This window comes from Muntiacus reevesi, chromosome 13 (assembly GCF_963930625.1).
Source record: "Muntiacus reevesi chromosome 13, mMunRee1.1, whole genome shotgun sequence".
Lineage (NCBI taxonomy): Eukaryota > Metazoa > Chordata > Mammalia > Artiodactyla > Cervidae > Muntiacus > Muntiacus reevesi.
The window spans coordinates 3,304,523-3,448,701 of NC_089261.1; the positions used below are offsets into that span (position 1 = coordinate 3,304,523).

A 144,179-nucleotide genomic window follows, 5' to 3' on the forward strand; every position below is an offset into this window, starting at 1 on the left:
TGTTTCTGGGAAGAGGATGGGGACTGATGACCACCTCACCCCTTCGCCCTCCAATTCTGGGTGCTCGGCTCCATGTGCAGCGTCACTCCCAGGAGGAGGCCTGGGGGCCGCGGCTCAGAGTTTGTCCCCTGAGGGGAAGCACCTGCTGTCACGTCCAACTGGGGCCACTGAGCCCGGGTGCAGGGCCAGGTCAGGGGACCACGTGGGTGTGTTGAGGCCTTGCCAGTTCCGAGCTGGTGCACAGCGCCCCCTGGTGACGCACTCGGGGAACAGTCACGGTGGTGAGATTGTGAGCAAGGCGCTGCTCAGTTGCTTGACGGCTCAATCCTGCCTGACTCTTGTGACCCCATGGACTGTAGCCCACCAGGCTCCTCTGTCCATGGGATTCTCCGGTGTGAACACTGAAGTGGGTTGCCATTTCTTGCTCCAGAAGATCTTCCCAACCCAGGGACAGCGCCCACATCTCTTATGACTTGTCTTGTGTTGGCAGGAGGATTCCTTACCACTAGTGACACCTGAGAAGCCTTATGAGGAAGGAGGGGTTGCTTTTTTTCTTGTCACCAAATACTCTGTCAATGGACAAATGAATTAAATAATAAGTTTTACATGTCTTTGATAACATACAGAGAATTCTCTTTTATTTCCATGTATTTTATTTTCAAATGATTCTGACTACTTTTTCTCATGATTCCTTTTTTTTTCTTTCACTTATCTCCTTTTCCTTAGAACCCAAGAGTGTTTGTATTTGCTCATCAAATAGATTTGATGATTTATCCCTAAAATATGTGTCACCTGATGTCCTCATCTGAGGCATTTCAGCATTAATGTCTCTGCAATCTCACTTCCTTTCAATATTTAATTTCCTGGTTCTTGACAGAAGTGACAATTTTTACTGGATCCTGGACTTTGTGGAAATTACTTGAAGAAACTCTGAATTTCATTTCCTTTTCCTTTAACAGGAAATCCTTCTGTGGCAGAAGGTCAGGGATGTGTGTTCACTGCCCACTGACCCAGCAGGGGCGGCACTGACCCCCCTGCTCTGTGCGGCTGACTCCGACCTGGGAACCGGGGGCAACTGCTGTCAGCAGCTCCTTCATCCAGGGGTGTGTGACCAGCCCTTGTGAGCTGCTGCCCTGGGGAGGGGAGTCGAGCTGAGGGGGCAGCTGTGCTGAGTCAGGGGACACTCAGTCTGCTGGGTTTCGTGGTCTCAGGGACCCCAGGAAGGGAGGGGCAAACACCTTCCCCTGGGAGCCCCATGGCTGTGGGAGAAGCAGGGTTTTGTCTCCTTCTGCTCTGGCCTGAAGCACTGTGGAAACTTTCAAACCATCGTCAGCCCATGATAAACAGTAATAATCATTGTTGTCCTCAGCCTGAACTGAGGTGGTCAGAGAGGCTGAGCTGCCAAATTTGGAGCCAGAGAATCGATCTGTGACCCCTGAGGGTCGTTTGCTAATTTCATAGGTCAGGAGTCTGGGGGCCTTCCCTGGGAGCTGTTGGTTCCAGCTCACATAATAACCCCCAAAGTTGTTGCTGCTTCCAGTACAAGAGATGGGGACCCTCTGACCCAAAGTCGCGGACATGGAAGGCAGCTGAGTCAGCACAGTCTGGGCCCAGGATCCTGGAAGGGGGAGAGACAGAGATGGTGACTCTGGGGTCCATCACGAGAGCAGGGAGCACGGCCAGTGTGTCTTCCCAGGGCCCTTCCCCTGTCCCCGCATCCAGTCACCTGTGCAGAGAGCGACCAGGGTGAGGGGCAGAGGGCACCAGGCCATGGTGGGCATGGTCAGGGCGTCCTGCCTTCTGTGGCCCCACAGCCGAGCAGCGCGTCCCACCCCGCTCCTTCCCCTCTTCATACTCTGAGAGGGGAGGGTCCATTCCTGCAAATGACCCCCCATCCCCCCCCCCCCAACCGGGCCCTGGGCCAGGCCCCTGCGCCTGAGGGTGGCCAGTGGGCTCGCTGGGGCGGGGCTGTGGGGTCCCGGGTGGGAGGTCACACGGGGAGCCAGGAGCAGGGCCGCCAGGCAGCCAGGGTCCCAGCGCCCATCCCCCAACCAGCCTCAGGATCGGCCCCCGCGCGCCCCCTGGTGTCCAGGCTCAGACACGCACCCTGCGACCTGGTGACCAGCGCCCAGGTAGCGGGGAGAACTACTTGCTCTGTGCTCTGACTCCTTCTGGGGGTCAGGCCAGGTGCCTGTTCTGTGTCCCCTGAGACCTCAGCGCCGTCTGTGGGCTCCCCTCAGACCCTCAGGGTGAGTCTGCACACGGCGCCTTCACAGCTCAGGGTCAGGACTGAGGGGACGTCAGGGACACATATTCCTTTAAATCAGGGTCAGGTCAGGACAGTGATGACCCCGTGGATGCAGCTATATACTCCGTGACCCCACTGTACTAGTTCCTGGTCTCCTCTTTCCTACATGAGTTAAATAAAATATTTACCACGTGCTCACTCCCTATTGGTTTGGGAATCAGAAGCTGCCTTCCTGAGTGAGGCTAACTCTGCTCCCAGCTCCCAGGAAGCAGAAGACCAGGTGACTGGGGGGCACCACCTGTGTCCAGGTGCCCGGATCATGATCACCCCCATCCTCCTCATCTTTCATCCAAGGATAGGAGCCCCCAGTTGTCACGGAACCTGAGTGACCGCGTCTGGAGCCAAAGGACCCATCACGGATCCTGAGGGTTGGGGATCAGCAGGCATCATGGTCTGGGGTCTCTGGCTGGGACCTGCTGGTTCCCGGACACCTCACACCGCCAGCTCTGCTGCTCTTTCCAGGACTGGAGGACCTGAGCACTGAACTGGACAATCGGCCCGGCTGACGCAGAGCAGACTGTGCTCAGGACCTGGGTGGAGGAGGGGACAGGTGGCACGTCCCTGCGGCAGAGCCTGACTCTGAGCAGGCAGAGTGACCGTTCTGTGGTGTCAGGAACCAGCATCCTTCCTTCTGACAGCTAAGGACTCCACCCCGCCCCCTCTGCTCATACCCGCTCCTACTTCTCAAGGGAAAGCAGGTATAAGGAAGCAACACTATGAATAAAGAAGGGCTTTCACTACCTGGCTACTCAATGTTTTCCTGGAAGAAAATATTTCACTCTTGTTCAAATTTTCTTTTATCTTTCTTGCTTATTGTTTATTGTTATCATACAAATATAGTCAAATTTTATGTTTTTTTTATTACTGGGTCCAGAATAACACACAGTTTGAACTACTTTTAAATTTATATAATTTTAAAGTTATATACTATTTTTGATAATTGTGGACTTGAACAATTCTCATTAATTTTCATTAATTAACATTCTCATTAATTTTCAGTGTAATCTCATATTTACGACTCATTGGAAAACATCTTTTGCTAGGAAAGATTGAGGGCAGGAGGAGAAGGCGATGACAGAGGTTGAGATGGTTGGATGGCATCATGGATCCAATGGACTTGAACTTGGCAAACTCCAGGATGGTGAGGGACAGGGAAGCCTGGTGTGTTGCAGTCCGTGTGGTCAGACACGACTTAGCGACTGAACAACAAGTTGCTTTACGATGCTGTGCTACTTTTCATGACTGTTATCTCAGTTACACTCAGTGTTTTGAACTGAAGACCAGGAGTCCCTGTTCACTGTGCCTTTAATTTCTCTTGCATGTTTGTCGTTTTCAGCGCACAGACTTCTGATCTTCCTCAGATTTATCTTCAAGTGTTTTATATTGATCATATCATACATGTTAGTGGCTTTATTTTTAGAAACTGGAGATTCATTGCTGCTGCTACTGCTGCTAAGTCGCTTCAGTCGTGTCCGACTCTATGCGGCCCCATAGACGGCAGCCCACCAGGCTCCCCCATCCCTGGGATTCTTCAGGCAAGAATACTGGAGTGGGTTGCCATTTCCTTCTCCAATGCATGAAAGTGAAAAGTGAACTACAAAATACAATTCACTTCTGCATGTTGACTTTTATATCACAAAATCCCAAGTGAAACACTCACAGAAGCCTGTCTTATTGACTCCTTGACCCTGAGCTGGGCCTGGCCTGAAACCACCTCTTCTGGGCTCAGCCAGTGTCTCCATCGAAAAGTTTTTATCGCTGAACAAGTAATGTTTGCCCAAGAAAACCTGCATTGGATAAAACTATCTTAGCAATCTAAAAGCTGAATTGAAGCAAAAGATACAATATTATCAAATCTCCTGGTTCGAGGAAAATCAGTTCCTTGTCTAACATCTGACAACTGGAAGTCATCCCCTGAACTAGACTTCATCCGAGCCGCGAGCAGGCATGAGTGGAGGTTTTTGTCTCACTTCCTCACTGGTCTGAAGCGCCGTGTGAGCATTAGTGCCGCCATGCCACACAGCACAGTAATAACTGGCCTCGTCCTCGGGCTGCAGCCCAGAGATGAGCAGGAGCCCTGCGTTGGTCGAGGCATCTTTGGATCCAGAGAAGCGGCTGGGGACCCCGGAACCCTGGCGCTTATCCGAGTCTGACTTGAACCTCAGGAGGTACTGGGGTGGGCTCCCTGCCTTCTGCTGATACCAGTATATGGTATAGCTGCCAACACTGTAGACGCTACTCAGGGTGCAGGAGAGTCTGGCTGATGCTCCCGGAGACGCAGCGAGGGAGGCGGGCTGAGTCAGCACAGGCTGGGAGACGGAGCCTGCAGACACAGACATGGGGGAGACGGGGCAGGAGCTGCAGGAAAGGTTCGCAGAGTCTGCGCCCCGGGGGCTGATGCAGGCGGGGACGGAGCCCTGGTGCGCAGGGCCTGGGCCTACCTGTGCAGAGAGAGGAGCATGAGCAGGAGAGGAGTCCAGGCCATGGTGCTCACAGCTTCCTGGTCCCCTCAGTGGGGCTGGGCTGCCTCAGGCCTCCTTTTCTCTCCCAGCCTCTTCCAGAGGAGGGGCTGCCATTCAAATAGGGTCCACCCAGGGCCCACCCATCCCCTCTCTCAGCCCTGATGCTGGAGCTCAGCTCACAGCCCAAACTAGGGGATGGAGTGGAGTTCCCTCCTGGGAGCCCCTGGAGGAAGCACCTGCTGAGCCAAATGTCAGGGGACCCTGCAGCCAGAGCGGACACACTGCTGAGTCCCCCCTGGGAGTGCAGGCCCCACCCCCAGCCCAGCTCCTGGAGGGAGTGATGCTCTATGAGCAGCTGTTCAGGGACCGCAGGGCAGTCCCACAGCGCCACCTGCTGGTCACATGTGGAAAATAAAAACAAAAAAGCAAAAATAACCTCTAGAATTAAGGAGGTAAAATGCAAACCTTTCTAGGAAGGTGCACATCGGTGGGCTAGTAGAGAAAACAAGCAAGAAGATTAATTTCCTTAGAAGAAGATGGAAATTTTTACTATGGAATTAGTCCACAAAAAGACATAACATGTATTTCCTCACCTGAAATATATAACAAACTTGAGCCACTACATTGTTCTAATTGATTTGCATTGTATATATGTCTTTTTAAAAACATTGAAAAAGATCAATATTTCCTAGTTTTTTGAGAATTAGTTAAAACGCTTGTACATATACCCAAAAAATTTATAAGAGGAAATATTACCAGTCACTAACATTAAATATTGATCAAAATGTTCTAATCAGAAAGTTAACAAAAAATTCCAAATTTAAGAACGTGATACTGATACCAAATGTTATTTTCTCCCATCTACAAGTTGTATTTTATATTAAGATATATTAAAAAATAAATTTAGAACCAAGAATAAAATCCCTGTAAAAATAGAAACACCTAGACATACTTGTAGTATGGCTAGTACATACTTATTTACATACATGTAATTTCTTACAGGAGGACAAGCAAGAGGACTTAATGTCTCCATTAATTGGGAAAATTAAGGGACAAAAATAATGTTAATCAGTGTAAAGTAAAATTATGGTTTTGTGTTCAGATTAGATGTTCTTGTAACTTAGCTATTTAATAAAATTCATATGATTATTTTCTTTTCTCAACACGTGTTTGCGAGATTCATCTCACATCAAACAAAATATTCATTCTAAATGAATTCTAAAGTCCTGTTATTCCAATGCATGGATGATTGTGTAGGGAAAAATAGGAAAATAGGTGAAGATAGAAACTGGTAAATGACATAACCAACAGTGTGTGGCCCAGGCCCCTTGAAGGAGGGTGAGAAGGTGACAGGAAGCATGGGTGTCCCACGCCCTGTGCCCAGATTTCAGAAGCACGAGGCAGGGCAAAGGCCTCCAAACCCACATCCCTTCACTGTCCCCTAAAGGACAGTCTTGGTTCAGGAGTGAGGACTTGAAGGGAGGGGTCCAGGTTGTGGAGGAGGGCCCCCAGGACCCTGCTCTTGAGACGAAGTTGTTGACATGGAGAAAGTCCCTCCCCTGGGGTTTCTTATCCTCTGTCCAGGCATCACTGTAGGTCAGGTTTACTGACATTTCTGTTGTTTAATTTCCCATCCATCCTAGCCTGGACCTCAGGTCTAGGCACTGACCCCGCGGACAGAGGAGCAGAAGTAAGAGGCAAGACTGTTGCTCACAGCTGAGAGCTCTCATGTCCCCTGGGGCCCAGGTGCAGGAAAGTCACTCTCCAGTGAGCGCCCTGCTTCCCACGTGGGCAAGAGCCAGTGGAGGAGGTTCCCAGGCTGCCTGGTCAGGAGCCTGGAGCCCTGGGTGAGCCTGAGAGGCTGTCACAGGAAAGGCAGGAGCAGCAGCCTAGACCTCAGCTCAGCCCAGTGAGGGCCAAGGAGCCTGAACGCCAGACTTGAGGCCAGGGAACTGAGCAGGGACCCCCTGCGTCCACTACTAGCATCAGAGAGAAGGAGAGCTGCTGGGACCAGGACCCATACTGGACACTCTGATGAGTCCAGAATCAGACAGAACTGTACTGTGTTTCTCTGGTTCTGACCTGACCCATCATAGACTCTGACCCCAGGGCACCTGCCACTGGCACCAGGGATTTCTGCTCAAGTTGAGAAAATCAGACAATGTTTTGCTGCAAAGGAAATCTGGAGAAGGGGTAAATTAAGAAGCTGTGAACAGATTTTTCTGGACCAAATTCCCTGGTGTGACTCTGAACCCAGTCCTCAGCCAAACAGATAAGTGAAGCGGCTGCCTTTGCAGAGGATGTTTCTGCCCTGACTCTAAGAAAACAGCAAGTTTTTGTCTCACTTCCCCCTGGCCTGGAGCACTGTGGGACCATTAAGACTGAAATCAAGAGATGCACAGTAATAATCAGCCTCGTCCTCAGCCTGCAGAGCAGTGATGGTCAGGGTGCCTATGTTGCCAGACTTGGTGCCAGAGAATCGGTCGGGGACCCCCGAGGGTCGTTTGTTACTATCATAGATCAGGGTTTTAGGGGCTGATCCTGGGAGGTGTTGGTACCAGCTCACACCCAATAGCCCAATGTTGCTGCTGCTTCCAGAGCAGGAGATGGTGACCCTCTGGCCCGGGGACGCGGACACGGAGGGCGGCTGGGTCAGCACAGTCTGGGCCCAGGATCCTGAAAGGGGGAGAGACAGAGATGGTGACTCGGGGGTCCAGACACGAGAGCAGGGAGCAGGGCCCGTGTGTCTTCCCAGGGCCCTTCCCCTGTCCCCCCATCCAGTCACCTGTGCAGAGAGCGACCAGGGTGAGGAGCAGAGGGCACCAGGCCATGGTGGGCAAGGTCAGGGCGTCCTGCCTTCTGTGGCCCCACAGCTGAGCAGCGCGTCCCCACGCCGCTCCTTCCCCTCTTCATACTCTGAGAGGGGGCGGGGCCTTTCATGCAAATGACCGTCCTCCCCCAACTCCCACAATGCTCTGGTGACCTCTGGGACCCGGGTCAGGCCCCTGTGCCTGACTGGGGGCTGGGTGTGGACTGGGGCGGGGCTCTTGGGGCCCAGGGGTGGGAGGTCCCATCTGAGCCCTGAGCAGTGGTTGCCTGGCAGCGGCAGGGGCTGGCCCGGCTCTCAGCCCACCAACCACCTCAGGAATGGCCCTCGCGCGCCCCCTGCTGCCCCGGCCCAGACACGCTTCCTGTGACTTGGTGACCAGACAGCTCCTGGCCCAGCTCTGTGCTCTGTCCCCGCCTCAGAGCCAGTTCAGGGGCCTCCCCTGTGTCCCCTGCGACCTCAGGGCCCCTCAGGCCGAGTCTGTCCACGGCTCCCTGGGCTGCTCAGGGTCGGGACTGAGGGGGCATCTGGGGCACAAGTTCCTCTCACGTCAGGATCAGGTCAGGGCCGTGCTGGCCCCGGGGAGGCCCGTCCCCTCCTGGGCAGGATAGCGGGTCCCTCCTCTGTGGGTCCCCTCCATGGTGGCCAGAGCCCTGCTTCCTCTGTGCTTCCCCTCAGCCGAGAGGAGGGGAGGGCTTTTCTCTGTTGAGGTGGGAAGGTGAAGGGGGAGAGGTCAGGGATGTGACTCTGGATTCCTAAATGTCTGGGTCCTTACGTGTGTGAAGCTTTCCACACACTGGGCCCCGTGCTCATGCCCTGTCTTCTGAAGGGACCCCTCCTGGGCGTCTCTCCTGCAGGCACGGGGCGCAGGCTGCAGGGAGCAGGTCTGATGGTGCTCATGGCAGTTTTTATTGAGACTCTGAAGGGCTCTGAGCAGCGTGTTCCCAGGGAGCCTGATATGTGGTGGCTGTTAGGATGAATTGTTCCAATCAGTGGGTTCGAGAAGATACAGTTCAGGGAAAGTTTGGTTGGAGAAAATGGCCCTACTATAGTTTGCCTCGCACTCAATGTGTGTGTTACACTGCAGGTGTGTGACTTTGGGATTCTTAAAAAATATTTATTTATTCATTATCTGGGTGCTGTCTTAGTTGTGGCATGTGGGATATAGTACCCTGACAAGGATGAAACCAGGCTGACTGCACTGGGAACATGGAGTCTTAGCCACTGGACCACCTGCGAATTCCCTGAGACAGTAAATGTATGAAAATATGTTAATGGATTAGTGAAATTTTTAAGGTCATTGCTTTAAATACGTGCATGATTTTAACTGAAGGACAATCTATATTTATTTCAATTTTTCATTGATAAGAGTTACACATCTGAAATATAATTATCTTTGTAAGGTTTTTTATTAAGAAAATATTAAATAAATGACATGACAGATCTTTTGAAATTTTTTATTTGTAAGTAAAACTTTATTTTTACACAGATATTTGCATTATTAATTTTTTGGGGGGTCTGAATGAAGCAGAGCAGGAACCAGCCCCTTTCTGCCACTTACAGCCTTTCCACTGTAGGAACTTTATCTCTGATTAGGAAGATGTGAAGACCTACAAGACCTTTTGGAACTAACACCCCAAAAAGATATCCTTTTCGTTATAGAGAACTGGAATGTAAAAGTAAGAAGTCAAGAAACACCTGGAGTAACAGGCAAATTTAGCCTTGGAGTACCAAATGAAGCAGGGCAAAGGCTCATAGACTTTTGCCAAGAGAACGCACTGGTCATAGCAAACACCCTCTTCCAACAACACAAGAGAACACTCTACACATGGACACCACCAGATGGTCAACACTGAAATCAGACTGATTATATTCTTTGTAGCCAAACAGGGAGAATCTCTATACAGTCATCAAAAACAAGACCGAGAGCTGACTGTGGCTCAGATCATGAACCCCTTATTGCCATAGTCAAACTTAAACGGAAGAAAGTAGAGAAAACCACTAGACGATTCAGGTATGACCTAAATCAAATCCCTTATGATTATACAGTGGAAGTGAAATAGATTTAAGGTACTAGATTTGATAGACAGAGTGCCTGATGAACTATGGACAGAGGTTCATGACGTTATACAGGAGACAGGGGTCAAGACCATCCCCAAGAAAAAGAAATGCAAAAAAGCAAAATGGCTGTCTGAGGAGGCCTTACAAATAGCTGTGAAAAGAAGAGAAGCCAAAAGCAAAGAAGAAAAGGAAAGATATACCCATTTGAATGCAGAGTTCCAAAGAATAGCAAGGAGAGATAAGAAAACCTTCCTCAGTGATCAATGCAAAGAAATAGAGGAAAACAATAGAATGGGAAAGACTAGAGATCTCTTTGAGAAAGTTAGAGATATCAAGGGAACATTTCATGCAAAGATGGGTTCAATAAAGGACAGAAATGGTATGGACCTAACAGAAGATATTAAGAAAAGATGGCACGAATACACAGAAGAACTATACAAAAAACATCTTCATGACCCAGATGATCATGATGGTGTGATCACTTATCCAGAGCCAGACATCCTGGAATGTGAAGTCAAGTGAGCCTTAGGAAGCATCACTACGAACAAAGCTAGTGGAGGTGATGGAATTTCAGTTGAGCTATTTCAAATCCTAAAAGGTGATGCTGTGAAAGTGCTGCATTCAATATGCCAACAAATTTGGAAAACTCAGCAGTGGCCACAGGACTGGAAAAGGTCAGTTTTTATTCCAGTCCCTAAGAAAGGCAATGCCAAAGAATGCTCAAACTACCGTACAATTGCACTCATCTCACACACTAGTAAAGTAATGCTCAAAATTCTCCAAGCCAGGCTTCAGCAATACATGAACCATGAACTTCCAGATGTTCAAGCTGGTTTTAGAACAGGCAGAGGAACCAGAAATCAAATTGCCATCATCCACTGGATCATCGAAAAAGCAAGAGAGTTCCAGAAAAACATCTATTTCTGCTTTATTTACTATGCCAAAGCCTTTGACTATGTGGATCACAATAAACTGGAAAATTCTGGGAGAAATGGGCATACCAGACTACCTGACCTGCCTCTTGAGAAACCTGTATGCAGGTCAGGAAGCAAAGGTTAGAACTGGCCGTGGAACAAAAGACTGGTTCCAAATAGGAAAAGTAGTACATCAAGGTTGTATATTGTCACTCTGCTTATTTAACTTATATGCAGAGTACATCATGAAAAACGCTGGGCTGAATGAAGCACAAGCTGGAATCAAGATTGCCGGGAACAATATCAATAACCTCAGATATGCAGATGACACTACCCTTATGGCAGAAAGTGAAGAAGAACCTCTTGATGAAAGTGAAAGAGGAGAGTGAAAAAGCTGGCTGAAAATTAAGATCATGGCATCTGGCCCCACCACTTCATGGCAAATAGATGGGGAAACAATGTCCTTGTGGCAGAAAGTGAAGAAGAACTAAAGAGCCTCTTGATGAAAGTGAAAGAGGAGAGTGAAAAAGCTGGCTGAAAACTAAGATCATGGCATCTGGTCCCATCACTTCATGGCAAACAGATGGGGAAACAATAACAGACTTTATTTTTTGGGGTTCCAAAATCACTACAGATGGTAACTGCAGCCAAAAAATTAAAAGATGCTTACTCCTTGGAAGGAAAGTTATGACCAACCTAGACAGCGTATTAAAAAGCACAGACATTAATTTGCCAACAAAAGTCCATCTAGTGAAGGCTGTGGTTTTTCCAGTAGCCATGTATGGATGTGAGAGTTGAACTACAAAGAAAGCTGAGCGCTGAAGAATTGATGCTTTTGAACTGTGGTGTTGGAGGAGACTCTTGAGAGTCCCTTGGACTGCAAGGAGATCCAACCAGTCCATCCTAAAGGAAATCAGTCCTGAGTGTTCATTGGAAGGACTGATGTTGAAGCTGAAACTCCAATACTTTGGCCACCTCATTCGAAGAACAGACTCATTTTGAAAAGACCCTGATGCTGGGAAAGATTGAAGGCGGGAAGAAGAGGGGAGGACAGAGGATGAGATGGTTGGATGGCATCACCGACTCAATGGACATGAGTTTGAGTAGACTCTGGGAGTTGGTGATGGACAGGGAGGCCTGGTGTGCTGCAGGCCATGGGGTCACAAAGAGTCGGACACAACTGAGCAACTGAACTGAACTGAGAAAGATATGTGTCAAAACATGGCAGTCTGAGCGATCAGAGCCAGGGGTGGGTCTCAGATATGAGATGAGGGCAGTACATAACAGGTCAGACCTGTTGTTCTCAGAAGCTCAGAAGTGACCACAGGAAGTTAACCAGAGTGAGAGCAGAGCAGCAGTGATGGCTGTGGCAGGGAGGGCACAGGGCCGCTGTGGGTCTGAAGCACCTTGTAAATACCAGTGTTTTGTGAAGGGTGGCACAGTTATAATCAGCCTCATCCTCAGGCTGCAGCCCAGAGATGAGCAGGAGCCCTGTACTGGCCAAGGTATCCTTGGATCCAGGAAGTGACTGCGGACCCCGGAGCCCTGGGGCTTACTGGAGTCTGACTTGAACGTCAGGAGGCCCCGGGGAGGGCTCCCTGGCTTCTGCTGGAAACAGGACATTTGGTAGTCACCAACACTGTAGCCACTGCCTAGGGTGCAGGAGAGCCTTTCTGATGCTCCCAGAGACGCAGAGAGGGAGGCGGGCTGAGTCAGCACAGGCTGGGAGACCGAGCCTGCAGACACAGACACTGGGGCGACAGGGCAGGAGCTGCGGGAAAGGTTCCCGGAGTCTGCGCCCCGGGGGCTGATGCAGGCCGGGGACCGGGCCCTGGTGCGCGGGGACGTCACTACCTGTGCAGAGAGAGGAGCTCGAGCAGGAGAGGAGTCCAGGCCACGGGGCCCGCAGGACCCTGGTCCCCACAGTGGGCTGGGCTGCCCCAGGCCTCCTGTTCTCCCCCAGCCTCTGAGAGGAGGGGCTGCCATGTAAATAGGGTCCACCCAGGGCCCACCCAGCCCCTCCTTGACCCTGGGGCTGGATGGAGCTCAGCTCTCAGCCCAGACTCAGCGGGTAGAGGGGAGTTCCCTCCTGGGAGCCCCTGGAGGAAGCACCTGCTGAGACCACAATGGTCCCTGCTCAGGGGACTCTGCAGTCAGAGAGGACACACTGCTGAGACCCCCGAGGAGCACAGGCCCCGCCCCCAGTCCAGCTCCTGGAGCGAGTGGTGCTCCCTGAGCCGCTGTGCAGGGACCCCAGGGCAGACCCACAGCGCCTCCTGCCGGTAACATGTGGAAAATTTTGCAGAAAAAGGGAATGAAATTGAGTTTTCTAAGAAGGCACAACATTCGTTCTAGTAGAGAAAATAAGTAAACAGATGAAGATGCTCAGAAGAAACAGAAAATTTTATCATAAAATTACTCTACAAAAAGACATAATATATCCTTATTTAGCGTAAATATCTAACAAACTTCAGGAGTTATATGCTTCCCATACATTTGATTTGTATTTTTTTCAACATTGAAAATATGCAAAATTTGCAGTTCTTTGAGAAAGCAGTTAAAGTATTTTACATACAACCCATAAATAAAACACATAAGAGGGAAATTTATAAGACTTCCCTTTTGGTCCAGTGTTTAAACATCTGCCTGTCAATGAAAGGAACATGGTTTCAGTACCGGATCCAGGAGGCTCCCACATTCTGCAGAGCAACTCTGCAGGAAAGCAGAACTGCTGAAGCTCCATTCCCCAGAGCTGGTGCTCTGCAACAAGAGAATCCACCCCAGTGAGAAGCCAGTGCACTGCAATGAAGAGCGGCCGCGCCTCCCCACAACCAGAGAGCCCAGGAGCAGTGAAGACCCAGCACAGCCATCAATCAATCAATCAAGTGTCAAAAACAACCAGACAACCAAACCAGGAAAAGGTAATACTACAAACCACTATCATTAAATATTGATCCAAATACTCTACACAAAAGGAAAAATTAGAAAATTAGAAAAATTCTAATATCAGATTAAGAAATTGACAGTGTTACCAATGTTATTTTTTCAAATATTTTTATTTTATATTTTATATTAAGACTCTCAAACATAAATTTACAGAGCAATCCAGTTCACACACTCCCAGCCGCCCCCGACCCCGTCAGACTCTTCTCGTGTGTCTGGACCCAGGGCGTTTGCTGAGACCAACCTAGGGACATCCTCCTTGTCCAAGGCGACTGAGGCCGCCCCAGGGAGCAGCCTGGAGGGAACCTGGTGACCCTGGTGCTCGGTGGGCAGCGGGTCAGTGAAGGCAAGGGGAAGGTGGGGGATCTGCTAGTGCAGGACCCCAACGCTCTGTGCCACTGCCCGGGAGGAAATAACGCTGGCCTGATCAGTTGTTGTAGATTCTGTGGAGGGTGATTTTCATCTTTTACCCAGTGGAATAATTACCCAGTGGAATAATTCAGGCTCCCAGTGGAGCCTGAATATTACCGCATTCATTGGAAATGATGTGGTAATTCATCTAGCTGGATTGTTTGAGGAAGCAGAAAAAAACATTCAAAAAGGGAAAGGTCTGGAAGGCTGGAACAAAGGCTTCTCATACCTGCCAGAGCTCATATTGTGCTTGAGTTTCATCAAACAGCTGATGGTATCCAGGAACAACAGAGAGGAGAACAAGCAGGAAAAAATTTGGGTACCACAAAAAGGGGATTTGCCCCCACTTATTCTTCCAAAGAGGACCAGAGTGGACTTAGGATATGCCATCTTATTTCCGACTTTGATGGCTTTTCTGAGAGGTTCCAAGTTCTGGCTAACCACTACAAATCTATATACCCCACTTCGAAAATAGACGTTGAAGATGAATTCCAAAAACTCAAGAGTTATATGGTAAGGATGAAACTAACTGCAAGATATATGGAGTTTATTTCCTATATGAGACTTTCCATGGACCATCAATGAAAATCTTGGTAGAAGGTGCAAATGCAGAACAGTTAGATACTGATTTTGAAATTTATCCTTTCATAACCTCTTTGAACTGTACAGTTGAAGGTTTTGTACTGGCTTGGGTATGCCTCCTTAAAATACTGGAGAAGTGTATGGAGTTGTGAAAGCTTATACAGCTAGAGCTGGGATTGGTCCCTTTCCTACAGAACAAGACAATGAAATTGGAGAATTATTACAAACAAGGGATAGAGAGTTTGGTGTAACTACAGGAAGGGAAAGAAGATCAGTCTGGTTGGACCTTGTTTTGATTAAATATGCTCATATCATTAATGGATTTACTGCATTGGTACCCAAAAATTTTGATATTTTGTACAAATTTATGGAAATCAGAGTTGAAGTTGCATACAAGTAAGATGATGAGATTATAACTCATTTCCCAGTAAACCAAGAACTCTTAATTAAATGGATTTAAATATAAGACCCTCCAGAATGGAACACACAGATATGAGAAGCAAAGACATTTAATGAACTACCTATTAATGCCCAGAATTGTTCGATTTATTGAAGATGAAGTTCAAATTACAGTTAAATAGATTTGCTTAGATACCAGAGCCTATGATTCAACTCTTTTAAGGATTTCCAGTGATACAAGAAGCATTGCTGGAGAGGTGGGGAAAGGACTTTCTTAAATATTTCATTTATGATCTACGAGTTCTAAGAATAAAGACACTGAAATGAGTTTAGGCCCTACAGTCACTTCCAGTCTTTCAAGATGGATGACTAGTATGGAGATACACTTTGGCAATTTGGCAATTTCCTTAGCTGGCATAATTGACAAATCATTTATTGCTCCTCCTGCTCATGGTGTCATATTTTCTTTTAATTTTAATAATAATATAATTAATGTTTGAAATCTAAAATAGAATTACTTTCAAAAATGAAGGTTTCCTTCATTATTGTTGTGTGTTCATAGGTTTTATCTCTATTGAATAGTAAGAATAATTAATGCAGTTTTACACAAATATTTTTACATTCTTACTGATCATTCAATTCTGTCACTGTAAACTTTGTTGTTCAAAAAAATGATGAGAGGAATCCTGTAAATGTTTGTAGTGATATAAATTCTGTTTAAATTTTGAATTGTTCATTTTCCTTTGAGACTGCCACAAATTTGAGCTTTGGTGGTAGGCGTGTGTTATACTCAAGGGTCCTTTAATTTGTACAAAACACAAAACATGTTTCTCTCTGTGAATTATTTAACACATTGAACATTTAATTAAACATTAAAAGGAAAAAGCTGTTTCCTAGAATAACTACTGCAATGTTAAAAAAACTTAGTCATTAAAAGATCTGTTGTGATAAAATAAATAAATAAATTTAACACCAATAATAGCAAAAGTTACATAATATTGAAACACCTAGACATCTTAGTAACATCCTAGTACACACTAGGAACATACACACCTGACTCCACCCAGGTCACCCCGCAGAGCCTCTGCCCACAGCTTTGTCTCCTCCTCTGCACAGACGCTCCCAGGAGCCACCCACTCCTTAGAGACACCTTCTGAGTCTCAGCTTCCAGTAGCCCCTCCCCGACGCAGACTCGGCTAAGACCTCACATGGACCAGGAGATGGGAACCGAATCTGAACTATTGGGTGCAGACCAAGAGTTCTAGGGGATGGGCCTCATGGAGATGAGGGTCCCCATCATAGAGGAAGGTTTCAGAGTGCCCTGAGTAGTTTCCCCACTGGTTGGCCCACCACCCATTCTGAGACTCAGCATTTTGGCCCATGCTAAGCCATGGGCACCTCTTCTAACCTCGGGGATGTCCTAGCCCCCATTCAGAGTGGCCCACTGTACAGCAAGCTTTGCTGATGGTACCCCTAGGAGAGTGGGCTGAGGGGCATTTCTAGGTCCACCCTAGGCACAGGAATATGCTTACACTGGGACTCTTGTCTCCTTGGAAACTGACCTTATTCCAAAATGTACATCTCTGTTAGCTGTGGCCAGTCCAGACCTGCCTGCGGTGCAAATCCTATGTGTATGTGAAAGGACAGTGAAAGGACACTCGAGTGGTGACATGAGGTACTCTGTGAGCCATACGTTCAGGGTGAGGACAGGAGCTCAGGATTCAGGGTCACCTCCCATTGGTCTGAATTCCCCTGTGAGCAGCATGACTGCCATCCCAGCTGAGCACAAACAGTCAGGCACATCCCCAGGCTGGAGCCCAGGGATGGTCAGGGGTCCTGACAGACTTGGAATCAGAGGACTTCTCTGAGATAATAAGGACTGCTTGTGACTCCTTTGGGCCAGGAGTTTGGGGACCCAACCAGGGTATGACTGCAGCCAAGATGCAGAAAATAACATAAACTAGGACATACTGAGGCAAAATCTAAGAGAAAATAAAAAAGAGTTTCTGAAGTAAAAATGTACAGGTAAAAAATTAGTTTATGTGATAAAATTGGAAAGAGGTTCAGATGTAAAATCTCGAAGAAACTACGGGGTTCTGAGGAAAAACTCTGAGAGAAAGTAAAAGGATATGAGTTAAAATCTGTCAGTAAGAAATAAGGTCTGAGGAAAAATCTGACAGAGAATAGAGGGTACTGAGGTTAAACCTGACAGAAATTAGGGGGTTAAGAGGAAAAATCTAACCAAAACTAGGGGCTTCAGAGGTAAAATTTGAGAAACTAGGGGGCTCAGTGGTATAATCTGAGAAACTACGTAAAATTGAATGAAACTAGGGCATTCCAAGGTAAAAATCTAACAGAAACAAGGGGGTTCTGAGGTTAAAAACTCATAGAAACTAGGGGGTTCTGAGGTAAAATTTGATAGAAACGAAGGGATTCTGAGGTAATATCTGACAGAAACTAGGGATTACTGAGGTGAAATGTGACAGAAACTAGGGGCTTCTAAGGTGAAATCTGACAAAAACTAGAGTGTTCAGAGGTAAAATCTGACAGAAACTAGGGGATTCTTAGGAAAACTGACAGAATCTAGGGTTTCTGAGGTGAAATCTGAGAAACAAGATGGTTCTGAGGTAAAATCTGACAGAAACTAGAGGATTCTGAATTAAAATCTGACAGAAAATCAGATCTGAGGTAAAATCTTACAGAAACTCTGGGAGTCTGAGGAAAAATTGGACAGAAACTAGGGGGTTTGAGAAAAAATTTGACAGAAACTAGGGGATTCTGAGGTAAAAATCTGAGTAACAAGAGGGTTCTGAGGTAAAATCTGACAGAAACTGAGGGTTCTAGGTGAAACCTGACAGAAACTAGGGAGATCTGAGGTAAAATCTAACAGAAACTAGGGGATTGGAGGTGAAATCTGACAGAAATTAGGGATTACTGAGATCAAATCTGACAGAAACTAGGGTTTCCTGAGGTGGAAACTGAGAGAAACTAGAGGCTTCTGAGGTGAAATCTGACATACACTAGGGCCTTCTGACATAAAAATATGACAAAAACTAGAAGGTTCTGACATAAAATCTGACAGAACCTAGGGGGTTCTAAATAAAATCTGACAGAAACTAGGGGGTTCTGAGGAGAAACTGACAGAAACTATGGTCTTCTGAGGTAAAATCAGACAGAAAGTGGGATTCTGTTGTAAAATCTGACAGAAACTAGGGTGTTTGGGTAAAATCTGACAGAAACTAGGGAGTTCCGAGGTAAAATCTGACAGAAACTAGGGAGTTCTGAGGTAAAATCTGACAGAATCTAAGAGGTTCTGTGGTAAAATCTGACAGAAAACAGGCAGAACTGAGGTAAAATCTGACAGAAACTAAGGGGTTCTAGGTGATATATGACAGAAGCTATGGAGTTCTGAGGTAAAATCTGACAGAAATAGGGGCTTCTGAGGTGAAATCTGACAGAAATGATGGGCTTCTGCATTAAAATCTGACAGAAACCAGGGGGTACTGAGGTAAAATGTGACAGAAGCTAGAGGGTTCTGAGGTGAAATCTGACAGAAACTAGGTGGTTCTGACATAAAATCTTACAGAGACTGGGGCTTCTGAGGTAAAATCTGACAGAAACTACGTGGCTCTGACATAAAATCTTACAGATACTATGAGATTCTGAGGTGAAATCTGACAATCTATGGGGCTGTTATGTAAAGTCTTACAGAAACTAGTGGTTTCTCAGATAAAATGTGACAGAAACTGGCAGTTTGTGAGATAAAATCTGAAAGACTTGGTGGTTCTTAGTTAAGTCTGACCAAAATAAGGAGATAGTCTGATATAAATCTGACAGAAAGAAGTGATTCTGAGGTAAAAATTTACAGAAACAAGGAGTTTCTAGGTAAAATCTGACAGAAATTAGGCTGTTCTGAAGTAAAATCTGACAGAAACTAGGGGTTCTGAGGTAATATCTGACAGAAACTGGGAAGTTCTGATTGAAAAACTGACAGAAGGAGGTTCTCAGCTAAAATCTTAGAGGACATAGAGTCTTTCTGTGACTCAAAACGGCACAGGCCTACCAGGAAGCCACACAGTTGAGGACAGAGACCTCATGCCCCTCCCTTTGTGTGTAAAGTAAATTCATCATAGCAAGTGCTCTGTCTGAACTATAAATGATCCCAGTATTATAGTGTTGAAGCCCACTCTGCTCATCAACTGACAGGCCAATGAATTGGAGGAGATGTTCTGTGGCAAGGAATACGACTTTATTCGAAATCCTGGTTCATTGAGAAGATGACATATGAATATCTCAAAATAATCAACTCCCCAAGGTCAGAATGCCAGTTTCTTTTATATAATCAGAGAGCGATGTGGTGAGGAACTATAGTCAAAAGGTAGAACAGAGAGGGATAGGCTGTGAAGAAGCAAAGTAAACAGGGCCACCAGTCTTTAAAACATCTCGATGAAGGGCCAACTTTTGGAAGGACTATGTTAATCCCTTCCTTTCACAGGTGAGCAAGATCAGATTATCTCTCCATGACCATAATAAAGGCACTTTAGTTTAACGATCAGTCAGAGGGGTAGGATCCTCCAATTGTCACTTTTCAGTCAATAAATCGTGTCTGACTCTTTGAGAATCTATCGACTGCAGCACACCAGTCTTCCCTGTCCATCGCCATCTCACGGAGCTTGCTCAAACGTCCTTCAAGTTGGTGAGGTCAACCAACCATCTCATCCTCTGTCATCCCCTTCTCCTCCTGCCCTCAATCTTTCCCAGCATCAGGGTCTTTTTCAATGAGTTGGCTCTTTGCATCATGTGGCCAAAGTATTGGAGATTCAGCTTCAGTATCAGTCCTTCCAATAAATATTCAGGATTGATTTCCTTTAGGATTGACTGGTTTGATTTCCTTGGTGCCCAAGGGACTCTCAGGAGTCTTCTCCAACACCACAGTTCAAAAGTATTAATTATTCAGCCCTCAGCCTTCTTTATGGCCCAAACCTCACATGTGTACATGACTACTGGAAGAACCACAGCTTTGATTATAAGAACCTTTGTCAGCAAAGTGATATCTCTGCTTTTTACTATGTTGTCTAGGTTGGTTATAGCTTTTCTTCCAAGGAGCAAGCTTCTTTTAATTTCCTGGCTGCAGTCACTGTCCACGGTGATTTTGGAGCTCAAGAAAGTAAAATCTGCCACTATTTTCACTTTTCCCTCATCTGATTGCATGAAGTGAAGGGACCAGATGCCATGATCTTCATTTTCTGAATGTTGATCTTTAAGCCGGCCTCTTCACTCTCCTCTTTCACTCTCATCAAGAGGCTCTTCACTTTCTGCCATGAGGGAGGTATCTTTTGCATATCTGAGGTTGTTGATATTTCTTCCAGCAGTCTTGAATCCAGCTTGTGATTCATCCAGTCCAGCATTTTCCATGATGTACTCTGCATATACATAAAATAAGCAGGGTAACAATATATAGCCTTGATGTACTGCTTTCTCAATTTTGAACCAGTTCATTGTTCCATATCTGGTTCTCACTGTTGCTTCTTTTCCTGCATACAGATTTCTCAGGAGGCAGGTAAATTGGTCTGCTCTTCCCATCTTTAGGAATTTCTCACAGTTTATTGTGATTCATATAGTCAAAGGTTTTTGCATAGTTAACAAAGCAGAAGTAGATGTTTTTCTGGAATTATCTTGCTTTTTCTATGATCCAACAAATGTTGACCAATTTGATCAATGTTTCTTGTGCTTTTTCTAAATCCAGCTTGTACATCTGGAGTTCTCAGTTCACATACTGTTGAAGCCTAGTTTGAAGGATTTTGAGCATGTCTTTGGTAGCATATGAAATGAGTGTAATTGTACAGTGGCTCCTCCAAATAAAACACAAATGTCAGTGAAAAAAATATTCCCTTACTTACACCCTGAAATCCCCTTTAACTAAGTATTGGAGCCAGTAAAGGTGAATATTTTTCTCCAGTCTCAGATCCACTCACAGTCAAGCTGCCCATGTGCTTTGACTCCTTGTTCAAGTCCTGGCTGCATTGCTCACATTATTATCTTTAATCTGTCAACCAGAAAAGATGCACAGCTTGAGAGTTGCAAGTTAAGCTTTATTTGGGGCAAAATGAGGACTGCAGCCCAGGAGGCAGCATCTCAGATAGCTCTCAGAGACTGCTCCAAAGCTGCAGTGGGAGATCAATATATAAGTTTCGGATAAAGGAGAAGTTCAATACCATTAAGCACTCATTTCACAAAAGGTTTTTTGTTAGTCATGAGGATCTGATGTCACCATGAAGGGATTTAGTACTTCTCTAGATATGAGGAGATATCAATAATTGAGATCATAAAATCTGTTCCTAAAAACATCAATTCAGTTCAGTTCAGTCGCTCAGTTGTCTCTGACTCTTTGCAACCCCATGGACCACAGCATGCAAGGCCTCCCTGTCCATTATCAATTCCCAGAGTTTACTCAAATTCATGTCCATTGAGTTGGTGATGCCATCCAACCATCTCATCCTCTGTCCTCCCCTTCTTCTTCTGCCTTCAATCTTTCACAACATCAGGGTCTTTTCCAATGAGTCAGCTCTTCGCAACAGGTGGCCAAAGTATTGGAGTTTCAGCTTCAACATCAGTCCTTCCAATGAACACTCAGGACTGATTTCCTTTAGGATGGACTGGTTGGATCACCTTGCGGTCCAAGGGACTCTCAAAAGTCTTCTCCAACACCACCGCTCAAAAGTATCAATTCTTCAGTGCTCAGCTTTCTTCACAGTCCAACTCTCACATCCATACATGACCACTAGAAAAACCATAGTCTTGACTAAACGGACCTTTCTTGGCAAAGTCATGTCTCTGCTTTTTAATACACTGTCTAGGTTGGTCATAACTTTCCTTCCAAGGTGTAAGTGTCTTTTAATTTCATGACTGCAGTCACCATCTGCAGTGATTTTGGAGCCCCCAAAATAAAATCTGACACTGTTTCCACTGTTTCCCCATTTATTTGCCATGAAGTGATGGGGCCAGATGCCATGATCTTAGTTTTCTGAATGTTGAGAGCTTTAAGCCAACTTTTTCACTCTCCTCTTTCACTTTCATCAAGAGGCTCTTTAGTTCTTCTTCACTTTCTGCCATAAGGGCATGTCATCTGCATATCTGAGGTTATTGATATTTCTCCCAGCAATCTTGATTCCAGCTTGTGCTTCATCCAGCCCAGCATTTCTCATGATATACTCTGCATATAAGTTAAATAAGCAGAGTGACAATATACAGCCTTGATGTACTCCTTTTCCTATTTGGAACCAGTCTGTTGTTCAATGTCCAGTTCTAACCTTTGCTTCCTGACCTGCATACAGGTTTCTCAAGAGGCAAATCAGGTGATCTGGTATTCCCATCTCTTTCAGAATTTTCCAAGTTTATTGTGATTCACACAGTCAAAGGCTTTGGCATAGTAAATAAAGCAGAAGTAGATGTTTTTCTGGAACTCTCTTGCTTTTTCAATGATCCAGAGGGTGTTGGCAATTTGATCTCTGGTTCCTCTGCCTTTTCTAAAACCAGCTTGGGAAAGACTATATAGAAGAGGATCTGACTTAAGTCTGAAGCGACAGGACAGCCAGACCCAGGAGCTCGTGGGGGTGATAAGGAGGCATCACAGGTGGAGAAAAGTCACACATTGATGAGAACACAGTTTGCCCAAATCCCCTGGAGCAAACTTGAGTGGTTTGTCGGTTGTCTAGCACACCTGCAGTCTCAGGGACGGACGTCACACAGCGCCCCCTGCTGGCCATAGGGGCCGCATCCTCTGGTCACTGTGATAACAGTACGTGGAGCAGTGTTCTTTTTGTACTGTCATTCTCCCCCGATGTCACTACCTCAGATAGAGTGAGTAGAGGCCTCAGAAGATCCACCACTGGAACAGTGATGCTTTCACATCTGAATTTTTATTTCGATAGAAGCATATTATTTTTAAACTGTCAATCTCTGTCAACTGTACCCCTACAGGTCCAACCTTGCCGGCTGTTTCCAGACGCTGCACAGATATGTGAAAGGTCAGTTAAAGGGTACAACAGAAACACACATGGGAAAAGACTCTGCATGCATGTTTTTAAATGTTTTTTAAAATGCTTTTTTTATATGGACCATATTTAAAATTTTCATTGAATTTGTTACAACATTGCTTCTTTTATGTTTTTCAGGGGGAGGGCAGTTGGCATGAGGCATGCGGGGGTCCTAGCTTCCTCACTAGGGATCGAACCCGTACTCCCTGAATTGGAAGGCAAAGTCGCAACCACTGGACCACAAGGGGAGTCCCCAGCCTGTATGCATGTTGAGTGGCACAGGGAAGTTGGGCCAAAGAAGCCTCAAGAAATCTGATGCCTAAGTTTGGATCTGTAGGCTGTCAAGTAGTCTCCATGGCAAAGAGGAAGAAAGATCCCTGGAGTGAGATGTCAGGGCATGTGCCAAAGGCAGAAAAAGAGGCAAGAAAAAGGTGACTGGTGATCTTGGTGAATGGCCACTCAAGGGCAGAGAGGTGGACCCTCTGAGCACGTGACTCCAGCACCTCCAATTAGAATAGAAAAGGAAAATCTGGGAATAAGTCTATCCCCTTAGTTAAACCTTATTCCTTTTTACCAATTTTTACCTTGTGTGAACATATATAACTTTAAGTTGCTGCAAATATATTCACAATGATAACTATACACTTACCAATTGTGAGGTCCAGTCACTTTTACTCATTAGTTTCAATGCTCCTGAATAGCACATACTATTTTTTTAATATAAATTTATTTTTATTGTAATTGGAGGCTAATTACTTTATAATATTGTATTGGTTTTGCCATACATTGACATGAATCCACCACAGGTGTACATATGTTCCCCATCTTGAACCCCCCTCCCCCCTCCCTCCCCATCCTATCCCCTGGGTCACCCCAGTGTACCAGCCCCGAGCACCCTGTATCATGCATTGAACCTGGACTGGTGATTCATTTCACATATGATAATATATATGTTTCAATGCCATTCTCCCAAACCATCCCACCCTTGCCCTCTCCCACAGAGTCCAAAAGACTGTTCTATACATCTGTGTCTCTTTTGCTGTCTCGCATACAGGGTTATCATTACCATCTTTCTAAATTCCATATATATGCATTAGTATTCTGTATTGGTGTTCTTCTTTCTGGGTTATTTCACTGTGTATAATAGGCTCCAGTTTCATCCACCTCATTAGAACTGATTTAAATGTATTCTTTTTAATGGCTGAGTAGTATTCCATTGTGTATATGTACAATAGCTTTCTTGTCCATTCATCTGCTGATGGGCATCTAGGTTGCTTCCATGTCCTGGCTATTATAAACAGTAGCACACACTCTTGTCAGCAGGAACTCACCTCTTGTCTTTTCACAGGCCAGTTAAACAGTGCTCTGAGTTTCCCCAGGTGACTGGTGAGGCTTGGGGAGCTCAGGGTTTGTGTCTCACTTCCCCCCTGGCCTGAAGCACTGTGTGAGCTTGGGCTGCTGTTCCAAGGTTAGCAGGATTAGTCAGCCTCCTCCTCCTCAGTTTGGAGCCCAGAGATGGTCAGGGAGGCCACCTGCCTGACCTGGAGCCAGAGAATCAGGCTGAAACCCCTATTATGCTATAGTATACTGGACTTCTCTGGTCGTCCAGGGGTTAAGAATCTGCTGGCCAATACAAGGACACTCAGTCCCTGATGCAGGAAGAGTCCACATGCCGCAAAGCAGTTTACCCCGTGCACCACAACTGCTGAACCTGCTCACCCTAGAAACTGCTCCCCAACATGAGAAGCCATTGCAAAAAGCCCAGCAGCACAGCTAGAGAGCAGCCCCGGCTCTCCACAACTAGAGAAAACCCACGCGCAGCAACGAAGATCCAGCACAGCCAAAAATAAATCACCAAATAAATTAAAATGTTTTATATATATATGCATAAAAATTATAGTGCACCATAGCCACTTTCCTAGTGGCTCAGACGGTAAAGAATCCATCTGCAATATGGAGACCTGGATTCAGCCCCTGGGTCGGGAAGATCCCCTGGAGAAAGGAAGAGCTACCCACTCCAGTACTTTTGCCTGGAGAATCCCATGGACGGTACTCTCCACGGGGTCACAGAGAGTCAGACACAACTGAGCTACTTTCAATTTCACTTTCATACTATAATACGGACTATATATTATAAATTGTATATCATATGTAATACGATATGGAATAATGTAAATTATTTATTGTATCATATATATACAATATTATACAATAATGATGCCGTTGGGGATCCAAAGACATAAAATTCTGCACCACAGAAGACCACAGAACCAAGTTATTTATTTTAGAACAATAAATCTCAAGAAAAATTGAGTATGGCTCCCAGTCTTCTGCTGAATAACTTATAGATCATCACCTATGTGACTCCACAGATGTCCCTCCTCACAAGGACACGGTTGCAAAGTCCCCAGTGGGGAGCAAAAGTCTCCTGCCCTCAGGCTTGGGGTTCATCCACCTTGGAGCAGCTAAAAGCATAGAGTACCCACTATTAGTTCCACAGCACCCCCTGCTGGTTCAAGTTGAACTCCCTCCACCCAGAGCTGGTAATCCTGGGACTTCTCTTGTCACAAGATGTTACTGATGCTGAAACTCCAAAACTTTGGCCACCTAATGCCAAGAGCCAACTCATTTGAAAAGACCCCGATGCTGAGAAAGATTGAAGGCCAAAGGAGAGGAGGACAGCAGAAGATGAGCTGGTTAGATAGCATTACCAACTAAATGGACATGAATCTGAGCAAACTCTAGGAGATAGCGAAGGACAGGGGAGACCGGCGCGCTGCAGTCCATGGGGTGGCAAACAGTCAGATATGACTTAGCGACTGAACAGCAGCAGTGAGACTTTGCAGCCCACATTGTTTTCATGACTCCAACAGATCAAGCAATGTCCTGGCCTTAATGTTGCAACAATAAACACATGACTCTTTATACAACTTTACATGACTCTGGTCTCCCAAAGGAGGAAGAACTTGTTCTCGTTCTAACAAGTTAACAGAAAGGACATTTTAAGGAGAGGAAATAGAAAGCATAACGCCTCTGTTGTATTTAAGGTCCAGGGACACCCAGGAGGTGGCAGGAGCCTGCAGTGTGTGCCACTTGCTGATGGTGGTAAGGTGGGGAAAGCCTAGGCAGATAAAGAAAGGAACAAGAGAGGCCTGTATGGGGGGAGGGGTGCTTTATGTGACAGGGAGCAGGCAGAGGCGTTGTGACTGCAGCAGTGAGGTGAGGACACAGGGGGTGATGGAACCGTTCCCAAAGACCAACCTAGACCCCTACCTGCAAATGCAGGGCTTTTAATAATTTTATTTGTTTATTTAATTTTGGCTTTGCTGGTCTTCATCATTGCACGGGCTTTTCTCTAGTTGCAGAGAGTGGGGCTACTCTCTAGCTGCAGTGTTCAGGCTTCTCGTTGTGGTGGCTGCTCTTGTTGTGGAGCACGGACTCTAGGGTGCCCAGGGCTCAGTAGCTGCAGTGAGTGGGCACAGTAGTTGCAGCTCCAGGCTTTAGCGTACAGGCTTAGTGGTCGTAGCGCATGGGCTCAGTGGCTCCTCAGCATGTGGGGTTTTCCCAGACTAGGGATCGAACCCGGGTTTCCTGCACTGGCAGGAGGATTCTTTACCACCAAGCCACCAGGGAAGCCCCAAACAAATACAATTGTCAAGCCAACTCTTCTATATAGATTTTCCAGAGAAGGCAGGAGAACTCGCTTCTCTTCTAGGGTAATAAAGTAATAAAGCTCCTTTATTAATTTTTCAGACTGGTCAATGTTCAGGAACTGTAGACCCACAGGTCTCTGAGGTATCCTGGTTTCCAGATTCCTCCTCCTTCTCCCTCCCCATGGGCCTGAGATGAGAGAATGTGAGTGCACGGCTGCAGGAACTAGAGAGGTTGAAACCAAATAGCTTCGAGAAGCAAGGGCTTCAGAAGGCCGGGATGCAGCACCTTGAGCCTCCATCCTGCGCACAGGATGAGGTAGGAGCTCAGAAGGCAAAAACTCCAGGCCTATAGATGGAAGACAATGTGTGATGCCCAACAGAAATTCCTTACTCAGAAAGAAAAATGATCCAAAGGAGACCTGCTGCTTGATGGGTTTATTTATTTGGTGAAGGAAAGTTATAAATATGGAGCTTTCCAAATCCTCTCCCGCATGCTGTATGATGGTTTTAGACTCAGGTTCACAGGTCTCTCTAAAAAGTGACATTTTCTTACCTTAGTCTAAGGTCAAGACTAGTGAGATCCATCTTTTATGCTCAATGTTTAGTTAACTTGGGACTTCTATGGTGGTCCAGTGGTTAAGGGTCCATCCCGCTAGCAGGGGGCATGGGTTTGATCCCTGGTCTGGGAACTAAGATTCCACATGCTTTAAGACAAAAAAAAATAAATAAATAACTATTTTTAAGTAAATAAATAAATTGATTAATTAAAGTGTGCAGTTTGATGAGTTTTTTTTTTTTTTTAAGGTTTAGGTAACTTAGCTATACTTAGTAACTTAGCTATACTCCTATTTTCTGTAGGGGGCCCATTTGATTTCCCTCTTGGCTCCTATTGAGGCTTTTATTTCATCCATGTTACTTCTGGATCTGCATTTAAATGGTCAGAAATGCTGACAGACAAAGGGGACACTTTAAATGCTGACAGATGTTGCAGGGGATACTCTACCCAGGATAGGGTCTCTGGGAGAGTGTGGGGGGTAATAGTAATGACCTGATGAGATGCCTCAGTCTACAGATCTCCATTATAATCATGAAATGGCCAGCAAAATGGTGGCCTAAGATATTCCAAGATTTCATTCCCCAACAGAAACATCAAAACAAGCAAAGCAGAATGTTGTTTGAGCTCTGGAAAAGAGCAAAAAGTTGACAGCAATCAAGCAAATGTTCAATCAAGAAAAAGACATCTTTAAAATGGTACAGGGGTTCATGAGGTGACATCAGCAAGACGGTGGAATAGAAAGTCTCCAGCTAGTATCCCCCCTCAGCAACAAAAATTCAGTATGGCTCCATGGGCAAAAGTACTTTTGGGAATCACGTGAACCCCTGATGGAGTCCAAGAGCAGGGAGAGGCACTTTTAGAAGGTGAGCTCATGCCCAGGTCATTGTCTCACTGACTGGGGTCCCATGTACAGACCTGAAAACAGATGCAGGAGAAGGATTTAACACCTTTTAATGATTAAAAACTCTCAACAAAACAGGTGCTGAAGGAACTTATCTCAACTCAATAAAGGCCATATCTGACCAGCCCATGGCTAACATACTCAGTGGTGGAAACCTGAAAGCTTTCTTTCTAAGATCAGGAATCAGACAAGGGTGCCCACTCTCACCACTCCTATTCAACATAGTACTGGAAGTACTAGCCAAAGCGATTAGGCAAGAAATCCTAAGAACTCCACACACACACACACACAAAAGTTGTTCAAACTAATAAACAAATGCAGTAAAGTTGTGGGATATAAAATCAATACACAAAAATCTGTTGCATTTTTAAACACCAACAATGAACTAACTGAAAAATAAATAAATGAAATAATCTCATTTACAATAGCAGCAAAAAGAATAAAATAGGAATAAATTTTTTTATCTGTTGCCTTTAATTTAATATCTAAATAGTAAAATAGGAATAAATTTAACCAAGGAAATGATAGATCTGTATGCTGAAAACTATAAAACCTTGATGAAAATAAGTGAAAAACATATAAATAAATGGGAAGATATCCCACATTCATGGACTGGAAGAATTAATATTGTCAAAATCTCATACTACCCAAGGCAATCTAAAGATTCAATGAAATCCCCATTAAAATACTGTTCACAGAAATAGGAAAAAATATCCCACCACAAAAGTTTTCAAATAGATAAAGAAATCTTGGGAAAGAAGAACAAAACTGGAGGCACGACACTCTGGGATTTCAATCTAAATTACAAATCTATAGTAATCAAAATAGTATAACACTGGGGTAAAAAAGAGATACACTGGCCAATGGAACAGAATCAACAGCCCATAAATAAACCCCAGAAAATGGTCAATTAATCTTTGACAAGGATGCCAAGAACACAATGAAAAAGGACAGTCTCTTCAATAAACGGTCCTGGGAAAACTGCATACCACAGGCCAAAGAATTAAACTGGATCCCTATCTTTCAACACTGAAAAAAATTAACTTGAAATGGAATAAAGATTTAAATGTAAGACCTCAAACTATAAATTTCTAGAAGAAAATGTAGGGGGAAATCTCCTTGACCTTGGTGTTAGTAATAACTTTTCTGGATATGACATCAAAAACCCAGGCAAGAAAAGAAAAAAGTAAATGCAAATGGGACTACATTAAACTGAAAGTTTTCTGCACAGCAAAGAGATCAGTCAACAAAATGAAAAGGCAACCTACAGAATGGAGAAAATATTTGTAAACCGTATATCTGGTAAGGAGTTAATATCTAAAGTATGCAAACACTCATCAACTCAAAAGCCAAACTGGGGACTTCCTTGGTGGTCCAGTGGTTAAGCATCTGCCTTGCAATGGAGGAGATTCAGGTTTGATCCCTGGTCAGGGAATTAAGACCCCACATGCAGTGGAGCCACCGTGCCCTTGCACTCTTGAGCCTGTGTGCCACAGCTAGTGAGTCCATGCACCACACCGAAACATCCAGCATGGCGAAGATCCCGAGTGCTGCAACTAAGATCCAGTGCAGCCAAGTAAATATTTTTAAATGCTTAAAAAAAAAAAAAAAAAGCAAAACCAAGTAACCTGATTCTCAAATAGGCAAAGGACCTGAATAGAATTTTTTCCAGAGAAGACACACCAATTACCAAAAAAGTATATGAAAAGGTGTTGAACATCACTAATTACTTGGTAAATGCAAATCAGCACCAAAATGAGATATCACCTTATACTTGTTAGAATGACTATTAAATCAAAAAGATTTAATATCCATTGACAGATGAATGGATAAAGAAGTGGTGGTACATATACACAATGGAATATTACTCAGCCATAAAAAGGAACACATTTGAGTCAGTTCTAAACAGGTGGATGAATCTAGAACCTATTATACAGAGTGAGGTAAGTCAGAAAGAGAAAGATAAATATCATATTCTAATGCCTATATACGGAATCTAGAAAAATGGTATTGAAGAATTTATTTACAGGGCAGCAATGGAGAAACACACATAGAGAATAGACTTGTGGACATGGGGAGAAAGGAGGAGAGGGTGAGATGTATGGAGAGAATAACATGAAAACTTACATACTTACATTACGATATGTAAAATAGATAGCCAACGGGAATTTGCTATATGGCTCAGGAAACTCAAACAGGGGCTCTGTGTCAACCTAGAGGGGTGGGATGGTGAGAGAGATGGGAGGGAGGTTCAGGAGGGAGGGGATACATGTATATATATGGCTGTTTCATGTTGAGGTTTGACAGAATACAACAAAATTCTGTAAAGCAATTATCCTTCAGTTAAAAAATTAATTAAAAATATCAAAAAGACTAAAACTTACAAATTCTGGCAAATATCTGGAGAAAAGGGAACCCCTATGCACCATTGCTGCTGTTGTTTAGTCGCTAAGTCATATCCAACTCTCTTGCGACTCCATAGACTGTAGCCTGCCAGGTTCCTCTGTCCATGGATTTCCCAGGCAAGAAACTTGGAGTGGGTTGCCATTTCCTCCTCCAGGGGATCTTCCTAACCCTGGGATTGAACCCATGTTTCCTGCATTGACAGGCAGATTCTTTACCACTGAGCCACTAGGGAAGCCCTTATACATCATTGGTAGGGTATAAATTGATAGTCATTAGGGCAAACAGTATGGAGGTCCCTCAAAAAGTTAAAAATAGAGCTATCGTTTGATCAAACAATCCGACATCTTTATATGAGTCCTGAGAATCATTATCACATGTTTTTAGGTTGATACGCCCATTGTCAAAACCTCTGTCCCAACCCACTCCACACCCCTGCCCCGACCCTCTGAATGCAGTGCTCGTAGAGCCACTTCCCCTTCTTGCAAGGGCTGCCTCAGTCCTGTTGTGTAATACAAAGTCTAACTCAGATTACCTGCTCCAGAGAAACGTAGAGGAGCCTAGGAAATGCAAAATAACTTCACCTTCAAGGGATATAATTTCTTGGTCAGGAATCTTATCCGCTCTACAAGGATCCCTCACCCCTTGTCCCCCTGACTCTTTTCTAGACCCTTCACCTCTCTCTTACCTCTCTCTTTGCCCCCTTCATCTCTCCCTAATCCTCACCCAGACTATTCAAATATTCTTAAAGATGCCATCTTTCCACACAGTGAACACCCCTCTCTCCACCTCCAGTTTTCACCCCATTTCTCATCTCTCACCCCTCCTTCCCACACTTCACCTGGCCCAACACGGCTACTGGAGGGCCAGGGTCTCAGAGCTTCAGAGGAGAGGTTTAAAGGTCCTCCTGCCCAGGAGATGGCTCTGATAGTGCTCCCCGCTTGCCCAAGGCTGATCATTAACCTAGAGCACATATAAGAAATGGGCTGTCCCTGGGATGGGGAAAGCAGTGCCTGCAACCATGGCCAGCACGCTAAGCCCCAGCACCGCGACTGAGACTCCCAGTCCTCCTGAGACATCAGAGCGCATACACAATGCTGCTGACATCTCCGTCATTGTCATATATTTCGTGTTGGTGATGGCTGTTGGACTGTGGGTATGTAGGAGCTTAGTGGGATGTTCAGAGTGGGCTCAAGGCTTGAGGGTGGGGGAAATGACTGAGGGAGGGAAAAGTGTGATGTGACAGAGCAGAGAGGACATTAAATCAGCTGTCAATAATCAGCTGTCACAGATTTTATTGTCCCTCCCTAAGCATTTTCTCATGTGTGATGCCAGTAATGCTTCCACTGATTTACTTTATTCTTCTAACAAGCCCATCGTGTGAACAGGACAGTAGACTTATCCTGTTCGGCATTTCCAGCCCCTGACATCATGAATAAAGATGTTGTGTTATTATCTCATTGATTTTATTTTCCTTTGCTCACTTTCTATTAATAACTTAGTTGATTTGGACGCTTATGTCATTTACATTCTTTCTTTCTTTTAAGTAATGAGCTGGAGGCCGCAAATTTTCTTCCAAGCACAGCTTTAGCGGTAGATACCTCACACTGTATTCATCAATGAAAATAAACAGGGCAATTGGGACAGAAGTTGAGAAATATGACTTCTTAAAGTGCTTTGGTTTCTATGAAGGTGTGATTTTGAAGTCCTTGAAAAATTGGTGCTGTATCAGAGTTTTGAGGATAATGTTTCTCTTTAGGAGTACTGGAAAAGAAGGTCATGTCTGTCAGAACCCTGGCCAGAGATTCTGGGACATCTCAGGGGCTCTTTCTGAGGCTTGACTCGTAAGTGTCTTCCCTTCTGCTCAGGCAATGCTGAGGACTAACCGGGGCACCGTTGGAGGCTTCTTTCTGGCTGGTCGAGATGTGACCTGGTGGCCGGTGAGTGAGTCAAAGCTGCCTGGCGATACATTTCCAGTGTGTATGTTTAAGGACAAGCCAAGAAAACATGTAGAGTGCTGATCATGTCTGAGGTGCATTGATTGCCTGCTTTCTGCTGTCTCTTTTCCTAAACCCCCGACCTCAGAGCTCAGCCCTGTCATTCCAATAAACAAGAATACATCACCCATTGTGAAAGCAGGTGTAGTGTGGCATTTGGAAAGAGCTGGTTTGGCTCTGATTCTTTTTTTTTTAATTTATTTTTAATTGGAAGATAATTGTTTGCAGTGTTGTGTTAGTTTCTGCCGTAGGGCCATGTGAACCATCCCTAAGTATACATACGCCCCCTCCCACCTGAACCCCCCCCCCACCCACCCTCGTCCTCTCCTCTAGGTCGTCACGGAGCACCAGGCTGAGCTCCTGTGCCACACAGCAGGTTCCCACCAGCTATCTATTTTACAAACGGGAGCGTATATATGTCAGTGCTACTCTCTCAATTTTTTAAAAATCATTCAGGGCCTTTCCTGGTGGCCCAGTGGCTGAGACCCCACCTTCTAATGCAGGGGACGCAGGCTCGATCCCTGGTTGGGGAACTAAGGTCCCACATGCCAAGGGATAACTAAGCCCGAGTGCGGCGACCTGAGAAGCCCACACGCCACAACTACTGAGCCCAGGCACTCTAGAGCCCATGCCCCGAAACAAGGGAAGCCTGTGCACCAAAATGAAAAGACCCAGCACAGCCAAAACATAATTCAAAAATGTGAAAACAATATTATATACCAACCGTGCAAAAACTCACGACCGGCTAAATTTAGGCCACAAGCTATAAGCTTGCTGACTCCTGCCGTATGGAGAAGTAATGGAAACATCTCAATATTTACCTGCTTCCAAGAAGTCTGATTTGGGACTTTTAGCTCTGACCCTAGTCTCTTCCCTTGGATTCCAGATGGGTGCCTCTCTCTTCGCAAGTAACATCGGCAGTGGCCACTTTGTGGGGCTGGCAGGGACCGGAGCAGCTTCAGGAATTGCCATTGCAGCATTTGAATGGAACGTAAGTGACATCACGGGCTTTTTCTTTAAATCAAAACTCTAGGTGTGTTTGTCTGTGCTACCCACTACGGTATTCTTGGGCTTCCCTTGTGGCTCAGCTGGTAAAGAATCCACCTGCAATGCAGGAGACCTGGGTTTGATCCCCAGATTGGGAAGATCCCCTGGAGAAGGGAAACTAACCCACTCCAGTATTTGGCCTGGAGAATTCCATGGACTGTACAGTCCATGGGGTTGCGAAGAGTTGGACACAACTGAGCGACTTCCCCTTTCCCTTTTCTTTTCTGCATAGCACAAACTCCTCTTTGGTTTGACTTCTATTTCTCCTTCTTCTTGAACATCAGGGCCTTCCCTGTGTAGCCCATTTTGCCCGGGCCATACCCTACCTCTGAGGTTTCACTAAAGCCATTATTCCCACCCTGGAAGTCATCTCTGTATCATTTAATCCCACTTTTACTTGACCTCCTTGATCATTTTAGCTCTCATTTCTCTCTCTCCCCCTGCCCCAAGCTATATTATACATTCAGTCTGAATTAGAAGCAAGAAATTAAAACATGAACAAGTAATGACCCCTTCTTTGAAAAGCTTACATCCCAGTGGGAGAGACAGATAAACATTCACTACATTGTAGAAAGTACAAGGAGAGAAGCATGCATGGAGCACTGAGAGATCTCAACAGAAGGAAACAAAGGGGCATGGATGGATGCAGAAGGGGCATCCATCCTAGATGGTGGCTGGGACCAGGCAGGTGTCCAGGGAACTTCCTGAGACTGCTGCCAGACAGAGGAGTAGAAATTGGCCAAGGAAGTGACAGAACAGTAAAGAGTAAATGATTTGGAGGCAGTAGATCGAATCTCTAAGACTTGGTGATTGGGTTCCTAATTGCTGTACGGCCACCTCACCAGTGCAAGCTGTGTGTTCTTAATTAGATTCTAAGACGTTTAAGCACAAGGGGCCATCTCCTCTCATGTCACTCACACCACCCCATCATTCAGCATTTGACTGGGCACATGCTGCAAACATTTCTTGAGTTGACTGAGTGTCTTCGGTTCTATTCTCTCATCCTTTCTAGTGTTTGTTTGTGAATGTATATGCCTATCAGTCAGGGAGATGCTTATGTGGGAGAAAGTCAGATCATTGTTAAATATATGTATATAAACAGACTGTCCTGGATAGACTCAGCAAGGGAGATCATTGTTAAATATATGTATATAAACAGACTGTCCTGGATAGACTCAGCAAGGGACCTTGTGTCGTCACAAGTAACTGTGCCCCGCCCCTATTGAAGATTTTGCCCAATAATTACTTTAGTAGTATCAGAGAGTCAGAATGGACCCAGCCTCCACGTGTGCCCTATGGCCTGGGTTTCGCTTTGATGGTGCCATGGAGTCGAGAAAGGAGCCAGCCTCCAGAAGCGTGGACAAAATGCCCTATGGCCCCAGGGAGTGTGGTTATCAGCTTGCTGAGAGCCTGGCTCTTTTAGCTGTGACCTTGGATTTCTTTAATCTCTGTGAGGTTCAGATTACCCCTCCATAAATCAGGAGTAACTGTGCTTATCACATCTGCCTCACCTGGCACTGTGAGAACAGCATGAGTGAGAGAGGTGAAGACGTTTCCATAAATGTTAATATTCATGTAAGATTGTACTATTATCTTCATCATATAGGGCAAGACTTGGGGAGGCAATGGGAATATTCTTCTGTCTCTAAATTTCTCATTGGTTTGTCACTCTATATGATTCCTGACATTCAAGAATAATTCCTGGGGACTTCCCTCGTGGCTTAGTGGTTAAGAATCCACCTTTCAGTATAGAGGATAAGGGTTTGATCCATGGTGGGGGAACTAAGATCCCTCATGCTGCAGGGCAACTAAGCCCACTCACCACACAGAAAGATTCCATGTGCTGCAAGGAAGACTCGACACAACTAATTTATTTTTAAAGAATAATTCCTTTTGGTTAAGATTGTATGACCTTCTAGCGGTCAAGCTGGGCTCAGATCTCTGACTGTCCATTTTTCACCACACATCTTTGCCACATCCTAAGCCTCAGGAAATGTGATCTCTGGCTCATGGAAGCAGAAGAAAGAGACCCACAGCTGTCTTGGGATCATAACTGTTTGAGTGGGACAGGATTGAAGCAAACATGTTATCTTCAGACTTGGAGGTTGTGAAGCGAAAAGGCCCACAAGCCAAACCTCTCTAACTTCCTCTCTGTCCTTGGTTTCTTGTAGGCCTTGCTGCTGTTGCTGGTTCTAGGGTGGTTCTTTGTCCCCATTTACATCAAGGCAGGGGTGAGTATCCACAGGTGTTCTCTGGCGCACATGTCAGGCATTCATTTATTCCCTCATTTTTTCTGCTCAGCTATGAAACCTGAGTAACATTATTCGCCCCAGAATTTCTGAGCTTACGTTTACATAAGACCACTAACTACTGGACTTCCCTGGTGATCCAGTGGTAAAGAATCTGCCTGCCAACGCAGGAGACATGGGTTTGATCGCTGGTCCAGGAAGATCCCACACGTCGCCGGACAACTCATCCCATGTGCCATAGTACTGAGCATGTGCTCTGGAGCCCTCGAGTCACAACTACTGAGCCCATGTGCTGCCCACAAAACTACTGAAACCAGCTCCTAGAGCCTGTGCTCTGAGACAAGAAAAAGCCACTGCAATGAGAAGTCCACGAATCACCAGCAAGCAGCAGGCCCCGCTCGCTGCAACTAGAGAAAGCCCGCAAGCAGCAACAAACACCTAGCGCAGTCAAAAAGTAATACAAATCATAAACGAATTTTTAAACATTAAAAAAAGACCATGAAGTGCTGCAGGATTGCTCTTGAAAATGGCTGCAGTCAGCCATCCTCTTGCTGATCACTGTTGGGGTTCTATTTTCCCGACATTCTTACCAATACATGATATTTTCCTTTATTCTAATTTTTGTTATTCTGATGTTTGTAGGGTAGATTTTTTTTTAATGAGGGGTAGGAAGCACCATGCTCTGGTGACTCCCCTTCAGTCTGGGTGTTGCCAGCCAACTGCGGCGCTGCCGGGCCTCTTGGAGCCTAACTGCCACACTCACTCCCTCTGAAGCTGAGGGGTGCTGTGTCCTGGGATAATCCCTGGGATGGGGCCGCGGGGGAGCAAGCTTTACTGCCTACTGCCTCTGCACGTCACTGTATAGCCCTTTGCTCATCTTGAGTCCCCTCCCATCCCAGGCTTGGGCAAGCTCTGCCCTCTTTGGTGCAAGGATCCGCAGCACATAACTTACGCATGTGTTCTTGGACATGGCTTACCATCCTTGAGGTGGATCTGCACAGCTTCTGAGCTCCAAGAGTTCCCCTTCTTGTCTTTGATAATATTATATTAATATTTATTTAAGATTCTTTTATACTGGGGGAGATGAAACCATGAGCTTTGTCTGCTGTGAAGGAACCAGAAAAATGTACCCTTTAAGCTGATCACATAGCTGATCTAGTATTTCGATAATGATAACCTCAGCTTTTTCTCCACATAGGATTTAATATAACTCTTCTTTTCAATAAAGATAATCGTGTGAATGTACATACAGATGTATATTTGCAATTTATTCAATTATCTACTTCTCATGTAACTGTAATTGCAGTCCGTCATTTATGTTGTTTTTGCTAGACTGCAACATTATCAGTGAAAATAATAAATATTATCTCTTGAGCGTCACCATTCATTTGGTGTTGTGGTAGGTATTTTACACCTACTTCCACATTAAAGCCCCACATTACAGGTGAGAAAACAGAAGTTCAGAGAGACTGTCATTTGCCAAAAGTCACAATCTGGGAACAGATCCCAAGAATGCTTGAGTCCAATGCCCATGTTCTTTCCAGACTCACAGCTTCCCAAGGGGCTGTGCCTTCTCACTCATGTCTCCCCACCTTGGGGGTGTTACCCACCTTGAGGGTAACTGCCACACACAGTTACCTGTCCACAGAGGCTTAATACATGTTGGATCATCTGAATGTGTGGGACCCTGAAGATGAATCCCTGCTGGTGTCTGTGTCTGCAGGTGACGACCATGCCGGAATACCTGAGGAAGCGGTTTGGTGGGAAGCGGCTCCAGGTCTACCTCTCCATCCTCTCCCTGTTCATCTGTGTGGCTTTGAGAATCTCAGTGAGTTCAATGCCCTGCTGGCGTTTTAGCTTCATGAGGGACAAGAGTGTTAAGATCAGAGAACTTTATGGGTCAAGCCATATATGGATGTTTTAAAACTACTTTGGGTCTCTCTGAACATGTTAATCACTCAGTTGTGTCTGACTCTTTGTGACCCCATGGACCATAGCCCAGCAGGCTCCTCTGTCCATGGAATTCTCCAGGCAAGAATTCTGGAGTGGATAGCAATTCCCTTCTACAGGGTATCTTCCCAACCCAAGTATCAAACCCAGGTTTCCTGCATGGCAGGCAGATTCTTTACAATCTGAGCCACCAGGGGGTCTCTCTACCAAGATTTTATGCCAAAAAAAGTGGGGAGAGCTTCAGAAACCCTGCATTCATAGAGTAAAAGAATTCTGAGTCACAAGAGTCTCCAGAATATAAACCCATCGTTTCATTAAGACTATGAAAAAAATAGTGGATGTACAGAAAGAGCAGAATGTCTCATTCAAGTATCACAGCAATTCAGGAGCAGAAACAAGAAGGATTCTCTAGCTCCCACCTCCCTCTGCACAATAACCTTTTCATTCTTATTGTCAAGGCCAGCCTACATTTACATTTTCCTTTTCAGCTTGACTATCTAACATGAAGACCAGAAGGGAAAGTGTTTTGTATTATTATACTGACTTTGCTTAAATGTACCTTATTTTATCTGAGATTGCCCATATGAAACAAATGACACAAACAAGAGTTAAAAGAATTCTAAAGTTTTTTTTTAAGTCTCTTGGAGATAATTATTGAGGAAATAAGAAATTTGAAGATTCAGTAGTACATGTAGAAACCAAAGAAAAATCTCCTCATGTATCAGTGACTAAGGACATAATCTCCTGCAAGTTTATAGTCCAGGCAGTTCACTAGAGCAGAAGTTCACCCTGCTTATTGATCCTCTGTTGAGACAAATCATAATTGGAAGTAAACCAGCTGCTTAGATTAGATGGCCCGAGCCTTCCTAATGCAACGTGAGCATTTCCCAGGACTTATTATGCATTGTTGGGCTCCATGTTAGGGGAACAAGATTCCTGTTCACTAGCAGTTCAACCATGTCGTTAAGGAAGGGAATAAGAATTTTACATGTGAAATAGCACTTTATGGCATTAGATGCAAATATATTAAACTAAGAGCTGGACTAGAGTGTGTAGATAAGTGCAGGAAATATGCTGCAGGGCGGGAAAGAGGATGGCAGTCCATGCCGGGTGGAATTGGAGGTCGTCTCCATTGGTGAGGGCTGGGGGCACTTAAGTCCCAGGACGGGAAGGTGAGGAGAGCCCAAGGGAGGCAGAGGAGCCCGCAGGTGTCGGGGGCTTCATGCTTACATGCTCCTCCGGTGGGTGGGAGCTGGTGATCTCCGTTCTCCTCTGGCTCTGACGTCTAGAGCTTTATGATGCTAGAGTATGAACGAGGTGCTGGAGCAGAATGACAGGTACCAAAGGGAGGCAGCCTCCTGAGGTGGTGGGTTCCTGCTGGTGGGGAGGGGTTGGAAAATTGGGGAGCTGAATGGAGCAGCACAGAGGCCCAGAGCATGCGTGTGACTATGCACCCTCTGGCGTGGGCAGCTGGAAAGATCCTGTAGCAAGAGTCCATTCTTACCTACAAGGTTATATCTCAAGTGGTGTCAATAGTCCTAGACACGACATTTTGTGTACTCTTATACAATGATAACAGCTTCTGTCCTGGTTACTTATTAAACAGATCATCAACTTTCACAGCCATCCCCTGCCCCAAGTTTTAAAAAGATCATATTGTTCACCGGTTCTCAACCTCCAGTAATGTGTAGGGTCCAAGAGTGCTCAGTCACGTCTGACTCTTTTGTGCCTCCATGGAATGTAGCCCACCAGGCTCCTCTGTCCATGGGATTCTCCAGGCAAGAATATTGGAGTGGGTGGCCATGCCCTTTTCCAGGGGATCTTCCCAGCCCCGAGATAGAAGTAGCATCTCTTATGAGGCAGATTCTTTTCTTCTAGCACCACCTGGGAAGCCCCAAAGGATGGTATGGTCTCACTAGGGTTGTTGGCAGGTGGCAAGTAGAGAGAAAAGAAAGGCTTTTCCTGACCAGGAATCGAACCTGGGCCGAGGCTGTGAGAGGGCTGAATCCTAGCCACTAGGCCACCAGGGAGCATCAAATATTAATGGGAAGACATCAGTGACGAGCTGAGCGATGCAGTGTGTGTTTCCTTTCCACCCTGATTGTTCTCTCTTTAGTCAGACATATTTTCTGGAGCCATATTCATCAAACTGGCCTTGGGATTGGACCTATACCTGGCGATCTTCATCCTCTTGGCTATCACTGCTATTTACACAATCACTGGTGAGCCCATGCTATCTTCTGCCTACCTCACCCCAAGCTGTCATTAGCATTGTCACTGCCACGTAAGGACACCCTTTTATTTCCATTGTGAGATTCAAGCACGGATGGAGAAACATAACTAGAGCAAAGAGAACAGTATGAGGTGTGAGCACCATGACGTGGTAAACAGGATGGGGAAATGGTGACTTGGCTCAGCTATGCGTCTGGTACGCAGACCGGCGTTTGGAATCCTGCGTAGCATACACGTGGGAGGGCGGGATGAAACAGCGGCTTAGACCCGAGACTGGCAACACCAAGGCAGGGCCCAAGGGCACAGTGGTGGGACTACGAGCCGCAGAGTCAAGAAAGGGGCGCGGGAGCGGAGGCTTGGCTGTGGAGGGAAAGGTGTGGTAGGAGTCCAAGAAGGCTTTCATGGGCCAGATATACCACTGTTCTCCCTCGTGCATGCTAATATAAAAATCAAACTATGCCAGCTCGACTGGAAGAATAAAGAAAAAGCATAGCTGGAACAATAGAGACAGTCCTGAAGCCATTTTTATACATCACATACGTGTCTCAGAATAAGTGACAGATAAGGGCATAAATCTCCTATTTTCAGTATCCATCTTGTTTCCCTCTCATAAAGGGAGTATCTCATTAACTGAGATTCTGCGAGCCCAGAGTTGAAAGGGAAGTTTTTGTTGTTCAAACAACGCTGCAGGAAAACACAGCCCATCAAATGTATCTGGTTCTCGACTAATGAAACAATAACACATTCCAAGGGAGAGCAAAAATGGCCTTGCCCAGATTTTTGAGAGCAAGTGTAATTGTGCTAAATGGAGCAAACTGAGGGATCAGCGAGGGAAAATCTATGGTATTAAAACTTTGCCTTTATCGCTATTTAATATTCAAAAACTCACACAAAGGTGGAACTCCACTATAGTTCATAGAAACTGAGTCAAGTCAAGGCAAGGGAGACAAGAGTACCAACGAGAGGCATAACTACTAAGGCTTCAAAGATGCCGAGAGGGGCTTGTGGTCCATCCAGGAGCGTTTCATATGTTTCTTGCTGAGTTATTTCTAGAGTTTGGGTAGAGGAGAACACAGAGGTGACAGCAGATACCTGAGGACGCATGAGTAAAACGTCCTGATTCCTTTCTTTCTCTTCACAGGGGGCTTGGCCTCAGTTATTTACACAGACACCCTCCAAACGGTCATCATGCTGATAGGTTCCTTTATTCTCATGGGGTTCGGTAAGTGATAACGGTATGAGCAATGCCCTGGGGTCAGAAATCCTGGGACTTGCGTCTGTTCAGTCTGACTGCTCTTGACTGATGCCTCCCTTCTATTTGGTCACATCTTCCAATCACTCGTATAATTCGGCGAACTTCTTTCTTTCGCGTACTCCTTAGGCAGAAAGGAGTGTCTGCGAACTTCTTTCTTACTGTACTATCTCAGCATGAAGAAGTAAGGGAGAACTTTGCCTTCTATGGGGCTCCGTGGTAGCTCAGATGGTAAAGAGTCTGCCTACAGTGCGGAGACCTGGGTTCAATCCCTGGCTGGGGAAGATCCCCTGGAGAAGGAAATGGCAACCCACTCCAATATTCTTGCCTGGAAAATCCCATGGATGGAGGAGCCTGGCAGGTTACAGTCCATGTGGTCGCAAAGAGTCGGACGTGACCGAGTGACTTCACTTTCACTTTTCACTTTTACCTCCTTTGAAAAACTATTGCTTAGATAAATTATTTTGTTTAATCTTAATATCCTTGTGTTCAGAATGGACAAAATTAGTACCATTGAGTTGACATTTTATGAAAGTATTGGTGCATTGGAGCCAATGCACAGAAAACTTTCATTTACATAAAATCCTCATTAAAGGAAGAATTAAATATTAGGAAATATTTAGGTAACTGAATATTAACTTCATTATGACTGATGGAAATTATTGAAGAATATTCCTTACTCTATTATTATATAAGTAACAGATATACTTTGTATTTTCCTTTGTGACTCTCACTTATTAGTACCATCAGTTATTCATTCTTTTAAGTCATGCCAGATCACTATTGATGAATCTGATTTACAGCTTGCTAATTTGGGGCTTCTTTTATTATAGTTTTTGTTTTTGTTTGCATAGAAAATCCATGCATAAAGTAAAAAGAATATAGGGTGAAGACAAATGCCCTTTCATCCCTCCATTGTCCAGCAGTCACCCTGCTCCAACACCCACTCGAGTTGCGCTGAATGAAACATTCCTGAACACGCAGGCACCTAGTCAGAGCTTAAAGATACGAGGCAAAAACTGATAGAACTACAGAGACAACAAATTCATAATGATGACTGATGATTTTGTCAGAACATGGTTGCTCTTAACCACATGTGGCTATTTAAATTTAAGCTAATTAAAAATTCAATTTCTCACTTGCCTAGCCATATTTCAAGCTCTCAATACATGGCACTGTCCTGCACTTGGTCGCTCAGTCGTGTCCGACTCTTTGTGACCCCATGGACTGCAGCCCACCAAGCTCCTCTGTCCATGGGATTTCTCAGGCAAGAATACTGGAGTGGGCTGCCATTTTCCTCCTCCAGCGGATCTTCCCAACCCAGGGATTGCACCCACATCTCTTGTGTCCCCTGCATTGCAGATTCTTTACCCATTGAGCCGTTAGGGAAGCCCCAGCAGATGGCCAGTAGCTACCACACTGGACAGGGCAGGTATGTAACGGTTCCGTCATTGTAGGAAGTTCTATTGCACGACACTAGTCCTGAAGCAACTACCAATTCCTTGTGAACTTGCTACTTAGCCAGAATTTCTGTTATTCTCGTTCATGCTCCTTTGGTTTCTGGCCTCAGTGGTGTACACCCTGGCATCAGCTTCTCTAAGACTCACTTATCCTATCCTTATGGGTAGACTCTCACCTCCTAGGTCCTCCATGTATTTTTGCTACAAACCATATTTCCCTTATCAGAACAATTGCCTTGTATTGTCTGCATCTTCCATTAGGTTGAGCTTCTGCCTTGCACGTTCATTTTGCCCATAATCCCACTACAATATTTGGTATACACAAACGTGTTAGTGCAAATTAAATAATGAATAAAGAAGTAAACTGTCGAACCCAACTCCACAAATGTAGAATTGTAATATCTACCACTCTAAAATTTACTCTGATGAATTTTGTGTCATCTGAACCTTTATAAGTTGTCCCAAATGTCTGGGCTCATCTTTCTAAGGTTTCCATCCATTGTGGTTCTTTGCTACACCTGACTAGCTTTTCCAGACCCTCTCACTGGGGTAAGTTTCCCTATTTCCCCTCACCACGCATAATCTGATTGGAGGTGTTTGAGTTCCTCCACCACAAAGGAGTGATTATGAACACTTTAGATGTCTAAGATTTGACAGAAAATTCATTTTATCCAATTCCTTTTCAGCTTTTGCCGAAGTCGGAGGCTACGAGAATTTTACAGAGAAGTACATGAGTGCCATCCCAACCATAGTGGAGGGGGACAACCTGACAATCAAATCCAAGTGCTACACACCTCAGGGAGACTCCTTCCATATTTTTCGAGATGCTGTCACTGGGGACATTCCATGGCCAGGAACAATATTCGGAATGACTGTTGTAGCTGCGTGGTATTGGTGTACAGATCAGGTAAAGTGTGTGCGTGTGTGTGTGTGTGTGAGAGAGAGAGAGAGACATGAATATGTTTATGTTGTTCTTTTTCTACTCATAGAAAAACATCTAGTTACTATTTCATACACACACATACATCACTTAAAGAGCCAAAAACTTCTATGAATATGACGCTTGTTATGAAATAAATTTTAAAAAAAGGGACCCTTTCCTGGTGGCTCAGATGGTAAAGAGTCTGCCTGCAAAGCAGGAGAGCCAGGTTAGATCCCTGGGTCAGAAAGAACCCCTGGAGACGGGCATGACAACCCACTCTAGTATCCTGGCTTGGAGAATTCCACGGACAGAGGAGTCTGGCAGGCTACAGTCCGTGGGGTCACAAAGACTCAGACTTGACTGAGTGACTAATACTCTTACGAAAAATAGCTGTCTGGTGTCCTACTTTCTACCTATTTCTCGTCTCCCAAAGGCAAACAATTTCAGCTCCCTCAGTTAACTATTTTGGTATGTATTTTTATTCTCTAAATCCTGTACTCACTGTATAGTTTGTGAACAACCAGCATGGATATTACCTTAGAGTCCATTAGAAAGGAATGCTCGTAGATGCTACCCACACCCATTGAATCAGAATTGTCTCATAAACCTGATTCCCGGGAGATTCAAATAAATCCTTGTATTGCTTCTTCTTACTTTTCCAGTTTTAGAGTTTTCTATTGCCTTCCCATAAAGAGAGATGAGAGTTTACCTTTTCAGTTTTCCACCCTCAGTTCCCTACGAGGCACATCTCCTGTTCATTCATCTTCCTAATAGATTCAGTTCACAATCTTGGTGAGATGTGCATTCAATGCAGCAATTTTTGTGACTACATAAATGTAACTCACAACCGAGCTCCATGTTCTCTGATTGATTTTTCTTTAGCTTTTTCTTTTCCCTAGAATGAATAACTCTAAATGCTTCTGTTTTAAATTTTCTTGGTGATTATTACTCATTCAATAACAAACCCTCAGCAAATTGCCTAAATCTCCTCTCAGTTCTTGCAAACACATCAAGTATTCTGTGAGCTGCTTGTTTCCTCTTGGAGCCTTTCATCTCTCACCAGCCCACGGGTTGTCCTCTCTACTTGGTACTCATCCTAACTCAGAACTCCCTTCATGACCACATTTGACATCCCCTTTGCTTCATTCTTGGCTTGTATTTCCTATTTCCAATATTCTACATCATCATCTTTCTTTGTTTAATCCTGCTTTTTGAGGCAATGAATTCTCCGGTTAGTTGCTGAGAAAGAAGGGAGATGTATTTGCTGTGAATTTGCATGTTTCAAAATGTCTTCAACCTAACTCTTAGTAAATTGATCCTCTGGCCATGTGCACATTTGTAGGTTGGGAATAATCTTCCCAGAGTCATAGATTCACTGTATTTTGACTTCCACCATCACAGGTGAGAAGCCTGAAGTTACTCTTGATCTTTTGGGTGTGACTCTGCTGGGGAAAAAATTGAAGGCAGAAGTAGAAGAGGGTGATAGAGTATGAGTTGGTTGGAGGGCATCTCCAATTCAATGGACGTGAACTTGGGCAAACTTCAGGAGTTAGTGAGGGACAGAGAGGCCTGGTGTGCTGCTGTTCATGGGGTCGCAAAGAGTCAGACATGACTGAGTGACTGAACAACTGTTTTTTCTCTCTGGAAACTTGCCTTTCCTTCAGCCTCAATATTTTGAAATTTCACCACAATGTACTACTGTGTGTGGATCTATTTTTACCCATTAGGACAGGCTGCTGTGAACTTCTTTGATCAAGTAACTGATGTCTTGAATAATTTGGGGAGATTCTTTCTTTGCTGCCTTCCATTTTGTTTGTTTTCTTGGAACTCTATTTTTGGATGTTGGTCTTCCTCAGTTGGTTCTCTAGTGTTTTACCTTCTTCTCTCCATCATCCATCTCTTGGTCTTTTGCACTACTTAATAGGAGACTTTCTTAATTTTATCCTCCAGTTTTTCTGCCTTTGTATTTAAAGCTTCTAAGATCTTATTTTTTGTTTTCTGGGTGCTCCTTTTTATAGCAAATGAGTTTGTTTTTATTTTGGTGGGGGTTTTTTGGAAGTTTTCTTCTTCCTGAATAGTCTCTGTCAACTTAAACTTACAATTTTACAATTTTAACTCACTTTAAATCAGTGGCCATACATGATGTTAGTGTCAGTTTTCTTTTTCTCTATATAGTAAACTGATCTCTTCAACATGTCTATCAAAGAATGCATCCTTACACCACTGATTTGTGGAACCATCTTTATTACTTGTGTTTTGCCTCTGACTAACTGACTAACTAACTTAAGTGACCTCACATTCTTCTTAGATGCAGGGGCTGAACCTGCTTGTCTGCTGAGGAGGCTTCTCTCCTTACCTGTAATTCGTGTTGCCCCTCCAACCATCAGCTTCCAGGCCTCTGTCCAAAACTATCGCCTGCTCCGTCTGCACTGAATAACACTGCCGCCGTCCCTGACAGGTCTGTCTCCCCAGAGACAACTAACCAGAAAAAGACATCTCTGTTTTACAAAATTCCTTGAGAAGAAAGAGTGACATCAAAATATTATTATGGTTGAAAATTCCACTTTGCTAGGAAATTACTAGTCAAGAAATTGTACAACGTAAGTAGGAATTATGAAATTGTATACATTCATTTCCCCAGGACCATCATATTTGATTCATAACTCAGTGCGGTCTGAAGAAATCTGGAGATGAATATCTCAGCATTCTATTCTGATGGCCGCCTGACTCTGGTGCTTCCATGCCAGTGAGCTTGCTTTCCCTTCAGGATAATTGCCTAACAGTAGGAGAGAGAAACCAATGAGTATATGACTTACTTAGTGCCTGAAATATCAAAGACTTCCCAGGTGACACAGTGTTAAACAGCCTGCCTGCCCGTGCAGGAGACAGGTTCCATCCCTAGGTCAGGAAGATCCGCTGGAGTAGGAAATGGCAAACTGCTCCAGTGTTCTTGCCTGGGAAATTCCACCTGGTGGGCTACAGTCCATGAGGTCACAGAGTCAGACATGACTGGGGGCTGAGCGCATGCACACACACACCAAAGGCACAACTTGTGGCAAAAGGCAATAGTGACAGCTTTGTACCTGGAAGAGCACATGGCCTTGTTGCAGTGCAGCCTGGGAGCTGTAAACATGTTTTAATAGTAGTGATAGGTATTGATTTAAACATGACAACAGTCTGACAAACATACCAAATATTCAGGATGCCCTACAAGAGATAACTTTATTTAGAGATGAAAAAACTGAGACTCACAGAGGTCAAATACTCATGTAAGAGGAGCAAGGATTCAAGTTCCAATTTTACTCTGAAGCCCATTATTTTCCGCTACCATGACTCTCTTTCTCACTGTAACATTAATTCTGAAGTGAGGCACTCCCCTTCACTGAAGTCACCCTCTGGTTTTCTTGGGACTACATCATGTTCCCCCGGCAGGTCATTGTGCAGCGCTGCCTGTCGGGCAAGGACATGTCACACGTGAAGGCCGCCTGCATCATGTGTGGGTACCTGAAACTGCTGCCCATGTTCCTCATGGTGATGCCAGGGATGATCAGCCGCATCCTGTTCACAGGTGAGTCTTGAATCCACAGATCCTTTTTTTTTTATTACATGTGAATTCCGAGTAGTGGTTTCAAGATAGATAAAATCTTTGATAAACTAGAAAATCCATTACATACGACAGTAAAAACAGAATCCCAAGAGAACAGCCTGTGCGGAGACTCAGAAGCAGGAAATGTTGGCACACTTCACATTCTGTTCTTATTTCTTTTGTACTGTACGCCTGTCTGCTTGCAGACATTTGAGCTTGCGAGCCTGTTTTCATGAGTGGCATGGATTTAAGCTAGTCTAAAGGATAATGCAAGAGGATGAGATAAACTGGAAAAATATGAGCTGAGTGAGCTGTAATGGTTGAGTCCAAGACATCTTTGACTGAGAATGTCGTCAAGATTCACTGTCACTTCTTGGTCCTTCCAAGATGGTTGGAGGCTGGACTGGGCTTTGGAATTGGGTTGTATGGGTACTTTAACTTCTGAGCCAGCTGAAAGTAGCTACTGATGTTGAAAATCTTCCTTAAAAAAATCAACTTTTCCTTTACTATGAAGGGTACAGGAAATATATTCAGCTAAGCAAGGCCTCTGGTTCTAGTGGGGCAATCCATCGGATAACACTGAATCCACATCATATTTTCTCAACTGGGCATCAGTTTATTTAGCTAAAATCTTGTTACAATGAAAATCACCTTTTTTCCCCAAAAATGATCCATCTTATTGTAAATAATGTCTTATAGGTATTCCTTGTGCGTCAATTCCCACTCTCCCTTATTTTTTTTTCTTAATTTTTTTAATGATGTTTATTTCAAGACTACTGTTTCCTTGGGGGTGTGGTTTCACATTAAAATGATTCCCCTACACAGCAAGTTAGAATGTTTCTTTGTTCTTCTTACTGCAACATTATAGTGCTGTTGAAAATATCCAACAACAACAACAAAAAAGAAAATATCCAACAAGTAAAGAATGGTCAAAGAAAATACTATATCCCTCTTCATAGAAAATTGCACACAAGGGACTGAAGATGATCTCAAAAGTCAGGAAAATGCTGAAGTTATTATATTAAATGTAAAAAGCAGATTACAAAATATTACCTCAACAATTACCATAGCTATGCACAAAATATATATATATATATATATTTTGGTGGGAAAGGATTATAAAAGACTATTGAAAAAAACAAAAGAAGTTAAAATGCTAAGGTATTAGCATTCTGGGTGGGGTTTTTTAATCAAGTTTTGCTATCTATTGTCATAATAGTGTTTAAGGAAAGAAAAAAAAAAGATATCGTGCAAATGCCACAGTGAAGTAAGATCTCCTACATGGGGCAGTCACTCCAACAACCACCACAGGTGATACTTCTTCTTAGATATAGGTGATAAAACACTGGGCTAAGTGATCAGACAAGGCTAACTTCCTGGGTGTTGTGGTGGGGGTGGGGTGCTGGAGGTGGGAGTAGAGGTGGGGTTGGTTTTGTCTCTGGAGTTCCGTGCTCCCTGGAGGAGTTGCACTCTTGCGGCTTTGCTGGAGGATGGAGCAGCTCCCTCTGTTTGCTGTCCTGCCGTCACCCAGCCACATCCCAAAGAAGAGTCCTGCCCCTCAGGTCAATGCACAGGGAGCTATAGGCATGAGACACTTAGGAGGTCATATTCTGGGCAAAAAGGGAGCAGGTTCAGAGTGTGGAGTTCAAAACTGAATCTCTAATTTCCGTGCATGAAAATTCCTCTCACCCATGATCTTACGACTTGTCTCTATGTCCAGTGGTTGTAGATCTTACCTGTTTGGCCCCACTCACTGAACCCACTTTTTGAATCCACCCCCCCGCCAGAGAAGGTGGCCTGTGTTGTACCTTCGGAATGCATGAAGCACTGTGGGGTTAAAGTCGGCTGCTCCAACTATGCTTACCCAATGCTGGTGATGGAACTGATGCCCAATGGTAAGAAAAGACGCATGCTCAGATGACGGGATGGAGAAAATGTGATGCTCGGTAGAGACAGATGGGTGGATGAACAATAGACACAGAGAGAGAGTGAGAGAGAGGTGTTGATAAGTGAACAGTATTCAGCTGTAGGGCTTCCCCAATGGATCAGTGGCAAAGCATCTGTCTGCAATACAGAAGACATGAGTTTGCCCCGGGTTGGGAAGATCCCATGAAGGAAGAAGTGGCAACCCACTCCAGTATTCTTGCCTGGAGAATCCCATGGACAGAGGAGTCTGGCAGACCACAGTCCATAGGGTCACAAAGAGTCAGACACCACTGAGCAACTGAGCATGCATACATGCATTCAGCCTTAAAAAAAAAAAAAAAAAAGAAGAAGAAGGAAATCCTGCCAATTGCAACAACATAGACAAAGGTAGAGGACATTATGCTGAGTGAAACAAGTCAAGCACCTGAAGACAAATACTGCATGACATCACTTATATGTGGAATCTAAAGAAATCAAACTCCTAGAAGCAGAGAGTAGAGGGTGATCATCAGGGGCTTGGTGGAGAGGGACAGTCATGGGGAGATGTTGGTCAAAGGGTATAAACTTTCTGTTATAAGATGAATAAGTTCTGGAGACCTAATGTATATATGTTAACCATATATATATATATATATATACACACACATACACATATATATGTATATATAAACTATAGTTGATAATAATATACTAATAATACTTACTTAAAACTAAGAGATTAGATCTCAAGCATAATCACCACAAAACCAGAATATGGTAACCATGTGAGTGATGGATATGTTCATTAGCCTGACTGTAGTAACTATTTCACATCACGTTATACACCTTAATACTACAGTTGATATCTATCAATCACACCTTGATAAATCTTTGTGCTGGGACTGCCTCAGAGGCCAGATCTGTAGATGGGCCATAAGAAAGGGTTATGCCATAATCCTTAATCATCCTTACTTCCATTAATTCAGTTGTTTTCATCAAACCTCTCCTGAATACCTTCCATAGGCTACCAGCCCTATTCTTGGCCTGGGGAATACAGAAATGAACCAGATATAATTCTTATTAGAAGAATTCTTACTCCTCTGAATTCAAAACTATCAAAGCAATCAAGGGCATTTAAATGATTGATTTATCACTAAAAGAGTTTCATAGCAATAAACTTGTAAGTTCGGAGGGCTAGAGGTTAAATATTCATTTTGCTTTCTTTACAGCAGTGGTATCCAAATAATATACCTCAATCTATTTAATTTGCAACTGTTTATTGAGTGCCTACTATGTGCCAGACACTGCTTTGTGCTCAGAAAACAACAGTGAAGTAGGCACAAAATCCCCTATTAAAATTCACATTCCAGTTTTGTAAGATAAAAAACAAACCACACATTATGTGAAATAAGTAAGTTATTAGGATACTAGATGGTGAGCAGGGTAAGGGGCTCCGTAGTGACCAGGTGATCCTGTGCCTTAGACTCATCAAAGGTTGGCTAACACTTTTGTGACCTTTCTGCTCCCTGACCCACATGAGCACTGTCAAGCGGAAGGGAGCATGACCCACAGGTGACCCCATCTACCCTCTTTCACACTTTGGGAAGCCTACATGGCATCACTAATAAGAAGAGGGAACTGAAGGATGAAGTTGCCACTGTTTTTTCAGAACTCTGCTTTGCCCACCAAAGATGTCTTCAAGAGAGCCTCCCACCAGGCTTTTCCCTCTCCAGTTCCCTAACCTTCAGGAAGCCAAGAATTCCTCCCCAAAGAAAGGTGGCAGAACCCGGTTTCCTCTCTTTCAAATGGCCCCTAAGTTTTTATTTACAACCAAAATTCTATGCTGGACTATTCTCAAGTCACCAGGAAATGTGCAGGAAGTGCCGTATGATGATCCATGTTGACAGGCACACCAGTCAGTGAATGTTCCAGGTGACACTTCATCTTTGAGCAACTCTCTGGTTTGGCAAGGCCCTCGTAGACCATGGTGTTCAGTTCCTAACTAGTGACTGCACCCTCTCCCGGCCCCAGGACTGCGAGGCCTGATGCTGTCGGTCATGCTGGCCTCTCTCATGAGCTCCCTGACCTCCATCTTCAACAGTGCCAGCGCCCTCTTCACCATTGATCTGTACACCAAGATCCGGAAGACAGCATCTGAGAAAGAGCTCCTCATAGCTGGACGGTGAGATACTCCTGGTTTCTGTCTAAAATTTCTCTACAAAAAGGCAGACATAGGGACTTCTCTGGTGGTCTAGTGGCTAAGACTCTGCACTCCCAATGCAGGGGGCCTGGGTTCAATCCTTGGTTGGGGAACTAACACTGGGTGCAACCAAATAAATATTTTTAAAAAGAAAGAAAGAAAAAGGCAGATAAATGAACTAGCATCTCCTCTACTTTGGGTTCAGGAAATTAATCGTAGCATTCTAGAGTAGGAGGAAGAGATCTTTACGCTCAGTTGCTAAGCTGTGTCTGACTCCTTTAAGACCCCATGGACTGTAGCCCTCCAGGCTTCTCCATGCATGGGATTTCCCAGGCAAGAATACTGGAGTGGGCTGCCATTTCCTTCTCCAGATGATCTTTCTGACCCAGGGATCTAACCCGTGTCTGCTGTGTCTCCTGCAGTGGCAGATGGATTTGGAAGAGACATTAGAGGACATTTAATTCAACATCATCTTTATAGCTACAAAATTGGGGGCCATATTTTAAGTGAAATAGTTGCTTTGTCCAGACTTTCAAATGCCTCTGTTTCTTATTCCTTCCTCTCCTCACACCATCTCCCAACCACACCTTCATGATACTCCTTCCATGTTTTTCTGGGCGTGTAAACTTCCCACTTACTCTGATAGACTAAATGCATTGTCTCTAGAAGCTTCCATGTGTATCTAAATCATCCACACACTACTACAGAGGAGTTTATCAACTGTATTCATTAAGAAATGAGGTGTTAAGAGAAACTGACCACCTATCTAAACAATTATGCATTACTGAATACAGTTACAAATGCTTTAGTAAATTAAGCACCTGAGGGAAAAATTCCAAGGGCTCACTTGGTCCAGATCTTGACTCTGGACAAAGGACAGGAAAAAAAATAAGACATCTGTGCTTTTGTGGTGGGGACAGTGTTGGACTAGAATTCAGCAGGTCCCAAGAGGCAGTGGTCACACTAAGAGGTATATTGTTTTAGGCATCATTCTACATTAAGTCTCAATGGTCTACTAATAAGCTTTTCTTTTTATCTCTCTTATTAAATGTCTACTACATCTCAGAATACAAATATGAAAAAAGGACATATATGTGACAAGCAATTTCCTGCTTTGTGGGATTTATGCCTTTGTGAGGAAGGTAAACAATAAATGTATGTTATACCTGGCTTCCCGGGTGGCTCAGTGGTAAAGAATCCGCCTGCCAACAAAGGAGATGCAAGGGACGAGGATTTGACCCCTGGGTCGGGAAGATCCCCTGGAGGAGGAAATGAAAACCACTCCAGTAGTCTTGCCTGGGAAACCCCGTAGACAGAGGAGCCTGATGGGCTACAGTTCTTGAGGATGTAAAGAGTTGGACATGACTGCACACACACACTCACACACATTCTATACCTGATGACAAAAAATGTTAGGTAGAAAAGCAAAACAGGGTTGAAGGCTGGTGGCTACTGAAGACAGGTGCTCAGGGAGTCCTCCCTTGAGGGTGTGACGTTTGAGCACAACCCTGAAGGAAGTCCAGGAGTGAGTCCCGTGGCTCAGTGTGGACAGGACAGTAAGTGCTGCGGGCTTTCAAGAGTCGTGTGTGTCATGCGTGTGAGGATCAAGGGGTGAGGCTGGCACATGAGAGCAGCTGGGAGGGAGACAGGAAATAGTCAGAGAGGTAAGGAGGTAAGGGCACGCAGGTCCATTCACGTCATAACAAGACTTTGGATTTCACTCCACGTGTGTTAGAAATCAGTCAAAGATAAGAGCAAGGGAGGTATGTGATTTGCTTTCCAATGAGGATAACAACTAGGATAGTGGGTGTTATCTATTGAATCTATACTGTGTTCTAGGCATCATGCTCAGGCTTGCCATGGTTTATCACATTTAGTTATTGCAAAGTTGCAGAGGTTTTGTAAAGATTAAATGAGACGCTTGAGCCTCAGTCTCCTGCCCAAATGCTTGCCCCTCCTGTCTCTCAATCTTCAGGTCTCTGTTTCAGGTGAGCACAGAGTTGTGATAACCTTTTACAGAAAGCCCAGTAAACTATGTTTGTTTGTTAACTTACACAACAAGCATAACTGAAGTTTAGAAAAGTGAATCAGTCAGGATCCCTGGACCCCAGGAGCCTCTAGAAGGTTTTTACTCTTGTCAATATTTTAACCAATTTTTTTCTACCCGTCAAAGTACTCAAGTAGTAAAACGCACAAATTAGCATTTCTGGCCACTTCACTCAGCATATCTGTTTTAATTCCCACCTATACAAACTGACTTAGTTTCTCTCAAGCTAGGATAAAAGACCACCATGGGAGTCTGCTTTCTTTATCATGCAAATAATTGCTTCTTAATAGAAATAGTGTGTTGTAGTTTCAATTGATATATTGCATAAGCCACAGTACAGATTAATCAATTGCTGACATTTGAATATTTAATCTCATTGTTGAAGATACTATGACTAATTATAGACAAGCAATTGCTTTATTAGAATTTTACTAACAGATAATCACTAGGCACAGTGTGGCTCCATGTGAGGTCAAGGAGCTTGATTTTATTTGGAAAATCAATGAATGGCCTCAGAATGAATTCAAAACGTAATACAAGTACCAATAAGGCTTTTGTTTAATATTGAAATAATTCTATTTTTTTCCCAGGTTATTTATCATTCTTTTAATTGCCATCAGCATTGTGTGGGTCCCCTTAGTACAGGTTGCTCAAAATGGACAACTGTTCCATTACATAGAATCTATTTCTAGCTACCTTGGGCCTCCAATTGCAGCTGTCTTCCTGCTTGCCATCTTCTGTAAAAGAGTCAACGAACAGGTAAGTGAAGATCGGGAAACTTCTCCCCTGCTGGAGTGAGAAAAAGGTATTTCATTCACTGGTAGAAAAATGCATTCTTCCCACCCTATTTATACATCTCAAGGCCCCTTTCAAGTCCAACTGTGGTCAGTTGCAATTCCTAATTCTAACTAAAGTGTATACAGACATAGAGCACACAATACAGTCTTTTTATTTCTTACAAAATAGCATCTGCATCCTCATCACAGAGCTGAGGAGCGCAAGGTCTGGAGTAAGACCACAGGGTCCAATCCTGGCTCTACCACTGAGTGTCATTGTGATCTTAATCAGACCATTTGACTCTCTGTAAAATTAAGACAATCACAATGCCTACCTTAAAAGATTGATGCAAGAAATTTTTAAAGATTTTTAAAACATGAAGTACTTAGAAGAAAATCTACTACACTCATAAAGATTTTAAAAATGCTTATTTTATGATGTATATAATTGATTATTATGGGCCTTGAACATTTAACTGCTTCTTTGTTCCCAGGTATTAGCCTTATTATTATAATTTTCAGATGAGGAACAGATGCCGAGAGATTAATATGTATGTTCTTTCCATATGTTACTTAACATTAGTAAGTGGAAACTTGAGATACAGACTAAGGTCTTCTTCCATCTAAAGCTCACAGTCTTAATCCCTATGCAATACTGTTTTTCCTAAACATAACATCTTGATCGGGCTTCCCTGGTGGCTCAGTGGAAAAGAATCCACCTGGAATGCAGGAGATGTGGGTTTGATCTCTAGGTTGGGAAGATCCCCCGGAGAAGAAAACGGCAACCCACTCCAGTACTCTTGCTTGGGAAATCCCATGGACAGAGGAGCCTGGCGAGCTATACTCCGTGGGGTTGCAAAAGGTTTAGACACAACTTAGCCACTAAACAACAACAAATTATTGATCAGGGAAACAGGGACATATGTTTCTACTCCCACCAACTTCACAGATAAAATGAAGGCTTTTAATTGTCAAAACCTTAATAAAGTTGTCAAACTATCTAATATCAATTCTTTAAATTGCGTAACATAAGGCATAGTTATGTTTATTCTCCAAAATGTCACAAGTTTTAGCATATACACGTACATAAAGTCAAACACAGAGGAAACTTCAGTTGTGTCAGCGTAGATAGTAGTGTCCTGGAGTCGGAGAACCAACAGTGGAATGATCTTTCAGAACCACAGAGAGCAACAGCCCACTGGTAACACAGGTATTTTCAGCTTTTCCCTGCTTTGATGACCTTGTGGTCAAGGATGGCCATTTGTTGGTCCTTAGTGGAGAAAACAGACAGGATGATAACTATGGCTTTCTTGAACAAGTGTGTTGTCTTTTCTAAATACGCAAATTTTACTCTTGTTTCTTTTCCAGGGAGCCTTCTGGGGTCTAATTGTTGGACTGGTGGTTGGCCTCACCCGTATGATCGCAGAGCTTGTCTATGGGACGGGGAGCTGTTTGGCCGCCAGTAGCTGTCCCCAAGTCATCTGTGGAGTGCACTATCTGTACTTTGCCCTCATTCTCTTTTTTGTTTCCATGCTGATCATCCTGGGAATTTCCCTGCTAACAAAACCCATTCCTGACGTACATGTGAGTAATAAGTAATAGATACGCTCATTTTCAAAGGATTCTTTGCCTTTTAAAGCTTCAACTGGTGTATGAGTCCCATACAATGGGACCTGGAAATGGAGGTTTTAAACATATTATTGATGATTTTTAATAACTACCAGAAAGCAGAAATATTATTAAAACCATAAATAACTTTGTTTTTAAAAAAGCAGAAATAATTTTAAATGATAAATGTTTTTGTGGGTGAGAGTGGTGGAAGAGCTCTTCTTTGTACTTTTCTGTGCCGTTTGATTTTTTTGCACTATACAATACACAAATGTATCATTGCATTATTGTAAACACTTGCTATCACTAATATATTTGTCTCTTGTCTCTGGTTAGCTATATCGCCTGTGCTGGGCTCTTCGGAATAGTACAGAGGAACGAATTGATTTAGATGCAGAAGAGGAAAGACACGAAGAAGCCGATGATGATGTTGATAATGGTAATACCTGGTTTACATTTGGTTTTCTCGTAGAAACTCTATGTAACTGTCTTTGTTTCTTTTTTTTTTTTAAATGCCATGAAATTCAGCTTTGGAAAAAGTTCTTAGGTTTATGGCAAACTTAGACTTTAAAATCTTACCTTCCCAACAACCAAGACAATTTGCTACATGTGAAGTCCATCCCTTCATCCACTTGTCTGTCAGTCTGTCTGTCCATCCATCCACCATCTATCCATGTGTGCCCGGAATTCCTGTAACACTTAGCAGCTATAATCATCCTTTACAAGCACCTGTACTACATTGACAGGATTTTTATTTCCCGTGTTCTGTGATCATTTATTTCTTCATTTCAGATAATCCTGAGGAAACTCGTGGATGTCTCAGGAAGGCTTATGACTTGTTCTGCGGTTTGCAGAGCAAAGGCCCCAAACTGAGCAAAGAGGAGGAAGAAGCCCAGAAGAAGAAGCTGACAGACACGTCTGAGAAGCCCTTATGGAGGACAGTAGTGAACATCAATGCCATCATCCTCCTGGCAGTGGCAGTCTTTGTTCATGGCTATTTTGCCTAAACTCTGTCTGAGCTACTAGAGTATTTATTAAGCAAAGGATAATTTTATTGATTTTTCACTTGTATAACTTTTTTGTGTTGCAAAGGCAGATAACCATTTTATTGAATATGACCATACACCTGGATTTTAGCTTTTGTTGTTCCTTTGTGTCAATAAAGAGAAAGAAAGAGTTGATAATTTAGAAAGTCAGTGAGTCGACTCAAGGTGTACGTAAACCAGAAGCACTGGGTCTAAATATTTTTTTATAGCTCAACAGGCAGATTGCCCTAACTTACATTCACTTTCTGCAATTTCCAGAGGTTTCCACTTAGAAGGAATGCCTCTCCCAACTCTGCCTCACATAGTAACCTCTTCATCTATCAAAGTGAACTTCTTCTGTCTTCCCTTCATTGCTCTCAAAGATTTGGAAAGTAGAAATATTTCCTAAAGGTTAAGAGAAGGTGAGTTGAAAATACCAGCTGTAAATATATTTGTGAATTTACTGGATATTATTAGCTTATATCTAAATAAAGTCACCCCCTACTAAATGTTAGCATATCAAGTCATTGATTTTTAGACTTCTTTTTTATTTTAATTTGGCCATGCCTTGTGGCTATAGGATCTTAGTTCCTCAACCAGGGATTAAACTTGGGCCCTGGCTGTGAAAGCACTGAGTCCCAGCCACTGAACCACCAGAGAATTTGCATGATTTTTATGCTACTTTTTAAAAATAGTTCACACAATTCATCTATTTAAAGTTTACAATTAAGTTTATTTCAGAATAGTCAGAGTTGTGCAATAATTACCAAATCTAATTTTCTATAATAACATTAATTCTTTATTTACTTTGTTACTGGAATATGTCTTTCTCTGTATTTGTTTTATTTTGACATTGTGTGTTGTTCTGTGACTGACTTTTCCATATAGAATTTATCTTGGAGCTCTCCACCTATTAGTACATACAGATATCCCTCATTCTTTTTAGTAGCACATTATTCCACAAAATCATTTACCATAATTTGACCATTTTTCTACTGAGAAACATTCACATTTGTTTCAATTACTTGGTATTATCTACAATATTTGACTAATATGTGCATGCTAAGTCACTTCAGTTGTGTTCAAGTCTTTGTGACCCCTTGGACTGCAGCCTGCCAGGTTCCATTGTCCATGGAATTTTTCAGGCAAGAATATTGGAGTGGGTTGGCATTTACTCCTCCAGGGGGTCTTTCCTCCTTGGTAACCATAAGATTGTATTCCACATCTGTTTCTGTTTTGTAAATAAGTTCATTTATACCATTTTTTGATTCCACGTATAAGCAATATCACATGATATTTGTTTCTTTCTGGCTTACTTCACTCAATATGACAATCTCTGGGTCCATCCAGGTCAGCGCAAATGGCATCATTTTGTTTTTATTGGTGAGTAATATTCCACTGTATACATGTACCACATCTTCTTTATCCTTTCATCCATTGATGAATATTTAGGTTCTTTCCTTGTCCTGCTATTGTAAATAGTGCTGCAATGAACAGTGCGTTGCGTGTATCTTTTCAAATTATGGTTTTCTCTGGAGTGGGATGCCCAGGAGTGGGATTGCTGGATCATATGGCAGCTCTATTTTTGGATTTTTGAGGAGCCTTCATACTGTTCTCCATACTTGCTGTACCAGTTGACATTTCCATCAACAGTGTAAATAGGTTCCTTTTTCTCCACACCCTCTCCAGTACTTACTGATTGTAGATTTTTTGATGATGGCCATTCTGACTGGTGTGAGGTGATACCTCATTGTAGTTTTGATTTGCATTTCCCTAAGAATTAGTGATGTTGAGCATCTTTTCCTGTGCTTTTGGCCACCCGAATGTCTCCTTTGGAGAAATATCTATTTAGATCTTCCACCCATTTTTTGGTCAGCTTGTTTGATATTGAGCTGCATGAGCTGTTTGTATATTTTGTTCATTGTTAAATGGTGTACAAGTCCATTTGTTTAGTGACTGTCCCAGACTATTGTGGCAATGCCCATATTCTTTATTGATGTGGCCACAGAAGTCTTTGTTCTTTAGCTTCTGTTCAATTGTTTTGATAGAGATTTCCTTGAATTCCAGGAAGTCTCCCAGTTTTCCAGACTGACTGTTCTGAGGCCCTTCTTCAGCTCCTAACCAGGCTTGCACTGGATCTGACCAAGGTGAAAGCTTAGGGTCTTCTCAACCCTTTTCTAATCATGTGTCTTACCCTGGTCTTTCTAAATAAGGCTTTCTAAATTCCCCAGTACATATAGTTGCTTTTGGATGTCTTAATTTCCCAATGACGTTTCCCCAAGATTTTGCCTTAAGCAGTCTATGCTATGCTTTTTATTTTTAGGCCATGCTGCATGGCACGTGTGCTCTTAGTTCCCAGACCAGGGATGGAACCCACGTCCCCTGCCTTGGAAGCACGGAGTCTTAACCACTGGACCACCAGGGAACTCCCTATTGTATGTTTTGAAATAACAGGCGTCTGCGGCTTGCGGTTTGGCTTGCAGTGTTTTCAAGCTTCCTCACTCTTGGGTTCAGTTAGGTGAGACAGAGTGCCACCTAGTGTCAATTCTTCAGGTAGCCAGCCAGGGAGCAAAGAACAGGCTTACACAGCCATTTGTGAACACGGTCTGCTCCGCCCTCTCTGGACCTAGGGAAGTGGCTCCACCCGGGGGCATGGGCTACCCCCACCCTAAGACTGGAGCCGCTTAATGGCAGGTGCTACTTTAGGGCTGCCAGCAGTCAGAGAGCGAGGGTGAGGGGACGGAGTTAGCGTGCCACAAAACCTTCCAGCCACTTCGTAGTGACTTTTTCTTTTTTTCTTGACTTTGTTTGCTATCGACTTTTATAAACCGTTTTCTAGAATTCTCACAAAATTGGTTCTGACAGTTTCTGTTCAATTTTCAATGTTTCTATTGGAGGATGAGAGTATGGAGTGGCCTCCTCCACCATGTTGCAGACATCACCTTTTTTTTAATGTTTATTTATTTATTTCTTTTTGACTGTGCTGAGTCTTCACTGCTTTGTGGGCTTTTCTCTGGTTGCACCAAGTGGGTGCTACTCTCTAGTGGGCTTCTCACTGCGGTAGCTTCTCTTGTTGTGGAACACAAGTTCTGGGGCGCTTGCACTTCAGTTAATTGCAGCATGTGGGCTCAATAGTGGGCTCCCGGCTCTGGAGCACAGACTCACTAGTTGTGGCTTAGTTGATCTGTGGCTTGTGCTTGTGGGATCTTCCCAGATCAGGGATCGAACCCATGTTTCCTACATTGGCAGGCAGATTCTTTACCACTGAGCCACCAGGAAAGCCCTAGACATCACCATTTTTCAGTTGAGTTCAGTTCAGTTCAGTCGCTCAGTCGTGTCCGACTCTTTGCGACCCCATGAATCGCAGCACACCAGGCCTCCCTGTCCATCACCAACTCACGGAGTTTACTCAGACTCATGTCCATCGAGTTGGTGATGCCATCCAGCCATCTCATCCTCTGTCATCCCCTCCTCCTCCTGCCCCCAATCCCTCTCAGCATCAGGGTCTTTTCCAATGAGTCAGTTCTTCGCATGAGGTGGCCAAAGTATTGGAGTTTCAGCTTCAGCATCAGTCCTTCCAATGAACACCCAGGACTGATCTTTAGGATGGACTGGTTGGATCTCCTTGCAGTCCAAGGGACACTCAGGAGTCTTCTCCAACACCACAGTTCAAAAGCATCAATTTTTCGGTGCTCAGCTTTCTTCACAGTCCAACTCTCACATCCATACATGACCACTGGAAAAACCATAGTCTTGACTAGACGGACCTTTGTTGGCAAAGTAATGTCTCTGCTTTTTTTTTTTTTTTTCATTTATTTTTATTAGTTGGAGGCTAATTACTTTACAATATTGTAGTGGTTTTTGTCATACATTGACACGAATCAGCCATGGATTTACATGTAATCTCCATCCCGATCCCCCCTCCCTGCTCCCTCTCCACCCGATTCCTCTGAATGTCTCTGCTTCTTAATATGCTATCTAGGTTGGTCATAACTTTCCTTCCAAGCAGTAAGCGTCTTTGAATTTCATGGCTACAATCACCATCTGCAGTGATTTTGGACCCAAAAAAATAAAGTCAGCCACTGTTTCCACTGTTTCCCCATTTATTTGCCATGAAGTGATGGGACCAGATGCCATGGTCTTAGTTTTCTGAATGTTAAACTTTAAGCCAACGTTTTCACTCTCCTCTTTCACTTTCATCAAGAGGCTCTTTAATTCCTCTTCACTTTCTGCCATAAGGGTGGTGTCATCTGCATATCTGAGGTTATTGATATTTCTCCTGGCAATCTTGATTCTAGCTTGTGCTTCTTCCAGCCCAGCGTTTCTCATGATGTACTCTGCATAGAAGTTAAACAAGCAGGGTGACAATATACAGCCTTGACGTACTCCTTTTCCTATTTGGAACCAGCCCGTTGTTCCATGTCCAGTTTTAACTGTTGCTTCCTGACCTGCATATAGGTTTCTCAAGAGGCAGGTCAGGTGATCTGGTATGCCCATCTCTTTCAGAATTTTCCACAGTTTATTGTGATCTACACAGTCAAAGGCTTTGGCATAGTCAATAAAGCAGAAATAGATGTTTTTCTGGAATTCTCTTTATTTTTATTTAATTTACTTTTATTAAATTTATTTTATTTACTAAACTTTATTACCTGGTCGGGGGGCGCGTGGTGCCACACCAAATGGCATGTAGGATCTTAGTTCCCGTGGCCCCTGCAGTCACGGTCTGGGGCACTAGGGAATTAGACTTAACCAAATGAATGAGTGGAAGAAGAGAACACAATTAAGCCTACAACACAGGTAAAGTCAGTTCTGCATCTTATGGATTTCCAAGTCATAGTTTCCTGTGGAAACAATAATCTGAAGTGGATGTCATGCAGCAAAAGGAAATAGAATTACAAACTGAACACATAGGGCCTGAGGGTGAGAGAAGGCAGGTGAAGCAGGGCCTTTGGATCACAGGCAGGATCACAGAGGTTTTCAACAAAGAGTGAAAGAGAAAGCATCTGGGGCTCCCAGGACTCCAGCACCTTGACTCCTGGACTATCGGAAGGCACAAGCCAAGCATCAGAATTCTAATTTGAATTATCTAATGTTTAGTTTGGCCTTTGAGTGTGATTTAGGAATGCAGGTCCACACAGGGACCAGCTTTTCTCCAGTTGGGTGTGCCCTAGAACCAGACAGCATCATTACCTGTGTCCTAGGAGTCGTGGAAGAGCCGTCATAGAAGAGCAGAAGCTAATGTGACAGAAAAAAACTGGCTGAATCAGGGATGCAATGTGAAGCTCAGGGACTGAATAACACTCACCTGAATCCTCCAGAGTCAGTCAAACAATCCCACCCCATTAACCCACCCACATCACCTTAATTCCATCCCCACCAACCCGTCAAGGCAATAGCACCTCATTCGAAACCTTGGTTCACCGAAATCCAGTTTGGAGGTTAGAAGGAGTATTCTTGGGACGGGGTTGGGGGTAATGTTTAAAAAAATCTGTCTCCTCCAGCTAAGCACACATGTGTTTTTCTTCCAAGGTTTGCTTTTGTGAAGCGGAACAAGCTGTAGCAGATCTTTCAGGAAATGATGATTTCAGTACTAGTAAAAAGTGAGAGCTCTAATGAGTTTCAAAGGGAGAAATCTGACTGAGAGTAGCACTGACATATACACATGACCCCGTGTAACATAGCTAGCTCATGGGAAGCTGCTGTATAGCTCAGGAAGCTCATGCGGCGCCCTGTGATGACCGGGAGGGGTGGGATGGGTCGGGTGGGAGGGAAGCTCAGGAGGGAGGGGATACATGTACACTCTTGGCGGAGTCACACTGTTGAACAGCAGACACTAACACAACATTGTAAAGCAATTATACTCCAATTTTTAAAGTAATTTTTTTTAAGGTAGAATTTTTTCCAAGTAAACACCAATGCCTGACTCAATTGTACAGAAGAAAGAAATGCTACCAGGTCTGTCAAAGGCCCCAGAACCAACATCAGTCTGCACAGAAGGAGCTTTGTCTTATCATTTTGAGAGATTCCTTTTAAAATGGTCCTCCATATGTTCAGTTCAGTCGCTCAGTCGTGTCCGACTCTTTGCACCCCCATGGACTGCAGCACGCCAGGCCTCCCTGTCCATCACCAACCCCTGGAGTTTACTCAAACTGATGTCCATTGAGTTGGTGATGCCATCCAACCACCTCATCCTCTGTTGTCCCCTTCTCCTCCCACCTTCAATCTTTCCCCGCATCAGGGTCTTTTCAAATGAGCCAGTTCTTTGCATCAGGTGGCCAAAGTATTGGAGTTTCAGCTTCAGCATCAGTCCATATGTAAAGAAGCTCCATATGTAAAGAAGCTTTTTTCCTGACAGGGCATGGTTTTTCAGTTCTATAAACTAACATTAATGAGCAATCACTCTGCACCAAAGCACATGCCTTGCATCTGAGGAAAGAAACAGCTCTTTCTTGCATCCCTGACATCATTCTAGTACAATTTATCACTTACTGGGCCCTGGTTACCAAAGTGGTTCTCATGGAACACTGTGCATTGAAGGTAGAGTTACTCACCTCGTTTTTACTAGAGGTTTTGAAGTTGAAATCCTTTCCAAACTTTGCTACATGTAGTTAACTTGTTCAAGTTGTCAGATTCTATTAACTTTCCTGGCCTCTGCTTCCTAATCCATATCTCATGCCAAGTAATTCTCACCACAGACATGGTCAGTATTTGTCTAGAGTGGCTAGAAAACAGGAAATCAAGACATCATGGCTTTTCAGTGTTTTTATTTTTTTTTTTACCAAAGTATTAAATTTTAATGAAAAGGACTAAATGCAGTTTAATATAACATCTGTTGGCATTCTTCATATATGTAAGAAAGATGCCATCCTCTTTTCACTCATCCACTTTTCAAAGTGACCTTGTCACACCTAGAGGAGGTAGGTACATGCTATAAGCACCAAGGTCCTCATTTTTTCAAAAAGAAAAATACACAGTTGAGAAAAAAATAATTTACCACAATATACACAGTGAATCATTGGCAAGGTCAGAAACAGAATCTAGGACATCTAGATACTGAATGCCTGCTCAATCCACCAGCTTTCAGTCATCATTCTTTATCTTCTCTGAGCTCAAAAATATCACAAACTCCCCACAAAGCTGAGTACTCTGAGTAATACTAGCCACGTGAAATTTTCCACTGTTCCCTCTTCTCTGCCTGGCTTAAGGGGAATATGAGGGCACATCAAATATTTTCATTTCCTTTCATAAGAACAAGCCATTCTTTACCTGTTGAACCATTTTTAAACCCCAGGAACTACTACCTCAGATCCCACCGATTTGCAAAGCTAATCTCAAATCAGCCAATACAAACAACATGACTTCCACAGAATTATATTACAAAATGATTAGATTTCACAGGTAGAACTAAAAGGATTAATCAAATTTAATTTTTAAAATTTCTCCTTAGGAAAGAGGTACAGCAGAAAATAAAAATGTTGAACAAAATACCACCTGGAAGAGACCACCCACTCTAACCTTGGTCAAAGGATGATCACCAATCAAGACACATAAGGGAAAAGAGCTGTGGCCACCTGAACTCATAGGGAGGAGGGTCTTGGGCTAAAAGTATCAGTGCTTTAGGAGAGTGCGGCTGCTCTGAGATGACAAGTGCCGCCAGAGGCATGTTTGCTCGCTATGTGACACAGAGTCAATTACTAAGCCCCCACAGAATCAGTTACATCAGCGCCACGAGGAAGTGCAGCCTCTGGGAAAGGCACCCCGATTCATTATAGTCACCAGACAGTGTACTCTGTGCAGCCATAAGGTTAACCAAAAAGAAAAGTGAAGTCACTCAGTCACGTCCAACTCTTTGTAACCCCATGGACTGTAGCCTGCCAGGCTCCTCTGTCCATGGGATTCTCCAGGCAAGAATACTGGAGTGGGTTGCCACTTCCTTCTCCAGGGGATCTTCCCCACCCAGGGATCAAACCCAGGTCTCCTGCACTGCAGGCAGACTCTTTGTCATCTAAGCCACCAGGGAAGCCCAAAAAGAAAACAAGCATTTATTAACAAATACACATGTCATCCATTCAGTCCACAAACATTACTGAGTGGCTAAGATAGTCCAGGCACAGGAAATGCCAAAATAAATGAAATCTCAAACACAAGGAACTGACAATGAACATTTTCAAGAAAGCCAGAAAACCCCCTTGACTCAAGATTATCTGCTTTCCCCTCTGGCCCAAGGCTGGTGCCTGGATCCCTTTGACTGGCACTGGTACTGCCATGTCCAGGCCTCTCCTTCAAAGAGCAAACACCCAGGACACAGACCCCATCAAGCTTCCATCCTCAGGTTCAATGTGTTCATCAATTTATCAGATTGATTTTTCTTGTGCCAGGAAAACTTGACAAGGATTTCATGAGGTAGGGTGATGCTTTCTTTTAAAAAAAAAATGAGGGGGGAGGTTAGATAGAGAAAGTGGTAGTAATCAGGGGACCACAACTCTTTAAGCAATATTTAAGGATCACAAACAATGTTAACATGCTGAATCTACCTGAGAAAAATTTGCATCAGACATCATGGGGCTTCTGTACCTTAGTCTGCTTTTACCTAGACACTGGACTGAGGGGAATTTCCTTCTGCAGCTCTGATATGTACAGATGACTATACCGCACTGGCCTCAAATATATAAGTTAACAGCAAATCAGTGACTTTTCTCCAGCTAGCCTGTAATTACAAATGTACACATTTATCAACAGGGCAGAGTTTACAACTGGCTGGTGTCCCTTTAACACCACTGAATGGGACCAAAGGGAGACAGAGTGAAGACTCCAGCCTCCACAAGCACAGCCTGCAGCAGAAAGCAGGACTCAGGCAAAGTAGGCATGGCAGAAGACAGCCACGGCCAACAGAATGATGCCATTGATGTTGACTACCATCCGCCACAAACGGTTCTCCGAGGTGTCTGTCATCTTCAGCTTCATGGCTGCCTCCTCTTCCTTCGTCATTTTGGGGCCTTTCTGCTGGTCCAGACCACAGAACAGGTCATAGGCCTGCCTGAAGCATCCTTTTTTCTCCTCAGAAGCTTCTGTGTCTGGGGAAAGGAATAAAAGGACTGTTGGATACAGAAGCAGGAGGCACTAGAAAAGATTTCCAAAGGAGATATCAGGCCATGATACATCTGCCACTTTGCACACAGCTCCCAATTTTCTTGTTTGCAGGAATAAAAATGGTACAAATTAATGTTTGGATAAATGTAATTAATTATAAGATGATGTTAATAGTTGGAGTCTATATAATATATACTGTGGTGGTATATTTTACCTCTGTTGGGCACAAAGGAAATACATTTTGATTTAGGACACTCAGAATCAAACAAGAAATAATAGCTTATGAGAGAGAAATGTTAACCATTGACTGGGGGACTGTGACATGTGAAGAATGTGGAAAACCCACCTCTCAACCAGAGAAACCCATACCTGTTTGCTACATCGCTGAAAGCAATGAGTTTGGCATGACTCAAGAGTGTATTGACTGCACCTGAAATTCCAAGGCTTCACAATAGATCCAGTCATGTGGCAAGGATTTGTCTTTTCAGTCCCTGATCCAGGGCAGCAAGTGAGCAGTAAGTGAGCAGCAAGTGAGCAGCAAGTGAGCAACTAGTGAGCAGCAAGTGAGCAGCAAGTGAGCAACAAGTAAGCAGCAAGTGAGCAAGGGAGCAGCAAGTGAGCTTAAGATCTGATACTGCTGAGTCAAACCATTCAACTGACCTTGACACTAATAGTGGATGCCCACCAAGGGAACAAATTCTGTGCTCTGAGCCCAGGTGTGGCATTAAAGGTGAGCAGACCTGGGTTAGAATCCCAGGTTGTGACTCACTAAATATGAAATCAAGCCCACTGTGTTTTCAGCACCATGGTCAGAGACCACTGCCCTCCCCTCTCCAGCCCAGGACCAGCAAATCACACATGACCTTGTGCTCCCACACCTCTGCACACCACACATCACCACGACCAACCTCCATATGTGTACCCCTCCCATGTAGGGAGAAAAAGCTCTGACACAGAAATTGAGGAATACATTGCTCCATGATCAGGATAAGTCTCTAAGCATTGACAAAGCATTATCTTAGAGCTCTGAAGAATTGATGCTTTCGAATGGTGGTGCCAGAGAAGACTCTTGAGAGTCCCTCGGACAGCAAGGAGATCAAATCAGTCAACCCTAAACAAAATCAACCCTGAATATTCATTGGAAGGACTGGTGCTGAAGCTGAAACTCCAATACTTTGGCCACCTGATATGAAGAGCTGATTTATTGGAAAGACTCTGATGCTAGGGAAGATTGAAGACAAAAAGAGAAGAGGGTGACAGATGATGAAAAGATTGGATGGCATCACCAACTCAATGGACATGAGTTTGAGCAAACTCCAGGAGAGAGTGAGGGCAGGGAAGCCTTGTGGGCTGCAGTCCACAGGGTCGCAAAGAGTCAGAAACCACTTAGTGACTGAACAACAAATAACAACAAGCATTATCTTAGTGGACTTGCAGGGAAATCTGATATTTTAAACATGATATGTTAAGCCAGCAAGACACAAGACCCTAAGAGCCTCCATCTCATCCCCCTGATATCACTAGAACTGACCACAGCTTTGGTTCCAACTGCTTTCAGTTTATAGGCTAGTGTCTTCCCTGTCCCTATCCAAGCCCCAAACCAGTCAGGGTGGTGAATATCTCACCTGTGCTTACTCACTGAGCACTGTAAACCAAGAAGGGAGGAGCTGGGACGATTCTGCATCCTCCTCCTCCCCTTGACAAGGCCTTGAGTGAACTGCCCCAAGCCCATTTATCCATCTCACCCCATACTCCACTCCTCACTCCCCTCCAGAAGAGAGATCTGAACTTTGAAGGCACTTGGTGAAGGCTTCAGTAAGTTGGTCTTGTGGTTGGAGGAGTAACTTGGGAATAGGCTCTGAGCCACAAATCACCTATTTCTAAGGCATCCTCCCGGGCATCTTGAATGTCCTCATCTTCTGCATCCAGGTCAATACGCTCCTCTTTGCTGTTACGCAGGCTCCAGCACAAGCGGTAGAGCTGTGGAGAAAGCAGAACAGGTTAGCAGGAAGATCCAAGTAGTGTCCTGGGCCAAGAAGTTGGGAGAACAAAGAGATGTGTGTCGAGAAGGGAAAAGGAATGTGGCTCTCAACTCCATCAACAACACAGATAACAGTTCCCATCCACAGCACTATCTCTGAATATGCTGGGAACGTGGATATTAATCATACACACACATGCACATACCATCCCCTAGGATATGGGCATATTCAGAGGCTAAGAGACTGTCATGAGCATAGAAATGTTTTGAATGATCTCTTGTTACACATGATAAATGAACTTGTTCCTTTTAGCACTCATGCTAGGAAACAAGCCCAGGCACCCATTTATCCAGACAGCAGTGTAAGTAAGATCAGACTTTTGTACCATGTTAATTGTAGACTCATGAGCCAGTTAGAATAGGAAGAGCTGGAGGTGTACTTTCTACGGACATGAAACCAGAAACTACTTTATTTCAAGAAGCATGGAACTAGATGAGTTTGGGGCTACAATACTTTGAAAAACTGAGGCATCAAGAAGCAATTAATACAACATAAAGAGAGTCTGTGACAGATTTGGCCAATACAGTTCTACTGCTATAAAAGCAATCTTTGTTTGACATTAAGATTGGTCACAGTTTTGAAAATTTGGCAGTGAGGTTAAAGGTCTGTTAGGGATTCCTGTTTTTCTGTATGCATGAGAAAGGGACCAACAAAAGCCTTTCTCTTTCTCTTCAGACAAAAGTGACCTTGGGTTAACTCTCTAGCTCTGTTCACTGGAAACCTGAAAAGGGTAGAATGCTAGCTGTGCTGGCTTACCAGACTACACTGCTTATGGTAAAAAGTGACCCACAGTTGGTAATCTTCACCTGCACTGGGAGGGCTATGAACATTCCCTAAACCAAGGGCAACATCTAGAGCTAAAGAAGAGTACCTGTCATCTTTGAAGTCTTGAATCAATTAGACTTTGATACCATTTGAAATTTCTTAAATTCCATGGGCAACTGTTTGGAGGCTTCATTGGGAAAAAAAAAATAATAAAGGGTATATCTTGCTTCAGATTTCCCTCAGTGTGGTGACTTTTACAACTAGGTATGTCCCTTGCTGGGACCTTTGGAAGCTATGACCTAGAGACTATTACAAGAAATGTGCATTCCTATCTGGGACATACACATCCAAGCTGGGGTAACCCTGTGTCTGCCCACGTGATCTCACTGCCTGTTCCTGAGTCGGCACCCAGGCAGCAGGACCCAGAGAAGCAGCCCCTTGTACTGAAATGTGACCTGCTGGAGACACGCTCGACACTGCTCTGCTGCAAACCCCGTTTCCTGTCCTGCCGTCCTGTGCAGGCTCAGTTGCTAAGTCATGTCCGACTCTCTGCAACACCACGGACTGTAGCCCATCCGACTCCTCTGTCCATAAAATTTCCCAGGCAAGAATACTCGAGTGGGTTGCTATTTCCTCCTCTGGGGCATCTTCCTGACACAGGGATCGAACCCAGGTCTCCTGCATTGCAGCTGGATTCTTTACCACTGAGCCACCTGGGGAGCCCATGTGTCCTTTTACATGACACCAAAGACAAGGACAGCCTATTTCAGTCATGAGAGTAAAAGACCTCTAATCCTAACTGAGCCAAAGCAGTCAAGTTGAGTGCTGCAGCGTGAACATGAAACCAGCGCAGGACAGTCTTCTACAGGGATACTCACATGCACATCTGCAATGGGCTTGGTGAAGAGGGAGACAGCCAGGATGACGATGATAGTGATGACAAAGAGGATGATGGCAAAATACAAGTAGTGCACACCGCAGATAATCGTGGGACAGTTGCTGGGCTCCATGCAGCTCCCGGTTCCATAGGCAAACTCGGTGATCATACGGGACACCCCGATCAAAAATCCTATGATCAATCCCCAAAAGGCTCCCTGTGAAAGAAAAGCCTGGTTAATGAACACTGTATCTAGGAAACAGCTGTGCATTCATTGGGGGACAGAGACAAAAGAATAACAGTGAGAGAAATACGAGCTCCAGGCCATCTGAAACAGGAACACTGGAGTTGAGAACATGACTAGGAACGTTACGTCAGGCCTTCGATGGCTCCATTTACCACCTTTTAGTAACTCGACTTGGTATTTGCATGTGCTTAGTTGCCCAGTCATGTCCAATCAACTCTTTTGCAACCCCATGGATCTGCCAGGCTCCTCTGTCCATGGGATTCTCCAGGCAAGAGTCCTGGATTGGGTTGCCATTTCCTCCTCCAGGGGATCTTCCCAATGGAGGGACTGGACCCGTGTCTCCTACATCTTCTGCACTGGCAGGTGTATTCTTTACCACTGAGCTACCTGGGAAGCCCTTGGTTAGAATAGCACCCAAGTTCTCAGTGCCAAAAAAAAAAAACCCTATAACTTTAAAAATACTTTGAATTTCTCTACCTGTAGCTACTATTACCATCAGACTCCAGATTTAGGTACATCCAGTTATAACACAATTACTTGTGAGCTAATCTGTATTCCTTGAAGACATGGGAAAGAAACTGGGTCTCTTAGAGGAAGAGGAGAAAGGAACTTTTCCATCAGCCCCTTTTATAGATCCAAAGTCCCCTCACCCTTATCCCTATCTGGCTGGAGTATCACTTTTTGGTCCTTCACTGGGCCCTGAGAAGTGCTGGCTGGAAAACCTAGCCCCCTGAAGAACCCAGGAGGTAGGCTGTGCTAGCACTTCCTATGGAGCTGTTCGCCCAGAGGCTACAAGCTTCCCAGAGAGTGCCACACAGTCAGAATCACCCAGAGTAGATGGAAAACACACATCATAACTTGGGAATTAATTTAGAACCTGCAGCGAGGAGGAGAGTCCCAAGGTCCCTGGAGGATTTTCCATATAAATCCTCACCAGCACCTTCATTCCTGCTCAAGATATCTGGAAGTAGAATTTCTCCCAGAGAATATACAAATCCAGATGGGAATTTCTGTGCCAAATGACTTTTCTAAACATTCATGATACCTACCGGCTCATTGACTCTCTTGCAGAAAATAGCAAGCAGGAAGACTGCTGCGATGGGTGGTCCCAAGTAACTGGTGATGGACTGGATGTAGTCGAAGAGCTGTCCGCCTTGTGCTGACTGCACGATGGGCACCCAGGCGATGCTGACGCCGATCAGCACCAGCATGAACAACCTGAAATTAAGCCCCACAACAGGGTGTCAACAAATGGCTCCACTGGAATAGTTATAGATAGATAGATAGAGAAACTACCTGCAATACAGGAGACTCAGGTTCAATCCCTAGATCAGGAATATCCCCTGGAGAAGGAAATGGCAACACTCTCCAGTACTCTTGCCTGGGAAATCCCATGGACAGAGGAGCCTGGAAGGCTACATTCCACAGGGTCACAAAAAGTCAGACATGACTGAGCGACTGAACAACAGCAACAGTAGAAATAGATAGATAGAAAGGTTTATATGACCAGAGCAGTGAAAAACAATTAGCAAATTCGTTGAGACTCTTCTGTATTCTGCTCCTTCAGAGGTTTCCCTTGTGACTCAGACAGTAAAGAATCCACCTGCACTGTGGGAAACGTGGGTTCAATCCCTGGGTTGGGAAGATCCCCTGAAGGAGGGCATGGCAACTCACTCCAGTATTCTTGCGTGGAAAATCCCCAAGGACAGATGAGCCTGGTGGGTTATAGTCCATGGGGTCACAAAGAGTCGGACATGACTGAGCGACTAAGCACATAGCACTGCTCCTTCAGGAAAATCTTCTTTGCCTATGAGTAAAATGCACTTGATTTTCTATAGTAAAGTAGAGCTACTAACCACCAGGAAAGAATCCAATTTGAGAGGCAGTGGTGTTTAGGAACAAAGGTGAGGACTTTGGAGCCAGTCTCCTTTTTTTTTTTTTTTTTTTTGGCCATGCCTCATAACTTATGGGATCTCAGTTTCCCAACCAGGGATTGAACTTGCACCTTGGCAGTGAGAACACGGAATCCTAACCACAGGACCACCTGGGAATTCTCTGAAAGTTAAAGTGAAGTCAATCAGTTGTCTCCGACTCTTTGCAACCCTATGAACTGTAGCCCACCAGGCTCCTCCATCCATGGGATTTTCCAGGCAAGAATACTAAAGTGGGTTGCCATTTTCTTCTCCGGGGGATCTTCCCAACCCAGGGATTGAACTCAGGTCTCCCACACTGCAGGAAGACTCGCTATCTGAGCCACCAGGGATCCCTAGCTCTCCTCCTTTTGAGTTTCACTTCAAGTCCTAAAAAGATGGGATGCGTCCTCAGTTATATATGACTCTTTACAACCCCATAGACTGTAGCCTGCCAGGTTTCTCTGCCCTTGAGGTTTTCCAGGGAAGAATACTAGAGAGGGTTGCCATTTCTTCCTCCAGTGGATCTTCCTGACCTAGGGATCAGACCCGGGTGTCCTGGAATTTCTGCATTGGTAGAGAGATTCTTTACCACTGAATCACCTGGGGAAAATGGGAGGGTTCCTTTTAACCTCTTGATTTAATTAGAAAGAAGGCGGTGGTTCTCTTATCTCTTGAATTTAAGGCAGAAGAGTCTTAAGCTACCCTTCACAAAGTAGTGTTCTTGCTCACACATTTCTCCCTCTAAAGTGCCCCTCCCATTGCCTCCCATTTACTCGGATCCTATCCACCATTTAGACTCAGCTTGGGGTCTCCCTCCCCCAGAAGTCTTGCTCAGCTACTGACTAGTACACTCATCTCTCCCTTCTCTGAGCCTGTGATTGCTCTTAACAGGCAGCACAGCACAGTGTAGAATTGTTTCCTGTAACTGTAAGCTTATTGAAGACAGGGACAAACCCCAGAGCAGCAGTTATTGGATGCACAAAAAGTGTGAGCCCCAACACAATCCAGGGCCAAGAGATCCAGCCCTGAGCAAAGCAACAAAATGATTTTCTTTCCATGTTGCATCTTGAGCCGTATACATAACAGAGAATGCCAGTAAACATCTTTCAGAGGAAAACCCTGTCAGGGGACTATGCTGCTTCCTGAGAAGCAGAGGGCAGACTCTGGCCCAGTCTGACCTCCCCTGGGTGCCAGGGGTCTCATCGCCTGCAAGTCACCTGTCATGCTCCTTTCCTTCCTTTGCCCCAGTCTTGCTCATGAGATTTAGGAGGTGGCAGCACTCCCTGGAAAGCTTTCCCTGGACAGGCATCCCAGGAATTTTTTCACCTGCCCTGAGGAGGTTGGCCTGCCTTCACCCCACAGAGAGACACAGAAGAGCTTCTGCTGGTCCTCTACCCAGAGCCTCTGCTCCATGGATAGTCAAGATAATGGGCACGCCTGGTGCACAGGTCCATACTTACTGTGTCAAGTCTCCTGTTGTGTCCATTAGCCCACTTGGCAATAACAAGTGCACACAGTCTGGTGTTTTAGACTTTACAAAGCACAGTCACAAGCATAGTGTCACCTGACCCTCACAATGGTCCTCTAAAATGCTACAGCAAAGGGTCAAGGCATTGGAGGCACCTGGGCCTAAAAGACTTCCAGAGAGGAGAGTCGCAATGTGCAGGCCTGAGGAAGACAGTGTGGGATGGTATACAGGGCCTAGACAAGGACTCAGTTGGCCGTGGGTTCCAGTCCTGGCTCTGCTGCTGTCCAAACTTCCTTATTTAGGTATGACAAGCCTCATTTTGTTCACTGATAAACTGAGGTTAGATTAATGATCCCTGATGTTGTTTCATGCTCCAGATTAAATGATCTCTGATGTTTCATGTTCCAGAGGGACACTGTTTTAATGATCTTGGATTTAAAGTTGAATGCCACTGAGTGCAATATAACTTCCACGGTGGTTACTCTCATTCTACCCAGCATCTACCAATCTTCTCCATCTTGAGAGAACCTCTCTGGTTATTCAAGTTTTCATGGAGCTTGACAGGGGGAGCTGTACTTACCTTCCTGCGATCATGAGCTCTTTCTCAGATGCTTTCTTCCGGATCTTGGTGTAGATGTCCATGGTGAAGAGGGTGCTGGCGCTGTTGAAGATGGAGGTCAGGGAGCTCATGAGAGAGGCTAGCATGACCGATAGCATCAGGCCTCGCAGTCCTGGAAAAAAGGAGGCTCTGAGTGGTACATGCAGCATTTCAGCTCTTTTGTGCTTGAAAATTTGTGACAACTCAAGGTTTTTTGCCTTCTGACACCATGCCATATTATTTGATTTATCTCTCCAGAGAGATTAGACATTTAAGGATGGACTGTGTCTTTAAGTTATATTGGAAGTCCTCATCAGTCAACAAAGAGCTAGGGACAAAGTATCAAAGTATACATGCAGTAAATGCTTTCCAGTTGGATTGCTGGCAGTAGTGGTGGTTATGGTTGTGTGTGTGTGTGTGTGTGTGTGTGTGTGTGTGTGCGCGCGCGCGCGGGCGCGTGTGTGTTTCCATCTGAGCCTTTATAAGGTCTCTCATCTGAAAGATTAATGATAATGGAGAAATATTTACACTAGGATTCAAAAGATGAGATTTCAAGAAAGTGAAAAGACAGCCATAGAATGGGAGAAAATATTTTCATATATCTAATAGAGTTTTGGAAAACTATTCTATCATCCTCTAGGTATTGTATCTGTAAATAATTTTATAGTTTTGTTTTAATCTACAGACTAACCAGAAGAAAATTAAAAGTTGCCTATTCTGATCATTTTGTCATTTGTTGGGAGGGTTTTTTAATGGTTCCTCTTGAGAGTCTGTCATGTAGACTACAGACTATCGGTGCTACAAAGATCAGCCAACTCTCTCATTTTTCAGTAATAGAATAAAATGTCCATTTCAAGGAATTAGTCTTAGTTCTTCAAGTCTTAGTTCTGCCCTTTGCTCAGAGTGATTTACCAGTTAATTACTAAGCTGGGATATAGCTCTCTCCTTTCTGTATCACCTCTTATCAAGCTCACATTCATTTATTCACTCAACAAATATTTGTTGAACATAATTTTACAGCAGTCCAGGAAACAGACAATGGCATATCAGAGTAGCATGATGGAGACAACAAGAGGAGGTAGATGAATATATGGAGGTAATATTGACAGACTTTGGTGAGGGATTGGTGGGATAATATTTACCAGCTAAGTGAAGAAGGCTGAATCCACAAATGAGACTTAAAAAGAATAGCTGGAAAGGATGAGGAGAAAACAGGAAAGGATAGTATTATAGAATCCAAGAGGAGGGAATAACTCAAGAAAGAGGAGTGGTCAATAATGCTGAATGCTACTGAGGAACATATGGACAATATCTATTTTATTTAGCATGGGGAGGTCACTGGGGAATCTGGTGTTTACAGAGGCCAGATTCCAGCCAAAGAGACTGGCAATGGTTTGTGCAGACACAATATTTTGTCTTGCATGCCACGCAGCTTTCTATCATGCATAATCCACTCTGGTATAGTGTTCAGAGCTACCTCACTCAGGATCTGCAGGTCCAAGGAAACAGCATAAACACCCCAACAGAGGCAAGAATCCCAGCCAGAACTCTAAAAGAGCCATGATTCTTGCTAACTGCAACCTTAATTAATAAGCAGCCCAGTTCAGTGGAATTGTTAACTATTACTCCTATTTTTATCGAAGTTGAATATAAACGATTTGCCCAAGGTCATATATCAAGTCTGTGGCTTAAAAAAAAAAAAAATTCCTCAGTTCTCACCTTCAGCAGAGTTAACCATGCCAGACACTGAGTTACTGCGTGACCTTAGAAAATCACTTTCTCTGTGTAGGCCTCAATTTTCCCAACTGTAAAATGAACAGGTTTTACTAGATGATCTTCATGTTTCCTTTCAGTAAAAAAAAATGTTGTTTACTCTAAATTTTCCTGATGAATACCTTTGAATTTTTGGTCTCCTGGGGCCCCTAACCTAAAGAGATTTCCATGCCTTAAAGCCAGAATTAGATTTTTAGTCAACATGAAGATGAAGAGTAAACACACAGGTCTACCCCAAAACTAACTATTCTGGACTGTAAGTCTTCACTCTCCTGGATTCCATATTCTCTATAATGAGACGCACCCTTGTATCTGATCTACCTACTGCCTTGAACTTCCTCATTATAGAGCTAAAATTGCTCTTTGCCCTTCTCTCCATGTTTTTCCTTGGAAAAACCTAGGAGTCAATTCATTCTCCAGGTAGAATTTCATTTAGTTCAACCCTCATGTTAATGTCTGTTGGAGAGCATCAAAAGACCTTAGAGCATGAAAAAGTTGTGTTTTTTCCCTAACATGTTTTCAGATGATATCCTTCCCATGCCTGACTGATGGATGCGTGCCAGGACTCACAGAGCCCAGCCAAGCCAGAGGTCTCCTTCCCACTGAAGCAAAGACAAGTTCAAATACTGAGGACCCCAGAGTGAGACTTTCTCTCCTAGACCTCCAGGCTCAGAAACGGCTTTGCTCCAGACGGCCCACAGACAGCTGTGTAGATAGAGCCCAAGTCCAGTCGGCCTCCCAAGAGAGCCCCTACCAGCCAGGACAGCCCTCACCATTGGGCATGAGCTCCACCACCAAGGTCGGGTAGGCGATGTTGGTACAGCCAACCTTGGTGCCGCAGTATTTCTCACACTCTGAGGGGACGGTGCAGGCAACTTTCTCTGAGGAGAGATAAAGAGTCATGTCAGCAAGCAGACATCAGAAATGCTTCCAAGATACACCTTGTTAAGCAGGCATGCGTGCTAGGTGCTCAGTCATGTCTGACTCTTTGGGACCTCATGGACTGTAGACCACCAGGTTCCTCGGTCCATGGGATTTTCCAGGCAAGAAAATCAGTGGGTAACCATTTCTTTATGCAGGGGATCTTCCCAACCCAGGGATCTAATGTGCATCTCCTGTGTCTGCTGATTGTGCAGGTGAATTCTTTACCACTCGTGCCACCTAGGACAACACTTCAAACAAGACATTCCTGCCCACAGCCCTGAAGTGGTTTCACAAAGAATGCAGCACCCAAGAGGCCCTTCTATGCCATCCCGCTGCCCTGCTAGTCCTGACCATCCCAAGCTCTGCCTGGGGAGGAAAGACAGCTTCTAGGCAGAGGAGGGAAAAGCGAAGAATGCTTAGGGAGGAAAGCAGAGGGAATAGTCCCCAGACTTTAGCTAGCTACAGATGTTGAGAATCAGACCATAAAGAAAGCTGAGCACCTTCGAATTGTGGTGCTGGAGAAGAGTCTTGACAGTCCCTTGGACTGGAAGGAGATCAAACCAGTGAATCCTAAAGGAAATCAACCCTGAATGTTCACTGGAAGGACTGATGCTGAAGCTGAAGCTCCAGTACTTTGGTCACTTGATGTGAAGAGTCAGCTCATTGGAAAAGACCCTGATGCTGGGTAAGATTGAAGGCAAAAGGAGAAGGGGGCGACAAAGGATGAGATGGTTGGATGGCATCACCAACTCAATGGACATGAGTTTGAACAGACTCTGGGAGATGGTGAAGGACAGGGAAGCCTGGCATGTTGCAGTCCATGGGGTCACAAAGAGTCATACAGGACTTAGCAACTGAACAGCAACACACTACCATAACCTGGGGGTGTGAGGGGACACAGAGCAAAAGATGAGTAAATGTTAGCTAGAAGAAGCCTTAGCTAGAGGCATATCATGACTTCAGAGAATCTGCAAAAGGGGAAACCGGAATTGTCTATGTAAAGAACCAGGGAACACAATTACACAAGTTCTGTGACCTCAAGTCACTCAGTGTCTGGGGCAGAGGGGACAATAATGCTTCATAATCATGGCAAGAAAAGAAGAGGGTAGAAAAAAGGAAGAGGGAGCCATGGGGGTTTTTGAAGTGGGAAAGAGAGGTTGGCGAGTCCAGCAGAAGGTGTCACCTGTGAACAGGATGCGGCTGATCATCCCTGGCATCACCATGAGGAACATGGGCAGCAGCTTCATGTACCCACACATGATGCAGCCAGCCTTCACGTGCGACATGTTTTTGGCGGAGAGGCAGCGCTGCACAATGACCTGCCAGGGAAAGCCCAGTGAGGGGGCGTGTAAGCAAGAGACCCTGCAATATGTTCTGACCACCCCAGCTCCCACCACCACTCCAGGTCATCAACCTGGCACTCCCATATCACCAAGATTCAGCAGCCCTCAGACCACAGGAGCCTGCTCTGCCTTCCCCACAAGCTGCACGAAAGGCAGGAAGCTCTGCAGCACCCTGGGGAAGACCCTCCCTCCTCCCAGGTCCAACAGCATGGGTACCTGGTCTGTGCACCAGTACCACAGGGAGATGATGGTCAGCCCAAAGATGAGCCCAGGCCAGGGCAGGTCTCCTTTGAGAGGATCTCGGAAGATGTGGAAGGAGTCAGCCCTTGGGGTGTAGCACTCTTCCTTGATGGTGGTGTTTCCATAAGAGGTCACAGTTGGAATGGCATTCATGTATTTTGTCACAAAGGCACCATACCCTCCCACTTTGTGGAAAGCTGGAAAACATTGGTGACAAAGTCAACTTCCTGAAACTCTCAGCTCTTCACAGCAGTTTCTTCTGCGGATGCCTGAGAAGCCCACAGCCAGAACTTGCACTGTGCAATCTCGGGCGTCATCGTCCCATTCTGGGCCTCAGCTTTCTCATCCATAGAATGCCCAGCCCCATCGAGGGCTACTGTGTGGGTCCAAAGCAATAACCTGTGAAAGTACTCCAACCATGAGCTTCTTTACAAAGGGCAAGTATTTGAATCATTAAAAGATAGACCTTGGTTTTGAACCAGATTCAGAGATTCTGCTTTCCCCCTCACCACCTGCTGTCCTCAGTGGCTTTTGGGATCCTGGATGCAGACTAGGACCCCCCATCCCAGCAGTGTGGTGGGATGGAAGAGGATGGGTGAGGAAGTCGGGGGCTCTGCCGCACCTTGGCTATGGGAATAAGGTATTCTAGGCCCTGCCCTGTGGAATAAGGCATTCCTTTCTCCTCCCCCAGTCTCCTGAGGACACCAAGGAAAACCAAACGGAAGCTCTTGGAAAACACAGCATAGAGAGACAATAAGAGGCTTCACAGAACACCCAGAAAGCATGGGCCCCTTAAAAATAAAATGGTTTTTTATATCCTCCCACAACAAGCACCTCTATTTGCAGGGTTTTCGGTCTTGTCCTTAGGATTTCAAGACAAATAAAATTTCAAAACTGGGGGGACTGGGACTACAGAGTTGCTGATTTTTTTTTTTTTTTGGTCAAATAGGGAAGTAAATAAGAAAATGATCAATTCACAAAAGAAAGGACATTTAACTTTAAAAGGTAGATGACACAATCCAAGATTTAAGATGTGACATTTAAATATATTTAGTCTGATAGATATTTAGCCTTATCTTTTTTTTTTTCTTTTTTTTTCCAGTTTCTCTGTGGAGAGAAGACCATGACATCAGAGGCCCTCCCTGGGGTGCACTAGTCCAGACTGTGTAGAGAGGGCAGCAAGGAATCCAGGTATTGCCTGGACTGGACCCAACCTGAGACCTCCAGGGTTGGGGAAGGTGTCCTCCGCACACCCACAGTGAGGGCCAATCCAGGCCAGTCCACTCCCCCAGGGAGGGCAGAGTGTGCCCAGTTCACTGCCCAGGTCAGTGGCCTCTAACTCTGCCTCCCCACCTCCCCACCTGCCCCTGCCCCACTTACCAAACCCAGTCAGGATGAAAGACCCCAGCAGCATGATCACCGTCTGCAAGGTGTCTGTGTAAATCACAGCCGCCAGGCCCCCTAAGAGCAAAGGATGCGATGCATCTGACCTTGGAGGGAGTGCACCCCGTTGGCCCACCTCCCTTCCCCACTCTCTCCCCAACTCCCACTCTCTCCCTCTGCACGTCTTCTGCACCCCTCAGTCACCCCCTGCCCTCCCTCCTTCCCTCTTTTGTCCTGTTACAGCCATCTGCCACCCACATGCTCCACTTTTCACAGAAAGGCTGGGAAGGCCTTGGAAAGAAAGTTTCCCCCTATTTGAGGATGGAGCGTTTGATGTGATGCTTTAAGCCAGGAGAAGCATCTGCCACAGACAGAGAAGGGAAGAGCAAAGAGGTGACACCTCACAAGATGTCTGGGGACATGAGCAAATCAGCACATTTCAAAGGGCTGCTTGTGTGTCCACTCTGTTTTCTCAGGCCATCTGAGTAACTTGTCCCCAACACTATGGGGCTCCAGCGTGGCAGCAAGTTCCATCACCTACCCTGCCTGCCCCTAATCAGAGTAGAGCAACACAGCTCTGCAAAGGTGCCCCCGGTGGCTGCTCATGTCTCCAGCTTCTCCAGTCACATCTCGAGTCTTCCTCTAAAATCTGTGTGCCACTCCCCCCTCCCTCTCTATAGTGCCCCTCGCCCCCTGTCATGTCAAACCCAAGGTCTCTGTCAAATGACTTTCAATACCCCCACACTGTGACCCCGCTTCAGCCATCAGGTCTGGCCACCTACACCCTCCACCCTTAACTACTTCCCACTGAGCCCCTCCTCCAGCAGGACACAGCCACCTGCTCACCTGCCCAGCCCTGCCACTCCCACTCCTGACTCCCTTGTTCCTACATCTCCCTGCACCTGGCCCTCCCTCTCTGCTTCTCCCGACTAGGCCAAGTTCTCTCCTACTCCCACCAACACTGGATTTTTCTGGGGCACCTACAACTGTTTCCTCGAACTGTCTCCTGGGTGGATCTCTTCCTTGAGAAGAGAAGCCACGTCTCCTCCCTCCTTTCACCCTTCACAAGTGCCTAACCCAAGCTGGGTTGGGGCTGAGCCATTTGAGGGAACTCACCTGTGATTGTGTAAAGGGCGGTGATTGCCAATAAGATAAAGATGGCTAGGTAGAGATCCAGGCCCAAGGCCAAGTTGATGAATATGGCCCCAGAAAAGATGTCTGCCTGAAAGGAGAGGAGAGGTGGGTTTGGGGTGAGAGAGACCAGCTGAGGCGCGTGAGTCAGCCGCAGGGACAGGTAGGAGGGCTTGGAGAGGTTAGCAGAAACTGACTCCTAAGTCATGTCAATGCCTGTGATTTCTGGGGCCCCACTCTGGCCCACAACCCCTTAACCTTTGGCTGAAATTTCACAATTAGTGGTTCATATCCTTATCTCCAGTTGAAAATATGGAAGACAAACAGTGCACAATTCCATGTATATGAGGTTTCTAAAATAGTCAAACTCATAAAATCTGGGGCTAGAATGACTGTTACTAGGGGCTGGGGGAAGGTGGAGCTATTAATCAACAGGCATAATCTCTCAGTTAAGTAAGAGGAATAAGCTCTAAAGATCTGCCCCACATCGCACCTGGTCAACAATATGTATTGTACACTCAGAATCTGTCAAGAGGTTGGATGGCAAGCTACGTGTTCTGACCACAATAAAAGTAAAAATAAAAAACAAAAGGAGGACTTCCCTGGTGGTACAGTGGATAAGAATGTGCCTGCCAATGCAGGGGACACTGGTTCAGTCCCTGTCTGAGAAGATCCCACAAGCCACAGAGCAACTACTGAGCCTGAGGGCCGCAACTACTGAGGTCCATGTGCCTAGAGTCTGTGCTCTGCAATGAGAGAAGCCGCCACAATGAGAAGCCTGTGGGCTGCAACAAGGAGTGGCCCCTACTCACTGCAACTAGAGAAAGACCAAACACAACAATGAACTTTCAGCACAACCAAAAAATAATAATTAATTAATTAAAAATAAATAAACTAACAGAAATAATAGAAAAATAAGAATATATATGAAAAAACAAAAGGATATGAATACCTGAAAGAGAATCCTGCTCTATTCCTAAATTTCCCAAAATGCTTTATTCAAGATGATAATAAATATTCCATAATTTAAAAAAAAAAAAAGAATTCTATAAAAGAGGCCTGTGAAATGCTGAATTAAACAGTTAAGGCAGTTTCTTTACCCACAACTTCTCTGAGCCTTCAGTATACTGTGCCTCCCCAGGAGAGAAATGTAGTAAATGACCCTTAACAAACTCACTCAACTGTGAAACTCTGTTTGCCAAGGAACAACTATTAACACCTTGAGGCTCCTCACAACCCACTTTGTGGGCTGCTATTGTGAGCTGTTATCCTTCATTTACACCTCAGTGTAAAAGGTTTATCAGATCTACTCCCAAATACAAGTGTGAGTGCTGGACTCTGTGAGAGGGAAAACCACTCTCACCCTGGAATGGAGAGAGATGTAAACATCACCATGATTTTATCTCCTCTGTCGAGATGGGATCCATCTGGATTCAAACACAGCCAGAGCATCACCAAGAACCTCCTGTGTGGCAGGCTTGGTGATAGATGTCTTTATCTAGATCAGAGGTGTGCAACCTCTGGGCCAGTACCTCCTGTCAGATCAATGGTGGCATTAGATTAGAAATAAAGTGCACAATAAATGTAATGCATTTGAATCAACTTGAAACCATCCCCTGCCCCCCAGTCCATGGAAAAATTGTCTTCCATAAAACCAGTCCCTGATGCCAAAAAGGTTGGGGACTGTTGATCTAGATTATCTCAAGTAAGTTTAGGGGGAAACACTCCCTCTTCACTCCTGAATTCACTGGTGCTTGATGCAGTTATTTTTCTCCCTGCCTCATTTAGCCCCATAAAGAACTTTCTACTTGGCTGGTTGGTGCAGTTAAACCAACAGAGAGCCCTGGAGTCACCCAAAATGAATGTTCATGTAGTCTCCAAAATACTACCAGAAGGACAGTATTAAGGGATGATGGTGGTGAACCTTTTGTTTTCAAATCTCTAGATGCAAAAGAACTAGGCTTTCCCTAGATGCAGTGCAAGGACTGTTTTATTGCATAAAACTGAACACATTTCAGAGCATGTAAGGGGCCACCCGGTCAGGCCCTGGGGAAGGGCGCCCTTGCATTTTCTCTTGATTCTTATCATCCCCTCTACTCCTCCTCACAGCTCCTCGGGGCCTCCAGTGGCTCAGTCCCACCGACCATATCTCCTATTCCCTGCCTCTTGGTTGGCAGAGAGCTCATCTCACACCAACTAATGTCTGGCATCTTCCCCCAAGTCGGGCCTCTTGAGGACCTAGTGCCTTAGTTCCCGGCAGATTCTCTAGTCCCAGGGGACCTACTGTCACTGTCTTCCCTGGAAGACGAAGAGAGGCTGATCCAGAACATGGGGAGAGAGACGGTGACTTAGAAAGAGATCTCTGCCCTTAGGGTTGGTGGTGAGAGGACCTGGGTTTTATCCCCAATACTGCCAGGATAGGTCTGAGTGACCTAGCATTTCACCTCTCCCTGTCTCAGGGTTCTCATCTTTAAAGTGGGAAGCTCTGACTCCCGGGGCTTGTGATCTTCAGTGGATGGAAGTGGAAAAGATCTGCAGCTGAGGAAAGAATTCCCCTCCTAGGTCTGAGACCTCTTCTACCTTGCCTTCTGGAGCAGCTAAGGCTGAAGAGGAAGAAAGAGCCCCCTGCTGCACAAAAGCCTCGCTAAGGGTGAAATGGCCACTCCTGCTAGACTCTGCACTCTGGGCCACGTGGAACTGTGATTGATGAGTGTTCACAAAGTCAGTCTCTCCCCTCTGAGGCCTCTGTACTGTCACTAAAGTTATTTCAGTTTGAGGGGTTCCATTCATTGCAATGCTGTTAAATGTGCACACTGTAGATTCAGTGAATTAGCTAATAAGCATAAATGAGCTATAAAAAGATTACAAGGCTGTTTCTCCTGCCTTTAAAATGCCCTTGGTTTATTTTTCAGCATAGTTAATTTGTAATGCTTTATGACAACACACCATAGCGGATTATGATACCCTCATTAATATTTGCTTTGCCATCATTAGTCACAAATAAGTAGCAATTCCTAAGATAACATTATAAATGAAGTCTATAGAGACTATGGGAAGTGTTGGGCTAATTGAAATCTTGCTCTTATAATATGCACTGTTTCCAGTTAACAGGACAGATAAAGAATTTCAAGAAAACCTCCCTCATGAATTGGAAAAACTCTTCCTTGAAAAATTCTTCCTCCTATGAGTCATTCTTAACTTCAAGAATGAAGTCTCTCTGCCCTTGGAGCCCTGGAAGTCAGCAGGTGTGACCAAGAACATGCTAGCTGAGCTTACTGTTAACCCCAGGCACTCTGACATGTCTTGGGGTCTCTTAGGTGCCCACATATTTCCCCACTTCATAAAAATAGTTTTTCCTCCCTATCTAGGGGATTTTACAGTTGACCAAGGACTTTTAGATACATATGTTGTTCTGATTCTCAAAACAAGGTAACAGGACAAATAAACTGACTCCACTTTATAGATGAGAGAGGAAAACTCAATGACTTGCTCAAGGGCTAAAATCCAGGATTTCCGTCTCCAAATTCAATGATTTCCTGCAACATTCAAAGGTAAATGTCTTCCTTTCTGGAATAGCTTCTGCAGAGAGCAAGGTCTTTTTTTTAATTGAAAAAAAAAATGTGTTTACTTCTTTTTAACATAAAATAATTATGTTGTATGATTCCAAAACAATAGCACAGAAAGTTATACATTGAAAGTTAATACAGTCTTGCTTCTATCACTAGACCCAAAGACGACCACTGTTGAGAGTTTTTCATCCACCAGAGGATTTTTAGGTGGCTGGCTGAAATCTGTATATCAAAAATTATGCTCCATGGCCCCTAAAAAGTAACTGTTAAGATGGAAATATGAGGAAATGTTTGATACTTAGTTTGATACTAAGAAGGGGGAGAATGGCCATAAAATGGCTTGCGTATTCTGAATGCAGCTCTCTAAAGGAAAACACACACTATAGGCCAAGTCAAACTGTGAAAATGTCTGTGTCATAATTATAGGGTTATGGGTGCTTTTCCCCTCTAGATATTCTTAAATGCCATCATTATATTTTTCTTACAGTTCCAAAGGTGAGGAAACAGAAATTTAATGACACGATATATTCCCTATGGATATATGAATAATACACATTTTATAGTAAAAATATTCTTAAAATAGACTAGAAGAATACATACCAAGTTCAAGATAATGTTTACCTTTTAAGAAGAAGGAAATGGGGTTAAAAGGTTATAGATGAGCCTTACTATTATATTTTATTTCTTTTTTTTTAATGATAAACTATTTAGATCTATAGAATCTTGGTGGTAGTACTAGCTATATTATTTTTTGTACTTTACTGTATGTTTGAAGCATTTCATTACTTTTTTATTCATAAAATTTGAGGACTGGATGCAGAATACACCACCAGCTTTGATATAAAAGAACTTGCCTCTAAACCTGTGAGATCAATTATTTCATAGCTCATCCCAAATTGCTCCTTCTCTAAACCCCTCTTAGCCCTTACTAAAGAAGGAAGGGAGGAAGGGAGGGGGTGGGGGACACAGAAATTTTTCCCAATGCTGCTAAGCAAAACCAACTTGAAGTGAACTAGACATTTATGATCCTCTAGACCAGGGGCCAGCAAACTTTTTCTGTAAAGGCTCACTTCACACATATTTTAAGCCTTGCAGGACATACAGTTTCTGTCCAACCTGCACAAAGTCATCTACTGTTGAAGCATGAAAGCAGCCAAAGATGATACGTCAATTAACGGACATGACTGTGTTCCAATAAAACTTTATTTACAGAAACAGGAAGGTGGATTTAGCCTTTGAAAGCTTGACTGAACAAGCTCTATGGAACTCACAGGGAACAATAAAATACAAATCCAGTTAGAAACCCTCTTAGAGTAACTAATCTCATTAGCCTTGGGAAGGTTATTTAGTCTTAGTTCTGATGCTTCGAAATTCTGTGATTTTACATGCATGCATTTGCTGCCCATTCTAGTCCAAGTTGATTTAGAGCATCCAGTAAATCTTGCCTGGCAATGAGGTTTGAGATGGAGAACCCAGTTATTCAAATTTCTCTATTTGTGAGTGAATGCACAAGGTGGTAAGCATTCAAAACTTAAGCAAAAGCCAAAGCTCTTATTTTCAACCAAAGACACAGAATAGATAGCAAAGTTGCTATAGAAGTTTATTACAGTTGTCATCTGTGATAAGAGTCCCAGGAAACATACACAGGGATTTTTGATTATCACAAGTAATTCATAAAATCTGAGGCTTTATCTCAAGTGATCTTGTACATTTGAATAAGAGACATGATGCCAGGAAATTTTACAGCACAGAATGCTTCTCCGAACTTGATAAGGCAGGGTGTTAGGGTGGAGTGGGTGGATGGGAGGGAGCCTATAAAATTCTGAGGAATACATGCTTGTATTCAGTCACTCAGTCATGTCCAACTCTTTGTGACCCCATGGACTATAGTCCACCAGGCTCCTCTATCCATGGGATTTTCCAGGCAAGAATACTGGAATGGGTTGCCATTTCCTTCTCCAGGGGATCTTCCCAACCCAGGGATTGAACCCAAGTCTCCTGTATTGGCAGGCAGATTCTTTACCACTGTGCCATCAGAGGAGCGCATGGAGGAAAAATGAAGTGTCGGTCTCAGAAACTCAGAGTTCAAAAGGACATGGCCCCAAGATGGCAGCCAGAGTCAAGACTCCATGCCACCCATGGTCAGTGGCCTGGGCCACATCTGGGACACTGCACCTGAAATTCATTTCACTTTTTCTCTCCTATCAGTTACATGCCCACTGGATCCCAAATCCTCCCAAAGCCTTCCTGTCAGGTCCCTGGTTGTTCCCTGTCTGGACGTGGATCTCAAAGGCCACTCTTCTTTTCTTATCCATCATAAACTACCCATGCCTCCACACACATAACAATAGTGATTAATCTCTGTGTACAATGACTACCTTATTTTAATTAACGATTCCTTTTGTCCACAAGCCCTGAACTCACGTGCATCTTAATGTGAGCTCCCCGCAAGTACAGTCACTATCAGTGTAATTCTTTTAAGGATTTCATGCTGTGTGACCCATGGTGAATCTGAAGTCAGGCTAATTTTTAAAGACAAAGCCTTGCCTGTCTGGCCTTCCCTGTCCCTCCCCACTGCCTAAATTGCCCACCTTCAGATCATTCATGCACCCAGTGTGAGCTGACTTCTCCCTTCACAGTCCTCTCAAATCCCACTCTCAGAGATGTGGTTATATTGGAAGGTCACTTAACTGGCTATTTTACTTTCCCCCAAGGTCTTGAATTTTGATCCGTTCATACTGGACTTAGAAGACCCAGGGGACATATTGTCAAAAGTATCAGAGACTCTGCTTCTCAACCTAGCTCTGCTACTGTTTAACCCCACAAAGCCCCTTCTCTTCTCTGGTCCTCAGTTTCTCCACTGAAAAATGGGAGCACCGATCATAGAACTAGATAATCTATCCCACTCTGTTATCCTATGCTTTCATCCCATCCAAGCACAGCGCAGAATTGTGAGAACACAGACAATGAGACTAGAGAGACCCAGACTCCAGTCTTGTCTTTGCCTACACTAGCTACACAATTGAAGACAAATTACTCAATTTCTCTGAGACTCAGTTTTCTCTTCCATGAAGTGGAAAATAAGTAAAAATCCCCACCTATGCCATACTCTTATGAGGACTGGAGATGGAAGAAGTCAAACCCCTACTGGAGACTAAATAAAAAGCTTGGCACAAAACAAAAGGCAGAGGTCATCCTTCATATGCATTTTTCAAGGGGTCACTGGCTCTGGTCATTGGGTGGACATTGGGCAAGGCCTCCAGTAGGCAGCCCCAGAAATCACACAGAAAGGGTGCAAGTTGCTTCAATCATGTCTGACTCTTTGTGACCTTCTGGACTGTAGCTCACTCAGCTCCTCTGTCCATGGGACTCTCTAGGAAAAAGTACTGGAGTGGGTTGCCATATTCTCCTCCAGGGAATTCTCCCAACCCAAGGATTGAATCCATATCTCTTACGTCTACCTGCATTGGCAGGCAGGTTCTTTACCACTAGTACCACCTAGGAAGCCCACAATCCATACTAAGTACTATTCAAAAGTAAAATTCAGAAGAAGCCAAGTGCTAGGGAAAGGATGGACTCCATCAGGACCTGAGCTGAGGGAGGCTGCCCCTCAGGTACCTGTGGGATCCCACGTCCAGTAGGTTTAATCAGTAACCTGAACTATAGCTGAGGTGATTGGGAAGGCAGACAGAGAGGCTGAGCCCTGAGCTTATTTATATGACTGCTGCTGCATTGCTCCAAGGGCAAAGCTCAGCCAGCAGACTTTCCCCCATCTGAACTGTGGACTTGGAGAAGGTTGGCTTCCAAGAAAGGGAATGCTGGTGCCCCCCTCTACATGCTCACTAGACAGGTGCCACCTCACAAGCTGAATCAGGGAGCAAGGAGCGGTCCCCATCAGCTTCTACAGGTGCCAGAGTCACCTCCGTACCTTTCTGCTTACATTCCTTTCCTCCTCTCACCCCTGCCCTCCCCTCCCTCAGGAAGCCTGATTTCTCCACCCCTCCCAGCAACTCCCAGTCCAGTCTATACACACCCATCTCTAAGAAAGTAAGACTGAAATGCCCAGGGTTTTCATCTTGTAACTAAAAACTACCCTGAAGGAAGGGAGGAAAAAGTGAAGGAGTGGAATCATCACACAGGCACCAGTCAAAGGTAGCAGCCCCTGACATCAGGAAGCTGGGGAGGGAGAGAACAGTGAGGCTGGGTATCAGTCCCAACTCCAATCAAAGCCCTACGGGCCCAATCCCTGAGCCCATGTTTCCAGTGAGACCATTCAGTCGGGACATAACAATCGCTTCAGTGGTTCTGGGAGAAACAGACGTCCATGTGCAAAAGAATGAACTTGGACTCTACTTTAATCATATACAAAGATCACTCAAAGTAGATCAAATACCTCAATGTAAGAGCTAAGACTATAAAACTCTTAGGAACAAACATAGCATTCAATCTTCATGATCTTGGATTTGGCAATGGATTCTTAAAATGACACCAAAAGCACAAGCAAGAAAAGAAAAAACATAAATTGGACTTCGTCAAGATTTAAAACTTTTGTGCATCAGAGGACACTAAAGTGAAAAGACAACCTACAGAATGGGAGAAAATATTTGCAAATCACATATCAGATAAGGGTAAGTTATTCAGAATATATAAAGAACAATTTCAATGCAGCAACAATAAGACAACCCAATTAAAAAAAAAGCATAAGAATGTAAAAGGTAATAATATAAAACAGAAAAATTATTGTTGTAATCTGAAAATATATATATACATATATATACATATATACATATATATATGTATATATACATATATTTCCTCTAGAGGAAGAAAACAGTCAAATGTCAAGTGTAAATTTCTTGTGACCCTGATTCAAGCAAATCAACTGGAAGAAGATATTTTCCAGATAATCAGGAAAATCTGAATATGGACCAGGAGTTAAAGTACCTAAAATAAGAAATGACTATAAATTTTGTTAAGCATGATAACAGCATAATGGTTATGTGTTTTCAAAAATTAAAAGTGCATTCCAAAGAATCTACAGTGAAATGACATGATGTCTGGCATTTAACTTAAAACACTACTGGTGATAAAAAGGTGGAAAGGAAGAGATGAACCAAGAATGGCAAAATGTTGTTCACTCTGAAAGCCAAGTTACAAGACCAGGTCCAGATTCTGACCCTGACAGGGTATAAAGGCTTACAGCTTTATGTCAGGGCCAGCCCTCAGGCATCCATTACTTCCTCTTAATCTTCTACTAAGAACAGCTTTCACTGAGCCTTCTCGAACCACTATGTCTTCAGCCTTCCCCACAGTAAGGAGGTCTGTGTGTTCAGTCCTTGATGTGTGAAATAGGACTTTGCCCTCAGAAGCAAGAAGGCCTAAGGGACCGAGTTAACAGCAACACAGCACTACCCTTTGTGGGCCAGCATTTGCTGAGGAGCAAGGTGGGCAGGTTCTGAGCCAGCAAGTGCCCAGCACCCAGGGCGGGGGGCTCACCGAGATCTTGGTGAAAATGTACAGCACCAGGGACAGGACAGACAGGTAGACCTGGATCCGCTGGCCTCCAAATCGCTTCCGCAGGTACTCTGGCATCGTCACCACCTGCACGGATGGAAGGGCAGTCACTGCCAGCCTAGGTGACCAGAAGGCCCACAGCAAGCAGAGCAGGGCACCACTCTGGTGTCAGAGGGGTGGTCACACCTCTGACCCTGCTGGTCAGGGGAGTCTGAGAGGCGTCCACGTGTTCCTGTCCTCCAGCCATTTGCTCATCTCAATTCTACACTCCCGACCACTGCAGAGGCAAATTGGTATTATCCCAGGACATGGTATGTGCCCAATAAACAATATTTTAATGAACACATGACTGCATATAACCAAGAAGACAGATCCTTGCCTTGAAGGAGAAAGTGATAGATAAATAGATCGGTGTGCATCTGTGCTCAGTCATGTCCAACGATTTTTGGATTCCATGGACTATAGCCCCCAGGCTCCTCCATCCATGGGATTTTCCAGGCAAAAATACTGGAGCAGGTTGCCATTTCCTCTTCCAAGGGATCTTCCTGACCCAGGAATTAAACCTGCATGTCCTGCATTGCAGGTGGATTCTTTACCACAGTGCCACTGGGAAGCCCCTAAATAGACAGTCTTATACAAAGCACCTACTGTAAACAAGATGTCATAACCACGGTGGGACCTTTTCAGTGCCCTGAAACAAGATGGCCAGGCTGGGAGCATGCTTCACCCTGCTCTGCACAGAAGCCTTGCCAAGGGTTGTGGCTGCTGGCCAGCTCACCTGCTCTCCTAGCTCCTTTCTGCAAATTCCAACCACACTCTGTCTCGTGTCCTCAACCCTGAGCCTGCTGTCTCCCGGAATCAGACATGTATCACCAACAGTCCATGAGCCTCCAGGAGATGCATGGTCTACCTGTGCTTCCTCTTTACTGCTTTCAGCTCCCAATGTATAGATGTACAGGTAGTAGATGCTCATTACATCTCACTGGATGGATGATGCTAAAGCTGTCTTATGTAAAATGTCAGAGGTTTAGTCAAGAGACTGAACACGCATTTGGTAGATGAGTACCAGCTGCATGCTCAGCAACAAGGACTGTCGATGTTTGTAAATGAAAAGAAACTATGGTTCTTTTTCTCATGCTGCTTCCCTTCCAGGGGCAGAGGTAGACGGTTATGTGTCGTGAGCAATGCACGGCAGTACCTTGCAACTATTCATTCACCCAGTATGAGGGAATGTGATAATTTAGGTGCTGAATAGACTGAGCCTGCTTAGGAGGGCTTCCTAGAGGGACAAGTCGTGGCCAAGTGGATCTATTTAATGCCTCTGAGAGCAGTCAGGAACTTTATAGCCCAGGAAAGAGCCAAGTCATAGGCTCTTGTCCCAAAAAGTCTCCTCTGCTTTCCAGGAGGACCAAGTTTACACAAATACTTGCCAGCAGGAAAATACATCTTACATAATAACAGAGCAGATACTTACCCCTGCTTTAATGTAAATGGGGACAAACACCCAGCCCAGCACAACCACCAAAACCAGGGCCTAAAACCAAAAAGGAGGCGGAGTCAAACCAGGAGGAGACTTAGCCCACACTGCTGCCTGCAGGGCCCACAGCTGCTCCAGAACAACCACCTGGCATTTTCTCTTTGAGCTCTAGGGACAGCTTCCTAAGTGACATCAGTGACTGAAGGAGACCTGTGATGCCTGATGGGCCCATGGGAGCAACAGTTGGGCAACAGTGGACAGGGACCCAGGCGGCTACCCACTGGCATCACAGTCCCTTCGCCCTTCTCTCTGGTTTACAGGAGTAAAATACCATTTAGAAAGCTTTTAAAAATAATAATAATAATATTGGAAATCTGGTGGTAAGTATTTCCAAACCTCTAATGTGGCTGAACGGGTAGGAGAGGGCCTGGCTTTTTTTAATTTATGTTTAGTTGGAGGATAATTGCTTTACAATGCTGTGTTGGTTTCTGCCGAACAACAACGTGAATCAGCCAATAGCATACGTATGCCCTCTCCCTCTTGAACCATCCCATCACTCTGGGTCATCGCAGAGCGCCAGGCTGAGCTCCCTGTGCTTCATAGCAGCTTCCCACTAGCTATCTGTTTCACTCATGGTAACGTACATATGTCAGTGCTGCTCTCTCAATTTGCCACACCCTTTTAAAAGAAGAAAGAAACACTAAGGCCATCATGTCAGTGGTTTCTCGTGGTGGAAGGGGAGCAGGACCCTGGGGGCCTGAAACTGAGCCCCTCCTCCACTGCACTGCAAGGTGGCCCCGGGAGGTCCTCTAACGTCTAGAACATCTCTGAGTGTGAACTGCACTGGCCGGCTGCTGAAGCTACTTCCAAGACCAGGACACAGAGTCTCCAGTGTTACTTACATTCCATTCAAAGCCCCCAGTGGCAATTCCTGCAGCTGCTCCGGTCCCTGCCAGTCCCACAAAGTGGCCGCTTCCAATGTTGCTGGCAAACAGAGAGGCTCCAATCTGGAAACACATAAAGTTCAGGTGAGGACTCTGTGCTTCACCAGGACACTCAAGGCCAGACCAAAGATAGAAGAGACATGGCAACCAAGAGAAGGATAAGAAAGAGTAGAAGCCGCCCAGGAACCTGACTGCTAGAGTCTGCTGGGACCACTGGTTCAGAAGGTGAATGTGGGGACTTGGGGAATGGTGAAGATAAAAAGGGGAGGACTGGAGGAGCTGTGGGATGTATCCCCAGATCAGATCTCTGTGAGACCTTTGTGAGCCCAGTGCTCAATAGTTAAGGAGGTCTGGTAAGCCCACAGCCCATCAGGTCTCCTCTGGAAGTCTCCTCAGGGGCTGGGGGTGCAGGTGCAGGGCCTCTGCCATTCATCTCAGTGTTCTCCAGCACTGCTGACTGGGGACCTTGACCAATACAGGCTCTCAGGAAATGGGGACAGTTTCGTTGAAAGAAATCATTTAAAAGGAAGCCTCTGGACCTCAGATCACTTGTCACTTGTCAAAGAAGGCAAGGGGTAGGGCCAATAATTTCCAAGTAACTCCTAGCTGTTACATTCTGTAATCCCATTAGCTCCCAAGGACTTCACTTTTTTTTTCACTTTTATAAGAGACACTACTAGTAATGATACTCTCTAAGGTGCTCAGTTGCTCAGTCAAGTCTGACTCTTTGTGACTCCATGGACTGTAGTTCACTAGGCTCCTCTGTCCATGGAATTTTCCAGGCAAAAATACTGGAGTGGGTTGCCATTTCCTCCTCCAGGGGTCTTCCCAACCCAGGGACTGAACTCACATCTCCTGTGTCTCCAGCATTGCAGGCTAATTCTTTACCACTGAGTCACCAGGGAAGCCCAATATCTCTCTAAATTGATATATATTTTTGGCCTTATCACAATCTTGTGGAACCTTAGTTTCCCCATGAGGGGTCGAACCTTAGCCCCCGGCAGTGAAAGCATGGAGTCATAACCACTGGATGGCCAGGGAATTTCTTCAATATAGTATTTTTATTTTTTACAAAGATCTCCAAGACCCCATGTATACATGTACAAAACACTGCATTTTTCAAAGATAGATTTCTAATAACATAAGCTAGAAGACAAATTGGAAGGATGTGTATTAAATACCCAAGAGTGGAAGCCTGGGAGAGGAAAGGAGAATGGGACTGTGACTAGGAGATGAAGAAGGAAGTATCAGGGGAAACGAGAGAGGGATTTTGCACTAACTGATCATGACACTGTACCATCAACTCAACTGCATCTGAGATCCAAGAGAACTCCAAAAAGTTCTAGAGTTTTTCTATATCCAGGAGGAGAAGGCAGAGCAACATTTGAAAAGCACCACACTAGTATTAATTATCCCCAGTCTTGCTGAGCAATGCAGAGAGGCTCTATTTGTCTAAAATCCGTAAGATGGTTCAAGCCTGGAACAAAACATATTTCCCAAAATGCAGATTATTGTTCAAGGAACTGTCCTAACTCTCCCTCAATATCTGATTTATAGCTGATATGCTTAGTGCCATATGCTAAGTCAGAGGAGAGGGTCTGGAGGTCTCCAGAATGAGGAGGAGATGATGGTGTAAGTTGCTTCATTCATTCACCCCACAAATGTTAATTAGCACCTATTCAATATGTCAAGCTCTATTCTAGACACTGAGGATTCCTCTATGAAAAGTACTGACAAAAAAGAAAAGAAAAAGAGAGATCAGTGCTGTGAAGAGAATAGAAAAGTGTGATAGAGTTATCCTCTGTGGGGTGTTTAAACTGAGATCAAAATGATAAAAGAAGTCAACCACCCTGGGATCAGAGGGAAAGCATTCCAGCAAATATCACCCCTCTGGCCAAGTAGAAAGGTCATCATAGTTGGAAAGCAGAAAGAAGGCCAGAGTGGCTGCAGTGTATGGGTGGAGTGAGATGAGGTTGGAAAGCTGGGAGGGGTACATCACGTAGGTCCAAGTGAGCTGCAGTAGGAGTGTGGATTTTACTCTGTGATGGGAAGCCACTGGAGGGTTTCAAGCAGGGGAGGAACAGGATCTAACCTGTTTTCAAGGCTTTCTCTCAAGCATGTGGAGAGTGTAGTGCTGGGGGCAAAAGAGAAAACAGAAACATGCAAGAGGCAATTTCTGCTTGTAGATGAGAAGGGACAGCGGCTTGGTCTCCGGTGGTGGCAGTTGAGACAAAAACAAGCATAGACATTGGGGTACATTTCAGAAACAAAGTTGATGAGCCTTGTTGATGGATCAGATGTAGGAGACTGGAGAGGGGATCATCAAAGATAATGCCTAGAATCAGGACTTCAGTGACTAGGTGGATGTCATTCACTGAGGAGGGAAAATGTGTACTTTAATTACTGCAGCTTAAGAATTTTAATCTTTTGTTGCCTATACTTTAAAGTGTGTTGAACAACATACACTTACTTGCCTTAGTTAAAAGAATAGGACCCGGTAAACTCTGCATAAAGAAGTAAATTACCGGGGACTTCCCTGATGGTCCAGCGGTTAAGGATCTGCCTTCCAGTGCAGGGGACACGGGTTCTATCCTTGGCCAGGCAACTAAAGCCCGCACGTGCCACTACTACTGAGCCCACATGCAATGAAAAGATCCCAAATGCCACAACTAAGACCCAATAGCCAAAAATAAAAATAATAAATTAAGTAATTAAGTGAAAAAAAAGAAGTAAATTACTATTGCCTCTGATCATAAATGGATGGAATTCTCATGATGTGAAAATTCTATTGATTCACACTACAATTTGTCCTCATTATAGCACAAACATTAAAATACTTTGTGAGGGTGAAAAAAGGAAGAAAAGGAAAGAGGAAGAGGGGAAGGGGAAACTGAGAGGAAAGCTGGCTGTTTAAGCTCATCCACCTCCTCCTCAAAGCTTGGTGGGAATAACAGTCCACCTTTAATCAGAATTCCCTTCTGTGTGTAGCCTGCCTGTCATGATCCATCATCTTTTTTTTTTTTTTTCATTTATCATTTCTTACTCAATAAATGATTAAGCCTAATGTACTATTAAGAGCATAATTATCAGTAATGATTAACTTCATTAGATTAACCTTAAGTTTAAGAAGTCCTCTCCAAGATCCCCCCAAAAGGAGACAGTGGACTTTAAGCAGTTGTAGGCTTTCTTGAGGCAGTCTGTCACCGTTTGACGGAGTGGTGGCCAGGGGAGCTCTGGGGATATTGATTCAGATTCAGTTCATTTTTATCATGGTCATCATTGTTCTCCAGTCGTTCACCTTGGCCTCATCTGAACTCCTAACCATCGCCATAAGACCTGCACTGAATCATTTACACCTGACTCTGCCTTCACAATAGCCCTGGCACCCAGCACTTTTCACATCATCCTTGTACAGGCTGTCATTATCTCCCATTTTTTCTTTTTTAAAATTTTTTTTTAATTTATTGGCTGTGCCAGGTGTCAGTTGCAACACTCGGGATCCTCGACCTTTGTTGTGGCATGCTGAATCTTTCGTTTCAGCTTGAGAGCTCTTAGTTGTGGCACATGGGATCTAGTTCCCTGAACAGGGGTGGTTGTTGTTCAGTTGCTAAGTCATGTCTGACTCTTAGCAACCCCATGGAGTGAAGGATGCCAGGCTTCCCTGTCCTTCACCATCTCCCAGAGTTTGCTCAAACTCATGTCCATTGAGTCAGTGATGCTATCTAATCATCCCATCTTCTGCCACCCTCATCTCCTTCTGCCTTCTATCTTTCCCAGTATCAGGGTCTTTTCCAATGAGCTCTTTGCATCAAGTGGCCAAGTACTGGAGCTTCAGCTTCAGTATCAGTCCTTCCAATGAATATTCAGGACTGATTTCCTTTAGGATTAATTGGTTTGATCTCCTTGCAGGGGACAGGGGCTGTGCCTACCCTCAAATCTTCTCCAGGCTAAGCTTTGTCTTCTCATGTGTCTGCTCCTCAAGAGCCACTGTTGTCGCTCTCTCTGCTGCCCGCAGCCCCAGTTATGACCCCAGATGGGCTTCAGACCTGAATCGACCAGTCCAGACATGACTGGACTGAATAACCAGCCTGAGCAGGCTACCCTTCTTGACTTCACATCTGTTTTTGACATCATGTGGCTTCAGGTACTCTTTCAAACCTGCCACTCAGCACTGGTCCTTGGCAGTACTGAGGACAAAGCCAGTGCCTCTGATTCCCATCACTGTCAGAGACTCTGCCTCTAAATTATCTGGATCATTTAACAGAAACAGATTTCTTCTCATTGCAATTTAGATTCCTGATAATGTGGAATTATCAATTCCACATTAACATTACAGTGGCTCTATTACTTAGAATTGTTTCCTTCAATCCCTCCAGGATTTGGCACAAATTTGATGTCTTCCCATCCATGAGCCTTTTCTAAAGGGACAACTACTGAAACCACAAGGAAAACATCTGGCCAAATTCATTTCTCCATACCAACTACAGTCAGTCCCCTACATACAAACCTTCAAGTTGGAAACGTTCAAAGATGCAAATGTGCGTACCAGCCCCGGTACACCAGCTGCTTTACTACTGTATTTTTCAAGGTGTGTGTGTGCTTAGTCGCTCAGTCATATCTGACTCTTTGCAACCCTAAGGACTATAGCCTGCCAGGCTCCTCTCTCCAGGGATTTCCCAGGCAAGAATACCAGAGAAGGTTGCCATTTCCTTCTCCAAGGGATCTTCCTGACCCAGGAATTGAACCCATGTCTCCTACATTGGGGCTTCCCTGGTGGCTCAGACAGTAAAGCGTCTGCCTGCAATGCGGGAGACCCGGGTTCGATCCCTGGGTCAGGAAGATCCCCTGGAGAAGGAAATGGCAACCCACTCCAGTACTCATGCCTGGAAAATCCCATGGACTGAGGAGCCTGGTAGGCTACAGTCCATGGGGTCTCAAAGAGTTGGACATGACTGAGCGACTTCTCTTCTCTTCTCCTACATTGGCATGCAGATTTTTTTACCACTGAGCCACCTAGGAAGCTCTTTCAAGGTATTGTACTATAAGATTAGAAGTGTTTTCTTTATTTTTTGCACTTGTTTTTTATGTATGTTATTATTTCTGTGAAAAGTATTATAAACCTATTACAATACAGTACTACCTGGTTGACTGTGTTAGTCGGGTACCTAGGCTCACTTACAAACATGCTCTTATGTATTTAGGGGACTTACTGCATTAATGTCAGGAGCTGGAAGCTCCTACTATCTCTCAAACCAGAGGAAAACATCAGTTCATCTAATGATCATTCCTTCAGTGTTCAGCCTTAGGACTCCCTGAACCAATGCTACTCACAGAGTGCCCTGTGGGCCTGGAGCTTTGGCTTCACCCAGGTGCTCAGGAGAACTATGAAAGTTCAGTCCCCACCCCAGACCCACTGACTCAGAGGAGTAAGGGTGGTTCTTATACACAGTAAAGCTAGAGAAGCCTGCCCTAGACTGTACTGAAAGTCACTACTCCTTCTTAAACTTGTTTTGGCCTCTTTTCTGGGGAGTGGAAGTGCAGTGACTAACTACAAACTTGGGATGCTAAGATGTGGAGGACAAAAAACGGGGCAAAAGAAGCTCCCTGCCCAAAATCTCCTACTTACCTCTAGAGTTGTTTGGGGGGTTTTTTAGTATTATTTTTATTTTAACACTTTCAGAGTTTTAAAGGCCTATTACCATGGCAGTCAGGCTACAAAGTGGGAGACACTGTCACTTCCCCATATGCCAAGATAACAGCACGTGAACTGGAACAAGCTTTGGCCAATCTCACGGGTGAAACCCGAGAACTGGCAGGCTCAATTGAATGAAGACTTCCAGAGGATCCTCACACCACAGGAAAGTTATTGAGACATTTCAGATGGAAATCTACACAAGTCACTCAAAGGCTCTTTGGGAAATTCTTCCACAAACACTTTGTCACCTCAAGGGATGGAGCATAAGAGTTCCCAGAGGGTGATCTCAACCACCAGAGTCAATCAATAGTGCCAACTGGAGGGCTCGTCTTTCCTGCCACGGCATGCAACTGGGAAGAGGACTTACAGGCTCTCAGTGGCCTTTGTAAACTAGCCCCGTCCTTCTTCTCCAGTCCCAGTAGCCCTCCACCCCCACCCCTAATGCCTTCCAAGTCCTCTGCACTCCAGTTAAATCACACAGACCCAGCCTTCTAGACATACTGAGGAGGCTTTCCTGCCTCCTGCTTCTGTTTGCACCATTTCCTTCTGCTTGGAATTCCCTCTCCATCAAGTTTTACCTGCAAAAACACTACCCCATTTTCAAAGAGAAGCCCAGTGCCATCTCTCTGCTGACACCATCCAGAGCCAGGCTCTTCCTCCCCTGACCTTGCCCCCTGTGTTGCCTGTTGCACTTTCCCGGTGCCCATCAGGCCCCATTTTGGTAACTGCTTCTGTATAAGTGCTGTTCCCCAAACATCCTCTAGTTCTTAAAGAGCATTCATGCTTCCACTTAGCACAGGACCTTCCTTGCACATGGCAAGCACTCTGTAAAAGCCTGCTGAGTGAGTGTGTGGGTGGGTGAGCGACAGCAAATCCTTGGAGCCTCCTCTTGGGGAAACAACAGGAACCAAGTGACCGAATGCCCCTGCGCTGCATTGATTCCCACCGGCTGTGTGGTATCGGCACTCTTAATGGGGACATGACAAGGATGGCTCTCTCCTGAGGAAGAGACAATAAACCTGTCCTGCCAGGCCCACAAAGAGCCCATAAAAACAGTGAGGCTCACTAGAGACTATGAACTGCTCTGAGATGTCAATAGGGTGACCTGTGAGCTTAGTGTTAGTAAAAACAAGACCTCAAGGGGGGTCCAACCTTGTGTGTGTCTGCATCACCCTTGTATTTCCAATTCCTCCTTCATCCTTTGGGGAACTGGTCTAATCTAAATTAACATCTTGATTCCCTAGTAAAGAGTCTTTTCACAGGGGAAGTTTGAGAAGGTTTAATCTTTGACACTCACCATCTCTTAGGGATGATATTTCCTGGTTGGGGATAGAAGAGAAGGTGGGGTTCCTACATTCAGGTTATTTCATTTCTTGAGGCTCTGGTAAATATTAGACACAGGCCTTCTCAAGAGTCATCATAATCTCTGTTTACTCTACATCAACTCACATTCCCCATGGACAAAGGTGGCCTTTCACTTATCTTCATGAACTCTCTCTTTGTCCCAGGAACCAAACAAGTGTGAAATCAGGAAACCACTGCCAAAGCTGTCATCTTCCCAGAGGCTGTAGGTGGGTGAGGCCTTCTGTTGGCATTTATAGGTCAAGGAGGCTGGAGACCAGTCCTCTCACAATCTCAGACAAACTCGTCCTTGGGATCATCGACAACTCAGGGCCCCTCACCTGAAAGGCCTGATCAGTATGCATGATCTCTCCCCTAAGCTGGCCCCCCTTAAGTTCCCAAGTATCCCAACCTCCTCCCCACCTCAGACCTTTGACCATTCCATCACTTCTGCTTGGATTGCTCTTTCCCCAATCTTCACATGGCTGCCTCTTTCTCATCATTCAGAGCTCAATCTAAAAACAGCCTTCCCTGATCCTCTTGTGTAGGTTAAGACTCAAAACACTGCCTTCTTACCAGTCACCACTGTTTGTAATTTTAGATACATTTTGTAAGAAGTTGTGTCAAACACACACACAAATATATACCAGGACCTAACACAGATGTGACACATAGAAGCTAATCAACATGCAAATGTAGATGAAATCACAGCAGTGCATATATAAGTAAATGGTTGAATTCATACTTTAACAAGGAGGATTTGGAGATGAGACACAGGGATAAGGAGGATAATAAGGGATAATGATGATGATGATAAGAATGGCCAACCTGGGTAGCACTAACTGTATACTATTCTAAGAGATTTACATGTATTAACTAACTCAATCCTCAAAACAACTCTGTGACGTAGGTACTATGATCTCTATTTTGAAATTGAGAAAACTGAGGCAGGAGAGGGTAAGTAACTCACCCTAGGCCATGGAGATAGGAACGGATAGAGCTGAGATTAAAACCAAGGCAGCCTGGTTCTTAATCCCAACTTCAAATCACCTCCCTAACATAAAGCTTACCCAAAGAGAAACAACCTCAAAATGAGCCATGTCACTGGCAGACAGGGAAAGCCCAGACACATTTCTAAGTTGAGTGATCCAAAGACTTCATCTTGGCTGACAGTTTCAGCACTCTGCTGACTTCCACCAACCAGCGAGATTGATTATAGGTTACTTTTCCCTTTCTCTGTCGGCGGAAGTACTAACGTGTTAGAAAATGCTGGGAAGGCAGCCAGAGGCAGAGGAGAAGCCAGGAACTTAGGTACAAACTAGAGGACAGGAACTTGGCTACCCTCCAGGCAGCTGAGGCCTTGGAACACAAAGAATACCTGGGTTAGTGAGCACCTGCCCAGGAATCAGAGAAACTCCTCAGAGGAGACCAGCAAGGTACATTTTGTAAGAAGTTGTGTCAAGAACACACACAATGGGAAACGGATCCAGAAAAGAGGCAGGGAGAGAGAAGGATGTGGGGGAGAGCGAGAGAGGGGAGGAGGGGGCGAGCAGAGGGGAGGAGGAGGAGGAGAAGGAAGAGAAGCGAGAGGAGGAGGAAGAGAGAGAACAGCTTCTTCAGGAGGTAAGCAGACACTGATAGGGCAGGCCAAAAACCCTTACCAGGAAGGCAACACAGATATGCAGGAACTGACAAATTTTGCAAAATTTTGACTCGAACTGAGAGAAACTACATGTCTGAAATAACAAGGAAGCGTGGTCACACCAGATTTTACCACAGTGTCCAGTATGGGCTGAAACCGGGCACTCTGATTAGGGCCAGGCTTGGTTTTCCAGTTTTACTACTAAAACTGAGCCTAAAAAAAAATATCCTAAAGGAAAAAAATTAGGTATACATAGGAACAGAAATGTGGAGCACTGCTGAAGGCAGGTTTTCACTTGGACCTCCTGAATTCTTAACACTGCCTACACTGTGCAATCACTGCGCCAGAGTAGAATGTAGGTTGAGGGCTCAGGTGACATCAACAAAGGGATCCGGCGTGAGCATCTGAGGACACGGCTCTCTTCTCCCTCTCATTCTTTCAATTAAGTACATGCTGGATGCAAGGCCCTGGACTAGGTATTGGAAGAGTTTTTCTTTTTTAAAGATTAAAAAAAATACAGGCTCAGTTCTGAGATAAATGGAAGCACACACAGCTTCATGCAATCAGCAGGAAGAGAGGGCTGCCTGGAGACTTGGCAGTCACCTCCACCCAGGCTTATGAAGGTCAAGTACCTGTCTGTCTCCCATCTCACATTTTCCCGACCTTGCTCCCTAGGTGAGTGCTCTGCTTCTCCTATGTCCATTCACTTCACTCCTGCTTTTCCTCTCACTCATGAGTTCCCACCTAGGTTTCAGGCCTACCAGTCTCTTCACAGTTGCCACTCCTAAGTGACTGACCTTTGATCTGATCCCTAGGTTTTAGACTTAGAGACAAAATTAGATACATTTCACTCAAGAGAGTTTAAGAAGTATGAGAAGCTGTCCTCTTTTCTCAGAAAATTTCCATCAGGGTCTCTGGTCAAACATAAATGAAAGAATGTCTTGGTTTTCAGATAAACCAGTAAACTGTGCCTATAGATCTCAGAAATTTCCATCTCAAAGAATAAGGAGAAAGAGAACTGAGCAACCAGAAGAACAGGGAGAACCCTAGCTCTATTCTTATCTTGTGGGAACATGGGCAACCCCTGGGGTTAATCGTCATTCTTGCTGGATGGCTGAGGATTCAATCAGATAAGTAATTGAAGAAAGAACAAGAGCTAAACCTGAGAATTTATCATATGCCAGGTTCTATTCTGAGACTGAATGTGCATCTTCACAACAACCTCAAGTAAGTACTATTTCTCTGTTATAAGAAAACAAATGTAAGTCACAGAGATATTCTGTAACTCAAATAGCTAGTGAGGGGCAGAGGCTGAATTTGAACCCAAGCAGCCTGACTCCAGAGCCCAGGCCTGAACAAGAGGTCAACAAACTAGAGCCTACGGGCCAAATCTGGCCCTCTGCCTGTTTTATAAATAAAGTTTTATTGGAACACAGCCATGCTCATCCATCTCATTGTCCATGGCTGCTTTCATGCTACAGCAGCACGGTTAAGTAGTTGTGACAGAGATTGTAGAGCCTCCAGAAATATTTACTCTCTGGGCCTCTGCAAAGAAAGTTTGTCAACCTGTGATCTAAACCACTATGATATACTCCTCTCTGATGATTCTCAAATAGTAAAGGAAGGAAAGAAACTATGGCTATTGAGAGACATACAGCCATCCTATCTCCACTGGAGATGGACTGGCTAGGATGATTGTTCCTTCCTCTGTAGTGTGGAATCTCAGCATTTCAGTACTGGTCAAGGCTTTGAGATCTTGATCTTACTATCTCCCACAGAGAGGAGACTCTCTGAGACTCAGAGAAGCTAATGATTGGCCTGATGTCACAAATCTAGGACAAGGCAAATCCTCCAGCTCCTTGTAAGATCCCCACTCTCTTTGGATACTAACTTCTGAAGTGTTCGAAAATGCCTTGAGGGTTGTTAAAGGGTTGGCTCAGCCCTGTTGTACCTGATGCTCCATGGAGCTGCTTCTGCCTGTGGTTCTGGCTGGTGTAACCAAACTCTCCTCCAAAACAAAAATTCTCTGTGGGGCTGTGTACATAGGGCTCTACCTCTCTGAGTAATTTCTGCTGCCACTAGCCAAGGCACGGGGAATTTCCCCTTCAAAGCTCACCTTCCTGCTTTCACATCACCTACACCCTTGAAAAATCATTACAACACAGCACCCAGGCAGTTGTTCGTCAACACACCTAGCCATGGTGCCATAGAAAAGGGGACTCCTGGCCCACAGTTACATAAGGTTTCATTTTACTCACGACGTTTCGTGTTTCTCAGTGGGCTTGGCTTGCCTCAAATTACTCACACTTCTGAGTCAAAGATCCCTGCCTGGCCATCTTTGTGAGCTAATTCCTCCTATAACGCAGCCCTGGAGTCCTTGCTTCTCCTCCTGATGGTCCCTCACTTCTATCCCCAGGCCAAGCACAAACTCTCTCTCTCTCTCTCTCTCAGTCTCATTAACTTTTTAGGAATGGAATCTTTTTCCAGAGTGCCTGGACCTCCATCTGTTACAGATCACAACTGCACCATTCAAAGTCACCAAAGCCCCCAGGTATACCCAAAAAAACTGGTCTCTCCTCTGTCCAATCTTCCTTCAGACATTATGAGCTCTGATTTCCACTTGCTTTTCTCATGGATGACTATCCAAGCCCTTGGGGCTTCAGGAATATCAGTCCAAGGCCAGTGCAAGTTCTTTCCTCCTGAAAACTCCCTGGGACTATTGTTCTGAAGCTTCTTTGCTTGCTCACCCTTGTTGCTGCTGTTTAGACACTAAGTCGTGTCCAACTTTTTTGCAACACCATGAATTGCAGCCTGCCAGGCTCCTCTGTCCATGGGATTTTCCAGGCAAGAATACTGGAGTGGGCTGTCATTCCCTTCTCCAGGGGATCTTCCCAACCCAAGGATTGAACCCAGGTCTCATGAACTGCAAGTGGATTCTTCACCATCTGAACCACCAAAGAAGCTCAAAACATAGGTTGGTGGGTTGCTCACCCTACTATAGCAGAAAGCAACAGATATAAAGGCAGATGAAGGGGACATGGGGGCCACCGGAAGCTGAGAGAGATGTCACCTCTGAGAGCCTCTGGTCCTGCGATGGCCTCCTTGAGCCAGCACACTCGAGGACTGATATTCTGACAATAAACTTACAGACCGATGACAGGTTTAAACTGACTTTGTATTTTAGTCCAAAGGGAAATTTAGAAGTATAGAAGTATTGCTTTGATGCAGTTTAGACTATTTTTCAAGTCTGAAAAGTACTTTGATTTGCATTTTCTTGCATGCTGTGTTGTCCTTTCAGATGTGTACTGCAATCGTTTTCTTTTTTTTTTACTGCAATAGTTTTTAAATCATTTTAAATTTTAGAATGGAAATCATCATGATTATTTTTCTTCTAAATTAGAGGTTGTTAAATTTCATAAGTTAGCAGAACATTAACCTCAAACAAAATTTTAGTAGAGTCCCCTCTTATAAAATAAATAAAAACCGGGTTGCTGGGAAGGAGAGCAAAAGCAGTCCCTGAAGCATCTCTGCAGCTTCCAAAGCTGTTAGCCGCTCAGTCGTGTCCGACTCTTGGCAGGCAGATTCTTTACCACCTGAGCCACCAGGGAAGCCCAAGGGTTGTCGTGAACATTCTTTTAAGGACTACTATCTTAGAATATAACCACAGTTTGAAAGTGAAAAGTCAAAGTGCTTGTTGCTCAGTCATGTCCGACTCTTTGGGACCCCATGGGCTATAGCCCTCCAGGCTCCTCTGTCCACAGAATTCTCCAGGCAAGAATACTGAAGTGGGTAGCCATTCCCTTCTCCAGGGGATGTTCCTGACCCAAGGATGGAATCTGGGTCTCCTACATTGCAGGTGGATTCTTTACCGTCTGAGCCATCAGGGAAGCCTATAACCACACTTCACAGAATCTAAAACACCAACTATTGTTAAGACATACCACATAGCACAAAGCTTGCCACTTAAAGTATGACATGCCACTGACTGTCAGACAGAGTCAGTCTCCGAGCTGTAAAAACGTGGTCAATGTGTAGCTGGAATCGATGATTTACACTAGGTGTAAATAAATTATGTATAAATCGTGTTCGTTTACACACGCAGCCGATGTGAGAGCTAAATTTAAGTGGTGTGGCAGCAATGGCTTTATATGAAGGCCAGCTTCCAGGTACTCGGCAGCCAACAAGTGCCAACTGAGGGGTGCTGTCCTGAGTCTCCTAACCTTCCTTCCACATGTTAATGTTTGCATTTACTGAGCCCCTGCCAAGCACAGTGCTGAGCGCTGTACATGCATAATCTCATTTAATCCTGACAAAGGTCCCCCACAGTAGGTATTATTCTCCTACTCTATAGAAGGACAAACTGAAGCTCAGGCAAGTTCAGTGACTTGCCCAAAGTCATACACCTAATACATGAAGCAGGTCAGATGGGCTGACTTCAAAGTCCACGCTCATTCTACTCTAGAATTTCCTGGAATCAGAGCATTTTCAGAATTGAGAGGGACTTAGAGGTCACTGCATCCCCATTCAAGAATCCCCTTGAGGTTTCCCTGGTGGCTCAGTGGTAAAGAATCTACCTACCAATGTAGGAGACACAGGTTCAATCCCTGATCATGGAGGATTCCACGTGCATTGGAGCAACTAAGCCCATGTGCCACAACTACTGAGCCCGTGCTCTAGAGCCTGGGAAACACAACTATTGAGCCCACATTCCCTAGAGCCGATGCTCTGCAACAAAAGAAGTGACTGCAACAAGAAGTTTGCGAATGCAACCAGAGAGTAGCCCCTGCTCGCCCCAAATAGAGAAAATCTGTGCACAGCAGCAAAGACCAGCACCACCAAAAATAAATAAATTTTTTAAAAATAGAGCTATCCAGACAGGTTAGATTCTTAATTTGTTGCCCATGGTTAATTTCCACAAAGAACCTTCTCCTAGAGCTCTGGGCTTCTTGCTGTTCTCTACCTTTAGGACTTTGAAGGAAACAAAACATTCCCCTATTTTAACACTGGGAAGTGTAGAGTCTTAACCATTGAACCACCAGGGAAGCCCCTGAGAAGCTTTTTTTTTTTTTAATGCAGATTCTTGGAGCCCTTCTTCAAGGTATTTTATGTAGTGGATCTGGAATGAGGCCCGGGAATCTGCATTTTTTAAAAGTACACCAGGTGACTTGGATACATGGGCAGTTTACAAACCTTTCATATAATCTCATGAAACTTTAGATACCATTGTTGGAAGAAGAATTTCAGCCTCATCAAGGAAGCAGGGACTTCTCCACAAAAGAGGAATGATGTTACATTGGTCAGAATAATCCAACACTGAGACAGGAAAACAAAACCCACAGGAAACCCACATAAACCTCTGAACCTGACCTGTTTGGTCAGGGTGCAGTGGAGCCAATTCCTCTCATCAACCAACTCTCAGCCCAGATCCAAACCCAGGTGTCATCAGGAAGGAAGACATCATCACTGGTTAAGATGTGATGTGTTCCCAGGCCGAACCTAAAATGTCTGTCTCCTAGGGTGGTTCCACCCCATGTCTCTGCCTTCTCATCAGCTTCTCTAAGACTCAGAGAGTGGAAGCTAAGGGCTTATCCCTAATGAATCAGCCCCAGAAAGTTTACACGAAGAGATATGAGTTTCCTGTTAAGGTCGGGGGAAGGAAGAGAAAAGAGGTCTGGATGCAAACCGAGGCTGGATGAACAGGCTTACTCTTAGGGGTGCTGAAGCATTCAATGGGGTGGGGTGTCAGTTTCCAAACAACTAAAATAAACTTCAAAGTCCTACTCAGTTTTCTAATTCAGCAAATCTCAAGTCCACTGAGATCTCATGCCAGCCTCTGGTCTGAAGTATGTAGAGCAGCAGTGTCCGATAGAACTTTCTAAAATGATGGAAATGTTCTAGATCTGCAGCATCCAATATGGTGACCACCATCCACATGTACCTGTTAAGCACTTGAAGCATGCCTAGTGTGACTGAGGAAATAAATTTTTGATCTTATTTTAATTTCAATTTAAAAAACCAATGTGGTTAGTGGCTACCATATTAGACGTTGCATTTCAACCTTGTCTTGAACTTTGTGGTCACAGTTGCCTATTCAACACCAGCCTTTAGAAAAGCATCAAAGGCCAAAGCATGAGAAGATAAAATGTGTCATGAGAGACCACCATGAGGGACCCCCACAGAAGTCAGCAGCTGCCCAGTGTTCTTGGCCACCTTAGAGATAAAGAGAAATGACTTCAGGGATAAAGCTAGCAACTGTGAAGATACTGATTTACTTACTTGCTTGTTTTACATTTTGATGGTGCAGTGTAGTGTATGGGCTCTTAACCCCCCAACCAGAGATCAAACCTGTACCATCTGTGGTAGAAGCATGGAGTCTTGACCACTAGACTGTCAGGCAAGTCCCAAGATGCTAATGATTAACTCCCATCTCCAAATAACTGATCAGAGGGCAGTTGCAGGAAGTGTCACGGTTTCCTCCTACCTTCCCTCTGTGCCGTGTGTTATGACAGTGACAGTCTCTACTTTCTTACATCTCTTCCTCCATAGCTGTCACTCTCTTCTTATTGTATGTACGCTTCATTAACCCCCCTTTCACCAGCCAGTCCTGCTTCTATCTTAGGCCCAAGGAATTGCACAATTTGGTCAATCTGGTCAACAGTAGTTTTGATGAGAACTCTGGATAGAACCAGTCACTGGGCTGACCTTATAACCCAGCAGAGCCCTGAGGAGACAGGATGAAAGGGCCCGCCCACTTTCTCTTCCACCTATGCATATGTCCTGTGATTGGGATTCTTCTGCCCATGTGCAAGTGTCAGGGAAACTACCCTACATACATACAAAATACAAAATCCAAGAGATGAGGAGAACTGTGGTTGGGGACAGTAGGGGCCCCTCCTCCAGCTACTCTTCAAGTGTTTATTGAGAGCCTCCTGGCTTTCAGGCCCTGTGTTAGGCTCCTGATGTAGACAGAGAAATTCTCTCCTCTGTGGAACTTGAAGCAAAAAGAACTACTATTTACTGAGTTTCTACCCCATAAGAGGGTCTCCACTTCTCATAATCCTCCTAGAAGGTAAATATCATCACTCCCATCTTGTTGAAACTGACGTGGAAGCTCAGACTTGCCCAAGATCACCTTGGGCTGGGTGCTCTTTTTGCTCTTCCATACTGTCCTCCCTGTGAAATCTTTCCTCTATTCATCCTTTGAAAAAAATGTCAAGCATTATTTCTTTAAAGCTTGTTCCCTTACCACTGGAGATTAAGGTGAATCGGTGACCTGGTGAGAAGGTGATCCATTTCTCGGGATCAAAGGCAAAAACAAAGAATCACCACCACCCAGAGCCAACAAGAAAATGGGGAATATCATAGTTCAGGGAAATATGTATTTCAGAGAAAACTTACCGGCCACCACACCATATTTCGTCCTGCCAGGAAGAAGCCTCCAACGGTCCCACGGTTAGTGGAAAACATGGCCTGGGGAGGAAGTGTCAAAAACTTAATAGAAAACCAGAACAGAGTAACCTTGCCAGCCAAGAGGACATCCCCCGTCTCCCCATTTACTCGCACTTTCTTCAACCTACTTTACTTTCTGAAACAATTCCACACTCTAGGACATCAGGTCACAGCTCGGTACCAGGAAGAATTTCCTTGCCACCAGGGTCATCCAGAAATGGAAATAGTGCTCCTGGGGGAAGTTTCTGCTGGAAGTTTTGCAGTCAAGTGCTGACAGTTTGGAGGCTTCCCAGGTGGCTCAGTGGTAAAGAGCCACCTGCCAATGCAAGAGATGCAGGTTCGACCCCTGGGTCGGGAAGATCCCCTGGAGTAGGAAATGGCAACCCATTCCAGTATTCTTCCCCAGAAAATCCCATGGACAGAGGAGCCTGGTGGGCTAGAGTCCATAGTGTTGCAAAGAGTCGGACACAACTGAGCAACTGAGCCCACACACATGCTGACAATTTGTCAAGGTGATTTTGTAAAGTGGTTTAAACAAAAGATTTGAAAATAGGATGAAGAGGGTTGAACATCATCAAGTTAGGTCCTCACTTTATCAGAATATATGAGGGACACTGTAACAGCAGTGCAAGTGGTGGTAAGGACCATGAAAAGGGTGTTCCCAGAAAGGACAGAGTCTTAGGGAGGGGGAAGGGTGAGATATCGGAAAGAGCATTGCCTTTGGCATTGAAAGTTCTGGGCTCTGGTCCCAGCCCTGGGGCTGATTCCTGAGTGGCTTCTAGTCACCCTCTCTGATCCTCGTCTGTTAAATAGAAAGGTTGGGCTCCCCCATTATGACTCAGGCATCCAACGATGCTGTTAATGCAAATGCTGCATAAAGCAGGGGTCGGTACATTTTTTTCCATTAAGAAAAAGGACATGTGACGTGAGCTTGTGCTCAGTCATGTCTAACTTTTTGCAATCCCATGGACTGTAGCCCCCCAGGCTCCTCTGTCCATGGGATTTTCCAGGCAAGAATACTGGAGTAAGTTGCCATTTCCCCCTCCAGAGGGATCTTCTCAACCCAGGGATTAAACCCTCATCTCCTACATCAGCAGGCAGATTCTTTACCACTGAGCTACCTTGGAAGCTCTAAGAAAAAGGGCCAGGTAGTAAAGAGGCTTTGTGGGATATATATGATCTCCACTACATATTCTTTTTGTTTGATTTGGTTTTTTACAACCCCTGAAAAGCATTTTTAAAAAAATCTTAACTTGTAAGTCATACAAAAATAGGCTGTGGGCCAGATTTGGTCCATGGGCTGTAGTTTAGCAATGCCAACACAAAGGGTTTCAGGATATCTTAATGAAGTCTTCCAGAAGGAATAGTCAGTCGAGAAGGATACAAAACTCCCCATAGGAGGTGGTGAAAGACACATGGAACTATACCCTAAAAAAATAAGAAATTCAAGAAACTCAAGCCCAGATACCATTGGATGAGGCAGCATTTTCCAATGATTAAAAAGATTTTTTAAAAAAGAAAAAATACTGGAAGAGACAGGGATGGACAAAGGGATTCTGGCCTGGGTGCCTTTTCTAAGTTGGGGAAGCACAGTGGGCCTGGATGACTGTTTCTGCAGCCTAGAGATCACACAGGAGTCAGGATGTCCATCCCTGAGCCAAACCACTCTTGACACTCGGTTGGAAGAAAGAAACCTAAACTAGAAGAAAGCTAGCATGTTAAATGATCAGGGGGTCGGAGGCACTAACTAATAGGGAAAGACTAACTGTAGACAAGCACTAAGAGGCTCATTAGGCAGCATTTAACAAGACAAGTAATACGAATTCACAGATAATTGAGAAGTGTAAACACCATAACCATCGGGACTGGCAGGGCTTTGGCTAGGGGAGTTGAGCTTATCGACAGTTGTCAGGGAAACAGGAGGTACCACTAGCAAACGATGGATTCCCATCTCACTTGCAGCACTTATTAATACAAGCTGGGGTGAGGGATGAAGGCAGGCAGGGTGACAGAGCACACGGTGCCATGGAAAACTGAGAGTCAGTGACCTGAGTTCCATGCATCTCAACCTTAGGCAAACCACAGTCACACAGAGCTTCCATTTCTTATTCTGTAAAATGAGCACTAGCATTCCTGCCCTCCTTGTGGCTTTTTGTGAGATGTCCTGCCCATCTGACCATTTTTTCCCATTGTACTTAAAAGAACAAAAATCATTCAGGGTCTGACTCATACCCTGGAGAGCAAATGATAGTATTAAGTTAGCCAAAAAGTTTGTTTGGGTTTTTCTGTAAGATATTGGAAAAACACAAATGAACTTCTTGATCAACCCAATTATACTTTTAAAAGATTCCTAGAGTCCATAATGAGCTTTCAAATGCATCTCCCAGACCCTCACAGCCATTTATGAGGAGTCATAAGAACAGGTAAGATTATACCCATTACACACCTTAATAAACTGAGACTGGGCAGAGTTACCAACATCACAAGAACACTGGAAGGTGCAGAAGCCAGTGCTAAACCTGAGAACCTTGGCCCCTGGCTGAACTTTCCAGAGTCTAGGAAGCTGAGACTACTGAGCAAGAATCAGTCACATAGACCCCTTGTGACACTTAAGGTCTTCAGTCACATCTGGTTTCTTTTTAAATTACATTTTTCTTTTTAAAAATCAATACTTCCCTTTTTCTGTTAAAAAAAAAAAAAAAAAAACAGCACTCTATGACCATGAAGGGGTTAATGTCCACCCTCCTCTCCTCTAAGTCAAAAGATTTCAATCAACTGCTAGCACCTCAGCTTCCTGGCCTGCCACCCCCCCATGGAAGCCTCTGAGAGTGACTGGAAGATGTTCACACTTAAAACACCTGTCTTCCAGTTGCTGGGTGTGCCAGAGTCTGTCCCAAGTGAAATTTCCAAGTTCAGGACTGCTGAGAACAAGTTTCTCTGGTTTGGTGTGTCCCCAGAGTCCCAAGAGGGAGCCCAGTCACTTCCTTCTCCCCAGCCCAGCCCAGGCCACACGCCGACCTTCCTCCTCCTCCTCCTCTCCCTGGGCCCAGCTTTCCCAGCTCTCTGTCACTTCGGCCCCTGCACGGGCACTGAGCCTCTCCCAGGAGGGGCCGCCCCACGGCATCTGCAGCTGACAGGTGCTGTGTCCTTCCCGACCCACCTGTTTCTCTTCCATCTGACTAAAGGCAGGAGGCAGTCACCTCCCTGAGTCTCACTTCTCAGCCCTGGGACCCTCCCTGCAGCTGCAAGCGGGTCCTCTGCTGCCTCTCAAGCCCCCAGCCTCTCCAACCTCTCACCCTCCTTCTCTGCCCACTGGCCTGGGATGGGGGAACCTCCCTGGACACTGACCAGCACCCCCTCCCTTCTGCTCACCCTTGCTTGCCCCCTCACCTCACCTGGTGCCCCCTGAACTCCTCTCAGACATTTCCAAGTCACTTCCACCTAGCTCCACATACCCTTCAGCCCACCCTCCCCTCCTCAGGCTTCACCAAGACTGTGGCTTCTCTGTGAGCCCCCTTCTCCCTCCCTCCCCTTGGCCCTTGCGCCCTCAAGCCCTGTGTTCCAGGACCCCCCACCTACCCACAGTCCGACAGCCATCACCACCACAAAGTAGATGACGATGACAGAGATGTCAGCCGCATTGCGGATGCGCTCATAGGCCTTGAGGGGCTCGGCAGTGGTCGTGGCCGGGGGGCTCCAGGTGCTACTGTCCATGGTGGCAGCCGCAATGTGTCCCTCCTGCCCGGGCTGTTGGTTCCTTATACAGCCTCCAGGTTAATGATCAGCCTGGGGGAGGGGACCTGTGGAGTCTGGCAGCAGAACTGTTGTGCAGGGGCCCCAGCACTGGTCGGAGAGCAACTCTGAGTGCAGAATGAGGACAAGCTGGCAGAGCTATTGGCAGGAGGTGAGTGGGTAGGTAAAGGCTCTCCAGAGAGCGGGGTGGGGCCGGCCAGGGGGTGGTGCCCACGGAGCACAAAAGCCCGCTGTGCTCCCATCGCTGGGCACCCGGCAGCCTCGCCCGGTCTGCTGTGGGGCCACACCCAGGCCAGGGCTCCAGCGGCTCTCTTGAGGAGCCAGGCTGCCTGGTGCTGGGAACCTAGAAGCTTCAGGTCGCCTGCCACCTGCCCGTGGACCAGTCTTGTGTTCTCCACAGACCTGGCTTCTCCATGTGTAAAAGGCATGCAGGACTGTCCCAGGAATCAGCCAAGTTCTTGGTCTCCATGGAGAACATTCTGGGGAAAATCAGAAGTTGCTGGATGTTGCTGAAGAAAATTCAGCACAGTGGCAGTACCTTAGCCAAAGGGATGACCGCTCACTCATCCACCTTTCTGCCCCTCCCTCTACAACCTGCAGCCCCCTGCACACGGTTATCCCAACTTAAGGAGGGAGACACCGAGCCTGGGAAAGGGGAGCTATTTCCTTGCCCTGTACCTCACCCGGTGATGTCATTTGGGGCCCTTCCAAGCCAGGGAGGGAAGATGCTAGAGAATCCCTCCCAAGGAGCTCACCAAACCTTGGCCCTCTCTGGGGCTCAGCCTGTCCACCTGGAAACACATGTCTAATCTGAAGTCAGGGCTCAGAAGAGAGGGCAGTGAGGAGAGGCGTGGCTGACCTGAGGGCACGCAGCGGGCCAGTGACGGAGGTGACCATGCAGCCCAGGTCAAGGCAGGCCTCGTTCAGAGAAGGGTTGGGATGCTCTCAGGGGCTGGTGCTAGAAACCCCCGAGCAGGCACTCTAGAGAGGGGAGCCTTGCTGGGTGATGAGATGCTTAGAGTAGGGAAGGTCCACCCAAACCCTGCCAGGACACTATGATGCCTCGGGCCCTCCCTGCCCACCAGACATCCAACCACTGCTTAAAATCAAGCAGTCCATTCCTTTGCACCTCACTGCCTCCGAGGGCTACTCCCCTCCTGTCCCTCCAGTGCCTGTTCGTCCCCCCTTCCCCATCTGTTCCCCAGGATGATAAACTCTATGAGGCTATGTCCAAGGCCCATCATAATACCTGTCCACCACGTGTGTACCTATGGTACGTGTGTACCTGATTTTTGTTGTGTTGATTGTGGCAGAAACCAACACAACATTGTAAAGCAATTATCCCCCAATTAAAGAAATAAATAAACAGTGAAAAAAATAATACCTGTCCACAGGAAAAAGAAGTTCCCCATCTGGGGATCTTGGGAGCAGGGGCTCTTCACCATGGATGCCTCCCATGACTTAGAGCTCAGCCATCAGCCACAGCGTGGAGCCGCTCACCTTCAATCCATATCTATCGGCTCCCGCATTGAGCAAAGATTTTTTCACCTGGCTCTGTGCCAAGCAGAGTCCTTGCCCTCAGGGAACTTCCAGTCTAATCTGGAAGTGCCAGTCTAATCTGGAAGTGAACCCCTACACCCGAGGAAAAGTCCAGCATTGAGCCCCCAGCTGCAGGTAGCCAGCCCATGCCCAGTTGTAAAAGTGAAGTCTGTGGAAACGAGAAAACGTAAAATGTGAGTGGGAGGTAGGCTCAGAAATGTTAATGGACCTCAGGGGGGACACAGCTGTTCTTTGACTCTTTCTAGGGCAGCAGAACATAGGTGGCCAGAGGAGGTAAGGCGCGGGTGGCAGCCAGGGAGAGACAGAGAATGCACTCATTCATGTATTCATTCATTCATTCTTGCAACAAAAGAGCAGCTTCTGTGTACCAGGTCATTGATGACACTGGGGTTACAGCTATGAATGAGACTCCCAGGGTTCTTGCTCTTCTCACAGGGTTTCCAGTCCAGTAGCGGAAACAGACTGTCAGCAAAGATGAGACAAATACTTCTAAAATTAGCACAGTGATGTGTGCTTTGCAAGAGAAGTACTAATGCTCCAAATATCTAGCAAGGATTTTGACCCGGGAATGAGTTGAGGTTACGGGAAGGTCTGGTTTGGGCAGGACCCTGAAACGGAAGGAATGAGTCAGGTGAGAGAGGAGTGAGGGATGTGCCAGGAGAGGGTGGCATGGTGACGGAGGGAGAGGATTCATCTACAGTGTGTAAGGAGTCACCAGCTGGGACTGGAGGTAAAAAATAAACTAAAGGCAAGTCATCAGCAAGCAATCCCCACCATGGCTATCCCCAAGCTTACTGAGGTCCTTTTGCAATTTCTCTTCCTCACTGGTCTTGAACAAATTAAGCCCAAGAAAACAGTATGGAGGTTTCTCAAAAAATTAAAACTAGAACTACCATATAAACCAGCAATCCCATTTCTGGGAATATATCCAAAGGAAATAAAAACACTGTGTCAAAGAGATATCTGTACTCCTGTGTTCGTAGCAGCATTATTTGCAACAACCAAGACATGGAAACAGCCTAAGCACCCACTGATGGATGAATGCATGAAGAAGGTGTGATATATATCATACAATGGAATGTTATTCAGCCATACAAAAAGAAGGACATCGGGCCATTTGCGACACCATGAAGGAATCTTAATGGCATTGTGCTAAATGAAATGTCAGGCATGGAAAAGCAATTGCTGCGTGATCTTACCTACACTCTAAAAATAAGGAAACTCATAGAACCAAAAAGTAGCATGGTAGTTGCCAGGGGCCGGGGGTGGAGGAAATGGTGGAGACATTGGTCAAAGGATATAAGTTCTAAGATTAATAAATTCTGGAAACTGAAAGCACAGTGTGGTGATTATAGTTAACAGTACTTTATTGGAAGTTGCTAAGAGATCTTAAGTGTTCTTATCACAAAGAAAGAAGGAAAAAAAGGTAACCACATGAGGTTAGTTAACTTGATGGTGGTAATCATTTCACACTGTATACACATTTTAAATCGTCACATAGTACACCTTTTAAAAAGTCTTGTGGTACAACCTAATTTTTTTTTTAATTTCCCCTGAACAGATACTTTCAGAGGGAGAAAGTATGATGCACCATTTGCCATCACAGCTGGCCAGAGTTGCTGAGTCACTGCTCATTGGTGAGGATCCTATTCACCTCTCTCCTGGCCTCCCTGTTGCCAACAAAACCTAGGGTCTGGTCTTTTAAAAGGACCTTATTACCAGAACCTCAGAGAAAAAAGCAGGCCAACCAACCTGACATGGGGAAGATGAGGCTGATGAAGAAAGACAGATGTGAGAGCACGAAGCAGAACCCACCTGAATCCACACAGGTTCACAACCTCTGGTCAGATTGGGGTCTTAAGTTTGAAAAGTCAGGTGCTCACAGGTTCACAGCTAAACCTGACTGTTGGAGAAAAATTTTCAAATGACTCAGATTGCTAACCTAGATCTACACATGGCCAAGGAGAGACCCAAGATTTGGAGGGTTGTTGTTTTGGTCATTTCATCACTAAGTCATGTCTGACTCTTTTTGTGAACCCATGGACTGTAAACCCACCAGGTTTCTCTGTCCATGGGATTTCCCAGGCAAGAATACTGGAGTGGGTTGCCGTTTCCTTCTCCAGGGGATCTTCCCAACTCAGGGATTGAACCAGAGTCTCTCGAGAACCCTGCAAAAAAGGCGGGTTCTTTACCACTGAGCCACCTGGGAAGCCCTCATTATTAAATGGGAATTGTCCTGTCTCCTCTCCTCTGCCTGCCTCCTCACTGCTCATCTGTGCAGGTCTCACAAGAGTCCAACCTGCTCCTGCCAGCCAGGAAGGCCCTCCCCAGCAGGCCCTTCCATCCCTCACTCAGTGAGGACCCCGTGGTGGGATGGCCGGCTCCTGAGCGCTTGTCACACAGCAAAGTCGACAGCCTCGGTGGGGAGGCCGTGAGTTTGAGAGGGTGTCTGGGGAGGGGCCCCATGTGTCTACCCGGAATCTCAGCTCAGCCATCACCAGCGGCAGACCATGGACAGCTCACAGGCATCTGTGACTCCCATTTGAAGAGAGACAAAGGACAGTCAGACAAGGACTGTCTTATGTACCTATGAGGTGCAAATGAGATGTGAAGAGGCCTGTTGACAATGAAAGGGTGAAAGTGAGGGACTGAGGGGGCTACCGTGATTTTTCTCTCCTTTACCTTTTCCCGGAGGTTATAAGCACAGGTATGAGAATCAGGTTGTTGATTAGTCTAAGTATTAGTTTCCTCGGTCTGGAATTACCACAAACTCAGTGGTAAATTACCACAAAACAGAAATTGGATTTCCCTGGTGGTCCAGTGCTTGAGAGTTCACCTACCAATGCAGGGGACACAGGTTCGCGCACTGGTCTGGGAAGACTCCACATGCCGCAGGGCAACTAAGCCTGTGCGCCGCAACTACAGAGACTGTGCCCTAGAGCCCATGAGCCACAACAAGGGCAGCCCGCGCAAAACAACTAGAGTGGCCCCCCACTCAACGAACGCAGCTAGGGAGAGCCCAGCGTGCAGTAGTCAAGACCCAGCACAGCCAAATAAAATAAAATTAAATTGTTCAAAAAAACATGTGTATTATCTAGGGTGAAACAGATCACCAGCCCAGGTTGGATGCATGAGACAAGTGCTCGGGCCTGGTGCACTGGGAAGACCCAGAGGGATCGGGTGGAGAGGGAGGTGGGAGGGGTGATCAGGATGGGGAATACATGTAAATCCATGGCTGATTCAGGTCAATGTATGACAAAAACCACTACAATATTGTAAACTAATTAGCCTCCAACTAACAAAAATAAATGGGAAAAAAAAAAAGAAAAGGAAATCTATTCTCTCACCATTCTGGAAGGCAGAAATTCAAAATCAGTTTTACTGACCTGAAATCAAGGTGTCAACAGGGCCACACTATTGAGGTTTGAGGGGAGGGTCCTTCCTCGCCTCTTCCAGCTTCCAGTGGCTGCCAGCATTCCTTGCTTGTGGCTATACCACTCTAATCTCTAACCCTGTCTCTTTGGGTGTGTGAGTGGTTAAATACACAGGGCATAAAATTTACCATTTTAACTATTTTAAAGTGTATAGTTAGTGGCATTCAGTATATTCACACTGTTGTACAACCATCACCGCCATCTATCTTCAGAACCCTTTCATTTTCTCAGAATGAAGCACTGTACCCACTAAACAGTAACTCCCCATTCCCTCCTCACTCAGCCCCTGGAAATCACCATTGTACTTTCTGTCTCTATGAACTTGACTACTCTAGGGTCCTCGTGTAAGTGGGATCATACTGTCTGCCTCCAACTTCATATTGCCTTCTCCTCTGTGTTTGTCTGCCAGACATCCCTCTCTCTCCCTCTCCTTCACAAAAACATTTGTGATGGCATTTAGGGTCCACCAGAATTATCTAAGATGATGTATCTTTATCTCAAGCTCCTTAACTTAATCACAACTGCTAAGACCCTTCTTTCAAATAAGGTAGCATTGACAGGTTCCAAGGTTAAGACCTGTATATATATAACTCCAGGTGGCCATTATTTGAACCACTGCAATCAGCGATGGTGAAGAAGTCTGAATGTGGAAAGCGTTGATGGACCGAGACTGAATCCCCCTAAAACTGATGTTTCTTGCTGAATTTATGATTCACTTTTCTATCTAAAATGTTATTCTATTTCTTGTCCAATCCCTGCTCCCCTAAGGGTTGAGGAATATCAAAGAAAAGCTAGCTTAAAACTCAGTATTAGAAAAACTAAGATCATGGCATCCGGTCCTATCACTTCATGGCAAATACTAATAGAAAGGGTAAAAAATGGAAGCAATGACAGATTTTATTTTCTTGGGCTCCAAAATCACCATGACAGCGACTGCAGCCATGAAATTAAAGGATTTTTGCTCATTGGAAAGAAATCTTTGACAAACCTAGACAGCATATTAAAAATCAGAGACATCACTTTGCTGACAAAGGTACATATAATCAAAGCTATGTTTTTCCAGTAGTCACGTATGGATGTGAGAGCTGGATCATAAAGAAGGCTGAGTGTTGAAGAATTGATGCTTTCAAATTGTGGTGCTAGTGAAGACTCTGGAGAGTCCCTTGGATAGCAAGAAGATCAAACCAGTCAATCCTAAAGGAAATCAACCCTGAATATTCACTAGAAGGACTAATGCTGAAGCTGAAGCTCCAATACTTTGGCTACCTAATGTGGAGAGCCAACTCATTGGAAAAAACCCTGATGCTGGGCAAGACTGAGGTCAAAAGGAGAAGGGGGCAACAGAGGATGAGATGGTCAGATAGCATCACTGACCCAATGGCCATGAATCTAAGCAACCTTCGGGAGATAGTGAGGGGCAGGGGAGCCTAACGTGCTGCAGTTCATGGGGTCACAAAGAGTTATATAAAAAACTTAGTGACTGAACAACAACAACAAAGAAAAGAGGGGACTGAAACCAAGCAGGTTTGATCCCTGAGTTGGGAAGATCCCTTGGAGAAGGGAATGACAACCCTCTCCAGTATTCTCGCCTGAAAAATTCCATGGCCGGAGGAGTTACAGTCTACGGGGTCGCAAAAAGTCAGACACGACTGAGTAACTAGCACTTTCATTTTCACTTCAAGTTCCAAAGAGCAGACATAAGCATTTAACAAATAGAACAATGGTCGAAGGACTCCTAGGTCCTCCTGAAGAGAGACAGATAACAATCTGATTCATACCTTTGAGTTGTTCTGCAGAAACTAAGACACTGCCCCCCAATGGTGATTACATGCTGACCACAAGCACGTAGACCCCAGACTGGCTGGAACCAGAAGGTTGACAATGAAGATTCCTGAAACATCACCCTGTTACCTCACCACCAACCAATCAGACTAATGTCCATGAGTTGATCCCTCCTGGGAGCACCCTACAAACCTCCCCTCAATGTTGCCTTAAAAAAACCCTTGCCTAGCTTTGCGCAGTGGTAGTATCGTAGCCAATGAGGTTTATCCAAGGCGCGATTATTGCTAATTGAAAAAAACCCTTGCCTGAAAGGCACTGAGCCACCCAGGTCTCTCATCAATAACCTGCATTCTCCTTACCTGGTGCCCTGCAAATTGATGCTGCACTTGGCTTCACCACAACCTGATGAGTAGATTGCCTTTGCTAAGCTGAGCAAGCAGACCCAAGTTCAGTTTGGTAACAGGAAGAAGCAGGCTTGAAGCTGCTTCGGGAAGGGCAGGGAGGGGAGGAGGGAGCTGCTGGAGGGATAAGTCCAGACACAGGGGTAAATGTCAAAAAGCTGCCAGGAGAAGAGGTGAAGATGAATAGAAGAGTTGGGAGAGGGAACCAGTGAGTTGGCCTCAGCTGTCCACCCCTCTCTCCTGAACTACTGTCTGGGCCCAGGGAGAGCAGAATGGAAAGCTGAAAGGGACAAAGTGCTCCTGACTCTCACTCTAAAGCTAAAGTCAGCGGGTGTTGACCTCTTGTGGTCTCCATCCCAGCATCAGAGCCCTGGCTAGGCCTCTGTCATGCGGGGTGACCTTGGGCAAGCATCCTACGTCATCTGAGAATCACCTTTACAGTGGGAGTGGCTGTTGCATGCACTCAATGCCACTGAATTTTTCACTGCAAAATGGTTAATTTTATATTATGTAAATTTCACTCCAATCTTTTAAAAACCCATACACAAGGTTACAGGTCTGGAGATCATAAAAATCTAATTCCCCAGGAAGATTATTTCTCCCCAACCTATTGGCTGATCCTAAAAGTTTCAAGAGTTTCATTCATTTGTCCAACAAGTCATTTGAGCAAAATGAAAAGGTGAATTTATTTCTCCATCAAAAGAATTCTCTTTGCTGTCTAATGGCTGGTCCTGATCATCCTACACTGAGAAGTTCCATTCATGGATTCATTCATTCAGACTATCCATTGTATGGCAGGTACTAGGGGTTACAGACTTGAATAGGATAAAATCTTTGCAGTGAACACAAGAGTGTAGATATCTCTTTGAGGTATGTATTTCATGTCCTTAAAACGAATACCCAGAAGTGGGATTGCTGAATCACATAGTATTCTATTTTTAATTTTTTAAATATCTTCCATACTGTTTTTCCATGATGGTCACACCAATTTACATTCCTACCAACTCCACATCCTTGCCAATTGTTATCTCTTGTCTTTTTGATGATAGTCAGTCATTCTAAGATGTATGAGATGTGGTTTTCATTTGCATTTTCCTGATGATTAGTGATCTTGAACACCTTTTCATGTACTGAATGACTCCTCAAATATTGTTTGTTTTTCTTCCATTTTGGGGGTATTAAATGCTAACTGTGTGAAATGATGAATATGTTAATAAATTTGATCGTGGTAATCATATATAATGTATCCATATATCAAATCATCATATTATACACCTTAAACATATACAGCTTTGTCAGTTACATCTCAACAAAGTGAGTGGGGAAGAAAATACTAGCCAAAAAAGAAAAAAAGACACAAATTCTGCCTTGGGGCCCTCCCAGTCCATCAAGGAAAGTTTACATCCGACATGCATGTGCTGTTCCCTATGCAAGGAGGTCTTTTTCCCTGCTCTTCACCTGGCTAACTCTTAATTCTTTATCTCAGCTTAAATTTCTTCCAAGAATTTTCTTGACCTGCACCCTACCCCTAACCTAAAAGCTCTTTGAGAACCCTGTTCTCAGTTCCTATTCTTGCCCGCCCTGTCCTTGTCTCAATTTTCTTTTTTTTTTTTTTTTTTTTTTTTTTTTTTTTTTTTTGGCAAAGTAATGTCTCTGCTTTTTATTTTTTTTTTTTTTTTTTAATATTATTTTATTAGTTGGAGGCCAATCACTTTACAACATTTCAGTGGGTTTTGTCATACATTGACATGAATCAGCCATATAGTTACATGTATTCCCCATCCCGATCCCCCCTCCCACCTCCCTCCCCACCCGACTCCTCAGGGTCCTCCCAGTGCACCAGGCCCGAGCACCTGACTCATGTATCCCACCTGGGCTGGTGGTCCGTTTCACCATAGATAATATACATGCTGTTCTTTCAAAACATCCCACCCTCACGTTCTCCCCCAGAGTTCAAAAGTCTGTTCTGTATTTCTGTGTCTCTTTTTCTGTTTTGCATATAGGGTTATCGCCACCATCTATCTAAATTCCGTATATATGTGTTAGTATACTGTAATGTTCTTTATCTTTCTGACTTACTTCACTCTGTATAATGGGCTCCAGTTTCATCCATCTCATTAGAACTGATTCAAATGAATTCTTTTTAACGGCTGAGTAATATTCCATGGTGTATATGTACCACAGCTTCCTTATCCATTCATCTGCTGATGGGCATCTAGGTTGCTTCCATGTCCTGGCTATTATAAACAGTGCTGCGATGAACATTGGGGTGCACGTGTCTCTTTCAGATCTGGATTCCTCAGTGTGTATGCCCAGAAGTGGTATTGCTGGGTCATATGGCAGTTCTATTTCCAGTTTTTTAAGAAATCTCCACACTGTTTTCCATAGTGGCTGTACTAGTTTGCATTCCCACCAACAGTGTAAGAGGGTTCCCTTTTCTCCACACCCTCTCCAGCATTTATTGCTTGTAGACTTTTGGATAGCAGCCATCCTGACTGGCGTGTAATGGTACCTCATTGTGGTTTTGATTTGCATTTCTCTGATGATGAGTGATGTTGAGCATCTTTTCATGTGTTTGTTAGCCATCTGTATGTCTTCTTTGGAGAAATGTCTGTTTAGTTCTTTGGCCCATTTTTTGATTGGGTCGTTTATTTTTCTGGAATTGAGCTTCAGGAGTTGCTTGTATATTTTTGAGATTAATCCTTTGTCTGTTTCCTCATTTGTTATTATTTTCTCCCAATCTGAGGGCTGTCTTTTCACCTTACTTATCTTGTCTCAATTTTCAATTGACTTTTAGTTGTGTAACTATATATCTAGGGTTCCCTCTAGACTATGAGTTTCATGTGGGTAGCCCCAGTATTTCTTGGCCATTCCTGTGCCTAGGACTGGGGCTGAGATACAGTAAATGCTCAATAAATATTAGCTGGACAAAATGAATGAATTAAAATAATGAACACAAAAAATTATAACATGACAGATGATGAGGCAAGGTGAGGTAGATCAGGCTTAATTTTGTCCCACTAAAGGATGCAGAGGGGACAAAAGAAATCATCAATAAGAGGGGATATTTACACTGAGTGTTCAGGGAAGGTACATATTTGCTTACATGTACAATTTAAAAATATCTTGGAAACACAAGAAACTGGCAAAATTGATTGCCTTCAGGGAGAATATCTGGATGACTGGGAGACTTTATATATGTTCACATTGGAAACATGAGAATGTCTAATTAATTAGTTCAATAGATAGTAAGAATGAGAGAGGGTACGAGGGAAAGAGGAAGAACCCTACACTAGGATTGCTGAACATTCAAGTATTTGGGGGCCTCAGAGATCTTCCAACCTGGCTTCATATTATGTTCACTGACTCAAGAAATATATTTTGAGGGACTTCCCTGGGGGTCCAGTGTCTAAGACTCCACACTCCCAGTGCAGGGGGCCCGGGTTCAATCCTTGGTCAGGAAACTATTAATAGATCCCACATGCCACAACTAAGACCCAGCACAGCCAAACAAATAAATATTTTTTAAAAATAAAGAAAGAAAAGAAATATATGTGGAGGGTCTTATATACCCCTGGCACTGCTCTGGGTGCTGCAGATAGCAAGATGCAAAGATGTAGGAGTACAGAACCTAATAGGGAAAAGACCTTCTAGTGAGAAACTGAGGCCCAGAGAAAGCAGGACCTCGTCAAGGTCGCCCAAATTGTTGGTGGAAGAGCTGGGGCTGAAACCCAGGTCTGCAGGTTCCTGCTTGGTTTTATTATCTACCCTGGGATTAAAGTACAGTGAAGCAAATGGACTTAATTACCCAGGCAATGCTTACAAGTATAAAAATAAGCGAACCACAAAACTGGCTTCCCAGAGTTTTCGTCTCCTACGCATGCTTTCTAGTGGTCGTAGTCACCGCGAACCCATAAAAGATCTCCCAATATGATCTTCAGCCTTCATTCACACTAACAGTATTTGTTGTTGTTTAGTCACTCAGTCGTGTCTGACTCTTCTGTGGCCCCATGGACTGTAGCCTGCCAAACTCCTCTGTCCATGAGATTTCCCAGGCAAGAATACTGGAATGGGTTGCCATTTCCTAGGAGTCATTATAAATAAATACTAATACACACACACACACACACACACACACACACACACACACACACACACACCTTTCCAAATGATGATTCATTTGTCCTTGTTGAGACACCAAAAAGGCTAAGACAAAGTAATAAAGCATAGACTCAGCTAAAGAAAGATGTTCTGTCTGAGCAAGAGGAAAGACCTAACCCACAGTCAAGTAGACCTGATCCCTGGCATTTTTTAAGGGTCTTCACCAAACTCTTCAATAGGTTTTTTCCAAGTTTGGAAAATCCTACCAGGAGGCAAGAAAAGAAGAGCATCACTCTCATTACATTGAATAACAAAGATGTAATCATCAGTGGGCTGGGGTTTAGCCTAATGTCTTAGGCTAACTTATTAAAGTATTATATATACATAAACATACAGCTGATTGACTTTGTTGTACAGCAGAAACTACACAACATTGTAAAACAACTATACTCCAATTAAAAAAGTATTATAGAACAGGTATAAAAATGAAATCATATATACACAAACACATATAAACATCCCCATAAACATAAACCCACATAGACATACACAAAAATATCAACTCCAAAGCGCAGAGTAAAATTCTTAGTTGATGAACCATCAATTCTAAATTGGCTACAGTTAAAGAAAGAACTTCTTAAGTTTTTTAAGTTCAGGCTTCCCTGGTGGCTCAGTCGGTAAAGAATCTGCCTCCAATGCAGGAGACCTGGGTTCAATCCCCAGGTCTGGAAGATCCCCTGGAGAAGGGAATGGCAACCCACTCCAGTATCCTTGCCTGGAGAATTCTGTGGACAGAGGAACCTGGTAGACTACAGTCCATGGGGTTGCAAAGAGTTGGACACAACTGAGCAACTTTCACTCACTCAAAGAAAGAACTATTGGGATGTTACAAAATGCAAAACCCTGAAATCTCTGTCTTCCAAGTGATTCTATGATTGAAGGAGGACCTCCTGGTTGACCTTCCAGCTTTAATTTGGCTCTGACAGGTAGGTCGAATAAGGAATTGATCTTTGCTGAGACTGTAACTGCTGTTGGATGAAAGGAGAAGGTCCAGGGTTGTGTTTGAAAAAAGTGGAGAAAGAAACTGAGATCTTTTTATTACAGATTTAGGACATGGATCCAACCATAAGGCCTTATTTTTAAGGGAGGGCCACCACAAAGCCCATTTGCTCTGCTAGCCAGCCAGCAATCATCACAAATCTTTGTTTAATCTCTTGTTTTCATTCATCCTGAGTCAATACCCACTTGTTTCCCACTTCCACTCCTTGTGAGAGCTTCACCTGATATTCTCCAAAGTCAAGTCAAATTCATTGTTTCATGTGAAAGAACTATGAGTTTTTGGGGCAAAGGCCTCTTCAAATCACCACTGTCATTAACATTGTGATTACACCCACATAGCCTTGATATGGGAGGGCTGCTTGTGCCTTCTTGGGCACCAGAAGTTGCTGGTGAGTGGCCTTGAGGGCCAGTTCTTTTAATACCTGAATCAAACATGTGTCAGATTTTCAATTTCCACAATCTGTAAGATAAAAGACTCTTCAGGTTAAAAGAAGTTTAAGAGCATTTAATCCACCCTGTCACTTCTGAGGTGGCATAGTGGTAAAGAATCCACCTGCCAATGGAGGAGAGACAGGAGATACAGGTTCAATCCCTGAATTGGGAAGATCCCCTGGAGTAGGAAATGGCAACCCACTCCAGTATTCTTGCCTAGAAAACCTCATGGACAGACGAACCTAGTGGGCTACAGTCCATGGGATCACAAAGAGTTGTACACTGCTGGGTGACTGAATATGCACACATGCCCATTTTATACTGGAAATTGAGATTCAAAGAGGAAGGGTGATTTGTCCAAGGTCATTGCCTGATCTCTGAGCTCCCAATCCAATGCTCTGCCTTTTCCCCAAAAACATTGTTCAAATAAACTCTTACAATTTCTTATGAAGTTAAACCTACATGTAGCCTATGACACTGCAATTCCACTTGTAAGTATTTACTCAAGAGAAATGAAAACATGTGGTATGGTCTAAATGTGCCCCCCTAAAATTCACATGTTGAGTTCTAACCCCAAAAGATAATGGTATTAGGAGGCAGGGTCTTTGGGAGATGATTAGGTCATGAAGGTGAAGCACTCATGAATGGGATTAGTGCCCTTATGAAAGAGGTCTCAGAGAGATGCTTAGCTCCTTCCACCAGGTGAGGACACAGTGAGAAGGCCCCAGCTCTGAACCAAGAAGAGGGCCCTTACCAAAACTCAACCATGCTGGCACCTTGATCTTGGACTTGCCAGATTCTGGAACTGAGAAATAAATTTCTATTGTTTATAAGCTACCTAGTCTGTAGTATTTTGTTATAGCTCTCCAGAACAGACTAAGACAACATAATTCACAAAAGGACTTCAACACAAGTGTTTACAATAGTTTTATCTATAGCAAGAAATTAGATGCAACCCAAATGTCCACTAACAGGTAAATCAATAAACTGATTTTGGTATATTCATTAAGTATAATACTACTCATCAATAAAAAAGGAACAAACTACACAATACAACATGGATGAATCTCACAGACACTGAACTAGGAAAAGAGGGCAAACATAAAGACTACAGACTGTATTATTTCATTTGTCATAGTTCTTGAAGAGGCAAAATTAACTATAAGTCTATGGTGACAGAAAACAGAATACAGTTTTCTGGAACAGGAGAGGAGTAATTAACTGCAGAAGGGTATGAGAAAATTTTCTGGGGCATTGGCAATGGTATATTTCTTCACTGAGATGGTGTTACATTTGTCAAAACTGATCAAACTAATAAACCTACTGAAAGAGACAAAAAAAAACTGTACTCTGAAAACTGTAAGACATCAAAGACACAAACAGATAAGAAGATATACCATGCTCATGGATTGGAAGAATCAATATGTCAAAAATGTTTATACTACCTGAGGCAATCTACAGACTCAATGCAATTCCTATCCAATTACCAATGGCATTTTTTCACAGAACTAGAACAAAATATCTTAAAATTTATATGGAGACACAAAAGACCCCAAGTAGCCAAGGCAATCTTGAGAAAGAAAAATGGAGCTGGAGGAAGTAGGCTCCCTGGCTTCAAATTATACTACAGAGCTATCATCATCAAAACAGTGTGGTAATGGCACAAAAATAGAAATATAGATCAATATTTAGACCCTAAATAGAAATATAGATCAATCAAAATATAGAACAGGATGGAAAGTCCAGAAATAAATCTATGCACCTATGGTCAATTAATCTATGACAAAGAAGGCAAGATTACAGTACAGCAGAAAAGTACTCTCTTCAACAAATGGCGCTGTGAAAACTGGACAGCTGCCAAAAAAAAAAAAAAAAATGACATCAGATCATTCTTTAACACCACACATAAAAATAAGCTCAAAATGGATTAAAGACTAATGTAAGGCTGGAAATCATAGAATTCCTAGAGGAACACTCTGACATAAATCATAGCAATATTTTTTTTTCAGATCTGTCTCCTAAGCAAAGAAAATAAAACTGAGAAAAAAAGAGAAAATAAACAAATAGGACCTAACTAAACTTAAAAGCTTTTGCACTGCAAAGGAAACCTACTGAAAGGGAGAAAATAGTTGCAAATGATATGACTAATAAAGGGTTAATACCCAAAATATGTAAACAGCTCATACAACTCAACATCAATAAAAACAAGCTTCCCAATTTAAAAATGGCCAGAAGACCTGAATAAACATTTTCTTCAGTCCACGGGCTCCCTTCATCCCCTCTGGCATCTTGCTACTGACCCCCCTCTTCTCATATTTCCAACTGAGCCAGACTTAGGTTCTAACTGGGTCCCAAAGTCTTGATGGCCTGTGGGTGGAGGGACAGACAGGAGATTCCCGGGAGCTCTGCTCAGCTCAGGACCCTTAACTCCTTCTCTGTGACCTTTAGCAGGGCCCGTATCTTGAGCCTTATCACATAATGAGTTTGGTACATTCATAGGACAATAAATCAGAAGGTACTCTTCTCTCAGAAGGTATATAATTTAGGTGGTAACCTCAGTCATGCCAACATGCTGCTGCTTAGTCGCTTCAGGCATATTTAACTCTGCGTGACCTTATGGACTGCAGTCTGCCACACTCCTCTATCCACGGGATTCTCTAGGCAAGAGTACTAGAGTGGGTTGCCATGCTTTCCTTCAGGGGATCTTCCCGACCTAGGGATCAAACCCAGGTCTCCTGCGTTGCAGGCAGATTCTTTATCACTGAGCCACCGGGGAAGCCTCATGCTAACATACCCCCACTGAAAAATGTTTGAGGGAGAAGTTTCTAATTCTGTTATCACAGCTCCCTGATTACACATGTGTCACAAAGGCATCCACGGCTACCACACTAGGAGCCCAGAGCCAGTCTTGCCAAAGCTGGCTCACCACCCAGAGGAAGACAACTGGTCTACATTTCCAAATCTGCTCACCTAGATGGGAACTTTCTCAGTTTCATTCAAAGATCTGGAAATTCCATGGCTTGACTGTGAATCCTGGAAAGTTCACTAGAGATGGCATGACTCATCCTCTATCTTTCACAAATGGGACACTGAGGCTTACCTTAGTGAGGCCATGTGGCTCAGCCAGAATTCAGGCATGCTGCCACCTTAATGGTTGCCCCATTTCACCCCTCAGGTTTCTGGGCCCATGGAGTCAGCCTTTTAATGCTTCTTCCAGTGCTTTCCTCACCCCTCCCCCCAGCAGCCTCCCAGACCATCATCTCTCTCCAAATTGTTGCTGCAGACTCTTGTCGTTTCCCTCCTCCAAGTCTCTGCTTCTACCAGTCCATCCTGGGTGATGTGCCGAATCACTCTCTGACCTGAAAATTGTCAAGGGCTCCCCCTTCCTGCCGAAGAAAACCCAAAAGCCTTGACCTGGTCTTTAAGGCCCATCACCATCTGACACCAACTTGCTAATAGTTTCCCATTCCCCTTGACCTCCCCTCCCCACAGACCCTAGGCCTAGGCTAAATCAGCTGGTTGCTGTTCCTAGTATCTCCCTTCTGCTTCTGCATTTGGTCATGCTACTTCTTCTACTGAGTTTGCAAGCCTGGACTACCCACTGCTCACCTGTCACCTCCACCTGTCTAAACCACCTTCCTATAAGGCTTGACTCAAATGCCCTCTCATCCCAAGAAGTTTCCCCATACTCCACTCCCAATGGAAATTATTGCTCCTACCTCAAGATCCTTGGGCTCAAGACCTTGGGCTTCCCAGGTGGCACTAAAAACAAAAACAAAAACAAAAACAAAACACCTGCCTGTGAATGCAGGAGACGTAAAGAGACACAGGTTCGATCCCAGTGTCAGGAAGATCCCCTGGAGGAGGACTTGGTAACCCACTCCAGTATTCCTGCCTAGAGAATCCCTTGGACAGAGGAGCCTGGCAGGCTATGGCAGGCTACAGTCCATAGTGTCAAACAGAATCTGACAGGACTGAAGTGACTTAGCACCACACACAAGACCCTATGATGGATAAATCTTAAGCCTTAGGTATTTATGTACCTGTTTTCTCTCCTAATAGGATACAAACTTTCTCAAAAACAGAGTACATATTGATTTGTCTGGATGTTTCCCACAGGCCCAGCATGGTACCTTTTATTCATTGATTAATTCTTTCATTAATAATTTACTGAATGGAATTTTGGAGTCCAAGAGACCTGAGCATGAGTCCATAGCTCTATTTATCTACTACTAGATAGAGCATGCTAGTATTATGATCTTGAGTAAAGCACTTAACCATTCTGAGTCTCAGGTTTTCTCCTCTGTGAAATGAGGATAAGACCTAAGTCACAGTGTTACTGTAATGATTAATGAGGTGACATATAGGATATGCTTAGCACAATGCCTTACACATATTAATAGTAATTATTCAATTAATAAGGCAATACCAATAATAAAAATAAACATAGCTCCTGCTATATGCCTGGAATTTTGGAGAATGCTGGGGATACAGAGGTAAATAAAACAGAGTCCACGCCTTTGAAGACTCAGAGACCAGTGAGGAAGCAGCCAACAAGGGAACATCTAGGCTGCACATCGTACAGGGTGAGAAGAGCTCTGACAAAGACACCCACGGGGTGCTCTAGAGCTTCCAGAAGGGGCCCTGAATCGGGGCTGTGCCCCAGGAGGAAGGGGCTCAGGGACGCTCCCGGAAGAGTGATGTGAGTAGTTCTGGAAAAACTAGTGATAATGATCCAGGGGAAAGAGGCAAAATAGGCAAGAGGGGCACGAGGAGCACCGCACACATCAGAGCATCACTGTACCCTGCACGCAGCCGGCGCTCAGTAAGAGGCAGCCTGGGGCGCAGGGCAGAGCCACAGGCTCGTCTGCCACAGTCACGGCGGGTGACCCTGGATAAGTCTTGTCCCTGTCCTGAGCTCACCGTCCTCAGGTGACCCACTCCCTGATGCTGAGGTCTGGGAAGGAAGCCGAGCCTCTGGTGCTCCCTCACTCCTCTGGCTGAGTCAGGTAAGGGCATGTTTTCACCTGCTCCATTCAGGAGTCTGGCCAAAGAGGTTGGCACCACCCTCTTTAGGTCACACCTGTGTCTGAAGTAAGAAACACTAATCACCTTACGAGCATTGTCACACCCTCTTCCTGGGAAATTTTCCTTTCCACAGCTGGGGTGGGGAACCCAGAGACTCCAGAGAGCTACCTGGTCTCAGGTTCTAGCCACCGGACACCTATTGTGGACTAGGAGCAATCACAGAATTCAAGGCAAAAATAAGCATCCTCAGTGACTGTAATTTTTGTTTATCTGATAAGAAACAAATAAGCTACACTGTAAACATTTTAAAACAATCTTTTTGAGTGGAAAATTACTGATTTATATAAAACTGGTCAATTTTGTCAATGCAATATTTTCTTTTGATTTTATTAAGATACAACTGGTATGCGTGCGTATGTGCTCAGTCACTGAGTCGTGTCCTACTCTTTTGCAACCCCATGGACTGTAGCCTGCCAGGATCCTCTGTCCATGGAATTTCCCAGGCAAGAATACTGAATTGGGTTGTCATTTTCTTCTCCAGGGGATCTTACCAACCCAGGGATCAAGCCCACGTCTCCTGCATTGGCAAGCAGATTCTTTACCACTGAGCCACCTGGGAAGCCCAGTTTAACCTTACGTAAGGGGAAACAAAACAAGCAAAAGATAAAGAGTAAGTAATGTATTTGCATATTCAACAAAATAGTGAGAAGGACAACGGAGAGCTGATTTATGCATGACTGGATCCAGAAACCCAAATGATGTCAAGATTTCCTTGTTCTAACTTTGTGCTTCATCTCTGCTGCTTCTATGTTGACTGTCAGACTGTAGCTGAGCATTCCCATCTGGCGCAGAAACTGTTCGCTATTGAAAAGTATTTTTAAGTCATCCAGGATCCAAAAAAAGCACTACTAACAATTTTCCTTTCCAGGTTTTATGTATGTTATTGTACACACATCTGACACACCCTAATATGTGTGCTCACATACATACAAACATGCATACATAATTATTTGTTGTTGTTTAGTTGCAAAAGTTGTGTCTGACTTTTCTGCGATCCCATGGACTGTAGCCACCCAGGGTCCTCTGCCCATGGGATTTCCCAAGCAAGAATGTGGGAGTGGGTTGCCATTTCCTTCTCCAGAGGATCTTCCCAACCCGGGGATCAAACTCGTGTCTCCTGCTTGGCAGGCAGATTCTTTACCACTGAGCCATCCGGGAAGATGACATAATTTTCCAGGGAGCATTTATCCTGTGCATATGGCTTTGTAGCCTACTTTTGCTACTTAGTACTCTTATGAAGATTTTGCTTGTTATTAAACCTTTTTGAAAATGGGGGGAAAGCACACAACTATTCTCACAGTTTTGGCTCCAAGATCAGAAGTCTAAAATAAGTTTCCCTGGGCTGAAATTAAACAGGGCTGCACTGCCTCCAGAAGCGCTAGAAGAGAATCTGTTTGCTTGCCTTTCCCCCTTCCAGAATTACATGCCCATGGCCCCTTTGTCCACCTTCAAAGTCTTCTGTGTCAAGTCTTCCTCTGTCTCTCTCTTCCAAGAACCTTTGTGATGACACTGGGCCACAGAGATAAACCACGATAATCTCCCCATCTTAAAATTCTTACATGCACATCTGCAAAATCCCATAAAAGGTAACATTGGCAGGCTCTAGGGATTCAGATATACATGCTTTGAGGGACCATTACTCAGCCTCCCACCACAGGGAAGCCCCCACCAGCTGACGGAAGGAGACATGTCTCACACACACCCAATGAGGAGGAGGCAGCCAAGCCAGCTGCTAAACTGTAGTCACATCCCACACTCTGCTGGAAAGTCACGAGTTGAAACTCTTGGCCACCATCCAATCTTGTGGGTTTGTGATTTAAATACATGCTCCCATGGACCCTTACCTCCACCACCATATATTTAAAGCACAAACTTGGGGAGCAGAGTCTCAGAACCTGGAAAACTTTGCTGCCCACTCACTCCTGCAAAGGGCCCACTCCTCCTAGGGTTTCCCACAACACTAACTGGAAACCACTCGTGAAGCCCACCACCCTTGATTTTATTCTTTTTTTTTTTTTTTTTTTTTTTTTTTTTGACTGCTACAAGTCTTAGTTGTGGCATTTAGGATCTTTCGTTGTGAAGGCATTCGGACTCTAGTTGTGAGTTATCATGTGGGATCTTAGTTCCCTGACCAGGAGTCGAGCTTGTGTCCCCTGCATTGCGAGGCAAATTATTAACCACTGGACCAACAGGGAAGTCCCACCTGCCCTTGATTTTAGACACTTCTCATCTGTCAGAGCTCTCTTGCCCTGCCCACCTCATAGCTGACTCTCACCAGGCTGCCTTGAATAACACCCTACACATAGCTCGGTACTGGGGAGTTCAAAGATAATCAGACACTGTCTTCAAGCTCACTGGAGAGATGCCACTTACATTAACTCATTGTTCCTTCCTCAACAGTTTTACTTCTGCCCAAACTGCCCTGCCCTCTAATAATAATATGAACAATAATACTAACACTGCCATGTTAATATTATGGCAGCTACTCACCATGTACTAGGCACTAGGCTAGGCACTTTTCAATATATGGCTAGTTTAACTTTCATAAGAATCTGATATAAGGTGAGATCTATTACCAGGTTTCATAGATGAAGAAACTAAGACGCACAGAAGTGAGATAAATGGCCCAAAATCAGAAGTAGTAAGAGACAAAGCTGAAATCTGAAATTTATATCTTAGTCTGTGCCTTTGGCATAACCAAGCAACATTCAAGTCTTCCATAATTAGCCACATCCAGCAAGGATTCTACCCTTTCTCTGGCATCCCAAAGCCAGATAATAATAATAAATAACCTGATTTTAAATTTTAGTGAAGGACCCTAAATAGACATTTTTTCTAAAGAAAAAACACAAATCACAACTAAGTGTACAATGGTGCTCAACATCACTAATCATCAGAGAGAAAAAAAACAAAACCACAATGAGAGAGACTTCGCCTTCCAATGCAGGAGGTATGGGTTTGATCCCTGGTCAGGGAACTAACGCTCCACATGCCTTGAGGCCAAAAAAACAAAAACATGTAATGGAAGCAATGCTGTAACAAATTCAATAAAAAATTTTTAAATGGTCCACGTCAAAAAAAAATCTTGAAAAAAAAAAAAAAAAACTCAATGAGATATCAACGTGCACCTGTTAAGATGGCTGAGTCTAAAGTTTGTATGGAAACTTCCCTGGTGGTCCAGTGGTTAAGAATCCTCCTTGCAATGCAGAGAATGTGGGTTCATCTCTGATGGGGGAACTAAGATCCCATATGTGACAGCACAATTAAGTCTGTGCGCCATACCGAAAGATCTCACATGACGCAATGAAAACCCCCTGTGCCACAACTAAGACTGAATGCAGTCAAATAAGTATGTTTAAAAATAAATAAAGTTTGTATGCAGGCCAAAGTCCCAGGATAGACAACACAGTATTTAAGATGAGGAACAAAGTTGGAGGACTGACATTATCCAACTTCAAGATTTATCATAAAGCTACAGTATAAAGACAGTGTGTATTGGCAAAAGAATAGACAAACAGATCAATGGAATGGACTAGAGAGCCCAGAAAAAGACCGCATAAGCATAGTCAACTGATCTTTGACAAAGGAGCAAAGGCAGTACAACAGAGAAAAATAGTCTTTTCAACAGATGCTGGGAGAGCTGGACAGTCATATGCCAAAAAAAAGAAAAATTAATCAAGACAAAAATCTTACACCCTTCACAAAACTTAACTCAAAATGGATCATAGACCTAAATGTAAAATGAAAACTATAAAATTCCTAGAAGGAAACACAGGAAAAAACCTAAGTAACCTTCAGTATGGGGATGACTTTTTAGATACAACAACAAATGTATAATCCATGGAAGAAATAATTCATAACCTGGACTTCATCAAAATTAAAAACTTTTGCTCTGAGAAAGACACTGTCAAGAGAATAAGGAGATAAGCCACAGACCAGGAGAAAATATTTGCTAAAGATACATCTGATAAATGGCTGTTATCCAAAATATGCAAAGAATTCATAAAACTCAACAATAAGAAAATTAACAACTCAATTTAAAAATAAGTCAAAGACATGAAAGCACATCTCACTAAAGAAAATGTACAGCTGGAAAATAGCATATGAAAAGATGTCCAACATTGTATATTATTGAGGAAATATACAATTTTTTAATAGTGCTGAAAATATAAAAGAATGCAGGATGTCAGCCCCCCAGCCCAGAGCTGCTGAAGCAGAAGCTGCATTAACAGATCCCCAAGTGACATGGGCTTCCCAGGTGGCTCAGTGGTAAAGAATCCACCTGCAATGCAGGAGACCCTGGTTTGATTCCAGGGTTCAGAAGATTCCCAGAGGAGGACACGGCAATCCACTCCATTATTCTTGCCTGGGAAATTCCATGGATAGAGGAGTCTGGTTGGGCTGCAGTCCACAGGGTCAGAAAGAGTGGGACACAACTGAAGTGACTAAGCACAAGCAACGTGCACGTGAAGGTCTAGAAAGTATTGAGTGAGAGGAAGGCACAGTTGGGACACTGGTGCTGCTACCTGCTCATTAGACAAATAACTTATTTCTTCTTGACTGAAAAAATTAGGGACTTCCCCGATGATCCAGTGGCTGAGGCTCCATGCTCCCAATGCAGAGGGCCCAGGTTCAACCCCTGATCGGAGAACTAGATCCCTCAAGCTGTGCTTAAGAGTCGGGATGGGGAATACGTGTAACTCAATGGCTGATTCGTGTCAATGTATGACAAAACCCACTGAAATGTTGTGAAGTAATTGGCCTCCAACTAATAAAATAAAATTTAAAAAAAAAAAAAAAAAAGAGTTCACATGTAGCAACTAAAGATCCCGCATGCCACAACTAAAGAACCAGCATGCTGCAATTAAGACCCGGCACAGACAAATAAATAAATGCATATATTTTAATTAAATTTTAAAATAATAAAACAGTGCTGGGAAAATTAGACATCCTTACACACAGGTGAAGTTCAATCTAAACTTCATACCTTATATGAAAGTTAACTATCATAGATATAAATGTAAAATGTTAAACTACAAAACTTTAAAACACAGGAAAAAGTCTTCATGATCTAGAGGTAGGCAAAGAGTTCTTACACTTGACACCTAAAGCACACAGGGCTTCCCTGGTGGCTCAGACGATAAAGAATCTGCCTGTAAGGTGGGAGACCTGGGTTCGATCCCTGGGTTAGGAAGATTCCCTGGAGAAGGGAACGGCTACCCACTCCAGTATTCGTGTCTGCAGAACTCCATGGACAGAGGAGCCTGGCAGGCTACAGTCCATAAGGTCTCAAAGAGTCAGAAATGACTGAGCCACTTTCACTAAAGCACAATATCAAGCACTGGAGAGGATGTAGGGCAACTGGAACCCTCATATATTGCTGGCAGGAGTATAGAATGGCACAGTCACTCTGGAAAACAATTTGTTGCTTTCTTCTAAAGTCAAACATATAATTACATGTGCCCCAGAAATCCCATTCTTAACTATTTATTCAAATAAAATGAAAACCTACCTTCACCCAAAAACCAGTCATGCTAAAAACTGGAAACAATGTCCCTCAACTAGGGAATGGATAAACAAATAATAGTATAGCCATAAAATGGACAATTATTCATTAGTTAAAAAGTAACACTTTACTGATTCATGCAACAACACTGATGAATCTCAAATATATTTTGCAAAATGAAAGAAGTCAGAGTCAAAAGGCTACATGCTGTATTGTTTCATTTATATACATTCTGGAAAACAGCAAACCATAGTAATGGAGAACTGATCACCAGGAGTTAAGGGTGGCAGGGTTTACTACAAATTGACAAAATGAGGGAATTTGTGGGGAGGATGGAAATTTTCTGTATCTTTATTGTGGTGGTAGTTCTATGACTCTGTATGTGCCAAACTTCATAGAACTAAACATTCAAAGAAAGTGAATCTTATTATATGTAAATTTAAATTTAAAAAAAAAAAAAAAAAACCTGCCCTGAGGGACTTCCCTGGTGGTCCAGTGGTTAAGACTCCACACTCTCAATGCAGGGGGTTTGATGTGTGGTCAGGGAACTAGATGCCCCAGGCTGCAACTAAGACCTGGCTCAGGCAAATAAATTTAAAAATAAATAAATTTTTTAAAAAACTCCAGTGAAAGATCTGTGATTCACAATAAAGTGTCAGTTAATAAATTATCTTTTTTTTTCAGTTCAGTTCGGTCACTCAGTCATGTCCGACTCTTTGTGACCCCATGGACTGCAGCACACCAGGCTTCCCTGTCTGTCACCAACTCCCGGAGCTTGCTCAAACTCGTGTCCATTGAGTTGGTGATGCCATGCAACCATCTCATTCTCTGTCATTCCCTTCTCCTCCTGCCTTCAATCTTTCCCAGCATCAGGGTCTTTTCAAAATGAGTCAGTTCAAAATGAGTCAGGTGGCCAAAGTATTGGAGCTTCAGTTTCAGCATCAGTCCTTCCAATGAATATTCAGGACTGATTTCCTTTAGGACTGACTACAGTCCAAGGGACTCTTAAGAGTCTTCTCCAGTACCACAGTTCAAAAGCATCAATTCTTCAGTGCTCAGCTTTCTTTACAGTCCAGTTCTCACATCCATACAGGACTACTGGAAAAACCATAGCTTTGACTAGATGGACCTTTGTTAGCAAAGTAATGTCTCTACTTTTTAATATGCTGTCTAGTTTGGTCATAGCTTTTCTTCCAAAGAGCAAGTGTCATTTAATTTTATGGCTTCAGTCACCATCTGCAGTAATTTTGGAGTCCAAGAAAATAAAGTCTCTCACTGTTTTCCATTGTTTCTCCATTGTTCCGTGGAGTGATGGGACTGGATGCCATGATCTTTGTTTTTTGAAACTTGAGTTTTAAGCCAGCTTTTTCACTATCCTCTTTCACTTTCATCAAGAGTGAAAGGTCAGGTATGTTGAGGCATGCCCCGGAAAAAGTGCCGCAGACAAGTTCCGGAGGCTGGCTAAACTTCCTGGGACCGACCCCCTGCAGCTTGGTCCAATCAGGAGCCGACACGGAGCCCTTGGACACCCACCGCCGCTGTAGCCCGCGCTTTCTTCCTTACATGGAAGGACCTGGCCTGGACGCCGACCCTGGCTATAAAACCTCTCCCCACCCCTCATACCTCGCAGACCCCCTTTGTCCCCTCGCTCACCCGCCCCCGGGAGTTCTGCCCGAGAGCGACCGCCCATTAAAGGCCTTCACCACCGGTCCTTAGAGGTGGTTCTTTCTTCCCGCGGCGTTTTCTAACAAACAGGCTCTTTAGTTCTTCACCTTCTGCCATAAGGGTGGTGTCATCTGCGTATCTGAGGTTATTGATATTTCCATTTTTTAACTGATATTTACTGATGACCATTTTTTTATAGTGTAATAAAGGAAAAATCCCCCAAATGGTTCCAAAATGCTATTAAGGTTAAGAACCACAGCCCAGGGCAGTTATCTTCCCACATAGGTGTGAACACAGCTCCCCTAGGCCTGCCTTTTCTTCCCAGTCTTCTCAAGAGAAGTTCAAGTCTCCCCTCAAACCCCACTGGGTCACTAACAAAGACTCACTGCATCACTAACAAAGACTCACTGCGTTGTAAAAGATGACCCATGAAGGCTTTCAGAATGAAAGTGGAGATTGACTGAGCTAGGAATATTTCATTTGGTGAAAAGGAGACTCAAATCACACAAAGTTATTTTCTTTAGGGTGAAGGTGGGTCACCCAGATAAAGGGTCGCCTTTTATCCGAAGGGTGACCAGGTGGAAAGAATAGAAATGCTTAGTGTTTCTAGTGGGAAGCCAGGAAACATTGGGCGGAAAGGGGACAAAGTCCAAAATAAGGAAGAGATTTCTAACAACCAGCTAATTTGAGAATAGAATGAGATGCCTCATGGAAGAAATAAACTTCTCAACCTCAAGGACTAAACAACAGAAGTGGGTTGACCGCTTATTTAAGATTCCATACAGGGGATTTCAGCACTGTATAAAAGGTTAGAATCAATGGCATCTTACTTCTAGGTCAGTTTTAAAATTCATGAAGTCCCAAGCACTGCACGGCAGAAGCTGAATTCCCCTAGACTCTTTAACTTAGTAAAGTCTGAAAAATACTATGAAGTCCTACTGCCCCAAATCTCTCCTCTGCCTGAAATTCCCTCTTACTTCCACAAACACTAAATAATGCTCAAGTGGAAGGTAATGTGTGAAAAGTGTTGCTAGGGAGATAAAAAGAGGAAGAAGATATGGCCCAGTTCCCCAACTGGCTACCTCATCCCCCAGGAACTCAGATTAACTATCATTTCTAAGGAAGCCTCCCACTGCACCTAAAATCTGGCTTAAATATTCTCCCTCTGTGTCTTTAGTTCTGGGTACTTCTCACAGCACACATCATACTTCATTTTCCACTTTCTTCATCTGACTGTGAAGTCCATGAGGACAGGGAATAAACAGATGCACAAAATAAACACCCAGAATATCTAAAGAGCTCTTATGCTTACACTCTCTTTCTGGAAAGCTCTCCACAGGCTTTAAGAGCAACCTGAAGACTAAAGCCAAAGTGTTAGTCGCTCAGTTGTGTCCGACTCTTTGTGACCCCATGGACTGCAGTCCACCAGGTTCCTCTGTCCATGGAATTCTCCAGGCAAAAATACTGGAGTGGGTAGCTGCTTTTCTCTTCTCCAGGGGGTCATTCCGACCAAGGATCAAAACCAGTCTCCTGTATTGCAGGCCAGTTCTCTACCATCTGAGCCACCAGAGAAGTTCATAAAAGTGAAAGTGGAGACTAAGCCCTGCCTTGTCATGTCCCCAAGGCATATATGCTAGTGTCTTTATATAGACTAAACAGCTAATAAAGAGATAGAATGAAAGCAATGTCATCTAAGGAGCAAGAGGGTCCACGGGCTCCTAGAGTTTTGCAAGAAGGAAAGACCAAATTATTGCCTCTCTTTCAGAGAACTTATAAGAAGGAATGTAGCAGAAAGTTCTGGAAAATCTATACGAGTAAGGTGAGAGTTAAGGTTTCAGTTCAGTCACTCAGTCGTGTCCAACTCTTTACGACCTCATGGACTGCAGCACACCAGGCTTCCCTGTCCATCACCAACTCCCAGAGCTTGCTCAAACTCATGTCCATCAAGTCAGTGATGCCATCCAACCATCTCATCCTCTGTTATCCTCTTCTCTTCCTGCCTTCAATCTTTCCCAGCATCAGGGTCTTTTCCAATGTCAGTTTTTCACACCAGGTGGCCAAAGTATTGGAGCTTCAGCTTCAGCATCAGTCCCCCAGTGAATATTCAGGACTGAGTTAAGGTTTAGAGACCCTCTCTTTTCTAGCGTAATGCCATTACTTTGAAAGCACAGCTAAGAAACAAATTTATTTGTAACTATCTGAAACCTAATAGAACATGAGATAGGATAGTCAATTAAATTATCTATTTAAATTGTGAAGCCACCCCTTAGTCACAGTTCTATTTGTTGAATGACAGTGTGCAAATTTAGACATTTTCCATCAAGATAGAAACTAAAAGCAAAGAAGGATACAGCGCCATCCTGCAGTGAGACCCAGCATTGCACTGAGGTGGTTCCTCCCAAGGCTATTCCACTGGCTGTATGTTGTCTGGGTGCGGAGTCACCGGAGACAGGTGGGAGTCCTCAGAAACTAAGAACTAGAGTAAACAACAGACATGACTAGGAATCAGGAGAACCTGTTCTGGGGTTCCCTTGAAGGAATTGGAGGCCTGGAGGCCTCCCTTCTTCCTAACATACTTCAGGCAAAATCAGACGGCCTACATCAGAAAGCCTGAAGGTGAATGAAACAGGGGAAGACAGAAAGAATAAATAGTATATTACCACTGATGTTCCCAGAGCGTGAGTGAACTGGTACTGGACTATCTATGAGCCTCATTCCTTCTTGAAAAATAAGTTAACCTTTTGGGACTTCCCTGGTGATCCAGTGGTTAAGATTCTCCACTTCCATTTTGGGGGGCAAGGCTCAATCCCTGGTTGAGGAACTAAGATCCCACATGCCTCAGGACAACTAAGTCTGAGAACACAACCAGAGAGAAGCCCAAGCACCATACAGAAAGAGACTGCATGCTGCAACTATGACCCAACACTGCCAAGAATAAACAAATATCTTAAAACCTTTTATGTTAAAAAAATGATAGGTGTTGTGAAAATAACTACTCCTTCTAAGCTGAATGATGAATGTGGAAGATGTCATGTGTTGCTTCTCAGTCATCTGAAGGTTTACATGTGTGAAGGTTTACAACGCGTGGTTGTTTTGATTTTTGCTATGTGTGCAGAATTGCGTAGATAAGAGCCCTTGCACACAGGGCAAGTTCCTCACAAGACAGTTTCTGTTCCCAAGAGAATGTGGACCAGTGCCCCGAGAGTATGCCCCCGAGAGGCACGTGTTTGGGTGTCTGCAACTGAGCAGTGTGCACGTGTACATATGTATACACATACTGTATATACATAAAACATTGTTTCCTCTGAAGACTTTTGTTGTCAAGGAACAAATTCAAAAGTCATTTCCTCGTGTTTATCAGCATATCAGCCAAGGTTAGTGAGTGGCCAGATAATTAAAAATTGTTTGTTCAATGGGGCAGATCTTGTTTTAATTGAAGCCTCTTAGAAGCTTAGATATATATATATATAATATATATCTATATCTTAGGTATATAGATACCTAAATATCTCCTAGATAGTGGAGAAAAATGTGATGACTGGTTATAAGCATTCTGGTCTATAGGTTGGTGTGGATCACCAGGCTATAGATATCACAAGGCCCTCTGCCCAGGCTTCCCAGTCAGAGTAGGAACCCTATTCTGTGGTGCCCCCTTGTCTTGGGATACCTTTTCTGCTGCCCTTCCACGGAGGTCCACTCGGGCTCAGGAGGGCTAAAGTCTAGGAGACAGGACTCCAAGCTCTGATCAACCTCTGCAGTCAGCTCCCTTGCCTGTGCCAGGACTCTGGGGTCACACCTGCAGAGGGGTTGCAGTGTGATGCGATGGTTCCGTGCACCAACATTAAAGCCAGACAAACCTGGGCTTAACTCCCAGTGCCTCCGCCTCCCAACTGGTAATTCAGTGATTTTCTTTCCTAAGCCTCCATTTCATGTTTCAACTATGAAACATGGATTTTTTAATATATTTTTAAATTTATGTATTTGACTGTAGGTCTTTTTGTGGCACAAGGGATCTTCAACCTAGTTGTGGCAGGTGCAATCTAGTTCTTTGACCAGGGATGGGACCCAAGCCCCCTGCGTTGGGAGCAAGGAGTCTTAGCCACTGAACCACCAGGGAAGTCCCTGGATTTTTGGAAAATAAAATTCACCAGGTTATTGAGAAAATTAAGAACTTGAAGTGAAAAATCCTTAATAAAGTGCCTGATATAAGGTGATGTTCATTTAATAATTATAGCTAATATTTATTGAATATTTACTCTGTGCCTGTCTACACAGGCATCATTTCATTTAATCTTTACAACAATGGCAGAGTAGTAGATAAAAGTATTATAATCCCCATTTTACAGGTGAGAAAACTGAGTCACTGGCACAAAGTCACACAAGTAATCAGAGAGAAATCTGAGCCCAGGTAATCTAACTCATACACTGTCATTTTTAATATTATTATTGTCAAAAAAAAAAAACAATAACTCAAAAAGGATTCCAGTGCCAACTGTGGAGGGAATTGCTCTGCCATCAGATTCCCCTCAGATTCTTTTAATATTAATGTTAATGTGCATCCTTTCCCCCTGCTTCTTATCCAGATTTTAGCCACCATTCACTTATTCTCTCAACAGACATTCATTGGGTAGCTACTATGTGCCAGGCACTGGGCTTGGCTCTGAGGACACAGCACTGGCAAAACAGTGAAGATCCTTGCCCCCAGGGAGCTTGGGGCTGAAGAATGAGAGCAGCCAGTCGTGCAGAAACCAGAGACTCTAAAGTAGGCATGAGTGTGGCTGGCACGAGCTAAGATGAGACAGAAGGACAGAGTGGCTGGAGCACTGAGCACGAGGAGATGGCCCCTGCCCCTCCCTGAACTCGAGACCTGCAGTTCACAAGCTGATGGCACACACCTCCCTTGTGGTGCCCAGAGTCCTTGAATATAATATGTCCAAAACACAAGTCATTATTTTCTGCAGCCCACCCCCCTCCCCTTAGCAGCCACTGCTCAACTAAACATCCAGTGGCCCAAGCTAAAGACCTGTTAAACGTCTCTTGAATTTGTCCTTTCTCAATCACCATAATCCTTGTTTTGGTCCAGCCCTCATCATCACTTGCCTGAGCCACTAGACTGACCCGAACTGCCTCTTCACCTTCAACACCTCCCTCAGACTGCTGCCAGAGTTCTTCCCAAAACAAACATGTGAATATGTAACTCCCCGGGTATAAAAACCCTGGTGGTTCCTTTGTAGTCTCAGGATGAAGTCTAAATTCCTTGGCCTGGCAGATAACACCCTTCATAATGAGGGGTTAAGCCACGTTTCAGCCTTATCTCCCTAGTTGTCCACGTGTCTCAGAGTACTAGCCATATCTAATGACTTTTCCATAGGACCAGGAACAGCACATGCTGTTCCCTCTGCTTAGAATTCCTCTTCTGTTCCTCTCTCCTCGAAGTACTACTATTCAACCTTTCAGATACAGCTCATCTCCTTGATACAGCCTTCCTTGATGTCTCCAGGAAGAACCATCCACCTCACTCTCCTAGGATTCATCGGCTCAGTTCAGTTCAGTTCAGTCACTGTCGTGTCTGACTCTTTGTGACCCCATGGACTGCAGTATGCCAGGCTTCCCTGTCCATCACTAACTCCCAGAGATTGCTCAAACTCATGTCCATTGAATCAGTGATGCCATCCAACCATCTCATCCTCTGTCGTACCCTTCTCCTCCCACCTTCAATCTTTCCCAGCATCAAGGTCTTTTCCAGTGAGTCAGTTCTTTGCATCAAGTGGACAAAGGATTGGAATTTCAGTTTCAGCATCAGTCCTTCCAATGAATATCTAGGACTGATTTCCTTTAGGATGGACTGGTTGGATCTCCTTGCTGTCCAAGGGACTCTCAAGAGTCTTCTCCAACACCACAGTTCAAAAGCATCAATTCTTTGGTGCTCAGCTTTCTTTATCGTCCAACTCTCAATCCATACGTGACTATTGGAAAAACCAAAGCTTTAACTAGACTAACTTTTGTTGGCAAAGTAATGTCTCTGCTTTTTAATATGCTGTCTAGGTTGGTCATAACTTTTCTTCCAAGGACCCATAGTACATGATATTTACAAAACAGCTATAGCATTCATCAAATGTGTTCCTTGTTATTTGGTTATACAGCTATCTCCCCACCAAACTGAGCTCAGAAGGGCAGGGACTGTGCCCTGTTGAGCACAATGCCTAGTACACAACAGATGCTCAGTGAGTGTTTAGTGAAAGAATGAATAAAAAATGATAGGCCCTAGAAAAAAGTCAATGAGTCCCTTAAAAGCCAAATTTCCAAACTTGGTCTCATTAGCTCAAATCAAAAATCTACAAGAAAGCCTGAAGGCTGAGAAGTAACCAAAACCAACCTTGTCTTACAACCTGGGAATCACAGACTGTCAGAAATAACCAAAGCCAAAGGAGATACTAAGGTCTCAAGATTAGTAATTTATCCAAGGTCCCCCAGTTAGATGCCATGAGAGCAGAACTGGAAGCCAAGACTCCTACCTCCTAGTGCAGGAAGGGCCTATCCAAGCTAACCTCCATCCACAATTCATAGATGAGGGGAGTAGGGAGTTCCCTGGTGGTCCAGTGACTAAGACTCTGCCCTTGAAAGGCCGGGGGTGGGAGGCAGGTTCGATTCCTGGTCAAGGAACTAAGATCTCACATACTACAACTAAGAGGTCACATGTCACAGCTAAAGATTTCACATGTTGCAACTAAGACAAAAAAAGATTCTGCATGCCACAACTAAGACATGGTGCAGCCAAATAAATAAATAGTTTTAAAACAAACCAAAAAAAGCCCTATGTTTAAAACAAACACAAGGGGAGCACTGTTTTGTACAAAGATCATTTTGTACACAGGGCCTCCAAGAAGGTTTCCCTAACTCAACAAGTTAGTTCTGCTATTGGGTGAACTGTGTCCCACCAAAATTCATATGTGGAACTCCTAACCTCCAGTAGCTCAGAATGTGACCTTTTTGGAGATGGGGTCTTCACAGAGGCAATCAAGTTAGAATGAGGTCATTGGGGTAGGTCTTAATCCATCAGTATGACTGGTGCCCTTATTAAAAAAAGGGATGTTTGGATACAGACACATATACAGGGAGAATGCCATGCAAATGTGAAGATGGCCATTTTATATAAAGGACTTGAGCATCACTGGATTTTGGTATCCATTGGGGGAGGGGGAGGTCCCACTGGACCCTGTGAGGCCAGTCTCCCACAGATATGAAGAGACAACTATACTTT

General features: G+C 44.4%; 2 protein-coding genes and 2 pseudogenes across 2 annotated transcripts; 3 read left to right on the forward strand and 1 right to left on the reverse strand.

Moving 5' to 3' along the window:
* The window catches only part of LOC136145446 (adenylosuccinate synthetase isozyme 2-like), a 130,969-nt pseudogene extending 114,797 nt beyond the window's left edge, over positions 1-16,172 (forward strand).
* A 15,305-nt stretch (positions 16,173-31,477) lies between these two features.
* LOC136145650 (solute carrier family 5 member 4) lies at positions 31,478-56,694 on the forward strand. The gene is made up of 15 exons (XM_065904178.1): positions 31,478-31,612; positions 32,325-32,396; positions 33,340-33,444; positions 35,672-35,731; positions 37,473-37,577; positions 39,816-39,921; positions 41,073-41,153; positions 43,330-43,550; positions 46,998-47,133; positions 48,939-49,046; positions 51,088-51,238; positions 53,894-54,062; positions 55,448-55,663; positions 56,024-56,126; positions 56,480-56,694. Exons 1-15 carry the CDS (start codon positions 31,478-31,480, stop codon positions 56,692-56,694), a joined length of 1,983 nt encoding a protein of 660 aa, XP_065760250.1.
* Positions 56,695-63,466: 6,772 nt separating this feature from the next.
* On the reverse strand, positions 63,467-112,325 carry SLC5A1 (solute carrier family 5 member 1). Its single transcript, XM_065903936.1, has 16 exons — positions 112,293-112,325; positions 111,717-111,997; positions 108,087-108,158; positions 91,969-92,073; positions 91,064-91,123; positions 89,572-89,676; positions 80,492-80,597; positions 79,373-79,453; positions 77,969-78,189; positions 77,593-77,728; positions 76,259-76,366; positions 73,695-73,845; positions 70,783-70,951; positions 69,488-69,703; positions 67,677-67,782; positions 63,467-65,786 (listed from the first exon to the last, which is right to left on the reverse strand). The coding sequence occupies exons 2-16, from the start codon at positions 111,849-111,851 to the stop codon at positions 65,563-65,565; spliced, it is 1,995 nt and encodes a 664-aa protein (XP_065760008.1). The 5' UTR covers positions 111,852-111,997; positions 112,293-112,325; the 3' UTR covers positions 63,467-65,562.
* Positions 112,326-118,893: 6,568 nt separating this feature from the next.
* Positions 118,894-118,970, forward strand: LOC136146223 (U4 spliceosomal RNA; annotated as a pseudogene).
* Positions 118,971-144,179: the final 25,209 nt, after the last annotated feature.

Coding starts and splice junctions, on each gene's coding strand:
- LOC136145650 (XM_065904178.1), top strand. CDS start 31,478: ATGGCCAGCACGCTAAGCCCCAGCACCGCGACTGAGACTCCCAGTCCT. Junction 32,397..33,339: donor GAGATGTGACCTGGTGGCCG/GTGAGTGAGTCA, acceptor CTTGGATTCCAG/ATGGGTGCCTCTCTCTTCGC. Junction 51,239..53,893: donor GAGCTCCTCATAGCTGGACG/GTGAGATACTCC, acceptor TTTTTTTCCCAG/GTTATTTATCATTCTTTTAA.
- SLC5A1 (XM_065903936.1), bottom strand. CDS start 111,851: ATGGACAGTAGCACCTGGAGCCCCCCGGCCACGACCACTGCCGAGCCC. Junction 91,124..91,968: donor CTGGGGGCTTTGAATGGAAT/GTAAGTAACACT, acceptor TTTTGGTTTTAG/GCCCTGGTTTTGGTGGTTGT. Junction 78,190..79,372: donor TTTCATCCTGACTGGGTTTG/GTAAGTGGGGCA, acceptor AATGTTTTCCAG/CTTTCCACAAAGTGGGAGGG.